This window comes from Sorex fumeus, unplaced genomic scaffold (genome assembly GCF_029834395.1).
Source record: "Sorex fumeus unplaced genomic scaffold, SorFum_2.1 ptg000041l, whole genome shotgun sequence".
Lineage (NCBI taxonomy): Eukaryota > Metazoa > Chordata > Mammalia > Eulipotyphla > Soricidae > Sorex > Sorex fumeus.
The window spans coordinates 14,251,386-14,395,564 of NW_026606098.1; positions in this window are offsets into that span (position 1 = coordinate 14,251,386).

Consider the following 144,179-nt stretch of genomic DNA (forward strand, 5'->3'; position numbering starts at 1 on the left):
ACAGAGCACATTTATGCATTCATTAGGAATCAATCTTTCTTTCCTTTTCCCTTTCTCTGTCTTCTCCTTCAGTCTCTCTCTCTCTCTCTCTCTCTTTCTCTCTCTCTCTATCTCTCTACCCACCCCCAGCCTCTTTTCCTCTCCCTTTCCTTTCCTTTGCCTTCTGTCTCCTGGTTATTACGAGTGACATATTCCATTCAATGACAGCAAAAAGAACTCTACTCTTTCTGGTCAATGGAGAGGCTTTTCCATAAAACATAGCAAATACTTCAGTAGTGTGGGTAACCTGCTTTGGTTTGAAGCATGCTAAATTATTCTGTATCTTAGACAATGACATAATGCCATTAATGTGTGTGCCTGTGTCTACGAGATATTATTGTAACACCGTAACACTGTCCTGCCATTGTTCATCAATTTGCTCCAGTGGGCCCAGTAACGTCTCCATTTTGAGACTTGTTATGAGACACTATATAAATTCTTAATTTTACGAACTGAGAAGAGCAGTAATGATATTTTTCAATGAAAGCTATGTTTAGGCAACTCAGTGATTAAAAAATAAAATAAACAAATTGTTAGCTTGATATCCTTTATCTTTATTTTACAGTATTAAGTTGATATATAACTCTTTTGTACAATGCATTTATGAAATTTAAACCCATGCTCTCATTTACAGAGAAGCTCAAATGATCTGTCGGAAGATATAATGGTTTCTTGGTAACAGGTTTGATAGTGAAAGAATTTTCAGAGTGCTAAATTAATTATTAATATATTAACTATTCCAAGCTTTTCTATTCAGATTTTTCCTTTAATGCATCAAATGGTCAATATAAACTGAACATTTAACATAAAAAAAAAAAGAAAGGACGAGTCAGGAGTATTTGGAGCCTGGACCTTTAAGACTCTGACCGGAAGTGTCGGTGACGTCACGGAGCCCCGCCTTTCCCTGGGGTCTTTGGGGCGGCAGGATCTCCCGCCAGGCACCGGAGTCGTCGGAGCGTGAGCAGTCGGGGAGGGGCGGGAAGGGGCGACCAGGCGGACTAGGGGGTCCCGCCCAGTTCCTCCTCAGCCGCCTGAGAGAGCCGCTCCTCAGAGCCTCCTCCTCCGCAGGCTCGCTCTGGGCACCCTGAGCCTCTGCTGTCTCCGCCTTGTGAGCGGGGGTCGCTCTGTGCCGAGCGGGCGGTGGCCCCTCCCCTGGACGCCCAGCCCCCGCCCAGAGGTTTGTCCCGTTTATTCTGGATTTTATGGAACAGGGGGCTCGGCTGGAGGCGTCTCCCTGGGCAGCTGTGAAGGGGCGGTCCGGGAGGCGCTGAGGAAAAGTGGTTGAGGAAGACGCCTGTGGGCTAGTCTTGCAGGGGTCACTGGCCTCCCACGCAGCCTCCTCCCCCAGGTAAGCCGTGGGAGGCGTTTGTTTCGTTCTTGTTTTCGAAACAATTTTCGTTCAGGGCTGACTCCTGGCTCTGCCCTCAGGGATCTCTCCTGGCGGTGCTGGGGGACCCACAGGGATGCTGGCTCGATCCTGGTCAGCAGCATACAAGGCAAGTGTCCCCTCCATGTACGTGCCTCCTGCCCGGTGGGGTGGGGGTGGGGGGGCGATTCCTCACTCGCTTGGGTCCAATAGTATGCGGTAGAGCTTTTGACTTTCACATCCCCCCAACTCCAGTCGGTTCTGGGGTCCCACAGGAAGCTGTGAGAGAATGCAGAGCCTGGTGACAGAGGAGGTGGTGCCTAAGGGCTGTTTGGGGCCACAGGGGTCCTGCAATGGAGTGTGCAGTGTTAGCATGAAGTCACCTCTGCTCTTTCAGTGCATGCCCTGAGCGCTCTCAGGAAGGATAAATGATCACCATGGCTCCCTTGCCTTTATCGGTTTGTTTTAATTAACTTTTAGTAGGTTTTTGGGCGAATTAGCTCAAGAGTTTTCGAAGATAGGCGACTTTTTGTGGCTATCTCTCTCTTGGCGTTCCTCGCACATTCATGGAGGTGCTGAACCAGTCGATCGTATTCCTCGTCAATGTTGTCAACAATGGCATCTTCCCATGTTGCTGCAATAGTACCAAAGAGTTCCCAGTTGGTGGTCGTTCTGGGAGTTCTCTTTTTGAACTTTGCAGCCCTTTCTCCCCGCTCTGTGAAGTAGAATTTTGCACGAAGGAGACGGTGGTCTGATCCCGTTCGAAATTTTGGGACAACAGCGACATCAGTCAGGCAAAACCGTCGATTGAATATGATGTGGTCTATTTCGTTGTGCAATCGTCCACCGGGAGACTCCCATGTCCATCGTTTAGATTCTGCCTTCTGGAACTGTGAGTTACCATGAATGGTCTTGGTCGACATGATGAACTCAGACAGTCTCTCACCCTGTTCGTTCCATTCTAGGCCATGGGTTCCGATGTGAAGTTCTTCAGCTGATCTTCTCGGTCCTATCTTGGCATTAAAATCACCCACAATGATCTTGTAGAAGGTGTGGTCTTCTTTATAGAACTTCTCTAGCTCCATGTAGAACTTCTCGATTTCTCTTTCATCATAATGAGATGTTGGTGCGTAGAGCTAATTCGCCAGCGTGGTTTGGCACATGCCTCAGGCAACTGCAAGCTAACGTCTGAGCTCGCAAAGCAGTGCAGAGATGCGATCAAGGAAGACCTCAAAGAGAGAAGAGCAGAAGTACTGGTAGATGCGGCAGAAGCCGGGAAAAGTATTCGTAAGGCCCGCCTGTCCTTCGCCAACTATAAGACCAAGATGACTGCCCTCCGACGTCCTGATGGATCCATCACATCCTCCAGAACGGCAATGGAGAAGATTATCCATGACTTCTACTCAAATCTCTTCGATAGCCATGTCCACTTGCCGACATACCAAATTCCACAGGATGGGTATGTCGTTCCCAACGTTCTCCCTTCCGAAATCCGACACGCCATTTCGTCAGTAAAGAAGCAAACAGCACCCGGCCCAGACAAGGTCAGACCTGAACACCTGAAGAACCTGCCGTCAGTACTCATCAATACACTGGCTCGGCTCTTCACTCGCTACCTGTCTGAATGCAAGGTTCCATCTCAATGGAAAACCAGCAGGACCGTACTACTGTTCAAGAAGGGAGACATCCATGACATTGGCAACTATCGCCCGATCTGCCTATTGTCTGTCATCTACAAGTTGTTCACTCGAGTCATCCTGAATAGGATTGGCAGAACACTAGATGAAGGACAACCATGTGAGCAAGCAGGGTCCCGCAAAGGATTCAGCACCATCGACCATATCCACACGATAACCAAGCTCATTGAGGTTTCTCGGGAGTTCAAGATGCCGCTCTGCTTAACGTTCATTGATTTAAAGAAGGCCTTTGATTCTGTTGAGATGGAAGCGGTCATTGAAGCCCTAGCCAATCAGGGCATTCACGCCCAATACATCAGGATCCTCCGTGAGCTGTATTGCGGATTCACTACCAGGATCTCACCATTCTACAAAGAAGTGATCGTTGATGTCAAGAGAGGGGTGCGGCAGGGTGATACCATTTCACGAAAACTCTTCAGTGCCACCCTCGAGAACGTCATGCGACGACTGGAATGGGAAGGAATGGGAGTGAAGATAGATGGTCGGCAACTACACCACCTCCGCTTTGCTGATGACATTGTTTTAATAACACCAAACATCAGCCAAGCGGCACAAATGCTGGCCGACTTTGACCGTGAGTGTGGAAAGGTAGGACTACAGCTGAATCTTACGAAGACAATGTTTATGAGAAACAGCCTTGTTCCTGACGCCCCATTCGCTCTCAATGGAACGACCATCTCTGAATGCAACAGCTATGTGTACCTAGGTCGAGAGGTCAACATGACAAATGACCTGGCACCCGAGCTGCGCAGGAGGAAGAGAGCGGCTTGGAACGCCTTCAAGAACGTCGAAGAAATAGCTAAGAGGACGAAGAACCTCCGGCTCCGGGCACATCTCTTTGATTCTACTGTTCTTCCTGCATTAACATATGCCTCAGAGACTGGGCCCTACGCAAACAAGATGAGAACGCCATTCAGGTCTCCCAAAGAAGAATAGAAAGAGCTATGCTTGGAATATCACGTTTCACTCAAATGAGAGAACGAATCCGGAGTTCTGACATCCGTCGACAATCAAGGATCAGGGAAGCTGTCTCGTTTGCCAAGGTGTCGAAAATCAGATGGGCTGGTCACGTAATGAGATTTAAAGACGACCGTTGGACTAGAGCTGTTACTGATTGGATTCCACGGGATGTCAAAAGACCACGTGGCCACCCACCTACCAGATGGTCAGACTTCTTGGTGAAGATCATGAACGATCGGTTTGAGGCCCTTCATGTTCCCGGAGCAAACAGATGCCATTGGGCTACACTAGCACGCGACAGGGACAAATGGAGACGTTACTGGCGCCCGCTCGAGCAAATCGACGACTAACGGGAAGTTAAGTGATTTTTTTTTAAGGTTTTTGGGGGGCAGACCTGACTATACTCGGGTTGCTCCAAGTGGTGCTCAAGGAACCACATGGGATGGCAGTAGTGAAATATCGTTTTTCTCCAGTAAGACGAGCACCTCTGCAGCTGTACTATGTCTGCAGCCTCTTTGCACAGAAAAATTTTGATTTGTTATTTTTGAATTGTAGATTTTGGTTCAAAGCATTCAGAGCTCAGGACTTAGTCGAGGATCTGAGCTCAGTATCGTGATTGGCAGTGCTCAGGGGGGCCCTATCTGCTGTGGAGAATTGAATCTGGCTTAGCTGCTGGAAAGAAACACACCCTATCGACTGTACTATCTCTGCTAATCCTATGTAATTGTTTTCCACAGAAAAAGATTTTTTGGTTCACCTGTCAAGTTTTCAGCCTCGCTCTACCCACTGACCCTCTCTCCCAGACCAGGTGTGTGCCCTGCTGTTGGAATGAACTTCATTCGGAAAGGGGGTTTCCAGGGACCAGGTACACTAGGTCATACATGCCTCACTCTGGAGGCTGGTGCAGTCCAAGAGCAGGAGGAAGTCTGCCTTTTATTTTCTGGCTTCTTTTTGCTACAAACTTGGAGATGGTCAGGGACTCTGCCCCTCTGTCTATGTGTCTCTGAGAGTCCATGTCCCCCACCTTAAAGCATGTGCTCAGCCCTTTGAGCTACTCTCCCGGGGTCTATTCACTACTAGGGGAGCAGGTGAGATGGGATTTGGGGCCACACCTGCCAGTGAAATCAATAGTATTGTTCCAATGAAGAAGTTCAGTGGAACAGCATGTTATTTTTAAGGTGCAGGCTGGCCATGGCCAGTAAGAAATCCAGAATCCAATTCTTGGGGGTAGAGGACCTTTATTATGTATTCAAAAAATAAATACGAATACCACGGAACCTCTCGCCACCTGTGTTCACTGGTCACACACTGCTTTTTCCACCCTGAATGGCCACTGGCCATGGGTTCATAAAGGAGAAAACAAGGGCCTGGCTGGTTGGTATCAGTTACAGTTTATCCCAATCCCTCTCCATTCACTTTTGATTTTCCACTCTTCTCTCTCTTTTCTCCTTTTTACTCCTCTCCTGATTCTCCTGGATTCCTCCTGGATTCTTTCTTCCCTACTTTCCATGATACTCTTCTCCATTCTCTCTTATTCTCCCCTTGTATTCTCCTTCTAACATTCTCCTTGGTTCTTTCCCCTCGCCCACTCTTCCAGCCTCCTCCTCTTGATTCTTCCTCCTGTATTCTCCCCTGTTCTTTGCTCGGATTCCTCCCTGATCCCTCCTCCAACCTGCCCCCTGCCCACTGTTGCAGCCTTAGTTATATCCCAAGTCATAAACCTTGGAGACATCATAACATTCATACTACATAACTCGATTCCCTAATAAGACTTTACAGTGTCAAAACAGGCCCCCCTTAAAGCCTGTTTTGTTTGTACCAGAGTGTTAGGTGTGCTTCAGAAGTACAGTCAGGAAGGAAATGATCCTGGTAGTGTGTGACAAGTTCATGTGATGTCAGTCAGTAAGGGAAAGTCTATGTGAGTGTCCAGATATTTGGATTTTACGCGTATGTTAACTTGTAGTTTCTGGATCTTCTGGTGAAAGCCAGGAAGAATGTGTATAAATAAAAAGGCAAAAGAGATGCTGCTCGCTCAGGGCTGTCAAGGCTCTCCACTGTCCCATTGTTTGCTCTGACTCGGACTTGACTGAGGATCCTACCTGTCTACCTGGGCAGTGTGTGGGTGTCCTAATACATATGAAACAATCATTTTTTTTTCGGTCACACCCAGACATGCTTAGGTGTTACTCTCACCTCCTCAGGAATTACTCCTACCTTGGGGACCATAGGAGAAGGTGGGATTGAACCCAGACCAGACCTCGTACAAGGCAAAAACCGTCCCTGCTGGACTATCTCTCCAGCCCCTGTGGCTTGGCTTAGAGGCCCTGGGCTTTGGGGGATTATGGCACAGAAACAGACATACCATCTTTTTTAATTCATCCTGAACCATGTTCTGTCTGGGGAACCACAACCAGCTGAGCCCATTCCTAGCTCTAAGGAGTTTAGATATCTGTACCTCAGGATCCTTATGGGGTACCTTATAGAATCCAGGTCTGTTGTGTGTGGCCAGCTCCTTCCCTCCTGTGTCATCTCTGCCTCCCTTGTTTCCGTACTGATTAGTGTTGTGGAAGTATAAAGGATAAGTAATTTTTTGACTCATCTTAGCAAAATGGCACTGGCAAGGTTCTTTATTGGTGTGAAATGAAGAGTTATTTTAATTTTTAAACTTTTTTTCATCATTTTGGGTCACACTAAGACATGCTAAGAGATTACTCCTGGTGGTGCTCTGAGGCCCTGTTAAACCTTGTGGAAGACAAATATCCTACCTGCTGTCCTATCTCTTTGGCACCTATTGGAAACAGTTTAAATGAAATTTATTGTGTGTAGAAAGACATTTGAATGGATGGAATGGACCCCTTGTATCAAAGGTCTGACAGTGTTGGGAATATAGGTTAGTTCCTCAAGCTCCCCACATTCCAGCAGGCTGCTCTGTTTACCTGTGATTACTTGCAAGTTTGGTCACAGTCATGCATCCCACCCATCAGTTCAATAATATCAGAGGAAAAAAATAAGTATTATAATTGGAATTAGCCAAGTCCAATTAATCTAGTTTTCACTAGAATGATGAATAGGATTCAGGTCTTTTGAAGGCCAAAAAATGCTTCATGGTGACCGGAATGCTTTGTTGCCCATTAATCTCCATGCTTAGTATTGGAATATACTCTAGATTTTTATATGTATGTCCGTGTACATCATGATCACAATCATCCTGTTGTTCATCGATTGCCTCGAGCTAACCCCAGTAACGTCTCCTTCGTCTTAGCCCAGATAATTTTTTTTAAAAAGTGCCATATTCAAGGCTCTTTCAGGGTTAGGAGAATGAGACCCATCATTGTTACTGGTATTTGGCATATTGGGTACACCACGGGGAGTTTGCCGTACTCTTCCGTGTGGGCAGGTTACCTTCCAGGTAACCTTCCAGTTTCTCCAAAGTAAGAATAAGATAATAAATATAAGTAAATGTACATAAATATAAGTAAATTTTATATATGTGTAATTTATATGATATATTATATATTATGTATAACACACAAATACTCTATATATCTTTGTTGTTGGTGCACACCCGCACTGCTGTGGGCTTACTCATGGATTTTCACGTCTTTGGTGCTCAGGGGTATATTTGGAATTCTGAGGATTGAACCCAGATATACCATATGCAAGGCAAGCGTCCGCCTGCTCTTGTTCCATACTCTGGCTTTGGAATTGTGTTTCTGAAACTGCCTTCTGTGGTTTTCCTAGTAGGCAAGTTTACACTGGTCGTGCGTTTTCAGGAGGTAGTGTGTTGGCTGGTTGGACAGTATTATTGGACCGTGCTCTCTGATGTTCTAACCAGTCTTTTCTCTTTTCCAGTGTCTGTCCAGCTCTCTGAGCTTCGGCTAGGACATTTCCACTCTGCATTTCCAGGGCTGGCTTTGGAGTCACTGCTTTTGCCCCATCTTGATTAATTCGCCGGGAATCGTAAGGTCAGGTGCTCTGAACCAACCTGCCTGATTTACCTTGAATATACCCACATGTGCTTTGCCTGATGAAGTGTGTGAGTGCATCGGTTCAATGTTTGACTGACCAGTACAGGATCAGGGGTCTTCTCTTTATCCCCAGCCCCCCACTGTTGAGCAACCACTCCAGCAGCTGCCTCTCCAGTCCTTGATCAGTCCATCCCCCTTGCAGCATGGATTCACGTGGGTGGGCAAAAAGCGTCTCTCCGCATCTAGACCGTGGCCCTTTAAGGCTCCGGGCATAAGCACAAGTTATGTCATAGATGGGCCCTTCAGAAACCCTTTCTATTCTAGTTGTGGTTGCCCGTTGCCATTGGTCTTGTGCCTAGAGGAGGAATTGGAGCCCCTCCATGACGGCATGACAGAGGGGCTGTGAAGGCTGATTTTGTGACATGACAAGAGCTGCGTCCCTGGAGCTCCTCGCACCTCCGTATATTCACATTGTGAGCAGTGGGGCCACACCATCTTTCTGGTCGGTTTCACACTAGTTTTTTCCTCATTCCCCATACCCAGGCCGTTTCTGAGGTGCAGCAAAGACCTTCCGGGGACCCAGAGACTTTGGGCGGTGCAGTGGGGGCTGTGCGGTGGTGCTGGGGTCACAGGTGTGAGTGAGTTACCTTGGCCAAGATCGCGTCCAACTCTGGAAAGGGTCAGAGGCGGAAAGGGTCAGAGGCTGGTTTCTGAAGCACTGCAGGACCTGCCGAGGGTGGGGCTTAGCCCTCCAGAACTTGTCAGCAAAGACTTCACTACACCCTACCCGGGAGCCTTTGGCCCTGGCATCACTTATGTAGACCTTCAGATTCACTTCGAAGGGTAGTTCCCAGACTCCCTCCAGAGGAGACCAAGTTGTCCTCTGTCCTTTGATGGAGCGGGTCCACCATTGGCTTGGGACCTGCGGGTAGGTGGGGTTTACAAATGAAACTTTTTCATTATTATTGTTTTGGTTGGGCTGTGTACCATGTATGGAGATGCTCAGGGTTTACTTTTGGCCCTGCACTCAGGGATTCCTGCTGGTGGTACTCGGGGGCCAAATGGGATGCCGGGGATTGATATAGGTTGGCTGCATGCAAGGAAAGTTCCCTACCTGTTTTGCTGTCTCTAGCCCCAAATTTTGTGTTTTTTTCCCAGATCAAGTATTTCTGCTTCCTAAGGACTAGCTGCAAAGCACCCCACACATGGAATCCCACCCTCACTTGCCGAACGTCAGCTGTTGTGGTGAGTACTGGGGTTAAAGTTTTGGGGTTTTTATTTTGAAGAGAATAGTTGGTTTCCGGGATGGGTGATGGTGTTGGGGAAGCTTTGCTGATGTGGAGGAAATAATTGACTTAGAAAGGGTCAGATCAATACTAGAGCAAGTCGGGTGCTTGCCTTGCAAGCGGACAACCCAGGTTCGATCTACGTCTGCTATTCCATATTGTCTCTGAGCCCACCTAGGACTGAACCCTGATACCAGAGCTGCAATATTCACTGAGCACTGACAGTTGTGGTCCAAAATTGAAACACATACACACAGACACACACACATGGACATAAACACACATAGCGGATGTGAGGGCAATGAAAGAGTCATTGTATTCAGGAGAAAACACGGATTTCTGCAGCATACAAACAAGAAAAAAACAGGAAAAGGGGACTTAAGGATCCTCGTTAAATATTTGGCTCTAGAATATGTCTTTACATGAGTGTTGGATATTTACCTTAAGTGTTTTAGGCTTGATCAATGAATTGCGAATTTTCCTCCCCCCCTCCCGCCCCAAGAAGTGGTTTTATGAGCACTTCCGATCCCTTGAGTTTATATTTAACTCAAAAAGTCAAGTCTTCTGGTGATTCAGGACTTTATGTAGTCATTTATTTGCATTTCTATTTCCCCTATAAACTATATAATCTATAATCTATCATTATAGAGCAATGTTCTTTGGTTCAAAACAACAAAAAAGTTAATGGTAAACTCTTAATTTTTGTGAGTTATTTGACTCTGAAATATATTTACTGCTGGGCATTCATCATAATTACTTGACTCAGGCTTCAGTTGCCATAGTTTCTAACTCCAGAAAGCTGGATCCTATTGAGAATCTCTGGATGGACCTGGGGCAAGGAGCAAAGCTACCCTGGTTTCAAGATGGGACGGCCTAAAAGTCATAAAGCACCATCTTTTTTCCAAGCCACCAGGACCGAAATGACCTGACGCTGTGGGGTGTGGGAAGCGAAACTGGCCTGAGCACTCCATGTGGAATTTTTGATAAAATCCCAGCCAGCTTTTAACCTTAGCTCCTGAACCCCAAAGAAGTAAGTTTTGGAATGTTTATTTCTTACTGTGTATGTCGAAATAACTGCAAATATTAATAAAAAGTAAATTTTCTTGTTTATATGTGCAAGCAGGGAAAGAGCAAACCACAAGGATGCTTGTGCGAATTCGCCCTGAGAGAATTTCTCAGTATAGTCTCAGGCAGTACGTCTCCTTGAGATAATTCCCCCAAAAGAAATGCCTCTGTTGAAATGCTTGACCTCTGTAAATGATAAATCAGAATACATTCAGTCCTGGACCTCGAATCCCCTCAGATGTTCTATAATTTTGCTAATCAGTTCTGAATTAAAGGTCCACAGTTCACTGTCCATTGGCCATTAATTGTTGTGTTCGCTATGTCTTTGTTTCTCTGGAGAGACAGAGCACCAAACACAATGTACCATGGGACCTACCAACTCAATATTATTCATTATCCATGGTTTAAAAGGAGACTCACTCTAGAAATTCCAGATGTCAGACACACATTATATGGTTCATAGTAAACACCCTGGATATTTGGATAATTTTGTGCTACAACATTGTTTACATGTGTTGTTGTTCTTGTTTTTTGGCTTTTCGGGTCACACCTCACAATGCACGGGAGTTACTCGTGGTTTTGCAGTCAGGAACTACTGTTGGCATTGCTCAGGGTACCATATGGGATGCCGGAGGATCGAACCTGGTCAGCCACATGCAAGGCACATGCCTTAGCCGCTGTGCTATTGCTCCAGCCCTTTCGATGGTTTTCAGAGCTATTCCTGCACAACAGGAAAGAGTGCTGGATGAGACTCATGTGCTGATTTGGGGTTACAGTAAATCATGACCAGGATGTGTCCAGGTCCAGTGGGTCACAGCTGGGATTGTATTAGAAGTCCCTCTTATACAGGGACTTCTGGCGAGGTGGGGTTAGGGCTGGTTGTACTCCTCTCCAGTGCTCATGGCTCAGGCCTTTGCATGGAGCCGCCTGCAGATCTTCAAGAAAAAAAAAAGCAGGAGATAGTGATATGACCTCTGCCACACACCATCCTCAGGCAGGAGAGTGAAAAATGACGCAAGTGCAGTGACAGGAAGCACAAGCTTCCCAGGCAGATAGTTTCTGATTGTTTCAGGAAGGAGAAGGGGATGTGACTCCTGGCCTGATTAAATGACTCTATGTTTGAGGCCACTGTTTTGTTTATTTTGTTGATTTGAATGGGCCATATTAGTGGTATTGAAGTATCACTGCTCTCGGGACTGGGGGACCATATGGGGTGCCAGGGGTCCAATGCTGATTAGAATTTTTTGAAGGTGTGGAAGGGGAGGGCACATACCCAGTGATTCTCAGGTTATTTCTGGCTCTGGACGCATCTGGCGGTGCTTGGGGAACCATAATGGACGGCGGGATCACCAGACCTACCTGCTGTGTACGGACCCGCTGTCCTCTTACTCCACCCTGCTGCTTTGTTTTCTTTCACGTTTATTTTTGTGCCACAGCAGAGTTGCCTTGGGCTTCCTCTTGGCTCTGTGCTCCAGATTCACCCCTGATAGACTTCAGGGGAACCCAGGTGTGCTGGTTATGTATGTACCCTGATGGCTACAAATATCTCAGGCCCCAGGACCTGTGTTTCTTTTTTTTGTCCTTCCCACTCTGAGAGCCTCACCTTCTCAGTCACATAGTCACATGTTCACAAGATGTGTGACCAGTTGTGGGCATGAGCCTGTTCCAGGGAGTTGGAGAAGAGAACCTTAGGATCGAATCACTTTTACCATCCTTGAGATGAATTTGGGCTGTCCCTTATAAATGTAAGGACTGCGGGGACGCGTTCACTTACTCCTCCTTATTACACATAGTAATATTCATAATGGAAGGAAAACATATATGTGTGCAATGAAGGAAGCCCTACATTATGGCCTCAAGCCTTAGAATCCCAGGAACATTGATCTTAGAGACAGACTACATATATAAGGTCTGTAGGAAGGCCTTCACTCAAGCTTGGTGTTTTACAAACCACAGAAAAAAATCATACCCTAAAGATACCACGTAGATGTCTGACATGCGGGAAGGTCTTCACTCTACCCTGTAGCCTTATTATGCATTTGAAAAGTCAAAGTGGAGAAAAATCTTATATATGTAAATAGTGTGCAAGACATTCACTCAATCCATAACCCTTATTAGCCATATGAAAATGCATACTTGAGAGAATCTTATGTTTGTAAATGTGGCAGGGCCTTTGCATACCTCTCAAGACTTTTAGACATCCTAAAATGCACACTAGATGAGTTGATCCCTACAAAGTATCCCCACGTTCAGAGGAGTGCCCCTCGGGAAAACAAGGTGTTTTTTTTTTTGCACCAGTAGTTTTGGGGGCCGCAGAAGTGCAGCCAAGAAGGAAGCAATCCACGTAGCATGGGACAAGCTTCCAGTGACATCAGTACTATAAGGGAAAGTACTTCCTGTTTATAACCTGGGCTTAGGCTTTAGCAGTGTCTCAGCATTTGAACTTCACCTGTACGTTAACTTGTAAATAATGGGTCTTGGTGATGGAAGTCAGGAGGTAGGTGACTAAAAAATAAATAAATAAATAAACATAAATAGGTTAAAAGTTCTTGAAGCAACAAAAAGCTTCAAAATTTCTTAGAGTTTTAAAAATCCTACAATCAAATATAACAATGTTCCCTCAAATTATCTACATCTATTGATATTGCAAGTTTGTCGTCTCATCAATTTTAATCCTAGAATTTTATTAGCAGTTGGGGATTTTTCTCTTCGTTAAATTAAATGCATACATACAAAACCACCCATTCCTCTGGACAGCCAAGTTTCGCCATTGTTACAGTCATTGCTCTGATTCTGTCTTGGTCCAGTGGCCCTGTTTTGAAGGGGTTTATGGCAGAGACAAACCATAAAGTTGCCGAGAATCATTTTAAATTCAAAATCAGGCAAACATTTCTTCAGGACTTCCTGTGATTGCCTGGGCTACAACCTACAGTGCTCTGGCCTTACTCCAGACTCTGAATTCAGGAATCACTGCTGCCAAGGTCAGAGGACATTAAGATATGCCTCGGGTAAGCTGATAACATCCTGTACTATCACTCTGTCCCCCCCAAATAGAATATTTATAGTTGAAAAATAGAAACAGTTCATATCGTGGTCCTGTAAACAGCGTGGGTATAGGATTATTATACTATACAACACGCAAGACAAGATCGAGTGCTGGATGAAGCTCATACAGATGTGCTGACTGGGGATTTGAGTAAAAGAGCACGCAGAAGAGTCGGGGGCTAGGTCGACAGACCTGAGGCTCTGCCTTGTGCTTCCCTTGACCCAGAAGTGACCCTGGTCTCCAGGAGATATCTCTCATGCTCGTGTCCCTATCCACCCTGCGAGAGGGTGGCTGAAGGTTTGTCCATGATGAGTTCCTTTTTCTGCCCCCATGGCATAGCCACTTACAGGGGTTTGTTCACTGGGTGTGGTGGGGGCAGCCCTGGTTGAGGCCTGCAGGGGGCACTAATACTCCTACACGCATGGGCTCAGGGTCAGTCCCTGGCCAGCCTTGTAGGAAACTTCCTGTTGGGAAGTGTTCCAGGGCTCAGTTTCCTCTCCTGTAGCCCGAGCCCATTACTCCAGTCTGGTCAGACAGCCCAGATCCCAACTCATTTTGCGTCTGCAGGAGAGGAAGGATCTTCTGGCAGTGTCTTTCCCAGATGGGTCAGGGTTCTGGTGCTGGATAATTTCCACCGATCAGAGCATTTTCTGCTCCAGTGTTGAAACTTCTGGTCAAGGTTGGGATATTGTGCTCCTCACTGGTGGTCACGGCTCTGACTTCTTTAGGTTTTGCATGGAGCTTATTTCAGATGCTCAGGAATTAGAGACAGGGGAAGATAGTGACACGCTGTCTGACTCACTGTCCCCATGTCAGAGGAGAGTGACAGGATGGCATGATGCAGTGACAGGAACAGACAGGCTTCCAGGTCCATCTGTTCCCAGCTATGTTAGGAGGGAGTCCTGCGATAGGGTTCCTGGCAGGGGTAACTGAATCCTGTTTCAGGCCACTTCCGTCCCTGTTTCTTTTGTTCTATTTACGTTGGATGGTGCTCAAGAAGTACTCCCAACTCAGTGCTCAGGGTCACACCGGTTTGACCTTGGGGATCGACTTGGGGATCTCGGAGATTGCATGCGATGCTGGTGATTCAAGAATAACCTCTTGGGTTTTGTTTTGTTTTGTTTTAGGAGCTGATAGGTAGCCACACCCCATGATTCTTGGGATTATTCCTGGCTCTGCACTCCAACATTGCACCTCAGAGTTCTTGGTGCACCATATGGACAGCAGGGATCGCCAGCCCTACCCGGTTTCCTGGACCCACGGTACTGTTACTCCATCCTGCTACTTTGTTATTTTTCATTTTTGTTTCTCTGCCACAGTGTAGATGCTCATGGCTTCCTCTTGGCTCTGTTCTCTAGATTCACCCCTGACGGTCATCAGGACCCAGTTTATGTAGGCTCTGTATGGGCCCTGGCATATGTCTCTGTGACTCTGTCCCCAGGACATGTGTTTCTCCTGTTTTGTCCTTCCCGCTCTGAAGAGTGTTGCCTGCTCAGTAACACAGTTTCATGTTCAGTTACTGCAGTGTGTGTGGTTCAGAGCATGTGTCTGTCCGTGGGAGAAAAGGATGCCTGGGGCCGTCAGTGCCATTGGGGTCACTTTTCCTGCCCAGAGGTAATTTGGGGAGGCTTCAATACTGGAACTACAGGCACTTATGCCCTCACATAGCTTGGAGTCACTCACTGACATTGTTTGTCTCTGTCTCATCCCTGGAACATGAAACAGGGAATGTGGGATACGGCCTTGTGGGAGAGGGGGCGTCTAGTGTTTGGTTCCAACCCAGTGTTGCTTTGTGTGGTCCTGTCGGGTTTCTGCTCAGGTGTTACCCTGTGCAGTGTTCATTGTATTTATCCCTGGAAGGTCTACATGCAAGTCCAGAACCTGTCTCGAACCTGTCCAGAACCTGCAGGAAATTTCTAGAATAATGTTGTTGTAGCAGATCTGGCTCCCTGGGAGGGATTCCTGGGATCATTAGCAGAAATGGGGAAACAATTAACTTTCCCGACCTGAAAGTACCTGGTGAGAACTATGTGGTGTCTGGCCCTTTAAAACTCTGACCTGAAGTGTAGGTGAGGTCACAGAGCCCTGCCTTTCCCTGGGGACTTGCTGGTACAAATCCTGAAGCCTTTAGCCTTGACACAGATGCTGTAGAATCTGCAGATTCATGATCAGGGTCAGGGCTGCAGCACCCTAAGGGCAAGAGACTCTGTTCCAGACCATCCTATTCATTGGCGGTTGTGATGGGACGGGGCCTTTTTGGAAGCATGGTTCACGCAGGTGGGCGGTTTAGGCCCATGAAATTTTAATTTTGGGGTTTGTTTTAGTTGTTTTTATGTTTTGCGGGGGAATGTGAGAGAGGACACACCCTAAGATGCTCACTCCTGGCTCTGTGCTCACAAATCATTCCTGGTGGTGATCTGGGATTTGGGATGCTGAGGCTTGATTGGGGTGAGGATGGCAAGCATCTTACCTGCTTTACTGTCTGTCTGATCCCAACATTGATGTTTTTTTTCCAGATGAGGAATTTAGACTCATCTTCAGTTACGAAAAATCCTCTATGCTTCATCTCTCCCTGACTGGGCGATCCCTGGATACTGGCTCTTGGGGTGAGTACAGCAGGTCAAGGGTTTAATTTTTCTCTTTCTTGAAGGAAGATGCTCTTTTTGTGGGGAGAGGGAGCTTTGCTCAGGGGTCACTCCTGGCTTGCTGGGAAGAAATTTACTTCGAGAGGGCCAGAGGTATGGTACAGAAGTAGGGTGCTTGCCTTGCATGCAGCTAACACAGATTTGATCAGCAGCATCCCAATAAACCACAAACATTCCAGGACAGATCCCTGGATGCAGAGCTAGGAGTACTCCTGACACTGTTGGTTCTGGCTCAGACAGACACACACACACAGACACACACACACACACACACACACACACACACAGGAAATATCTGAAAGCAGAGAAAGAAGTGTGCTCCTGCAGCACACAAAGCTGGGAACCAAGGTTTTAAGGACCCACTGTTTGACTCTTGAAATATTTTGTGCTACAATTTGTCATCATACGTGGATTTTTTCCCTCTGTTTGGATAGAGTTTACTGTTTGTCGTTGCTGTACTTTGGGGGCACACCCTACAGCACTCAGGCCTTTCTTCTGCTCTGACCTCAGGGATCACAGCTGTTGGGGTCCCTCGACAGTCGGGTGCCTGAGTAGAGGACTTGGTCAGCCCATTGCAAGCTGATCATCCATACCTGCTGTGTCATCACCCAGTCCTCCAAGGTAGGATATTTATTATAGTTCAAAGGTAGACACACATCACGGTCTTTAGTCAACGGCCTGCATAGTAAGATGATTTTGCTGTAAAACATGCTGTGTGTGTGGTTTTCAAGTATATTGCTGCACAGCAGGAGCGAGTGCTGGATGAGGTTCATGCCAGTGTGCTGATTCAGGGTAGCTGTATTTCAGCACCAGACGAACAAGGGTCCTGCGGGATGTGCTGGAGCCTTGAATTTAGCTGCCCAGGGTCCAGGAATGACCCTGGTCCTCAGGAGAGAGCACCCAGTCGCATGTCCCTGTCCTGCCCTGCGGGGGAGAGAATGAAGTTTTGTCCATGCAGAGAGCCTGTGGCTACTCCCATGGCAAAGCCACTTTCAGGCGTTTGGTCAGCTTGATGTCGGCCTACAGGTGGTGCTGATGCCCTGCGCAACTGGGCTCAGAGTCAGCTCCTGGGTGAGGCTGTGGCGACCTTCCTATGGGGTCTAGCAAAGAGTCCCAGGGCTGAGTCAGACACTGAGCCCAGGGCTCCTCTCTCCACAGGCATCCCGGATCCCGAGCTGCTTTTCCTAAGTAGTAGAGGAAGGAGCATCGGGCAGTGTTTTCCCCAGGTGGGGGCTGGTAGGTGTGTATCCAGCTCCAGTGCAGGGATTTGCAGTCAGAACCCTGGGGGCTGGGACCCGCTTTGGTGCTGACGGCTTTGACCTTTCCCCCAGGTCTTTGTCCTGAGCCTCCTGCTAACAGATGCTGGAGACATGGTGACGCACCGTCTGCAGGTATGGGAGAATGACACGATGACATACTGTAGTGACAGGAGCACATTTTCAGAAGGGAGCCCTCAATGTGGCTGCTGACAGGGGTGCCCAACACTCTCCTGTTTGAGGCCACGTTTGTGTCTGTTTGTTCTGTTCTGTCTTTGGCGCCATGCCCAGAGGGTGCTCCATGAGTACCCCCAGCTCACTGCTCAAGGATGCCTGGGGCCGTCAGTGTCATTGGGGTCACTTTTCCTGCCCAGAGATAATTGGGGGGCGGCTTCAATACAGGAACTACAGGCACTTTATGCCCTCACATAGCTCTGAGTCAGTCACTTGCTGACATTGTCTGTCTCCGTCTCATCCGTAGAACATGGAACGGGGAATGTGGGATATGGCATTGGGGGAGAGGGGGCATCTGGAGTTTTGTTCCAACCCAGTGTTGCTTTTTGTGGTCCTGTTGGGTTCCTGCTCAGGTGTTACCCTGTGCCGTGCTCATTGGATTTATCCCTGGAATGGCTGCATGCAAGTCGAGAACCTGTCTCGAACCCGACCAGAACCTGCAGGAACTTTCTAGAATAATGCTGTTGTAGCAGATCTGGCTCCCTGTGAGGGACTCCTGGGATCATTATCAGAAATGGGGAAACAATGAACTTTCCCGACCCTATTTGGTGTCTGGCCCTTTAAGACTCTGACCAGAAGTGTTGGTGAGGTCACAGAGCCCCGCCTTTCCCTGGGGTCTTTGTGGGCGGAGCAATCTCCACCCTGTTTGTTGCCTGGTGAGGAGCGGGGGTGGGGCGGGAAGGGGGCGGCCAGGGCGCAGGGGCTTCGGATAGGGCCAGTTTCCTCGCTGGCCTTGGACTGAGAGTGAGTGGTCGATCTGGGAGCAGCCCTGAGCCTCCGCCGTCTCCCCACCGCGGGACGCCCCCAGCGCCCGCCTTTTGGAGAGGTTTGTCTGTCTACTCATTTCTATTGTAGCGCATCGCATAGAGGGGAGGGAGTTTTTTATTTCGGAGGCGCGTGAGGAGGGGGCGTAGGTCCCAGGCAGGTGGGCTGCCAAGTAAGGTGGAAGGTTGGAGAGAGAAAGTCGTTCGGTCGGAAAGTGTCAGGAACAACGGAAATCAGGACCACCAGAAGAGCAAGAGTTTCCTTCTCAGGTTTGTTTCACATTGTGCGTCCTGGTGGCCCTGGCCAGGGCGGCCCCATGGGGTCGGGGGCACGAGACCCTCGCCCTCCCCCCCAACCCATCGCTCTGGCCCCCAACCGGAGAGGAACGTGCTGGAGCCCGAGGGAGCCCCAGCTTGCCCGCAAGTCTCATGGCCCTTGCGGGACCACCACAGCTTTGGCTCTGCGCCAGGGACCCTCGAAGCCCGGGGGCCTCACCAGGGGTGGGGCGTGGGGACATCTCGAGAATGGCCCCCAGCTGCCTACCCACATCCCCCACGTTCCAGGCCGACTTTCGTGTCTAGGCGGGTTGAAAAGGAGTCAGAGATAAGGGGTTTCCCTCGGCAAGGGAACCCGGGGGGCTCATTCTTTGGCCTTTGGTGCGAGAGGGCTGGGGCCTCACCTGGCGTGTTCAGGGGGGTCTCCTGAACCTTCCCTCAGGAATCGGCCCTGGCAGTGTTCGGTGTACCTCGTACCCTGGTGAGCAGCGTGAAGGCGCAGCAGCAGCACCCCGCTGCCTGGTGGGGGGAGGAAGGCGCTGGGTGCATTTCTCCTGTGCTTGGGGCTCAAGAACATTGGGCCCAGCGTTTGCTTGTCACTTGTTGCTGGTTCAGCCATGAGGCTCGGAGGGCTTTTTCTTTTCATTTCTTTTTTCCCCTTTGTATTTTGTTTGCTTTTAGGTCCACGCCCTGTGATGCTCATGGGGTTATTTCTGGCTCTGCACTCTGACCGCTCTGGGTGCTGTCCAGGGGACCCTATGAGATCAGGATCACGATCACGACCATCCTGTAGTTCGTCGATTGCCTCGAGCAGGCCCCTTCGTCCTAGCCCTGAGATGTTCTTAAAAATTGATTAAAGGATCTTTCAGGGTTAGGAGAATGAGACCCATCTTATGAGATGCTGGGGAATAAATCCAGGTTGTCCGCCTGCAAGTCGGACGCATCTGGCGCCATTTCTCCTACCCCAGTGTGCTGAGTTTGAAGAGGAGTCAGGGCTGAGGGCTGGCAGGAGGGGGGATGGGGGAGCATCAGGGCTGGGCCAGAGAGCGTCCTTCAAACAAAAGTGCAGTCTTAGCAGGAAGTAGCCGAGGCACTTCGAGGCTGTGTCCCAAGGCCTCATGCTGCATTCTAGGATCACCACTGGCCACCGCACCTTTATTTGTTTTATTGAATTATGTAGTTTGTGGGTACAGCTGGCAGTGTTGATGAGTTACTCCTCCTGCCTCTTCACTCAGGCCCCCAGGAAAACTCCTGGCCCTGACGCCTGTGTTTCCAGCCTGGCTGCACAACCTGTGGTATGGCGGTGCCTGCAAAATAGCTTTTGCCTTTTACAGTAAGTAGTGAATGAGTGAACCTACAACAAAGCTAGTTGGGGCCTGACTGCTAGTACGGTGGGGACTTTCTTAATGTGCACTCGGCCGACCTGGTTCAGTCACGTGTCCCAAACGTCACCGAGTCTGGTCAGAAAGCAAAACCTGACCATCTTGTGTGCATTGCCATGGAACTCACACCCATGGTCAAATCAGATCTTCTGTTTGCTCTGGGCCTGTTTGGATTGTGAGAACCATCGCGATGTTGTCCTGCCCTGAGAACACACTGCCTCATTCATTTCTTTCCACAAATTCTTAGTCTTCTGTTGCGTTTCATTGCATAACTCAAACTGCAGATTCAGGTTTTGACATTGCAGCAATTTGATTTGAGAGTGGAGTCACTGGGTATGAGTCAGCTGGTAAAATTTACACACTGGGGACAGATATTATGCTGGAGGGGATCAAGGATGTGATTTTGATGGTGGATGACAGGGCACTGCAGAGAAGAAATCTAGAGCCTAATGCTTGGCGTAGAGGCCCTTGCTTCGCTTCCCTGGGTGGTGAAATCACTGCTCAAAACAGAAAGAAATTTCTACTTTTTCCTTTGAACAAAATGTTTATTTCTATTTCTTCCATTTGATCGAAACTGGTAATCGCTTCAAAACAACTAGTTTGGGGTTTGGGGGGGGGTGGAGCGATAGTTCACTTGGTGTAGACTTGGTTTTTACGCGACCGGCCCGGGTTTTATTCCTGGCGTCCCTTTTGGTCCCCTGAGGACCACCATGAGTAATTCCTAAGTGCAGAGACAGGAGTAACCCCTGTGCTTCACAAGGTGTGACCCAAAAAGCCAAAACTGAAAAAGAAAACCAGTTTGAGGGCACTAGTGTCAGCGCACTGAGAAGGAGAAAGGTTTGCATCCATTTGCTCCCCTACAGACCCTCCAGGAGTGATCCCTGAGCACTGCTTGGTGTGTCTCTAAAGAAGACAAACTTCAAAATAAAAGGACCAAAAAAAGGATCGATCCTGAGAGCCATCCATTTTGGTGAGATGTTTTCAATGGCCCCCGTGGCTCGTCGTGTCTGCAGGGATGCAGGGTTGCCTTCACTCCATGCATCAGGCGCTCCACACTGAGCTCCACGCTGAGCTTGAACTGAACCCTGACTGGAATCTATTTTATTTTCTCTTGGAATGGTGTGTCAGCTTTCTGCTGTCACTGTCGCTGTCCTCCCATGGTTCATCGATTTGCTCGAGCGGGCCCAGTAAGGTCCCCCGTTGGAGACTTGGTTGTTATTGTGTGTGGCATGTCGAATACATCACGGGGAGCTTGCCAGGCTTTGCCGTGCGGGCGAGATACTCTCGGGAGCTTGCCGGGCTCTCCGAGAGGGGCGGAAGAATCGAACTCAGGTCGGCCATGTTGGCTGCGTGCAAGGCAAACGCCCTACCGCTGTGCTCTCTCTCTCTCTACCGCCTTCTGCAAAGGGAGTTATTTCCACGTGTGTCTGTTTGAGTTAAAAAAAACACTGAACATATGGGGCTTTTGTAGTGCATTATTAACGAGGGACAAGGTCAGTGGCTCAGGCCTCCGTTAGTCTCGTGGATAAAGTAAAAAGTGGCGGCCCCTCGTAGAAGGGGTACTCTGAGGGCCAATTTTGTGGCAGGACACAAGCATCCTCCCGTTAGCATCCCAGAACTCTCAGTCTCCACGTTGTTAGTAGCGGGACCATTCGTACCTGGGAGGTGCTTTCGTGCTTGCTCTCTCACTGGGTTCCTGACATCCAGGCAGTTCCTGGGGTGCAGTAGAGGCTTCAGAGTGATGCGGAGCTTAGGGCGGTGCAGTGGGGTCTGTACACAGTACAGGGGTTGTGGGATTGAGTGTGTCCTTGTTGCATTTTGGCATGGGGCTGAGCACTGGGGCTACAGGCCTTGGGGTTGCGGAACCCACCAAGGGCTAGGGGCTTGAGTGGCCAACACTCTCAACATGGGACTTGCCGGTACAAATCCTGAAGCCTTTAGCCTTGACGTAGATGCTATAGAATCTGCAGATTCATGTTCAGGTTCGGGGCTGCAGCCCCATAAAGGCAAGAGACTCTGTTGCAGACCGTCCTATTCATTGGCGGTTGTGATGGGGCGGGGCCTTTTTGGAAGTGTGGTTCACGCAGGTGGGCAGTTTCGGCCAATGGAATTTTAATTTGGGGGTTTGTTTTAGTTTTTTATGTTTTTTGGGGGAATGTTAGAGAGGACCCACCCTACGATGTTCACGCCTGGCTCAGTGCTCAGGAATCATTCCTGGTGGTGCTCTGGGATCTGGGATGCTTAGGCTTGATTTGGGTGAGGAGGGTAAGCATCTTATCTGCTTTACTGTCGGTCTTATCCCAACATTGATGTTTTTTTCCAGATGAGGAATTTAGACTCATGTTCAGTTACGAAAAATCCTCTATGCTTCATCTCTCCCTGACTGGGCGATTTCAGGATACTGGCTCTTGGGGTGAGTACAGCAGGTCAAGGGTTTAATTTTTCTTTTTTTTTTTTGAAGGAATATGTTCTTATTGTGACGGCGGGGGGGGGGGGGGCGGAGGAGCTTTGCTCAGGGGTCACTCCTGGCTTGCTGGGAAGAAATTTACGTTGAAAGGTCCAGAGGTATCATACAGCAAGTAGGTTGATTGCCTTGCATGCAGCTAACAGAGATTTGACCATTAGCATCCCAGTAAACCTTAAATATTCCAGGATAGATCCCTGAATGCAGAACTAGGAGTTCTCCTGACACTGTTGGTTTTGGCTCAGACACACACACACAAACACACACACGAAATATCTGACAGCAGAGAAAGAAGTATGCTGAGTCTGTTGCATGCATGGGAAACGTCTCTTTTGTTTCACCAGCCACCCTGTGGTCGCTCTGACTGCCCTAAACCGCTGTGGTCTCTGCATTGTGAGTGGTGGGGTCACTCGATGATAGTGTACAGGAATGGCGGCCCCTCACCCGGGACACACCGAGTGCTCCTGACGAAAGCTGTGTCTTACTTATTAATTGATTTTTAGGAAACAGTCACTGTCACTGTCCTCCCATTGTTATTGATTTGCTTGAGCGGGCCCAGTAACATCTCCATTGTGACACTTGTTACTGTGTTTGGCATATGAAATATGTCACTGGTAACTTGCCGGGCTTTGATTTTCAGGTGAGATACTCTTAGTAGCTTACTGGGTTCTCTAAGCATGGTGTAGGAATCGAACCTGGGTTGGCTGCATACAAGTCAAATGTCCTACCCGCTGTGCTATTGATCAGAGGAGATTTTTCTGAAGATAGCTTTTTTTTTTGTGTAAGGAGGACAGTGGCCTTGCATGTAGCCAACCTTGGTTCGAACGTCATGACCACATAGGATACTGGGAGCACGGCCAGATGTGATCACCGCAGAACTTGAAAAGGAAACCCCAAGTGGTCAGAAAAGCATGGAGTTAGGGAAGAAAATGAGCTTGAAGAGGAAAGGTGTGCTGAGAAAGTTTCTGAAACAATGGAACAAACGAGAAAGTAATTTCTTTTAAAATTATTGTTATTTCTTAGCAAGAAGGAATTAAGGAAATAGTGAGCTCAAATTTGAATTCTCGACCGTGTGTTAAATGAGAGTTAGTGAATACGCTCTGTAAATTATTCTTTTAATGATGAAAATACTGGGCTATTAATGTCAGTGACTTCAATGGGCATAAGAAAATTTTAGCTAGAATGTTCCAACTTAGCTTCTCAAAGACCTGGTTACTATTTATAGACATAGTATAAGATGCCCCCCCCCCACCCCGACCCCTGTTTTCAGTCACAGTGCACACAGTGCAGGATTTTCCCATTTTGGCTGCTTAGAGGTGGAGGCAGGGGATCTTTTGGGGATTATCTCCAGAATAGCTTGTTGCTGGCCACCTTTCATTCCTTAGACTGAACCATTGGCTCCCTCAACTTGATCGATTTATTTCAGTTAATTCCGTTTTAGTTGTTTTATTTATTTTTTTAGTGGGGGATACACCTTGCTATACTTGGTTACACGTGATGGTGCTCAGGGAACCATATGGGATGCCAGTAGTCAAATCTGTTTTTTCTGCTTGCAAGACAAGCACTTCTCCCACTGTACTATGTCTCCATCCCCATTGCACAGAAAAATTTTGATTTATTATTGTCTTTTTATATTGTCAATTTTGACTCACAGCACTCAGTGCTCTGTGCTAAGTTTAGCATCTGAGCTCAACATTGTTGCTGGCACTGCTTGGGTACCCTAACTGCTTTGGAGAACTGAATGTGTTTTAGCAGCTAGAAAGAAAAGCATCTTATGTACTGTCTCTGCTTACCCTATTTAATTTTTCTACAGAAAAAAATATTTTTTTATCTGCCAAGTTTCTTAGCAGAGCCCTACCCATTGACCATCTCTCCCAGACAAGGTGCGGGTACACCTAGTAGGGCGCTTGCCTTGCACGTAGTTTGCCTGATTTCAATCCCCATCATTTCATAGGGTCCAATGAACACAGCCAGGTGTGGCGCAAAGCCCCCCACAGAAAAAAGTCTCACTCCAGAATTTGTCATGACAGTGGAGCATTCTTTGAACATCTTTTTGGGCTTTGTGAATATCACTCCTGTCTGTTCTCTTTTTGTTTTTTGCTTCTTTTTGATTTTTTTGATTAGACCCAGCGATGCACAGGGGTTACTCCTGACTCTGTACTCACAAATTAGTCCTGTTGGTGCTCGGTGACCATATGGGATACTGGGAATTGAACCCGGATTGTCCACTTGTAAGGCAAACACTACCTGCTGTGCTATCACTCCAGCTCCCTTTTGGCTACAAACTTGACGATGGTCAGGGACTCTGCCCCTCTGTCCAGATGTCCTTGAGATTCCATGTACCCCACCTTAAACCACATGATACACCGTTTGAGCTCCTCTTTCTGGGTCTATCTCACTACAAGGGGAGCAGATGAGGTGGGATTTGGGGCCACATCTGACAGTGCCAAGAGGGCTGCAGCCTGCTCTCTGTTCATAGTACTGGTGGACATTGGGTACCAGGAAAGGCCCCCCTGGGCTTTCAGCTGGCTGACAATCCACCCCAGCCTGGTGTGCTTTCTCCTGCCCTCAGTTGATATGTTCATTGTAAGTTCTTGGTTGTGAACATTCTGGAATATTTTAACTATTAAGCCCGAAACTATCGGTTTCCAAGCAGCAAGATAGAAAGAGACATGAACTTGATAATGCGAAGGCAGTAGGAGTTGTAATCCAGTATACTGGAGCCAACTATCTCACCCACGGAGTGGCCTCTTGATAGGGACACCGACGTCAGGTAGTAGTTTATATAGGGTTTGATTACATAAGCAGTACATTTTGTAGAGTTTCAGAAAAAAACTTAGCTAGTTACCAAACAAAGTTGTTTAGGGATGTGTCTAGGCTAACAGTGGTGAGGCAGTAGTTAAAAATTTGTTTTCCATGATCATTCACGGGTACATAAGCTCTTTCTTTTAGGGTTAACAAAAGAAAATTTCTGGGACATTTTGACTAGGAGCATAATGATTGATTGTGCCCACTGGCAGGGCCCAGGAACTTTCCCAGGTGGGTTCAGGTTGGCTAGTTGCACATTGTTCCATTTCTGGGAAGCCGAGACTGTTTCAATTCCAGGAACTTGGGGCCTCACTGATTGTGCTGATTTCTACCGCCATAACAGGTGTCAGTTTTCCCTTTCCACAGCAAAACACTGACTGTAGGGAAGTAGTTGGAGGTTCTGAGAAAAATTACAGACTTTTCACCATTGAGATTTCTTTTGGGCCAAGTGTAATATTTCTTCTCCCTTTCCTTACACAAAATCACATACCAAGGGCGTAAAATCATATAGTCTGTTAAAGCCTTGCCTGTAAGCTCTGAGTCCTGCCTGGTGTGGCCCCCAAGCAAAGACAAAGTAAAGAACTGACTCTCGAGAATATACTGCTGGATTCCAAACCTTTGCTGTTGGCACATAACTGCCTCTTTGCTTTTATTTGTGTGTAGGAAGGGTAGGGGATTTGGGATTTCTGCCAGACCCAGCGTTGTACCTGCCCCTTGGTTCCGTGATGCAGAATAGGTTATGTGGATTGTGCTGCATTTATATTTTGTTGTGTTTTTTTTTTGGTTTTGGGTCTGTGCCTGGCCTTACTTGTACTGTTGCTCTGGCCTCCTTTTAGGTGGTTCTTTTTTTCCTTTATGTTTTGTTTTTCGGGCCCCACCTCTGGTGGTGCTTAGGGCTGACATCCTGACTCTGTGCTCAGAGTCTCTCCTTTGGGAACCAAGGGAAGTGTTGGGAGTCAAGTTCAGGTCAGCTGGATGGGTGCAAGCAGCGCTTTCCACGCTCTCCTGTCCTGCCCGTGTAGTGGGCGTGCTGTTGGTGAAGGAGGGAGTGGGCATGGGAAAGCCAGTGTGAGGGCAGCTCAGCCCAAGTGTCTCCGTCACGGGTGTTTCCACATTCAGGGCTCATGCTGGCATCCGGGGAGTGACTTGGAGGCTGGTTTGTTATTGCAGTAAGAAGAAATGGGAACTGCCCCCTGGAAAAAATGCCTGTTGTCAATAAGAGCTACCTGTGGGTTTTGGCATCTTTGGATTTGGGGATTTCTTGGGGCTCAGAACCTTAAAAATTGCTAGACCTGGGCTGACTTCTCTGAGAACTGTTGGACCGTCTTGTCGGTACACAGAGCAGCCCAGGCCTGTGGTGTTACTAGAACTAAGGTGTGTTTTCCTGGTACCCAGGCAATCATTTAGACAGATGGACACGTTTCCAGATTCACTCTGGTAATGAAAATCCAGGCCTATGTACAAGAGTACAGGATGTTTGGAGGTCCTGTGATAATTTGCATTACATTTTTCACCATTTTTTAGCATTTTTTTACAGATCCCCCAGCACATCAAGTGGTTCTCTGCAGGAGGTGGGAGGTGGCTATTCCCAGTGCCCAAGACTTGCAGATTGAATCTGGCCCCAGATGTGCCAGGGGCTACCGTGCTTCCCCCTTCGGTGCTCAGGAATCTGTGCAGTGATGGTGTTGAGGGTCATACTCAGGCCTTCCGTGTGTTCAGCAACTGCTCTATCACTTAAGGTACCTCTTCGGCCCCTGTTAACATCTTTTTCAACATATTATTTTGAAAACACGACAGATTTTCAGGAAAGTTGCAAGGATTTGAGGGGGAAATATTCTCTTTTTTCCCCCCTCCTTTTGGTTTTGGGGCCACACCGGATAGTGCTCAGAGTCCTCGCTCTGGGCTCAAGAGTGACCCCTGGTGGTCCTCGGAGGACCATGTTCAGTCAGGTGATTGATTGATTTTGCTCTGTGGGTTACACCTGATGATGCACAGGGGTTACTGCTCGCTCTGCACTCAGAAATGGCTCCTGGCGGTGCTCAGGGGACCACCTGGGATGCTGGGTATCGAACTCGGGTGGGCCACCTGCAAGGCAAACGCCCTACCCGCTGTGCTGTCGCCCCAGCCCCTGCGGTCAGGTGATTTCAGTCGGGCTGGGATGGATGCAAGTTAACTCCTGCACTGCCTCTCCAGTCCCCTTTGCTTTTTCTCATCCCACACTTGCTTGATCATGGTCAGTCTGTGAGTATTTTTTTTCTGTCTCCTTCAGTTATTTCAGAGCCGATGTGGTAAGTCAGGTCCTTTTAGACTGGAGTGTTTCAGATCAGATTGCGTTTTCTGAGAATAAGGATTCCGGTTCGTATTCATGGTACAGCTTCTTACGTTGTTGCAGTAGTTGAATCTGCAATTCATCTTCAAGGGTGCTTGCAGTCTTGGTAATTCTCTTTCTGTTTCTCTTGTGGGTTTGGGGTAAGGATGCATACAGTGCTTCTTGAGTCCTGCAGTGCTGGGCATTCCCTGGGGTACCCTGAGAGTGGGGTCGAAGGGGCCTTTTTGGCTGCCCCTGTTGTGTGGGGGTCATGAAGTTGCAGGGATTGAGCTGAGTTGACCATAAGCAAGGCAGACTCTTTGACCCCATTAACATCTTTTCTCTGGCCGTGAGTGCTGTCTCTGGCCTCAGAATAAAAAAGTACGTCTAGGGGGCCTCCCTTCCCTTGCAGTGTTTTTGCTGTTGCTTTTGGTTCGTATTTTTCCTTTTTAGGCCCCACCATGGCTTGGGGGGGGGGAATCCAATGGGGTGCCAGGGGTTGAATTGGAGTCAGCACGTGCAAGGCAAGTGTTGTACCGCTGGCCTCGTGCCTTCCTCTTGTGGTGCTTTAGTTAGTGCCTAGGGCTCTGACGGTTTGATGCTCAGGTGGGTGGGATGGTTCTCCTTGGTCCAGCAATTCCGGGGCCTTCCGTCCTCGATTGCATTCTACCCTCTCGGCTCTCTCTGGGAGTAACTGTGTTTAGTCCTGTTAAAGGATCTTTCCTGACAAATGGGCATTTCTCTTGCAAACTTTCAGTTGGTAAAAGGCAGAATCCTTTCTCAGTGTCCTCACAGGCATTTCACAGAATGTTCAGGAGAACACAGGCCAGTTATTCACAGGAGCCTGTGGATCACGGCCTCTTGGGGTTCTTTGTGACTCGTGCACAGCAGATGCACTAATCAAGAGCCCCTCAACTGTGGCCGGGAGTATCCTCTCTGGGGGAAAGGGGGGTGCACGGGGAGTACCACCTGCTCTGCTGGCGTGTTCTAGAAATGTCCATCGGGGAGTGTGGTTGAGGGCTGCTCTAGCCTTCCCATTTCCTCCTGCGTGGGCACTTGTCTCAACTGTTGTAAGAGCAGGTCAGGCAGATTGGAATCTTCTGTAGTTGTGGTTTTCTCTGTGTTTTGAAGCTCACGCCACTTTTTTCTTCACACCTCTGTGGTCCTTGCCTGTGGCCAGAGCAGTGGGCAGAAAAGCCTTTTGGTGACAGAGGTGAACTCTGGTGCCTCCTGTGCTCTCCTGCAGTCCCCACTGTTCTCTCTTCCTGTTCTCTCTGTCAGTGTTTTGGGGTCACACCCACCTCAGTATTTCTGGTCATTCCTGGCAGTGCTGGAGGACCATGAGATGCCTGAGATCATGAGAGCATGGGCGTGTCATGGCGCATATGTAATGGCAAGGCAGATGCCTCACAGGCAGGGCATGGCCAAGGCTATGTGGGACAGGAGCAGCCCGGGGCTCCATCTCCTCCTGTCTGTCCCCAGACCTCCAAGTGCCCAAGTCTGTCGCCGGGAGCCAGGGACAGATTCTGCCTTCGGAGGCACAGACTGTGTGTGTGTGTGTGTGTGTGAGAGAGAGAGAGAGAGAGAGAGAGAGAGAGAGAGAGAGAGAGAGAAAGAGAGAGAGAGAGAGATACTGGGGATGGGGGGCGGCGGGTTCCTAGCAAGGAAGGTGATGTCCCTTGGGAAGGGAAACTTTTTGCTCCCTGGCTCCCTGCCTGTCCAGACCAGTTGGGAATAGCCTGCTGAGGCTGGAGAAAGGGTTTCTGTCCGGGCAATCACCCCACAGCACTCCCACGGGGCCTGGGTCCCCAGACCTTCCAGCTGGTGGTCACAGATCATCTGGGGACAGGACTTGGGGGTGCATCCTGAGACTCTCCAGCTTGTCTGGCGGCTTCTGGGATCCTGTGATTCCAGGACCGCACACTGCAGCGATGGGGTGCGGGTCTTCGGCTCCCTTGAGCCCTCTCCCTTCCCATCTCTCTTCTTCTGCTGCATCTCCGAAGTGTTCAGGGCCCCATTTCTCCCCACCCTGTCACATGAGGGCTGGACAGCCACATCCGGGTCTACAGGAGCCTGCCCTGTGGCCTACTGCCAGCCCTGCTGTCCCCCCTACCCTGGCTCCTCTTGGGGTTCAGTCCGTGTCCATGCTGCTTGGCTGCTAGCTCTGTTCCCCGAGTCCCTCTGTCGCTACTCCGGGCTTTGCAAGAACCAGAGCCACATCCAGAGGTGCTCAGGGACCCAGGTGGGAGGGACCAAACTCGGGGCCTCTCAGGTGTTACGTACAGGCTGAGCCCACTTGGGGCTGCTTCTGTGACTCCTCAACATCCCATTAAGTGCCGGGATTGCTGCGCACAGGCAGCCAGACCCCCTGGTCACGGGGTCTGTGTCAGAAGCACGGCTTTCCCACAGTTCCCAGGAGGCTCCCTGGCCTCCCCTCTGCTCCCAGGTGACCCCAAACGCGTGGGGATGTGGTCATCAGCTGTCAAGGTGGGAAGGAGCTCTGATTCTGCCCATGTCTGCCCCTGACCACTTTTCCCCTAGGAAGAGCCTCAAACGTTCAGGAAAAGATTTATTTTAAATACCCCAGTTAAATCTCAAAAGACTTGAACATAAAACCAAAATTATCTTTATTGAAGAAATGAGACATAAACAAGAATAAGCATCACAAAACTAAAGCAACAGCATGTGAGCTGGCGATGTCAGTTTAGGATGCTTTAAATATAAACTATGAGAACTATTTCTGTGGCAAACATTGTGAGACCGCCATTAACCAGCGGTCAGCACACAGGGCTCAGTGTCCGCCAGCAGGTCTAGCCAGACCCAACTGTTCCTGCCCCTCGCAGCCCCTTTTCTTCAAGCTGGGGCTAAGGTTCTCACCTTTGAGGACAGTGGATTCAGGCATTTGATCTGAAATTGGGGAAACTTTCCAGATCATGGAACATAAAAGAAAGTGGAGTTTTTTGTTGCCTTTTGCCAGACTCCTGAAGTGCGCCCAAGTCTTAACATAATATTCTAGGATATTCTGGATTTTTCTAGATTGTCCACATAGGAGGCTGAAATTGGGCAGAGTCCAGACTTTTTCCTCCTTGGTACCTTGTAGCAGGTGGTCTGAAGGGGTTGGGGGACAGGTGTGTGGGTCTTCACTTGTAACCCAAGTGCCTGTAGGCTGCTTCTAGGTGAATACCTCTCTCCCATGGGCCAGTTTTCTGGTGTCTTGGGCATCCGATGACAGTCCTGGTGGCGATGCTCTGGGCACGGGCAGGCCCTGAACGGATGGAAATGATCATTGACAGTCTGAGGGCATGTGGAACTTCCCTCACCCTGAACCCAGCTCCCGTCTCTGCTCCTAAAGCCTCTTGGCCTTGACCCGTGGGTGGTCCCAGTGCAAGGAACAGGACCTCTGGGGGTCCGGCTGGAACCCCCCTCCAACTCTCCATCACCCCAGGGAAGCAGACGTGAGTGTGCTGGGGGCCAGCACTGGGCTCTGGTGGCTAAGACAGGAGATGAGGTCTAGGCAGAGCACTTCCTTGGGCTTCCCTGACAGATTGGCTGTGGTCTGCACCCCAGGGCCCCAGTTACCCCCTCATTCCGTGCCCCGCCTCCTGGCCTGGATCTACAGCAGATTGGCGTGGTCTCGGCCCCACACCCACAGCTCAGGGTCGTAGGCCTGGATCTGCGAAGACAGATGGGGCCCATGTTGCTGACTCGCTCGGCCTCTCCAGCCTGCGGAAAGACCCCCTCCATGCCCGCCAGCAGCCCTACCTGTTCGCACTCCTCCTGGGTCACCCAGGCTCTCCAGCCCATGGAGCGTAGCAGTTGGAAACGGAGCCGGTAGAACAGTGGCCGCTGCAGGCGGCTGTGGCCATACAGGAAGGTGAAGATGTTCTGCTTGGGTGCCTGGTAGTCCTCCTCCATATCGTTGGCCAGGTAGCTGTGGACAGCACACCGCCTGTGTTCACACCTACCTCCTTCCTTCAGGGAGCTGTGGCGGAGGGCCCCCAGGGATTGATGGAGGCTGATGGCATCACAGCGTGGCTGTGTTGGGGCTCCCTGGGTTCAGTACTCACAGTGCCAGAAAGAAGTGAATGCGTCGGATCTGCCAGCTGAAGAGGCCAGAGCGGCTGAAGTAGGCGATGACCATGGCCAGCAGGTACTGGGGAGACACGGGGACAGGTCACCAGGGCTGGGCGGAGGGGAAGGAGATCCAAGAACTCGGGAAGCAGGACAAAGGGGAGGACTTTGTGGGTGTTTGCTGAATCAGGAGGAAAGGGACCCCACAGACACGACCCAGAGAGACTGGGGTGCCTGTGCCCCCGGAGTGGGCAGCGAAGAGCTGCATCAGTGACTGCACCTCCCCTATCCAGTGGCCCCCAAGTGTTAAACTCACCCCCCCTAAAGAGCAAAAAGAGCAAAGGTACCCGGGCAGGGTGAGCTTGGTGGGTCCCCGGGACAGTCGCTTAGTGACCCCCAGCAGGTACCTTATCAGAGACCAACAGGTGCCGGTCCCAGGCCAGGAATCTTTTGATCACAGGGTCCTCTGTGGGAAGGCGGGGTTGTGAACCTCAAAGTCACAAGCCGCCCCCAATATTCCCCATCGTCGTGACGGCCACACTGGGCCCCTCACAGCCCCAGGTGGGAGTAGGGGTGCGGGAGCCCCTTCCTTGGGTGGCCCAGCCCAGGCAGCCCGGCACTGCAGCCCCTGTCCGGGCAGGGGCCACCTCTCTCCCACCATGGGACACTGCATCCCTAAGGGCCGCCTGTGTCCAGGTGGGAGACTCGGGCCCGGGGCTCCTACCCAGCAGCTTGCGGAAGACTTGCTGGTGCTCGGGGAGCACGGGGCTCTCCTGTCGCTGCCGCTTCCTGCGCAGCCCACATGGCTGCTGCTCATCCTCCTGCAGTTCCTCGTCCTCCGACTCATCCCTCTTCCTCCGCACAGCACCCTGAGGCCGGGGGCTGACCTGAAGCCCACTGTGCTGAGCCTGGGGGGCTGCGTCCCCCTTTTCTTCCTCTTTCTCCTCCACCTTCTCCAACACCTCTGGATCCTGTTGTCAATAAGAGCTACCTGTGGGTTTTGCATCTTTGGATTTGGGAGATTTCTTGGGGCTCAGAACCTTAAAAATTGCTAGACCTGGGCTGACTTCTCTGAGAACTGTTGGACCGTCTGGTCGGTACACAGAGCAGCCCAGGCCTGTGGTGTTACTAGAACTAAGGTGTGTTTTCCTGGTACCCAGACAATCATTTAGACAGATGGACACGTTTCCAGATTCACTCTGGTAATGAAAATCCAGGCCTATGTACAAGAGTACAGGATGTTTGGAGGCCCTGTGATAATTTGCATTACATTTGTCCCCATTATTTAGCATTTTTTCACAGATCCCCCAGCACATCAAGTGGTTCTCTGCAGGAGGTAGGAGGTGGCTATTCCCAGTGCCCAAGAATTGCAGCTTGAAACTGGCCCCAGATATGCCAGGGGCTACCGTGGTTCCCCCTTCGGTGCTCAGGCATCCGTGCAGTGATGGTGTTGAGCGTCATACTCAGGCCTTCCGTGTGTTCAGCAACTGCTCTATCACTTAAGGTACCTCGTTGGCCCCTGTTAGCATCTTTTTCAACATATTATTTTGAAAACACGACAGATTTTCAGGAAAGTTGCAAGGATTTGAGGGGGAAATATTCTCTTTTTTCCCCCCTCCTTTTGGTTTTGGGGCCACACCGGATAGTGCTCAGAGTCCTCGCTCTGGGCTCAAGAGTGACCCCTGGTGGTCCTCGGAGGACCATGTTCAGTCAGGTGATTGATTTGATTTTGCTCTGTGGGTTACACCTGATGATGCACAGGGGTTACTGCTCGCTCTGCACTCAGAAATGGCTCCTGGCGGTGCTCAGGGGACCACCTGGGATGCTGGGTATCGAACTCGGGTGGGCCACGTGCAAGGCAAACGCCCTACCCGCTGTGCTGTTGCCCCAGCCCCTGCGGTCAGGTGATTTCAGTCGGGCTGTGGGATGGATGCAAGTTAACTCCTGCACTGCCTCTCCAGTCCCCTTTGCTTTTTCTCATCCCACACTTGCTTGATCATGGTCAGTCTGTGAGTATTTTTTGTTTTCTCCTTCAGTTATTTCAGAGCCGATGTGGTAAGTGAGGTCCTTTTAGACTGGAGTGTTTCAGATCAGATTGCGTTTCCTGAGAGTAAGGATTCCGGTTCGTATTCATGGTACAGCTTCTTACGTTGTTGCAGTAGTTGAATCTGCAATTCATCTTCAAGGGTGCTTGCAGTCTTGGTAATTCTCTTTCTGTTTCTCTTGTGGGTTTGGGGTAAGGATGCATACAGTGCTTCTTGAGTCCTGCAGTGCTGGGCATTCCCTGGGGTACCCTGAGAGTGGGGTCGAAGGGGCCTTTTTGGCTGCCCCTATTGTGTGGGGGTCATGAAGTTGCAGGGATTGAGCTGAGTTGACCATAAGCAAGGCAGACTCTTTGACCCCATTAACATCTTTTCTCTGGCCGTGAGTGCTGTCTCTGGCCTCAGAATAAAAAAGTACGTCTAGGGGGCCTTCCTTGCAGTGTTTTTGCTGTTCCTTTTGGTTCGTAATTTTTCCTTTTTAGGCCCCACCATGGCTTGGGGGGAATCCAATGGGGTGCCAGTGGTTGAATTGGGGTCAGCACGTGCAAGGCAAGTGTTGTACCGCTGGCCTCGTGCCTTCCTCTTGTGGTGCTTTAGTTAGTGCCTAGGGCTCTGACGGTTTGATGCTCAGGTGGGTGGCATGGTTCTCCTTGGTCCAGCAGTTCTGGGGCCTTCCGTCCTAGACTGCATTCTACCCTCTCGGCTCTTTCTGGGAGTAACTGTGTTTAGTCCTGTTAAAGGATATTTCCTGAAAAATGGGCATTTGACTTGCAAATTTTCAGTTGGTAAAAGGTAGAATCCTTTCTCAGTGTCCTCACAGGCATTTCACAGACTGTTCAGGAGAACACAGGCCACTTATTCACAGGAGCCTGTGGATCACGGCCTCTCGGGGTTCTTTGTGACTCGTGCACAGCAGATGCACAAATCAAGAGCCCCTCAACTCTGGCCGGGAGTATCCTCTCTTGGGGAAAGGGGGGTGCACGGGGACTACCACCTGCTCTGCTGCGGGTGTGGCGTGTTCTAGAAATGTCCATCGGGGAGTGTGGTTGAGGGCTGCTCTAGCCTTCCCATTTCCTCCTCCGTGGGCACTTGTCTCAACTGTTGTAAGAGCAGGTCAGGCAGATTGGAATCTTCTGCAGTTGTGGTTTTGTCTGTGTTTTGAAGCTCACACCACTTTTTTCTTCACACCTCTGTGGTCCTTGCCTGTGGCCAGAGCAGTGGGCAGAAAAGCCTTTTGGTGACACAGGTGAACTCTGGTGCCTCCTGAGCTCTCCTGCAGTCCCCACTGTTCTCTCTTCCTGTTCTCTCTGTCAGTGTTTTGGGGTCACACCCACCTCAGTATTTCTGGTCATTCCTGGCAGTGCTGGAGGACCATGAGATGCCTGAGATCATGAGAGCATGGGCGTGTCGTGGCGCATATGTAATGGCAAGGCAGATGCCTCACAGGCAGGGCATGGCCAAGGCTATGTGGGACAGGAGCAGCCCGGGGCTCCATCTCCTCCTGTCTGTCCCCAGACCTCCAAGTGCCCAAGTCTAACGGAGTCTGCCAAGTCAGACTAATGGAGGCCTGAGCCACTGACCTTGTCCCTCGTAAATAATGCACTAGGAAAGCCCCATATGATCAGTGTTTTATTTATTTTTTTTAACTCAATAAACAGACACACGTGGAAATAACTCCCTTTGCAGAAGGCGGTAGAGAGAGAGAGCACAGCAGTAGGGCGTTTGCCTTGCACGCAGCCAACATGGCCGACCTGAGTTCGATTCCTCCACCCCTCTCGGAGAGCCGGGCAAGCTCCCGAGAGTATCTCGCCCGCAAGGCATAGCCTGGCAAGCTCCCCGGGATGTATTCGATACGCCATACACAGTAACAACAAAGTCTCCAATGCAGACGTTACTGGGCCCGCTCGAGCAAATCCATGAACAATGATGAGGACAGCAACAGTGATAGCAGAAAGCTAACACGCCATTCCAAGAGAAAAGAAAATAGATTCGAGTCAGGGTTCAGTTCAAGCTCAGTGTGGAGCTCAGTGTGGAGCGCCTGATGCATGGAGTGAAGGCAACCCTGCATCCCTACAGACACGACGAGCCACAGGGGCTCATCTCACCAAAATGGATGGCTCTCAGGATCAATACTCTTTTTGGTCCTTTTATTTTGAAGTTTGTATTCTTTAGAGACACACCACGCTGTGCTCAGGGATCACTCTTGGAGGGTCTGTAGGGGAGCAAATGGATGCAAACCTTTCTCCTCCTCACCACACTGACACTAGTGCCCTCAAACTGGTTTTCTTTTTCAGTTTTGGCTTTTTGGGTCACACCTGGTGAAGCACAGGGGTTACTCCTGTCTCTGCACTGAGGAATGACTCATAGTGGTCCCCAGGCGACCCAAAGGGACACCAGGAATAAAACCCGGGCCGGTCACTTAAGAACCAAGTCTATACCCACTGATCTATCGCTCCACCCCCAAGCTAGTTATTTTGAAACAATTACCAGTTTCGATCAAATGAAAGAAATAGAAATAAAGATCTTGTTCAAAAGAAAAAATAGGAATTTCTTAAGGTTTTGAGCAGTGATTTCACCACCCAGTGAAGCTAAGGGCCTCTACCCCAAGCATTAGGTTCTAGGTTTCCTCTCTGCAGTGCCCTGTCATCCACCTTCAAAATCACATACTTGATTCCCCTGCCAGCATAATGTCTGTCCCCAATGTGTAAATTTTACCAGCTGACGAATACTCAGTGATTCCACTCTCAAATCAAATTGCTGCAATGCCAATACCTGAGTCTGCAGTTTGAGTTACGCAATGACACGCAACAGATGACGTAAGAATTTGTGGAAAGAAATGAATGAGGCAGTGTAGGTGGAGAACATCGCTATGGTTCTCAGAATCCAAACAGGCCCAGAGCAAACAGAAGATCTGATTGGACCATGGGTGTGAGTACCATGACAATACACAAGATGGTCAGGTTTTGCTTTCTGACCAGACTCGGTGACGTTTGGGTCACGTGACTGAACCGGGTCGACCGAGTGCTCATTAAGAATGTCCCCACCGTACTAGCAGTCAGGCCCCAACTAGCTTTGTTGTGGGTTCACTCATTCACTACTTACTGAAAAAGGCAAAATGTGTTTTGCAGGCACCGCAATACCACAGGCTGTGCAGCCAAACTGGTAACACAGGCGTCAGGACCAGGGGTTTTCCTGGGGGCCTGAGTGAAGAGGCAGGAGGAGGAACCCATCAACACTGCCAGCGGTACCCACAAACTACATAAATCAATAAAATAAATAAAGGTGCGGTGGCCAATGGTGATCCTATAATGCAGTATGAGGCCTTGGGACACAGCTTCGAAGTGCCTGGGCTTCTTCCTGCTAAGACTGCACTTTTGTTTGAAGGACGCTCTCTGGCCCAGCCCTGATGCTCCCCCACCCCGCCTCCTGCCAGCCCTCAGCCCTGACTCCTCTGCAAACTCTACACACCGGGGTAGGAGAAATGGCACCAGAAGCGTCCGACTTGCAGGCGGACAACCTGGATTTATTCTCCAGCATCTCATAAGATGGGTCTCATTCTCCTAAACCTGAAAGATCCTTTAATAACTTTTTGAAACAATCTCAGGGCTAGGACGAAGGAGGCGTTACTGGGGCCTGCTCGAGGCAATCGACGGACGACAGGATGGTCGTGATCGTAATCCTGATCTCATAGCGTCCCCTGAACAGCACCCAGAGTGACCAGAGTGCAGAGCCAGGAATAACCCCATGAGCATCACAGGCCGTGGACCTAAAAGGAAACAGAAAACAAAGGGGGAAAAAGAAAGGAAAAGAAAAAGCCCTCGGAGCCTGATGGCTGAACCAGCAACAAGTGACAAGCAAACTCTGGGCCCAATGTTCTTGAGCCCCAAGCCCAGGAGAAACGCACCCAGCGCCCTCCTGCCCCCACCAGGCAGTGGGGTGCTGATGCGCCTTCACGCTGCTCACCAGGGTACGGGGTACACCGAACACTGCCAGGGCCGATTCTTGAGGGAAAGTTCAGGAGAGAGCCCTGAACACGCCAGGTGAGGCCCCAGCCCTCTCCCACAAAAGGCCAAAGAATGAGCCCCCGGGTCCCCTTGCCGAGGGAAACCACTTATCTCTGACTCCTTTTCAACCCGCCTAGACACGACAGTCGGCCTGGAAAGTGGGGGATGTAGGTAGGCAGCTGGGGGCCATTCTCGAGATGTCCCTACGCCCCACCCCTGGTGAGGCCCCCTGGCGCAGAGCCAAAGCTGTGGTGGTCCCGCAAGGGCCATGAGACTTGCGGGCAAGCTGGGGCTCCCTCGGGCTCCGGCACGTTCCTCTCCGGTTGGGGGCCAGAACAGATGAGTTGGAGGGGAGGGCGAGGGTCTCGTGCCCCCGACCCCATGGTGTCGCCCCGGCCAGGGTGACAAGGACACACAATGAAAAACAAACCTGAAAAGAAAACTCTTTCTCTTCTGGTTGTCCTTATTTCCTTTGTTCCTGACCCTTTCTGAAAGACTTTCACACTCGAACCTTCCAAGACACTTATCAGCCCACCTGCCCTGGACCACCGCCCCCCCACCGCACGCGCCTCTGAAATAACCTCCCTCGATGTGAAGCACTGAAGGAGTAGACAGACAAACCTCTCGAAAAGGCGGGCGCTGGGGGCGTCCCGGGCTGGGGAGCCGGCGGAGGCTCAGGGCTCCCAGATGGACCACTCCGAGGCCGGCCAGGGAGAAAAATGTCCCTATGCAACGCCCCCGCGCCCTGGGCGGGGGCGGCCCCTTCCCGCCCCACCCATGTTCCTCACAAGCCAACAAACAGGGTTGAGATTCCTCTGCCCACAAAGACCCCATGGAAAGGCGGGGCTCTGTGACCTCACCTACACTTCCGGTCAGAGTTTTAAAGGGCCAGACACCACAGAGTCCTGACCAGGTGCTCTCAACTCGGGAAGGCTAATTGTTTCCCTATTTCTGGTCTTGGATCAGATAGCAGGACGTGGAGGGGGGTGGTGTCACCAGGTACCAGATGGATGGAGTGAACACATGATCTATGGAGCCAAAGATTTTCTGTTTTCACTAGGGCAATTAAAGTCACAAAGATTTCCTGGCAAACACCCACCAGTAAGCGCCCCGCACCTGATCCCTAAACATCCAAAATAAAAACAATGCTGAGAAATCACTGGACATTACTATTCAGTTCTCATAATTTTTGGTGTTGATTTATCCATTGTTGGGGGGCACATTCTGTCGTGCTCAGCACTTTTGCCTGACTGCTCAGGGATCATCCACAGTGGGCAAGGGGAACATTCCAGGGATCTAATCAAGGAACCTGGGTCAGGTACTTTTGAGCTGGACTATCCGAACATCCTCAGCAGAAGCCACAAACCCAAGGCCTTAAATACTTCAAAAAAATAAATAAAAACATGTTTACCAACAGAACACACCGTAAAATCCTGGGACACCTACTCAGGGAGAGATGAGAAGTCTGGGGGACTTTGCAACTTGATGTGAGAACAGAATTTCATGATGTACAAAAATCCCAACACTGGAATCTGACAGACAGTAAAGGGGTAGGGTGTTGCCTTGCTTCCACGGATCAACCCTTGATATCCGGATTGGACCAAGAGCACCGCCAGGAATAATACCTGAGCCAGAGCCATGAGTAAGCCCTGATGAACCAGATGCACGGATGGGCTACTCGCCCCCCCCCCAAATAAAAAACCACAAAAACTAGCCCAGAAAGTAAATTTTCATTTGTAAACCCAAACCACCTCTCATGACCACACTCTCAGGATGTCCCTGGACATCATGGTAACTGAGAAATACAGGACCGAAAGCAACAAGGTCCCTTGTCCTTGGGGAGCTGCCTCCCTGCCTCTCAAAATAAATCTGCCTTCCATTTTTTGGTTGGAGGCCACACAGCTTAGGCGAATCGGTTATTCCTGCCACTGCCATTAGGACTCAGTCTTGGTGGTGCTCACAGGATGGAATCTGGGTTGCAACGTGGATAGCCAAGGCTCAAAGTGCTTTGATATATATGTCCCTCACCCCAAGGCCCGCAGCCCCCTCGATCAGCTCTGCTCCCACCGGCTGGGGCCCATTTCGGACCTGGCGGTGATTGTGGCTGCAGAGCCCCCCACCAGGATCACACGGACCCCCAGAACCCATGCACCCCAGAACAACACCCACAATACTCCACAAAGTCCGGGTCCTCCTAAAGCTTCCGCTGCTCCTCAGGAACTGCCTGGATATTGGGGAACAAGTGAATAATAAGCAGAAAAGTGGCCCCCAAGCTGGCGTGGCCCTACCACTCACAGTACTGAGATGGGGACGCGTGGGGCGCTCACGGGAGGCCTCATGTCCTCACAAAATTGGCCTTCACGGTCAGCTTTCCATAAGAGAGCCTACTTATTCCTTTACCCATGTGATCAATGACTGCTGGACCCCTTGTCGAGGATACCAGCAACTCGAGATCCTGAGTTCACTCTGAGTGCAGAGTTTGGAGTAAACCCAAGCTCTCAACCAAGGGCAAGGATGTCAAGCCCCACAAGTTTACATTGAGGTAAAAACAAAAGGGAAGATGGAGGGTTGCAGGCCGTATACAGGGTGGGGCTCTCTTCCTGCCCATGGTCAATCCAGGTTCGATCTCTGACAACCCCATATGCCCCCCATCAGCCAGGCATGATCCCGGAGTGCAGAGCCCAGGAAGAAACCCTGAGTACTGCTGGTTTGGCCCAAAGAAATTGAAAAAAAAAAACTTCATAGAATCCAATGCAGGCTGGGCAACAATGCACAGGATTGGGGATCATGCGTAGCACGCAGAACCTCTGACCTGATGCTGGGCACCACCTGGCCTCCCAAGATCACTTGCAGTGACCCAAGCACTGAGCACAACAGCGGCTGAGCTGTAAAACTCTAAGAAAGAAATGATCTTAGAGACTTGAATGACATCACAGTGGACACGGCATTTGCCTTGCAGGCAAACCAATGGGGTCTGAATCCCAGCATTCAATATGGTCCTCGAGCACTGCCAGAAGTAATTCCTACGTGCAGAGCCAGGAGTAACCCCTGAACACCACTGAGTGTGACCCAAAAGCCAAAAACCTAAAGGAACACAATTTAAAAGCACTGTATCACTGTCCTCCCATTGTTCATCGATTTTCTCGAGCGGGCACTAGTAACATCTCCATTGTAAGACTTCTTATTAAAGTTTTTGGCATACTGATTACATCACTGGTAGATTGCCAGGGGTTTACGTGTGGGTGGTATACTCTTGGTGGCTTGCCGGGCTTTCCCAGATGGGCCGAGGAATCGAACCCGGGTCGGCTGCATGCAAGGCAAACGCCCTAAACTCTATGCTATCACTCTGGCCCAAAATTTAAAAATTAAAAATAAAAGGTAATGAAAATGCCGAGTGTATCCTTGAAACAATACCAAGAGAAGAAGCAAAACACTCAAGTGTACAAAGAGAAGTAAATTTATTTGGTTTGTTTTGGGTCACACACAGCAATGTATAGGACTTTTTACTAGCTCTGGGCTGCGGAAACACTCCTGGCTGTGCCTGAGGACCATACTGTAAGCCAGGGACTGAATCAGGAGTGATTCCTGAGTCACCCATGACCATCAGAAGCTGGGCCACAAAATGAAACAATCAGAGCAAAAAAATATTGAGTTGAACTCATAAGAAATAAAGCCAGGGACTCCAGAGATACTCCAACAGGTTGGGGCTTGCCTGTACACTGCACACACTTAGCATTATGACCTCTATCCATTCCTCCGGGTGAAGCTCAAAGCCACCTCAAGGAAGGTCACTGTGTACTGAGCCAACAGATACAAGGGACAGGAGCGAGGCCATCGTAGAGCATACTATGGGGTGTTAGGATGAGACACTCGGCGCCCTCGAGGAGCTCAGCGCCTCTCGTTCTCCCCATTCCAGTCTGGAGGAACCAGCTTCCAACCACCTTGTGGACTAACGATCCCAGGAATCCCTCACAGGGAGCCAGATCTGCTACAACATTATTCTAGAAAGTCCCTGCAGGTTCTGGACAGGTTCGAGGCAGGTTCCGGACTTGCATGTAGCCATTCCAGGGATAAATCCAATGAGCACTACAGAGGGGAAAACCTGAGGAGAAACACAACAGGACCACACAAAGCAACACTGGGTTGGAACAAAACACCAGACGCCCCCTCTCCCCCAATGCCATATCCCACATTCCCTGTTCCATGTTCTAGGAATGAGACGGTGACAGACAATGTCAGCGAGTGACTGACTCAGAGCTATGTGAGGGCATAAGTGCCTGTTGTTCCTGTATTGAAGCCGCACCCAATTATCTCTTAGCAGGAAAAGTGACCCCAATGACACTGACGGCCCCAGGCATCCTTGAGCAGTGAGCTGGGGGTACTCATGGAGCACCATATGGGCATGGCGCCAAAGACAGAACAGAACAGATAGACACAAACGTGGCCTCAAACAGGAGAGTGTTGGACACCCCGGTCAGCAGACACATTGAGGGCTCCCTTCTGAAAATGTGCGCCTGTCACTACAGTATGTCATCGTGTCCTTCTCCCACACCTGCAGACGGTGTGTCACCATGTCTCCAGCATCTGTTAGCAGGAGGCTCATTACAAAGACCTGGGGGAAAAGTCAAAGCCGTCAGCACCAAAGAGGGTCACAGCCCCCAGGGTTGATTGATCAGTGGAAGCAAGGCAACACCCTACCCCTTTAATGTCTGTCAGATTCCAGTGTTGGTGTTTTTGTACATCATGAAATTCTGTTCTCACATCAAGTTGCAAAGTCCCCCAGACTCCTCATCTCTCCCTGAGTAGGTGTCCCAGGATTTTACAGTGCACTCTGTTGGTAAAGGTGTTTTTATTTTTTTTGAAGTATTTAAGGCCTTGGATTTGTGGGTTCTACTGAGGATGTTCGGATAGTCCAGCTTGGAAGTAGCTGAGCCAGGTTCCTTGATTAGATCCCTGGAGGGTTCCCCTTGCCCATTGTGGATGAGACCTGAGCAGTCAGGCAAAAGTGCTGAGCCCTACAGAATGTACCCCCCAATAATGAATAAATCAACACCAAAAATGATGATATCTGAATAGTAACATCCAGTGATTTCTCAGCATTGTTTTTTTCTTTTTGTGGTGATGTTTGGGGATAAGGTGTGAGGCGCTTACTGGTGGGAGTTTGCCAGGAAATCTTTGTGAATTTCATTGCCTTAGTGAAAACAAAAACTTTGGCTCCCCAGACCATGTGTTCACTCCATCCATCTGGTACCTGATGACACCACCACCCCTCCATGTCCTGCTATCTGATCCAAGACCAGAAATGGGGAAACAATGAACCTTCCCGATTTGAGAGGACCTGGTCAGGACTCTGTGGTGTCTGGCCCTTTAAAACTCTGACCGGAAGTGTAGGTGAGGTCACAGAGCCCCGCCTTTCCATGGGGTCTTTGTGGGCGGAGCAATCTCCACCCTGTTTGTTGCCTGGTGAGGTGCGGGGTTGGGGCGGGAAGGGGGCGGCCAGGGCGCGGGGGCGTAGGGCAGGGCCAGTTTCCTCGCTGGCCGCGGAGTGAGAGTGAGTGGTCGATCTGGGAGCAGCCCTGAGCCTCCGCCGTCTCCCCACCCCGGGACGCCCCCAGCGCCCGCCCTTTCGAGAGGTTTGTCTGTCTGCTCATTTCTTTTTTTTTTTTTACTTTTTATATTTAATTTATTTTATTTTTTCCCCCTTTATTTTATTTTATTTATTTTAAAGTTGTAGATTTACAATTTTTTGTGCTTTGGTTTCAATTATACAATGATCAGATACCCATCCCTCCACCAGTGCCCATTTTCCACCACCATGGATAATATCCCTCCCACTCCCATCCCCCCATCCCCCCTGTCTCTGTGGCAGGGCAATCCCCTGTGTTCTCTCTCTCCTTTTGGGTGTTGTGGTCTGCAAAAGAGGCATTGAGTGGCAAACATTTTTAGTCCATAGTCTACTTTCCACATGCATCTCCCCTCCTGGGAGGATCCTCCAAACATCCTTTATTTGGTGCTCCCTTCTCTATCTGAACAGCCCTTTCCTCTAGGATACCCGGCTGGCCTCTAAGTTATGGAGTAATCCTCCTGGTGCTGATCTCAGCTATTCTTGGGTATTAATCTCATACTTTGTTACTTTATATCCCCCAGATGAATGCAATCTTTCTATGTCTATCCCTCTCTTTCTGACTCATTTCGCTTAGCATGATACTTTCCATATTGTACCACTTGTATGTAAATTTCATGACTTCATCTTTTCTAAGAGCTACATAGTACTCCATTGTGTAGATGTACCAAAGTTTCTTTAACCAGTCATCTGTTCTTGGGCATTCAGGTTTCTTCCAGTTTCTGGCTATTGTAAAGAGTGCTGCAATGAACAAACAAGTGTAGATGTCACTTCGACTATACATTTTTGCCTCTCTGGGATATATTCCCAGGAGTGGTATTGCTGGGTCAAATGGGAGCTCAATTTCTAATTTTTTGAGAATCGTCCATACTGTTTTCCAGAAGGGCTGAACCAGTGGACATTCCCACCAACAGTGAAGGAGTGTCCCTTTCTCGCCACATCCACGCCAGCATCGGTTGCTTTTGTTCTTTTGAATGTGGGCCAGTCTCTGAGGTGTGAGATGGTATCTCATTGTGGTTTTGATCTGCATCTCCCTGATGATTAATGATGTAGAGCATTTTCTCATGTGCTTTTTTGCCATTCGGATTTCTTCTTTGAGAAAGTTTCTGTTCATTTCATTGCCCCATTTTTGGATGGGGTTGGATGTTTTCTTCTTGTGGAGTTTAACCAGTATTTTGTATATCCTGGATATCAACCCCTTGTCAGATGTGTATTCGGTGAATATCCTTTCCCATTCTGTAGACTGTCTTTGTATTTTGGTCACTGTTTCTTTGGAGGTGCAGAAGCTTCTTAGTTTAAGATAGTCCCATTTATCTATCTCTGTTTTCACTTGCTCGGCCAGTGGCGTGGCATCTTTGAAGATAGCATTAGCTTCAATGTCATGGAGGGTTTTGCCAACTTTATCTTCAATGTACCTTATGGTTTCTGGTCTGATGTTGAGGTCTTTAATCCATTTTGATCTTACTTTTGTACATGGTGTTAGGCAGAGTTCTGAGCCTATTTTTTTGCATGTAGCCATCCAGTGATGCCAACACAATTTATTAAAGAGGCTTTCCTTACTCCACTTCACATTACTTGCACCTTTATCAAAGATTAGATGAGCATATGATTGAGGAGAGATGTCAGTGTATTCAACCCTGTTCCATTGGTCTGCAGTTCTGCCTTTGTTCCAGTACCATGCTGTTTTAATTATTACTGCTTTGTAGTACAGTTTGAAGTTCGGGAGGTTGATTCCTCCCATTTTCTTTTTCCCAAGAATTGCTTTAGCTATTCGTGGGGGCTTATTGTTACATATAAATTTCAAGAGTGTTTGCTCCATTTCTTTGAAGAATGTCATGGGTATCCTTATAGGGATTGCATTGAATTTATACAATGCTTTCGGTAGTATTGCTATTTTGACAATGTTAAGTCTCCCGACCCATGAGCAGGGGATATCTTTCCATTTCCTCATGTCCTCTTTTATTTCCTGAAGTAGCGTTTTGTAGTTTTCTTTGTACAGGTCCTTTACTTCCTTAGTTAAGCTGATTCCTAGGTACTTGATTTTCTGGGGCACAATTGTGAATGGGATTGTTTTTTTCATGTTGCTTTCTTCTCTCTCACTGTTTGCGTATAGGAAAGCCATGGACTTTTGGGTATTGATTTTATAGCCTGCAACTTTACTATACGAGTCTATTGTTTCTAGGAGTTTTTTGGTGGAAGTTATTGGGTTCTCTAAGTAGAGTATCATATCATCTGCGAATAGTGAGAGCTTGATTTCTTCCTTTCCTACCTGAATGCCCTTAATATCTTTTTCCTGCCTAATCGCTATTGCAAGTACTTCCAGTACTATATTGAACAGCAGTGGAGAGAGTGGGCATCCCTGTCTCGTCCCTGATCTTAGAGGGAAGGCTCTCAGTTTTTCCCCATTGAGGATGATGCTTGCTGTAGGCTTGTGGTAGATGGCTTTAATTATGTTGAGGAAGGTCCCCTCTATACCCATTTTGGCTAGGGTTTTCATCATAAAGGGGTGCTGGATCTTATCAAATGCTTTCTCTGCATCTATTGATATGATCATATGCTTTTTATCTTTTCTTTTGTTGATATGGTGGATTATGTTGATTGATTTCCGAATGTTAAACCATCCTTGCATCCCTGGGATGAATCCTACTTGGTCATGGTGTATGATCTTTTTGATGAGTAGTTGGATTCTATTTGCTAGTAGTTTGTTGAGGATCTTTGCATCTGTGTTCATCAGGGATATCGGCCTGTAATTCTCTTTCTTTGTGGTATCTCTGTCTGCTTTTGGTATCAGTGTGATATTTGCTTCGTAGAAACTGTTTGGAAGTGTTTTTGATATTTCAATTTCGTGGAAAAGCTTAAAGAGCATTGGGAGTAAGTCCTCTTTAAAGATTTGGAAGAATTCACTAGTGAATCCATCCGGGCCAGGACTTTTGTGCTTGGGGAGACTTTTTATTACCATTTCAATTTCCTTGATGGTGATAGGTCTGTTCAGGTATTCCAGGTCTTCTTGGTTCAGCCTTGGGAGTCTGTAGGAGTCTAGGAATTTATCCATTTCCTCGAGGTTTTGATGTTCCGTGGCATAAAGCTTCTCAAAGTACTCCCTGAGGATCCTCTGAATTTCTGTGGTTTCTGTTGTAATGATCCCCTTTTCATTTCTGATTCGGTTTATTAGGGTTTTCTCTCTCCCTTTCTTTGTGAGTTTTGCTAGAGGCTTATCGATCTTGTTAATTTTCTCGAAGAACCAGCTCTTGGTTTCATTGATCTTTCGGATTGTTTTCTGGGTTTCCATCTCGTTAATCTCTGCTCTGAGTTTTATTATTTCCTTTCTCCTGTTCGGGTTGTGCTCCTTTTTTTGGTCCTTCTCCAAGCTCTTAAGCTGTGAGGTTAGGTTACTTATGTGTGCTCGCTCCTCCTTCCTGAGGAATGCTTGTAGAGCTATAAACTTTCCTCTTAACACAGCTTTTGCTGTGTCCCATAAGTTTTGGTAACTCGTGTTCTCATTTTCATTCGTTTCTAGGAATCTTTTGATTTCCTCTTTGATTTCCTGTCTAATCCACTCGTTGTTCAATAGTGCACTGTTTAATTTCCAGGTGTTTGATTTAGTTTTCTGTTTTTGTGTGTGATTTACTTCTAATTTCAGCGCATTATGGTCTGAGAAGATTGTTGATACAATCTCTACCTTCTTAATTTTATGGAGGCATGATTTGTGGCTCAGCATGTGGTCTATCTTGGAGAATGTTCCATGGACGCTTGAGAAGAATGTGTATTCAGCTTTTTGTGGATGAACTGTCCTGTATATATCTACTAAGTCCCTTTCTTCCATTGTTTCCCTCAAATGAAGTATGTCCTTGCTAAGCTTGAGTCTGGTTGATCTATCCAGAGGTGACAAAGCAGTGTTGAAGTCTCCCACTAGTATTGTGTTGCTATTGATGTCTTTTTCCAAATCTATGAGTAGTTGTTTTAAGACTTTGCTGGTCTCTCATTAGGTGCATATACATTTATTATTGTAAGTTCTTCCTGTTGTACAGATCCTCTGATCAATAAGAAATGGCCTTCACTGTCTCTTATGACCTTCCTCACTCTGAAATCGATGTGGTCTGATATAAGGATGGCTACCCCAGCTTTTTTATGGGAGCTGTTTGCCTGTAGGATTGTTTTCCAGCCTTTGACTCTGAGTCTGTGTTTGCTTTGACTATTGAGATGCGTTTCTTGCAGGCAGCAGAATGTTGGGTTCAATTTTCTAATCCATCCTGCCACTCTATGTCTTTTAATTGGTGCGTTTAGCCCATTGACATTGAGAGAGATTATTGTTACGGGATTTTGTCCCATTGTTCTGTTAAAGTTTGGTGTATTTGAGGGGCCTTTCTTGCCTTAAAGTAGCCCATTTAGTTGTTCTTGTAACCATGGTTTTGAGTCTATGAAGTTCCTGAGCTGTTGTTTGTCTGTGAAACTGTGTGTTGTTCCTTCTATTATGAATGAGAGTCTTGCTGGGAAAAGTATTTTGGGGGAGGCATTTATTTCATTGAGTTTTTTTACTATGTCCCACCACTGTTTTCGGGCCATGAGGGTTTCATCAGAAAAATCAGCTGTGAATTTTAAGGATGCTCCTTTGTAAGAGATTTCTTTCTTCGATCTTGCTGCTTTCAGAATTTTGTCTCTGTCTAAGGTTTTGGTCATTTTGATCTGAATGTGTCTTGGGGTATTTTTATTCGGATTTCTTCTAGCTGGTACCCTTCGGGCCTCCTGAATGTGGTCACAAGTTTTCTTCAGCTCTGGAAATGTTGTAGCAATGATGTCTTTGACAGTTTCTTCTTCATCGAGGTTTTCTTCCTGTCCCTCTGGGACTCCAATAATTCTTATGTTACCCCTCTTGGCTTCATCACGATCTTCTCTTGCCATCTGTTCCCGAATTGTGAGTCTCTTTTCCATTTTCTGCTCTTTTCTGGAGAGTCTCTGAACTTCATCTTCGAGCTCACTGATTCTGTTCTCAGCCGCTCTTACTCTGCTGCTGAGGCCTTCCACTGAGCTTTTCAATTCGCCTACGAGATTTTTCAGGTCTGACATTTCTGATTGCATTTTCCTCATTTCTGCCTTCAGATCCTCTTGTCTTCTATTGGCATTGCTTTCCATTGTTTCTTTTAATTCCCTAAGCATCCTAAGTAGCTCCCTTCTGAATTCCTTGTCAGAGAGGTTGTCTAACACTACAGTACTGTTGGTGTCATCTGGGCTAGACTCTTCAATATGAATGTTTGGTGGGCTTTTGCGTTGCTTTACCATTGTGAGAGGTGTGGTTTAGTCCTTCACGTTCAGTGTTACTATTCTGCTTGATATGCAGTGTGAGTTAAGATAGGCTTATGAGTTATTGGCAACTGTGTTTCTAGTGGCTGAGCTAAAATAGAGAAGTTTCCATCTAAGAAGTTCGCTTATGGTTCCTATGGCATATGTAGCGGGAAAATATTTCGCGGCCGCGTATGCGGCCGCGGCTCCAGAAAGAATCCCTGGCACTGGGCGAGGAGTTGGGAATGTCTCCTGTTTGGAATTGGAGCCGTTCAGCTTTGTTGCCCAGAGCTGGGCCTCTGTGCCCGTCCCACGCAGATCAGGGGTTGAAAACCGGCTGTCTAGGGGCTGTTTCTAGCTGCGCGTGCCCAGAGAGGAACCCAGGCCCTTGGGGGCGGGCTGTACCTGTTGGAATTGGAGCCGTTCAGCTTTGTTGCCCAGAGCTGGGCCTCTGTGCCGGTCCCACGCAGATCAGGGGTTGAAAACCGGCTGTCTAGGGGCTGTTTCTAGCTGCGCGTGCCCAGAGAGGAACCCAGGCCCTTGGGGGCGGGCTGTACCTGTTGGAATTGGAGCCGTTCAGCTTTGTTGCCCAGAGCTGGGCCTCTGTGCCCGTCCCACGCAGATCAGGGGTTGAAAACCGGCTGTCTAGGGGCTGTTTCTAGCTGCGCGTGCCCAGAGAGGAACCCAGGCCCTTGGGGGCGGGCTGTACCTGTTGGAATTGGAGCCGTTCAGCTTTGTTGCCCAGAGCTGGGCCTCTGTGCCCGTCCCACGCAGATCAGGGGTTGAAAACCGGCTGTCTAGGGGCTGTTTCTAGCTGCGCGTGCCCAGAGAGGAACCCAGGCCCTTGGGGGCGGGCTGTACCTGTTGGAATTGGAGCCGTTCAGCTTTGTTGCCCAGAGCTGGGCCTCTGTGCCCGTCCCACGCAGATCAAGGGTTGAAAACCGGCTGTCTAGGGGCTGTTTCTAGCTGCGCGTGCCCAGAGAGGAACCCAGGCCCTTGGGGGCGGGCTGTACCTGTTGGAATTGGAGCCGTTCAGCTTTGTTGCCCAGAGCTGGGCCTCTGTGCCCATCCCACGCAGATCAGGGGTTGAAAACCGGCTGTCTAGGGGCTGTTTCTAGCTGCGCGTGCCCAGAGAGGGACCCAGGCCCTTGGGGGCGGGCTGTACCTGTTGGAATTGGAGCCGTTCAGCTTTGTCTACTCATTTCTATTTTAGCGCATCGCATCCACGGGAGGGAGTTTTTTTATTTTGGAGGCGCGTGAGGAGGGGGCGTCGGTCCCGGGCAGGTGGGCTGCCAAGTAAGGTGGAAGGTTCGAGAGCGAAAGTCGTTCGGAAAGTGTCAGGAACAACGGAAATCAGGACGACCAGAAGAGCAAGAGTTTCCTTCTCAGGTTTGTTTCTCATTGTGCGTCCTGGTGGCCCTGGCCAGGGCGGCCACATGGGGTCGGGGGCACGAGACCCTCGCCCTCCCCCCCAAACCATCGCTCTGGCCCCCAACCGGAGAGGAACGTGCCGGAGCCCGAGGGAGACCCAGCTTGCCCGCAAGTCTCATGGCCCTTGCAGGACCACCACAGCTTTGGCTCTGCGCCAGGGACCCTCGGAGCCCGGGGGCCTCACTAGGGGTGGGGCGTGGGGACATCTCGAGAATGGCCCCCGGCTGCCTACCTACATCCCCCACGTTCCAGGCCGACTTTCGTGTCTAGGCGGGTTGAAAAGGAGTCAGAGATAAAAGGTTTCCCTCGGCAAGGGAACCCGGGGGGCTCATTCTTTGGCCTTTGGTGGGAGAGGGCTGGGGCCTCACCTGGCGTGTTCAGGTGGGTCTCCTGAACCTTCCCTCAGGAATCGGCCCTGGCAGTGTTAGGTGTACCCCGTACCCTGGTGAGCAGCACCCCGCTGCCTGGTGGGGGGAGGAGGGCGCTGGGTGCGTTTCTCCAGGGCTTGGGGCTCAAGAACATTGGGCCCAGCATTTGCTTGTCACTTGTTGCTGGTTCAGCCATGAGGCTTGGAGGGCTTTTTCTTTTCCTTTCTTTTTTCCCCTTTGTATTCTGTTTGCTTTTAGGTCCACGCCCTGTGATGCTCATGGGGTTATTTCTGGCTCTGCACTCTGATCACTCTGGGTGCTGTTCAGGGGACGCTATGAGATCAGGATCACGATCACGACCATCCTGTGGTTCGTCTATTGCCTAGAGCAGGCCCCATTAACGTCTCCTTCGTCCTAGCCCTGAGATGTTTTTAAAAATTGATTAAAGGATCTTTCAGGATTAGGAGAATGAGACCCATCTTATGAGATGCTGGGCAATAAATCCAGGTTGTGTGCCTGCACGTCGGACGCTTCTGGTGCCATTTCTCCTACCCCAGTTTGCAGAGTTTGCAGAGGAGTCAGGGCCGAGGGCTGGCAGGGGGCGGGTTGGGGGAGCATCAGGGCTGGGCCAGAGAGGGTCCTTCAAACAAAAGTGCAGTATTAGCAGGAAGTAGCCGAGGCACTTGGAGGCTCTGTCCCAAGGCCAAATACTGCATTCTAGGATCTCCCTCGGCCACCGCACCTTTATTTTATTGAATTCTGTAGTTTGGGGGTACAGCTGGCAGTGTTCATGGGTTACTCCTCCTGCCTCTTCACTCAGGCCCCCAGGAAAACCCTTGGCCCTGACGCCTGTGTTACCAGCCTGGCTGCACAGCCTGTGGGATCGCGGTGCCTGCAAAACACATTTTGCCTTTTTCAGTAAGTAGTGAATGAGTGAACCCACAACAAAGCTAGTTGGGGCCTGACTACTAGTACAGTGGGGACTTTCTTAATGTGCACTTGGCCGACCTGGTTCAATAACCTGCATCACATATGTGTCCCAAACGTCACTGAGTCTGGTCAGAAAGCAAACCTGACCATCTTGTGTGCATTGCCAAGGTACTCACACCCATGGTCCAATAAGGTCTTTGGTTTGCCTGGGCCTGTTTGGATTGTGAGAACCATAGCGATGTTCTCCACCCACACTGCCTCATTCATTTCTTTCCACAAATTCTTACATCATCTGTTGCGTTTCATTGCATAACTCAAACTGCATATTCAGGTTTTGGCATTGCAGCAATTTGATTTGAGAGTGGAGTCACTGGGTGTGAGTCAGCTGGTAAAATTTACACATTGGGGACAGATATTCTGCTGGCAGGGGAACAATGATGTGATTTTGATGGTGGATGACAGGGCACTGCAGAGAGGAAATCTAGAGCCTAATGCTTGGCATAGAGGCCCTTCCTTCGCTTCCCTGGGTGGTGAAATCACTGCTCAAAACCTAAAGAAATTTCTATTTTTTCCTTTGAACAAAATGTTTATTTCTATTTCTTCCATTTGATCGAAACTGGTAATTGCTTCAAAACAACTAGTTTGGAGTTTGGGGGGGGGGAGCGATAGATCAGTGGGTGTAGACTTGGTTTTTACGCGACTGGCCCGGGTTTTATTCCTGGCGTCCCTTTTGGTCCCCTGAGGACCACCATGAGTAATTCCTCAGTGCAGAGACAGCAGTAACACCTGTGCTTCAACAGGTGTGACCCAAAAAGCCAAAACTAAAAAAGAAAACCAGTTTGAGGGCACTAGTGTCAGCGCAGTGAGAAGGAGAAAGGTTTGCATCCATTTGCTCCCCTACAGCCCCTCCAGGAGTGATCCCTGAGCACTGCTTGGTGTGTCTCTAAAGAAGACAAACTTCAAAATAAAAGGACCAAAAAAAGGATTGACCCTGAGAGCCATCCATTTTGGTGAGATGTTTTCAATGGCCTCTGTGGCTCGTCGTGTCTGTAGGGATGCAGGGTTGCCTTCACTCCATGCATCAGGCACTCCACACTGAGCTCCACACTGAGCTTGAACTGAACCCTGACTCGAATCTATTTTATTTTCTCCTGGAATGGTGTGTCAGCTTTCTGCTGTCACTGTCGCTGTCCTCCCATGGTTCATCGATTTGCTCGAGCGGGCCCAGTAAGGTCCCCCGTAGGAGACTTGGTTGTTATTGTGTGTGGCATGTCGAATACATCCCAGGGAGCTTGCCAGGCTTTGCCGTGCGGGCGAAATACTCTCGGGAGCTTGCCGAGCTCTCCGAGAGGGGCAGACGAATCGAACTCAGGTCGGCCATGTTGGCTGTGTGCAAGGCAAACGCCCTACCGCTGTGCTCTCTCTTTCTACCGCCTTCTGCAAAGGGAGTTATTTCCACGTGTGTCTGTTTATTGAGTTAAAAAAAAACACTGAACATATGGGGCTTTTGTAGTGCATTATTTACGAGGGACAAGGTCAGTGGCTCAGGCCTCCGTTAGTCTCGTGGATAAAGTAAAAAGTGGCGGCCCCTCGTAGAAGGGGTACTCTGAGGGCCAATTTTCTGGCAGGACACAAGCATCCTCCCGTTAGCATCCCAGAACTCTCAGTCTCCACGTTGTTCGTAGCGGGACCATTCGGACCTGGGAGGCGCTTTCGTGCTTGCTCTCTCACTGGGTTCCTGACATCCAGGCAGTTCCTGGGGTGCAGTAGAGGCTTCAGAGTGATGCGGAGCTTAGGGCGGTGCAGTGGGGTCTCTACACAGTGCAGGGCTTGTGGGATTGAGTGTGTCCTTGTGGCATTTTGGCATGGGGCTGAGCACTGGGGCTACAGGCCTTGGGGTTGCGGAACCCACCAAGGGCTAGGGGCTTGAGTGGCCAACACTCCCAACATGGGACTTGCCGTTACAAATCCTGAAGCCTTTAGCCTTGATGTAGATGCTATAGAATCTGCAGATTCATGTTCAGGGTCGGGGCTGCAGCCCCCTAAAGGCAAGAGACTCTGTTGCAGACCGTCCTATTCATTGGCGGTTGTGATGGGGAGGGGCCTTTTTGGAAACGTAGTTCACGCTGGTGGGCGGTTTAGGCCAATGAAATTTTAATTTGGGGGTTTGTTTTAGTAGTTTTTTTATGTTTTGGGCGGGGGGAGTGATAGAGGACACACCCTTAGATGCTCACTCCTGGCTCAGTGCTCAGGAATCATTCCTGGTGGTGCTCTGGGATCTGGGATGCAGAAGCTTGATTGGGGTGAGGAGGGCAAGCATCTTACCTGCTTTACTGTCTGTCTGATCCCAACACTGATGTTTTTTCCAGATGAGGAATTTAGACTCATGTTCAGTTACGAAAAATCCTCTATGCTTCATCTCTCCCTGACTGGGCGATCCCTGGATACTGGCTCTTGGGGTGAGTACAGCAGGTCAAGGGTTTAATTTTTCTTTTTCTTGAAGGAAGATGTTCTTATTGTGGCGGTGGGAGGGGGGGAACATTGCTCAGGGTTCACTCCTGGCTTGCTGGCAAGAAATTTACTTTGAAAGGGCCAGAGGTATGGTGCAGCAAGTACGTTGCTTGCCTTGCATTCAGCTAACACAGATTTAATGAGCTGCATCCCAGTAAACCTCAGACATTCCAGGACAGATCCCTGAATGCAGAGCTAGGAGTACTCCTGACCCTGTTGGTTCTGGCTCAGACACACACACACACACACACACACACACACACACACACACACACACACACGAAATATCTGACAGCAGAGAAAGAAGTGTGCTCCTGCAGCATACAAAGCTGGGAAACAGGGTTTTAAGGACCCAATGTTTGACTCTTGAACTATTTTATGCTACAATTTGTCATTGTAGGTGGACTTATTTCCCTCTGTTTGGATAGTGTTTACTGTTTGTCATTGCTGTATTTTGAGGTCACACACTACAGTACTCAGGCCTTACTCCTGCTCTGACCTCAGGGATCACAGCTGTCGGGGTCCCTCGACAATCGGGTACCTGGCTAGAGGACTTGGTCAGCCAATTGCAAGCTGCTCATACCTGCTGTGTCATCACACAGTCCTCCAAGATAGGATATTTATTATAGTTAAAAGGTAGGCACAGCCAGGAGTGTTTCCACAGCCCAGAGGTAGTAAAAAGCCCTATAGGTTGCTGTGTCGGGACTATGTGGTGTCTGGCCCTTTAAAACTCTGACCGGAAGTGTAGGTGAGGTCACAGAGCCCCGCCTTTCCCTGGGGTCTTTGTGGGCGGAGCAATCTCCAACCTGTTTCTTGCCTGGTGAGGAGCGGGGGTGGGGCGGGAAATGGGCGGCCAGGGCGCGGGGGCGTCGGATAGGGCCAGTTTCCTCGCTGGCCGCGGAGTGAGAGTGAGTGGTCGATCTGGGAGCAGCCCTGAGCCTCCGCCGTCTCCCCACCCCGGGATGCCCTCAGCACCCGCCTTTTCGAGAGGTTTGTCTGTCCATTCCGTCTACTTTAGCGCATCGCATCCAGGGAGGTTTTTATTTAGGAGGCGCATGGGGGGGGGGGGTGGCGGTGGTCCCGGGCAGGTGGGCTGACAAGTGAAGTGGAAGGTTCGAGAGCAAAAGTCGTTCGGAAAGGGTCAGGAACAACGGAAATCAGGACGACCAGAAGAGAGAGAGTTTTCTTTTCAGGTTAGTTTTTTAGTGTGCGTCCTGGTCGCCCTGGCCCGGGCGACCCCATGGGGTCGGGGACACGAGACCCTCGCCCTCCCCCCCAACCCATCATTCTGGCCCCCAACCGGAGAGGAACGTGTCGGAGCCCGAGGGAGCCCCAGCTTGCCCGCAAGTCTCATGGCCCTTGCGGGACCACCACAGCTTTGGCTCTGCGCCAGGGACCCTCGGACCCCGGGGCCTCACCAGGGGTGGGGCGTGGGGACATCTCGAGAATGGCCCCCGGCTGCCTACCTACATGCCCCACTTTCCAGGCCGACTGTCGTGTCTAGGCGGGTTGAAAAGGAGTCAGAGAAGGGGTTTCCCTCGGCAAGGGGACCCGGAGGCTCATTCTTTGGCCTTTTGTGGAAAGGGCTGGGGGCCTCACCTGGCGTGTTCAGGGCTCTCTCCTGAACCTTCCCTCAGGAATCGGCCCTGACAGTGTTGGGTGTACCCCGTACCCTGGTGAGCAGCGTGAAGGCGCATCAGCACCCCGCTGTCTGGTGGGGGCAGGAGGGCGCTGGGTGCGTTTCTCCTGTGCTTGGGGCTCAAGAACATTGGGCCCAGCGTTTGCTTGTCACTTGTTGCTGGTTCAGCCATCAGGCTCGGAGGGCTTTTTCTTTTCCTTTCTTTTTCCCCCTTTGTTTTCTGTTTGCTTTTAGGTCCACGGCCTGTGATGCTCATGGGGTTATTCCTGGCTCTGCACTCTGATCACTCTGGGTGCTGTTCAGGGGACCCTATGAGATCCCGATCACGCTCACGACCATCCTGTTGTTCGTCGATTGCCTCGAGCAGGCCCCAGTTAATGTCTCCTTCGTCCTAGCCCTGAGATGTTTTTAAAAATTGATGAAAGGATCTTTCAGGGTTAGGAGAATGAGACCCATCTTATGAGATGCTGGGGAATAAATCCAGGTTGTCCGCCTGCAAGTCGGACGCTTCTGGCGCCATTTCTCCTACCCCAGTGTGCAGAGTTTGGAGAGGAGTCAGGGCTGAGGGCTGGCAGGAGGGGGGGGTGGGGGAGCATCAGGGCTGGGCCAGAGAGCGTCCTTCAAACAAAAGTGCAGTCTTAGCAGGAAGTAGCCCAGGCACTTCGAGGCTGTGTCCCAAGGCCTCATACTGCATTCTAGGATCACCATTGGCCACCGCACCTTTATTTGTTTTATTGAATTATGTAGTTTGTGGGTACAGCTGGCAGTGTTGATGGGTTCCTCCTCCTGCCTCTTCACTCAGGCCCCCAGGAAAACTCCTGGCCCTGACGCCTGTGTTTCCAGCCTGGCTGCACAGCCTGTGGTATGGCGGTGCCTGCAAAATAGCTTTTGCCTTTTTTTCAGTAAGTAGTGAATGAGTGAACCCACAACAAAGCTAGTTGGGGCCTGACTACTAGTACGGTGGGGACTTTCCTAATGTGCACTCAGCCGACCTGGTTCAGTCACGTGTCCCAAACGTCACCGAGTCTGGTCAGAAAGCAAAACCTGACAATCTTGTGTGGATTGCCATGGTACTCACACCCATGGTCCAATCAGATCTTCTGTTTGCTCTGGGCCTGTTTGGATTGTGAGAACCATCGCGATGTTCTCCTGCCCTGAGAACACACTGCCTCATTCATTTCTTTCAACAAATTCTTAGTCATCTGTTGCGCTTCATTGCATAACTCAAACTGCATATTCAGGTTTTGGCATTGCAGCCATTTGATTTCAGAGTGGAGTCACTGGGTGTGAGTCAGCTGGTAAAATTTACACATTGGGGACAGATGTTCTGCTGGCAGGGGATCAAGGATGTGATTTTGATGGTGGATGACAGGGCACTGCAGAGAGGAAATCTAGAGCCTAATGCTTGGCGTAGAGGCCCTTCCTTCGCTTCCCTGGGTTGTGAAATCACTGCTCCAAACCTAAAGAAATTTCTATTTTTTCCTTTGAACAAAATGTTTATTTCTATTTCTTCCACTTGATCGAAACTGGTAATTGCTTCAAAACAACTAGTTTGGGGTTTGGGGGGGGGGGGAGCGATAGATCAGTGGGTGTAGACTTGGTTTTTACGCGACTGGCCCGGGTTTTATTCCTGGCGTCCCTTTTGGTCCCCTGAGGACCACCATGAGTAATTCCTCAGTGCAGAGACAGGAGTAACCCCTGTGCTTCACCACGTGTGACCCAAAAAGCCAAAACTGAAAAAGAAAACCAATTTGAGGGCACTAGTGTCAGCGCAGTGAGAAGGAGAAAGGTTTGCATCCATTTGCTCCCCTACAGGCCCTCCAGGAGTGATCCCTGAGCACTGCTTGGTGTGTCTCTAAAGAATACAAACTTCAAAATAAAAGGACCAAAAAAAGGATTGACCCTGAGAGCCATCCATTTTGGTGAGATGTTTTCAATGGCCCCCGTGGCTCGTCGTGTCTGTAGGGATGCAGGGTTTCCTTCACTCCATGCATCAGGCGCTCAACCCTGAGCTCCACACTGAGCTTGAACTGAACCCTGACTGGAATCTATTTTATTTTCTCCTGGAATGGTGTGTCAGCTTTCTGCTGTCACTGTCGCTGTCCTCCCATGGTTCATCGATTTGCTCGAGCGGGCCCAGTAATGTCTCCATGTTGGAGACTTGGTTGTTATTGTGTGGCATATCGAATACATCACGGGGAGCTTGCCAGGCTTTGCCGTGCGGGCGAAATACTCTCGGGAGCTTGCCGAGCTCTCCGAGCGGGGCGGACGAATCGAACTCAGGTCGGCCATGTTGGCTGTGTGCAAGGCAAATGCCCTACCGCTGTGCTCTCTCTCTCTACCGCCTTCTGCAAAGGGAGTTATTTCCACGTGTGTCTGTTTATTGAGTTAAAAAAAAAAACACTGAACATATGGGGCTTTTGTAGTGCATTATTTACGAGGGACAAGGTCAGTGACTCAGGCCTCCATTAGTCTCGTGGATAAAGTAAAAAGTGGCGGCCCCTAGTAGAAGGGGTACTCTGAGGGCCAATTTTGTGGCAGGACACAAGCACCCTCCCGTTAGCATCCCGGAACTCTCAGTCTCCACGTTGTTCGTAGCGGGACCATTCGGACCTGGGAGCCGCTTTCGTGCTTGCTCTCTCACTGGGTTCCTGACATCCAGGCAGTTCCTGGGGTGCAGTAGAGGCTTCAGAGTGATGCGGAGCTTAGGGCGGTGCAGTGGGGTCTCTACACAGTGCAGGGCTTGTGGGATTGAGTGTGTCCTTGTGGCATTTTGGCATGGGGCTGAGCACTGGGGCTACAGGCCTTGGGGTTGCGGAACCCACCAAGGGCTAGGGGCTTGAGTGGCCAACACTCCCAACATGGGACTTGCCGGTACAAATCCTGAAGCCTTTAGCCTTGATGTAGATGCTATAGAATCTGCAGATTCATGTTCAGGGTCGGGGCTGCAGCCCCCTAAAGGAAAGAGACTCTGTTGCAGACCGTCCTATTCATTGGCGGTTGTGATGGGGCGGGGCCTTTTTGGAAGCGTGGTTCACGCATGTGGGCGGTTTAGGCCAATGGAATTTTAATTTGGGTGTTTGTTTTAGTTTTCTATGTTTTTGGGGGGAATGTTAAAGAGGACCCACCCTATGATGCTCACTTCTGTCCCAGTGCTCAGGAATCATTCCTGGTGGTCCTCTGGGATCTGGGATGCTGAGGCTTGATTTGGGTGAGGAGGGTAAGCATCTTATCTGCTTTATTGTCGGTCTTATCCCAACATTGATGTTTTTTCCAGATGAGGAATTTAGACTCATGTTCAGTTACGAAAAATCCTCTATGCTTCATCTCTCCCTGACTGGGCGATCCCTGGATACTGGCTCTTGGGGTGAGTACAGCAGGTCAAGGGTTTAATTTTTCTTTTTTTTTTTGAAGGAGGATGTTCTTATTGTGACGGCGCGTGGGGGGCGGGGAGGAGCTTTGCTCAGGGGTCACTCCTGGCTTGCTGGGAAGAAGTTTACGTTGAAAGGGCCAGAGGTGTAGTACAGCAAGTAGGGTGCTTGCCTTGCATGCAGCTAACAGAGATTTGACCAGCAGCATCCCAGTAAACCTTAAATATTCCAGGACAGATCCCTGAATGCAGAGCTAGGAGTTCTCCTGACACTGTTGGTTTTGGCTCAGACACACACACACAAACACACACACACGAAATATCTGACAACAGAGAAAGAAGTGTGCTGAGTCTGTTGCATGCATGGGAAACGCCCTGCCCACTGGTCTCTCTGTCTGTCCCCTGCTGCCAGTTCAAACCTTCTAATTTGCAGCCTGTGCGTCCAGCTCAGGGCCATATCGGAGTACCTAGTTGTCCGCAGCCCTGTCATGGCTTCTACCAGCTGAACCTCATCCCTGCCCCCTTCATTCCTGTCTGTGTCCTCACAAGGTTCAAAGAATTGATGAAGACTTAGATTTCCTGGGAATGCATAGCCAGAAGTTAGATGTGATTATCAAAAAAAGCTAACCAAATAGTATAATTTTACCTGATTCTGCAGGTTTTGGGGGCAGTCTTTAAACATGTTTTCTGAGTTCTACAGGGATACATGTCCTCACATGGTTTTGCATCACTTGCTGTATATCAAGGCTCCTTTTGTCACCCTTAGAACAGGGGATGGGGTGTAGGAGCCCATGAGGGTAATGTGGTTAACCTGGATCAGCACCTACATGGCAGATGCTTTTCCTGCTGCTTTAGTGTACCTGGCCTGCAACTTCATTCATCATTATGGTTCTTTTTGTTGTTGTTCAATTTTGACTTGATTCAGAGCCTACACCAATCAGTGTTCATGGATTACTCATGGCTGTGCATTCAGGAACTTCTCATGGCAGTGCTCCTGGCTTATATGGTTACCAGGGGTCAATCCCATCTCTCTGAGTCACCAGGTGCCTGCCCTGCTGGACTATCACTCTAAACACGTGTTCATTTCTTTTTTTAGGTCCTCACCCCATCAGGTGCTGTTGTATTTCCCATCAAGTGTTGTTGTATTTCGGTGCTTGAAGTCACTTCTAGTGCTTTTTTGGGGGACTTTAGAATGACTCAATTTCAGATGAAATGAATACCAGGGACTTGTGTGTCACTAATAACTACCAATTTGGGGCATATGAGAAGTGGTGTTTCTGTTCAAGACTTTTCAGGAATTTGCCTGATTTTTTTGGAGATACATGGGGCAGCGTCTCCTGACCCCGTGCCTGGCTGGCCTCGCCGGGACCCCTTGGAAGGGAGCGGGTTGAGTTTCCCTTCCCGCCCCGACCAGGACTCTGGCAGCCGAAGACCTCCAGAACCAGCCACCACATGCTGAGGCCACTCTCCACACGCTTGAAGGTACCAGAAGGAACAAAGGCATGCGGGTCCTGGGGCTGAGATCTCCAAGTCTGCTCAGATCGGGGCTGAGCATCCTCCACGCAGATCCTCCAAATTCCAGTAGGCAGGGGTCACACCCACCAACTGGCCCCCTGGCGCCATGTAATCCCATCAACGGCCAAGACTCAGAGACTATAAAACCCAGCTCCCAGAAGCTCGCAGCCGCAGTTGCGGCCGCCCCACATCTTAATCTCTCATTCCTACTTTGGACAAACTGGCAGGCTACCGAATGTTATCTGCCCACACAGCAGAGTCTGGCAAACTCCCCATGGCGTACCAATATGCCAAATACCAGTAACAAAGATGGGTCACATCTTCCTAAACCTGAAGGAGCCTTGGATATGGCACTTTTTAAAAAATCTCAGGGCTAGGACGAAGGAGATGTTACTGTGGCCTGGTTGAGGCAATCGCCGAACAACATGGGGTTGGCCCGTGACATTTTTCTTGGCACTAATGAATACCCTGTTTTTGTGTGGACAGGGCTTTTCTGAGTGAAACCTGCTGTGATCTCATGGTTGGAAGGAGGAGCCCTGAGGCCGGGGAGGAGAGACGTGCATGCAGGTGAGTGTCGGAGGACCCTCCCTACCTTGGGCCCTGGGCAGTGTGTGGTTGCCCTGAGTGTGAGTGAAATGCACTGCTGATCATGGGCCCATGATTTTTTTTCCTGGCAGCTTTCAAAGGTTACTTTTGTTGGTACTCACTTGTATAAGATACTGTCAATTTCATGCAAGGAAAATGCCCTATCTGCTGTTCTCTGTAATACACTAAGAAATATCTTTTGGTTTTCTGTTTCAATAGTGATTGCATGAGTCTGTAACAATGCTGATTTGAGACAGAAAGATAGTACAGCAGAAAGGATAGTTGCCTTGCGTGTGGCAAACCCAGGTTGAATCCCTGGCATTCCTTATGGTCACGTTTCACTATGATCGGTTAAGAAACAACTCAGAAGCTATTTTGTGTATTCCCAGTCTGCTCCCAGCATTCCGCACAATGGACCTCATTCAGCTATGTTTCATTACCAATTTTTTTCATTTTGTTTTGTTTCTGATTCCAGAAGATAAATTGCAGCTTCAGAGGTTTTCGGTCCAGCTTTTTGATTTGGGAATTGAGACACTGAATACAAGTGAGTTTTTAAAATACGCATGTTGAATATAAATCTAATATTGGCAGGATATTTCAAAGGAACAAGAATGCGATTTGAAAAATGGCATTCTGGCCAGTGCAGGGAGGGACTTTGGAGCCTATGCTGGGAGTAGAGGGTCTGCAGTCTCACAAGGTGCTATAATCAGTCATTTTCAAATCAAAGAATATAACTATTACTATTATGTTTATTATTTCTTGCTTTATCATTCACACACAGTCATGCTGATAAGTTACTTCTGGCTTGGCACTCAGAAATTATTCCTGGTAGTCATTGTTCACGTGTGTAAATAATAAAGTAGGGACCCGTGTGGGGGAAGACTGTGAAGGCAGATTTTGTCTTGTTGCTGGACGGCTGGCCTCCCTTGAGCACCGGCGCCTCCCAGTCTCTACCCTGTGAGATACGGTCCCCACCAGCTGGGGTGGGGTCCTTTTGTGCTTGATTTTCTTGTGTTCCCCAATATCCAGTTGATTCCTGGGTTATGATGGAGTCTTTTGGGGCTTTGGAGCTTTGGGGGGCATAGGGGGCTGTGGTGGTATGCAGGGGTCGCAGGTGTGTGTGTGTGATCCTGGAGGGCGCTTTGGCCGCTGTCCCTTTAACTGCATGTTGGGGCAGCCGCGATTGGGTGCAGGGCTGATTGCGGGGGCTGCGGGCTTTGAGGTGCGGGGTCCTGCTGAGGGCTCAGCCTTGGCCCTCTGGACCCTCCCATCTGACCCTGGTTGGGACCTGCCACAGTTTCCCTGCTGTAGAATCCCCAGATTCACTTCGAGGGGCAGAGCCTCAGGCCCCCTGATAGCCTAGAGACCCTGTTGCCGTCTGGCTTTTTCATTGGCTGCCCTCATGGTTCAGCCCAGGGTGGTGGATCTGCAGGTGGCTGGGGTTTGCCAATAATAGTTTCCTTCACCATTTTAGCTCTTTCATTTTGGAACTCAGTCACCAAGTATGAGTGAGCTGGTAATATTTGCAAGTTTTGAATCAATATTGTTATGCCAATGAATAAGGTCAGTGGACCAGCACGTTATTTTTAAGATAGAGGGCTGGGCATGGCCAGGAGGAAATCCAGAGTCTAATATTTGGAGTAGTCCTTACCTTCACTGAATGATGACATCACTGCTCAAAACCTGAAGAAATTTGTAATATGTTTCACATGAATGCCATGATTTTTTCATTTGATTGAAAGTATCTACAAATGGTAATAATTGAAAAGAGCTGATCTTTAAACTGTTCTATCCCCAGAGCTCCATATTGTTCCCAGAGACCCACCGGGAGTAATCCCTGGGTATTGCATGGTGTGCCCCTGCCCAGAAATGAAAACAAACTCAAAAAACAGAAAAAGCCATTTATCCTGCACGGAATCCACCTGTGGTGAGATGTTTTCAATGGCCCCTGTGGTCAGTCTCAGCAGTGTGGAATGCATCGTTGCCTTCACAAATGCACCGCAGGCACCTCGCTGAGCTAGAACCGAAACCATGGTTTGGTGTCTTTTATTTTCTCTTGTAAATGGTGCATCAGTTTTCCACAGAGGGAGTTATTTGTTCATTGAGTTGAAAAAAAAATTTTAAATTAATGACCCCTCATTCATCAATTTTGCATGTGTGTCTTACAGAAACATTAGTTTATTCCCTGGTAATGCCATTCACATTTCGAGAATTGCGTTGGTGTGGTGCAAATGTTAGGAACCAACCTGCAGTTCTGAATGTCTTTTTCATGGAGACTCTAAAGTCACAGGGCGATAATTGGAATCCTCTGCTCTTCGACAGGGAAGCAGCCAGCCTGAGTGGAATGTCTCTGATCCTGTGCACTGTGAAAATGTCTTGAGTGAGCATTTGTGCCCTCAGCCCCATGGGGATGCCAAAACCCGCAGGATGGCCCCTGAGGGTGATCCTAATGGAGAGAGTGACCTCACTTTGAAGAAGCCCTTCCCTGGGAAAAGGTCCATACAGTCTGTTGTTCTCAGTCCAGAGACACAAACTCCAATACTGTAGCAGACCCTAGAATGTGGGAGAGGAGCACTGTTTGTAGTGAGTCCCTCACACCGGAAAGCCCATAAGCAAAGTCACCATGGACTGACCCTGTCTAAGAGAAAGCATGTGGGGGAGCTTCCTCGTGTTCCCAGGACTGTGATGTTCCCTTAGAAATCCACAGTGGACAGAATCCCCAGGAGTGTCAGCAGCAAGGGCGTGGCTCGAGTCCAGCGTCCTCCTAATATGCTGACATGAACATCCACACAGGAAGGAAACCACATACACATAAGGACTGTGCAAAGGCCTTCACTCGACCCTCTGACCCATTAAAACTTTGGAGAATTCATACGGGAGAGAAACCATATGTGTGTGCGCAATGTGGGAAGGTCTCTGCTTACTCCTCACACCTTTCAAGACACAGGAAAATTCACAGTGGAGAGAAACCTCATAAATATAAGGCATGTGAAAAGGCCTTCACTCGATCCTCGACCCCCACTGGGCATATGCAAACTCAAACTGAAGAGGAGCCTTATATGTGTAAGGAATGTGGGAATGTCTTTGGTATTCCTCCAGCCTTACTCGTCATGTGAGAATTCACACTGGAGAGAAACCTTACGTTTGTAAGGAATGTGGGAAGGCTTGCACTGTGTCCTCATGCCTTACTGATCATATGAGAATTCACTTTGGAAAGAATCCTTATGTATGTAAGAAATGTGGGAAGGCCTTTGCTATTTCTTCAAACCTAACTGTTCATATGAGAATTCATATGAGAGTTCCCGGTGCCTCCACACTGTGAGCGGTGTGAGCTGTTCCAGTTTGGGGGCCCTTACATGCTTGTTTTTCTCTTTTTTCTGATATCAGCTGGTTCTTGAGGCAAGGTGAATGCTTTAGTGGAACCCAGAGGCTTTAGGGGGTGCAGGGTTCGAGTGTGAGTGGGTGATCCTGTGGCTCCCCTTTGCCCACCATCGCCTCTTGCTCCACGATCTGTCAGTGGCGGGTGGGCGTGGGGCTGAGGAGTGGCCTGAGTGCGGGGCCTACGGGACTTGCATAGAGCACGGCCTGGCTATCCCGACCCTCCCTGCACAGGACTTCGCTTTGCCCTGATCCGGAGCCTTTGGCGCAGGCATCACATGTGTAAAACCTTCAGATTCACTTCAAGGGGCAGGGCCTAAGACCCCTGCACTAGCACATCCAGTTGTAGTCTCTCTTTTGATTGATTGCCTTGATGTGGTGGGGCCACATGGTGGTTTGTTCCCTGCCGGAGGGTGGGGTTTTAAATGAAACTTTTTCATTATTATTGTTTTGTTTTGCCTTGTGTACCACATTCGGATATGCTTAGGGTTTACTTTTGGCTCTGAACCCAGGAATTCCTGATGGTGGTACTCAGTGACCATATGGGATGTGAGGAATTATCTGGCTTGGCTGCATGCAAGGCAAGTTCCCTGCCTGCTGCACTGTCTCTGATCGCAACTTTTTTGGGTTTTTTCTACATCAAGAATTTTTGCTTCCTAAGGTCCAGTTGCAAAGCATGCCACACTTACGATTTCTCAAGTCTTTGTATTTATTGCAGAATTCATACAGGAAAGAAGCCTTATATAAGTAAATAATGTGGGAACGTCTTTATTGAATCCTCAGGCCTTACTAGGCATATGAGAATGTATAGTGGAGAGACAATTTTATGTATGTACTGAATGTGAACAGGGCTTCATGGACCTTCAAGCTTTAGTAAACTTTGTAAAATTTATACTGGATGAGTTGATCCCCTATTAACGATCTGTAAGGTCAGAACAGGCCCTTTCAGTTTAGCCAGATTCCGTTGGACAGGGGGGGTCACAGGTGGTACAAAACTGCAGCCAAGAAGGAAATCATCCTCGTATTATATGATGAGCTACTTATGATGTCACTTCTGTAAGGAAAGTTTCTTGCTGAATATCTCCCGCACCACAGCCATGCCAGTGCCCTGGAATTTTTCCATCACATATATGTTTAACTTGTACATAGTGGGTCTTTGTGATGGAGGCCATGAGGAAGGTGACTAAATAAAAACAGGTACAAAAATAGGCCCTCTGTGGAAATGTCACAGCTCATCTCTATGTCATTGTCTACTCTCATTCCAACTTGGCCCAGAGGCCCTGGTTTTAGAGAATTATGACAGAGATGAATCACAAAGTTGCAGTGAAAATTGCAAAGTGGAAGACGAGGAAATCCTTTATTTTTCCAGTCTTTCTGTGTTAGGTTTTGGGGTGCCACACCCCCTCGGTTCAGGCTTTACTGATGGTTCCTAGCTCAGGATTCCAGACTGGGGGTCACATATATCCTTATGGGGCTCAGAATCCAGGTCAGCCATGTGCAAGCAAGTACTTTGTCTTCGGTATCATTTCTACACTCCTTGTATTCATATATTTTTTTTAATTTTACATTGCACTAAAGATTAATGTTCACAAAAAGTTTTATCTTGTGAAAATATCCTGACAAGGATCTTTAAAGTGAGGATTGGAGACCATTGAAATGGACTTTGAAATTGTGGAAGGGGCCCCTTGACTCAAATGTTTTCCAGGTGGTAGGAACAAGGGAGAACCCCCTGCTTCCCCATCTCAACATATATTCAGCTTTGATGACTAATAAAGGGGGTCATATTCCAGGATCCCACCCACCTCACTTCAGTAGTATTAGGACAAAACAAAACTTGGCTTTGGAAGCAGTTAAATCCCAACCATCACGTTTTCACCTGGCTGATAATAATGATTTCGATTGTCAGAGAGCCCGGCGAGCTACTGAGAGTATCTTGCGCACACGGCAAAACCTGGCAAGCTACCTATGATATAATCGATCTGCCAAACACAATAACAAGTCTCACGATGGAAACGTTACTGGGCCCATTCAGGAGATGAACAACAGGAGGACAGTGCTATAGATTTTCTGAAAGGCCTAGTAAGGCTACAAATTTAGCAGTATGCTTTGGTTACCTTTGCCTAAATATATGCCTCTATTCTTAGCAATGTTGGATATCATGAGATTTGTTTATTGAACTATACTTCTTGGGGTAGGGACGTACCTATCAGTTACTCCTGTTGCTCCTTGGGCCACCATTTGGTGTACAGGGATGGACTCGAGATGATCAATTTCAATGCAAGTATCAAGCTTCGGCACTCTCCCTCCTGCTTCATGCTCTGGGTTGAAATTGCGTTTCTCAAATGGCCTCCTTGGTTTTCCTTGCAGATGAGTGTTCACTGCTTGCCTGTTGTCAAGCATAGAGCATTGACTGAAAGTGCTCTCTGATGTTCTTACCGGCCGTTGCTCCTGTTCCAGCGTCTCTTCAACTCCCTGGGCTTGCTGCTAGGCCAGTTTCTCTCTGCATCTCCAGGGCTGGTTTGGGAGTCACTGCTTTCACCCGACCTTGATTGATGAGTTCCCGGAGAAACTCATTGTTCCGTGCCACACCTGCTCCATATCCGCCTGTTTTACATTGAATGAACCCGCTGTTCATTTATTCTGATGGACTGTGTGTGAGAGCATTGGCTCATTGTTTGCCCAGTACAAAACCAGGGGACTTCTCCGTACTGCCTTCTAGTCCTCCACTGTGTGACCAGCCACTCCGAAAGCTGCCTCTCCACCCCTCTATGCAAGCCCATCCCCGTTGCACCAGAGATTCACCTGGGTGGGCATAGTGGTTCTCTGCACTTCTGGATCCGGGCTCTTTAAGTATGCTTGTGGGGATGGAAGTGACATCACAGTGGGGCCTTCCTGGTGCTTCTATTCCTGTACATTGTGTCAGAGTCATTGTTCATGTGGGTAAAGGACAGTTAGGGCCCCTGTGAGGAAGCGGGTCTCGGAAGGCCAATTTTGTGGCAGAACGGGGCTGATCTCCTGTGAGTGCCTGGCGATTCCAATCTCCATACTGAGCTGCGGGTCTCCACCAGCTTGGGGGGTGGGTGCTTTCATGCTTGTTTTTCATTTGTTCCCTGATATCCAGACAGTTACTGATGTGGGGCAGATATTTGAGGGGGTACATTGGGACTGTTCCAGAGTGCAGGGGAGGAGGGTGTGAATGACTGATCCTGGGAGGCTTCTGGTGCCACTATGCCTCCAGCTCTGCGATAGGACAGCGGTCGATAGTTGTGGGGCTGAACGCGGGGCTGTGGGCCTTTTGGAAGAGGGAACTGCCAAGTGCGGGTCTTGACTGTGCTGACCCCCAGCTGACCTATGTTGAAACCTTGGCCCTAGTCTTGCTGCTGTAAAGTCTCCAGCTACACTTTGAGGGGCAGAGCCGCAGCTCGCCCAATGCCAAGAGACACTGTTCCTGTCCATCTTTCTCATTGGCTTCCCTGGTGGGACGAGGCCTTACCGAGCAGTGGATCCATTGGTGATTGGTGTTTTAGTTTCCTTCGGGGGCTATATTTGGTGTGGGGAATCGGGGGCTCTGCTAGAGCGAAGATACAATGACAGCTTACTCTGACTCCTGGCTCAGGGCTCAGATATTTTTCCTGGAGTACTCTGGGGGCCATAGGGATGCATGGGGATGCAGAGGATTGACTGGTATCAGCAAACAACGCATCCTACTAGCTTTACTGTCTGTCGGAACAGGAACTTCTGCTTCTTCACATCACGCTGCAAATACCTGTCTAGACCCCTGTTTATAGAGGTGAGTACTGGGGGGTAAAGGGTGTGTGAGTTTGTTGGTAAGTGCGTTCGTGTGTGCGTGTGTGTGTGTGTGTGTTTGTGTGTGTAGAAAGTGTTTTTTTTTTTAGAGGAAAGGGGCTGCCCCATTCTCGGCTGTGGTTGTGGGGGGCAGTGATTTTGCCAGCGCAGGGGGTGCTAAAGCACGGGATCTGGCCTCTGATTCAGTCGCTGGCTGTGGCTGTGAGAACCTTCTGTGGACCCAGGAAGGAGGCCCCAGGTCACGGTAGGGCAAAATTTTCTCCCTTGTAGCCAAGCCCAGAGCTTATGTCATGAAAGACAGCACAGATGCCAACCCATTTTGCTTCTCTCGGGGAGACAGAAGTATCTGGTGTAATCCCCAAGAGGGTCTGTGAGCCGTTGCCCGAGACTCTGGCTTCTTAGGGATGGGGGTTGTGCTCTCCAGTGCTCACCACTCTGACTTCTCCTCCAGGTCTCTGATCCTCAGGAAAAACAGGCAGGAGAAGATAGTGACATGCCAGTAGAAACACCATCCCCTAGGTAGGAGGAGAGTGACAAGATAAGGAGATGCAGTGACCTACTCACCAAGGAGCTCTCAGTCTTCTTGTGCCAAATGTCTCTGAGTTGTTTCAGGAAGGATCCTGCCTTGTGCCTCCTTGTTGGAGGGCCTGACACTTTCTATATGATGCCATGTTTGTTTCAGTTTAGTTGTGTTTCCTTTCGAACCATACCCAGCTTAAAGAGCACTCATACCTTACTTCTCAAGGATCACTCCTGACCGATCTCAGGGAGCATTTAGGGTGCTGGGGTCAAAGCTGGCATCTCGATACTTTGCTTTGTTTGGAGGACTACATCCAGTGATTCTTGGGATTACTATTGGCCCTGCACTCTGGCATTGCAACTGGCAGTGGTTGGGGGACCATATGGGAAGTTTGGGTTCACCATCCCACTATTCTCTTCTGTTACTCCATCCTGCTGCTTTGTTTTCTTTCATGTTTATTTTTGTGCCACAGTGGAGGTGCCCAGGCCTTCTTGGCTCTTTGTTCTGGATTCCCAGCTGATTCACAACACAGGTGCCCCGAGGGCGCTGGCCCCATTTTTGCCCTGGAAGCTATAGTGACTAAGGTCCCAGGACATGTGTTTTCCCTACTTTGCCCTTTCTGCTCTGGAGAGACTTGTCTGCTCTATCACACAGTTCCACATTCACTTGCTGCTCTGTTTGAAGTTCTGGGCATCACCGTCTTTTTTGGGTCACACCCAGAAATACTCAGCGATTACTCCTGGTGTTGTTCTGGGACCCTGTTAAAGGTAATGCAAGAGAAATTTCCTACCTGCTGTCCTGTCTGTTTGGTACCTTCTGTACACAGTTTAAATGAACTTTACTGTTCATAGAAAGACGTTTGAAAGGTTGGAAGGGGCCCCTTGAATCTAATATCTAACAAACGTTGGGAATATGGGTCAGTTCCCAAATCTTCCCACATCCCAGCACTCCCCAGGATCCCCACATCCCATCAGGCTGTTCCGTTTACCTAGGATTACTCAGAAGGTTATGCACGTTCCTGGATCCCACCCATCAGTTCAATAATATCAGAAAAAAAGTAAGTATTGTATTTGGAATTAGCAATATCCCATCAACCTAGTAGTCATCAGAATGATAAAAAGTATTCGGATTTGATTAAAGACCAAAAAAGCCTCCAAGGTTTACTGCCCATTATCCTCCACTCTTAGTGTTGGAATATACTCTAGGTTTTTATATGTACATCACTATCACTATCATTCCATTGTTCATGGGTTTACTCGAGTGGACACCAGTAACATCTCCATTCCTCCCTGTCACGTGCTAGTGTAGGCTGGTGACACATTGGGGGATCTTTCACGGTCAGGGAATTGACGATCATCTTTGTTACTGTTTTTGGCATATTGAGTACGTGGTAGTTTGCCAGGCTCTCCCGTGAGGGCAGGATACTCTCGGTAGCTTCCCGGGCTCTCCAAGAGGGATAGAAGCTTTTGGGGAAACCTCTAATCACATTTATAGCTGTTCCCAGTCAGGTATATATGTGGACAGGATACTCTCGATAGCCTGCCACCAGCTTCTCTGAGAGCCAGAACTAGACAATAAGAGGTTGCGTGGCCCCATGCTTCCGGGAGCTTAGTTTTATAGTCTCTGGATTTTGGCCGTTGATGGGCTTACATGGCAGTTGGTGGGTGTAACTGTCTAACCACTGGAAGATGGGGGATCTGGATAGAAGAGGCCCAGTCCCTAACCGAGCAATAGAGGTAAGAGTGGTGCCGGCCTTTTGAAAACACACAGCTCACCACAGTCCCATTCTTTGCTCTGACTCTGGCCTGACTTATTTTTTCTTTTTGTTTCACACCCAGCAGTGCTCATGGCTTACTCCTGCTTCTGCTGTAAGGAAATATTCCTGGGGGTGCTTGAGGAACATATGGGATGGCAGGGATTGAGCCAGGTTCAGCGCCGTGCAAGGAAATTACCCTCCCCTTTGGACTATTGCTCCAGCCCCTGTGGCTTGGCTTGGATAGCCCTGTGTTTTAGGGGATTATAAAAGAGAAACAGCCACAAAGCTACAACCAGTTGAGCCCTACTCCTGGCTCTCAGCTTAGGCATCCAAACCTGGGAGACTCAGGATCATTATGGGGTATTGTGTTTGGAATCCAGGTCTACCGTGTGTGACCAACTCCTACCCCATGTGATTTATGCCACCCTTGTATTCAAGGGACTCTGCCTTAACTGTCTGCCCTGAGTTCAGTGTTTGACCCCTCAAGCACTCCCCTCTCCTCTCCGTTATCCGAGCCCATCCCCCCTGCACCGATTCACCTGGGCTGGCATTGTGGTCTGTCTACACTTGAGACCTGGCACTTTAAGTCTCCTTGATAATGTGTGATGTCACAGACGGGAATCTTCCATGTGCACTTTTACTTCTTCATGATGTCAAGTGGGTCAGTCCTCCTACAGGCACATGTTTAAAAGACAAAAAGATACTTCACTGTGGAAGGGGGACACTGAAGGCCAATTAGTGGCAGGATGTGAGGACCTCTCATCTCCAATTCCTGTACTGTGACCGATGGGGCTGCGCCAGCTTTGGGGGCACTATTGTGGTTGTTTTTCACTTCCCCCATCCATATCCAGTCAGTTTCAGGGGCAGCTCCATGGCCCGCAATCGCGAGAGATACTGTTGAAGTTCATTGTGTTTATTGGCAGCCTTCAGAAGGAATCCTGGGGGCCTGGTCGTAGCGCGTGGCTGGGAGTTGTAAATGAATATTTACTTTTCTGACTATTTTAGTTTTTTTTTTTTTTTTGGTGGGGTGGGCATACTTGTAGTTCCCCAGAGGTTATTCCAGGCTCTACCATCAGACATTGTTTCCATCAATGATCACTGTTTCATATGGGAGGCCGAGGTTTGATCGCTTTCACTGAGGGAAGCACCATGTTCTCTTTAGTGTCTCTCCAACCGCATTTTGTTGTTTTTTTTTTTGATAAAGAATTTCTGCAGCAGGTAGGGCATTTGTCTTACACACAGCTGATCCTAGTTTGATTCCTTTACCCCTCTCGGAGAACCCAGCAAGCTACCAAGATAATCTAGCCCTCAAGGCACAGCCTAACAGGCTTCCTGTGATGTATTTGATATGCCAAAAACAGTAACAAGAAGTCTCACAATTTGTTGTGAGACGTTACTGGTGCCTGTTCGAGCAAATCGATGAACAACGGGAGTACAGTGTAAGTTAGGTTGAAAAACATCTTTCAATTCTTCATCAGCTCCCTGACACTGACCATGCAACCCTGGCTGTTGGAGTGAATATTGTGTGTAAAGGTTTTTTTTTTTAATTAAGGATTTATGTTTTATTTTTTCTATTTTATAAGGTAGTTCACTATATTTGATTACATTTCATATTGAAGCACAAATCCCAGCTAATTGATTTTTTGAGGAGGAAGAGATATTTGTTTAAGGATCACTCCTGCTGCATTAGAAAGAAATTCATTTAGAAAGAGCCAGAGTGGTAGTACAGCAGGTAGGGGGCTCTTACCATGCACAAGGCTAACCCAGGTTCAGTTTCTGGAATTCCAGCGATCCCCTAAGCCACACCAAGCATAATCCTTGAGTGCCAAGTTAATATAAGCCCTGAGTACTGCCTGTTTTGACCCAAAAATCAAAGCACACACAGATACACACTCATAATTTTGTGAGCAGAAAGAGGCTAAAGGTTTGTTCATGCTTATTCCCTGTGGCTACTCCCTGGCAGAGCCACTTTGGGGGCTGTGACTGCTGTGGGCATCCCTGAAGCGCAGGGGTGCTTGATCAGAGGGGTTCCTGGCCTAGGAGACAGCCCTTGGCTGGACCCATAAGGACCTTCCTTGGGATCCAGGAAGGAGTCCCGAATCTCAGGGCTGCAATATCCTCCCCTGTACAGTGAGCCCATCACTCCTATCCTGACAGACAGCCCAAATCCCAACCTGCTCTGTATCCCCTGGAGAGTAAGTAGCATCTGACAGTGTCTCCCAGCTTGCCCTGGTACCCCAGAGTCCCTGTCAGCAGGACATTTCCCGGTCCAAGGCAGGAGCTTTCCAGGTCAGGGCTAGAGGTTCATCCTCTCTCTGCTCACAGCTATGACTACTATCCCAGGTCTTTGTTTTGGAGTCTACTGCTGATCTTGGGAATAACAGGCAGGATAAGATCATGCTGAGGCTTGCTACTGGAGGTTGTTTGCATGGAATCTGAGTGAATTTTATTGTTTTCATGAAAACAAAGACTTTGTGCTGCATGTGCCATCTGTTCAGTCCCTCGCTCTCCATTTGTCCTGGGCCTGGTGAACTCCAGATGTCCTGATCACCTGACTGAAGGCAAGAAACAGAAAATAAATTACAGTCGTAGCTCAGCAAGCCACCGAGAGTATCTCTCCCGCGCAGCAAAGCCTGGCAAGCTGCCTGTGGCGTGTTCAATATGCCAAACACAGTAACAACAAGTCTCACAATGGAGATGTTACTGGACCCGCTCGAGCAAAAGGATGAAAAACAGGACAGTGTCAGTGACCAAAAAATATGTGGTCAGGAATGCTTGGAGCCTGGCTCTTTAAAGCTAGGACCAGAAATGCAGGTGGCTTCACAGAATGCAGGTCTTTCCATCCCTGCCCTCCACCCAAGGTGGCTTCACTCTCTGGGCAACAGTTACAATCAGCCACCATTGTTGCTGAGGATGAGGCGCGGGGAAGGAGCAGGTATTGGAGTGGCCAGGGAGACTGTGAGCGTCCCTAAGGTCCTTTTGTTTCGCCAGCCACCCTGTGGTCGCTCTGAGTGCCCTAAACCGCTGTGGTCTCTGCATTGTGAGTGGTGGGGTCACTCGATGATAGTGTACAGGAATGGCGGCCCCTCACCCAGGACACACTGAGTGCTCCTGACGAAAGCTGTATCTTACTTATTAATTGATTTTTAGGAACAGTCTGTCACTATCCTCCCATTGTTCATCGATTTGCTTGAGCGGGCCCAGTAACATCTCCTTTGTGACACTTGTTACTGTGTTTGGCATATCAAGTATGTCACGGGTAGCTTGTTGGGCTTTGCTTTGCAGGTGAGATACTCTTAGTTACTTGCAGGGTTCTCTGAGAATGGCGGAGGAATATAACCTGGGTTGGCTGCGTGCAAGTCAAATGCCCTACCCACTGTGCTATTGATCAGAGGAGATTTTTCTGAAGATAGCTTTTTTTGTGTGTAAGGACAGTGGCCTTGCATGTAGCTAACCTGGGTTTGAACCTCATGACCACATATGGTACCCGGAGCACGGCCAGATGTGATCACCCCAGAACCTGAAAAGGAAACTCCGAGTGGTCAGAAAAACATGGAGTTAGGGAAGAAAATGAGCTTGGAGAGGAAAGGTGTGCTGGGAAAGTTTCTGAAACAAAATAACGTATCAAACGAGAAAGTAATTTCTTTTAAAATTATTATTTCTTAGCAAGAAGGAATTAAGGAAATAGTGGGCTCAAATTTGAATTCTCGAGCGTGTGTTAAATGAGAATTAGTGACTATGCACTGTAAATCATTCTTTTAATGATGAAAACACTGGGCTATTAATGTCAGTGACTTCAATGGGCATAAGAAAATTTTAGCTAGAAAGTTCCAACTTAGCTTCTCAAAGACCTGGTTCCTATTTATAGACATAGTATAAGATGCCCCCCCCCACCCCTGACCCCAGTTTTCAGTCACAGTGCAGGATTTTCCCATTTTGGCTGCTTAGAGGTGGAGGCAGGGGATTTTTTTGGGATTATTTCCAGAATAGCTTGTTGCTGGCCAACTTTCATTCCTTAGACTGAACCATTGGCTCCCTCAACTTGATCGATTTATTTCAGTTAATTCCGTTTTAGTTGTTTTATTCATTTTTTTAGTGGGGGATACACCTTGCTATACTTGGTTACACCTGATGGTGCTCAGGGAACCATATGGGATGCCAGTAGTCAAATCTGGTTTTTCTGCTTGCAAGACAAGCACTTCTCCCGCTGTACTATGTCTCCAGCCCATTGCACAGAAAAATTTTGATTTATTATTGTCTTTTTGAATTGTAAATTTTGACTCACAGCACTCACTGCTCTGTGCTAAGTTTAGCATCTGAGCTCAACATTGTTTCTGGCACTGCTTTGGGACCCTAACTGCTTTGGAGAACTGAATGTGTTTTAGCAGCTAGAAAGAAAATCATCCTATGTACTGTCTCTGCTTACCCTATTTAATTTTTCTACAGAAAAAATATTTTTTTATCTGCCAAGTTTCTTAGCAGAGCCCTACCCATTGACCATCTCTCCCAGACAAGGTGCGGGTACACCTAGTAGGGCGCTTGCCTTGCACGTAGTTTGTCTGATTTCAATCCCCATCATTTCATAGGGTCCAATGAACACAGCCAGGTGTGGCGCAAAGGCCCCCGCAGAAAAAAGTCTCACTCCAGAATTTGTCATGACAATGGAGCATTCTTTGAACATCTTTTTGGGCTTTGTGAATATCACTCCTGTCTGTTCTCTTTTTTTTTTTTTTTTGCTTCTTTTTGATTTTTTGATTAGACCCAGCGATGCACAGGGGTTACTCCTGACTCTGTATTCACAAATTAGTCCTGTTGGTGCTCGGTGACCATATGGGATACTGGGAATTGAACCCGGATTGGCCACTTGTAAGGCAAACACTACCTGCTGTGCTATCACTCCAGCTCCCTTTTGGCTACAAACTTGACGATGGTCAGGGACTCTGCCCCTCTGTCCAGATGTCCTTGAGATTCCATGTACCCCACCTTAAACCACATGATACACCATTTGAGCTCCTCTTTCCGGGTCTATCTCACTACAAGGGGAGCAGATGAGGTGGGATTTGGGGCCACATCTGACAGTGCCAAGAGGGCTGCAGCCTGCTCTCTGTTCATAGTACTGGTGGACATTGGGTACCAGGAAAGGCCCCCCTGGGCTTTCAGCTGGCTGACAATCCACCCCAGCCTGGTGTGCTTTCTCCTGCCCTCAGTTGATATGTTCATTGTAAGTTCTTGGTTGTGAGCATTCTGGAATATTTTAACTATTAAGCCCGAAACTATCGGTTTCCAAGCAGCAAGATAGAAAGAGACATGAACTTGATAATGCGAAGGCAGTAGGAGTTGTAATCCAGTATACTGGAGCCAACTATCTCACCCACGGAGTGGCCTCTTGATAGGGACACCGACGTCAGGTAGTAGTTTATATAGGGTTTGATTACTAAGCAGTACATTTTGTATAGTTTCAGAAAAAAACTTAGCTAGTTACCAAACAAAGTTGTTTTGGGATGTGTCTAGGCTAACAGTGGTGAGGCAGTAGTTAAAAATTTGTTTTCCATAATCATTCATGGTTACATAAGCTCTTTCTTTTAGGGTTAACAAAAGACAATTTCTGGGACATTTTGACTAGGGGCATAATGATTGATTGAGCCCACTGGCAGGGCCCAGGAACTTTCCCAGGTGGGTTCAGTTTGGCTAGTTGCACACTGTTCCATTTCTGGGAAGCCGAGACTGTTTCAATTCCAGGAACTTGGGGCCTCACTGATTGTGCTGATTTCTGCCGCCATAACAGGTGTCAGTTTTCGCCTTCCACAGCAAAACACTGACTGTAGGGAAGTAGTTGGAGGTTCTGAGAAAAATTACAAACTTTTCACCATTGAGATTTCTTTTGGGCCAAGTGTAATATTTCTTCTCCCTTTCCTTACACAAAATCACATACCAAGGGCGTAAAATCATATAGTCTGTTAAAGCCTTGCCTCTAAGCTCTGAGTCCTGCCTTGTGTGGCCCCCAAGCAAAGACAAAGTAAAGAACTGACTCTCGAGAATATACTGCTGGATTCCAAACTTTGCTGTTGGCACATAACTGCCTCTTTGCTTTTATTTGTGTGTAGGAAGGGTAGGGGATTTGGGATTTCTGCCAGACCCAGCGTTGTACCTGCCCCTTGGTTCCGTGATGCAGAATAGGTTATGTGGATTGTGCTGCATTTATATTTTGTTGTTTTTTTTTTTTTTGGTTTTGGGTCTCTGCCTGGCCTTACTTGTACTGTTGCTCTGGCCTCCTTTTAGGTGGTTCTTTTTTTCCTTTGTGTTTTGTTTTTCGGGCGCCACCTCTGTTTGTGCTTAGGGCTGACATCCTGACTCTGTCTGTGCTCAGAGTCTCTCCTTTGGGAACCAAGGGTAGTGTTGGGAGTCAAGTTCAGGTCAGCTGGGTGGGTGCAAGCAGCACTTTCCCCGCTGCCCTGTCCTGCCCGTGTAGTGGGGGTGCTGTTGGTGAAGGAGGGAGTGGGCATGGGAAAGCCAGTGTGAGGGCAGCTCAGCCCAAGTGTCTCCGTCACGGGTGTTTCCACATTCAGGGCTCATGCTGGCATCCGGGGTGTCACTTGGAGGCTGGTTTGTTATTGCAGTAAGAAGAAATGGGAACTGCCCCCTGGAAAAAATGCCTGTTGTCAATAAGAGCTACCTGTGGGTTTTGGCATCTTTGGATTTGGGAGATTTCTTGGGGCTCAGAACCTTAAAAATTGCTAGACCTGGGCTGACTTCTCTGAGAACTGTTGAACCGTCTGGTCAGTACACAGAGCAGCCCAGGCCTGTGGTGTTCCTAGAACTAAGGTGTGTTTTCCTGGTACCCAGACAATCATTTAGACAGATGGACACGTTTCCAGATTCACTCTGGTAATGAAAATCCAGGCCTATATACAAGAGGACAGGATGTTTGGAGGCCCTGTGATAATTTGCATTACATTTGTCCCCATTTTGTAGCATTTTTTCACAGATCCCCCAGCACATCAAGTGGTTCTCTGCAGGAGGTGGGAGGTGGCTATTCCCAGTGCCCAAGCCTTTCAGCTTGAAACTGGCCCCAGATGTGCCAGGGGCTACCGTGCTTCCCCCTTCGGTGCTCAGGAATCCGTGCAGTGATGGTGTTGAGGGTCATACTCAGGCCTTCCGTGTGTTCAGCAACTGCTCTATCACTTAAGGTACCTCGCCGGCCCCTGTTAGCATCTTTTTCAACATATTATTTTGAAAACACGACAGATTTTCAGGAAAGTTGCAAGGATTTGAGGGGGAAATATTCTCTTTTATCCCCCCTCCTTTTGGCTTTGGGGCCACACCAGATAGTGCTCAGAGTCCTCGCTCTGGGCTCAAGAGTGACCCCTGGTGGTCCTCGGAGGACAATGTTCAGTCAGGTGATTGATTTTCCTCTGTGGGTTACATCTGTTGATGCGCAGGGGTTACTGCTCGCTCTGCACTCAGAAATGGCTCCTGGCGGTGCTCAGGGGACCACCTGGAATGCTGGGTATCGAACTCGGGTGGGCCACGTGCAAGGCAAACACCCTACCCGCTGTGCTGTCACCCCAGCCCCTGCGGTCAGGTGATTTCAGTCGGGCTGGGATGGATGCAAGTTAACTCCTGCACTGCCTCTCCAGTCCCCTTTGCTTTTTCTCATCCCACACTTGCTTGATCATGGTCAGTCTGTGAGTATTTTTTGCTTTCTCCTTCAGTTATTTCAGAGCCGATGTGGTAAGTCAGGTCCTTTTAGACTGGAGTGTTTCAGATCAGATTGCGTTTCCTGAGAGTAAGGATTCCGGTTCGTATTCATGCTACAGCTTCTTACGTTGTTGCAGTAGTTGAATCTGCAATTCATCTTCAAGGGTGCTTGCAGTCTTGGTAATTCTCTTTCTGTTTCTCTTGTGGGTTTGGGGTAAGGATGCATACAGTGCTTCTTGAGTCCTGCAGTGCTGGGCATTCCCTGGGGTACCCTGAGAGTGGGGTCGAAGGGGCCTTTTTGGCTGCCCCTGTTGTGTGGGGGTCATGAAGTTGCAGGGATTGAGCTGAGTTGACCATAAGCAAGGCAGACTCTTTGACCCCATTAACATCTTTTCTCTGGCCGTGAGTGCTGTCTCTGGCCTCAGAATAAAAAAGTACGTCTAGGGGGCCTCCCTTCCCTTGCAGTGTTTTTGCTGTTGCTTTTGGTTCGTATTTTTCCTTTTTAGGCCCGACCATGGCTTGGGGGGAATCCAATGGGGTGCCAGGGGTTGAATTGGGGTCAGCACGTGCAAGGCAAGTGTTGTACCGCTGGCCTCGTGCCTTCCTCTTGTGGTGCTTTAGTTAGTGCCTAGGGCTCTGACGGTTTGATGCTCAGGTGGGTGGCATGGTTCTCCTTGGTCCAGCAGTTCCGGGGCCTTCCGTCCTCGATTGCATTCTACCCTCTCGGCTCTCTCTGGGAGTAACTGTGTTTAGTCCTGTTAAAGGATCTTTCCTGACAAATGGGCATTTCTCTTGCAAACTTTCAGTTGGTAAAAGGCAGAATCCTTTCTCAGTGTCCTCACAGGCATTTCACAGACTGTTCAGGAGAACACAGGCCAGTTATTCACAGGAGCCTGTGGATCACGGCCTCTCAGGGTTCTTTGTGACTCGTGCACAGCAGATGCACAAATAAAGAGCCCCTCAACCGTGGCCGGGAGTATCCTCTCTGGGGGAAAGAGGGGTGCACGGGGAGTACCACCTGCTCTGCTGGCGTGTTCTAGAAATGTGCATCGGGGAGTGTGGTTGAGGGCTGCTCTAGCCTTCCCATTTCCTCCTGCGTGGGCACTTGTCTCAACTGTTGTAAGAGCAGGTCAGGCAGATTGGAATCTTCTGCAGTTGTGGTTTTGTCTGTGTTTTGAAGCTCACGCCACTTTTTTCTTCACACCTCTGTGGTCCTTGCCTGTGGCCAGAGCAGTGGGCAGAAAAGCCTTTTGGTGACACAGGTGAACTCTGGTGCCTCCTGTGCTGTCCTGCAGTCCCCACTGTTCTCTCTTCCTGTTCTCTCTGTCAGTGTTTTGGGGTCACACCCACCTCAGTACTTCTGGTCATTCCTGGCAGTGCTGGAGGACCATGAGATGCCTGAGATCATGAGAGCATGGCCGTGTCGTGGAGCATATGTAATGGCAAGGCAGATGCCTCACAGGCAGGGCATGGCCAAGGCTATGTGGGACAGGAGCAGCCCGGGGCTCCATCTCCTCCTGTATGTCCCCAGACCTCCAAGTGCCCAAGTCTGTCGCCGGGAGCCAGGGACAGATTCTGCCTTCGGAGGCACAGACTGTGTGTGTGTGTGTGTGTGTGTGTGTGAGAGTGAGAGAGAGAGAGAGAGAGAGAGAGAGAGAGAGAGAGAGAGAGAGAGAGAGAGAGAGAGACTGGGGATGGGGGCGGGGGTTCCTAATAAGGAAGGTGATGTCCCTTGGGAAGGGAAAGTATTTGCTCCCTGGCTCCCTGCCTGTCCAGACCAGTTGGGAATAGCCTGCTGAGGCTGGAGAAAGGGGTTCTGTCCGGGCAATCACCCCACAGCACTCCCACGGGGCCTGGGTCACCAGACCTTCCAGCTGGTGGTCACAGATCATCTGGGGACAGGACTTGGGGGTGCATCCTGAGACTCTCCAGCTTGTCTGGCGGCTTCTGGGATCCTGGGATTCCAGGACCGCACACTGCAGCGATGGGGTGCGGGTCTTCGGCTCCCTTGAGCCCTCTCCCTTCCCATGTCTCTTCTTCTGCTGCATCTCCGAAGTGTTCGGGGCCCCATTTCTCCCCACCCTGTCACATGAGGGCTGGACAGCCACATCTGGGTCTACAGGAGCCTGCCCTGTGGCCTACTGCCAGCCCTGCTGTCCCCCCTACCCTGGCTCCTCTTGGGGTTCACTCCGTGCCCATGCTGCTTGGCTGCTAGCTCTGTTCCCCGAGTCCCTCTGTCGCTACTCCAGGCTTTGCAAGAACCAGAGCCACATCCAGAGGTGCTCAGGGACCCAGGTGGCAGGGACCAAACTCGGGGCCTCTCACGTGTTACGTCCAGGCTCAGCCCACTTGGGGCTGCTTCTGTGACTCCTCAACACCCCATGAAGTGCCGGGATCGCTGCGCACAGGCAGCCACACCCCCTGGTCACGGGGTCTGTGTCAGAAGCACGGCTTTCCCACAGTTCCCAGGAGGCTCCCTGGCCTCCCCTCTGCTCCCAGGTGACCCCAAAAGCGTGGAGATGGGGTCATCAGCTGTCAAGGTGGGATGGAGCTCTGATTCTGCCCATGTCTGCCCCTGACCACTTTTCCCCTAGGAAGAGCCTCAAACGTTAAGGAAAAGATTTATTTTAAATATCCCAGTTAAATCTCAAAAGACTTGAACATAATGCCAAAATTATCTTTATCGAAGAAACGAGACATAAACAAGAATAAGCATCACAAATCTAAAGCAACAGCATGTGAGCTGGCGATGTGAATTTAGGATGCCTTAAATTTAAACTATGAGAACTATTTCTGTGGCAAACATTGTGAGACTGCCATTAACCAGCGGTCAGCACACAGGGCTCAGTGTCCCCCAGCAGGTCTAGCCAGACCCAACTGTTCCTGCCCCTCGCAGCCCCTTTTCTTCAAGCTGGGGCTAAGGTTTTCACCTTCGAGGACAGTGGATTCAGGCATTTGATCTGAAATTGGGGAAACTTTCCAGATCATGGAACATAAAAGAAAGTGGATTTTTTTGTTGCCTTTTGCCAGACTCCTGAAGTGCGCCCAAGTCTTAACATAATATTCTAGGATATTCTGGATTTTTCTAGATTGTCCACATAGGAGGCTGAAACTGGGCAGAGTCCGGACTTTTTCCTCCTTGGTACCTTGTAGCAGGTGGTCTGAAAGGGTTGGGGGACAGGTGTGTGGGTCTTCACCTGTAACCCAAGTGCCTGTAGGCTGCTTCTAGGTGAATTCCTCTCTCCCTTGGGCCAGTTTTCTGGTGTGTTGGGCATCCGATGACAGTCCTGGTGGCGATGCTCTGGGCACGGGCAGGCCCTGGACGGATGGAAAGGATCATTGACAGTCTGAGGGCATGTGGAACTTCCCTCACCCTGAACCCAGCTCCCATCTCTGCTCCTAAAGCGTCTTGGCCTTGACCCGAGGGTGATCCCAGTGCCAGGAACAGGACCTCTGGGGGTCCGGCTGGAACCCCCCTCCAACTCTCCATCACCCCAGGGAAGCAGACGTGAGTGTGCTGGGGGCCAGCACTGGGCTCTGGTGGCTAAGGCAGGAGATGAGGTCTAGGCAGAGCACTCCCTTGGGCTTCCCTGACAGATTGGCTGTGGTCTGCACCCCAGGGCCCCAGTTACCCCCTCATTCCGTGCCCCGCCTCCTGGCCCGGATCTACAGCAGATTGGCGCGGTCTCGGCCCCACACCCACAGCTCAGGGTCGTAGGCCTGGATCTGCGAAGACAGATGGGGCCCATGTTGCTAACTCGCTCGGCCTCTCCAGCCTGCGGACAGCCCCCCTCCATGCCCGCCAGCAGCCCTACCTGTTCGCACTCCTCCCGGGTCACCCAGGCTCTCCAGCCCATGGAGCGCAGCAGTTGGAGACGGAGCCGGTAGAACAGGGGCCGCTGCAGGCGGCTGTGGCCATACAGGAAGGCGAAGATGTTCTGCTTGGGTGCCTGGTAGTCCTCCTCCATATCGTTGGCCAGGTAGCTGTGGACAGCACACCGCCTGTCTTCACACTTACCTCCTTCCTTCAGGGAGCTGCGGCGGAGGGCCCCCAGGGATTGATGGAGGCTGATGGCGTCACAGCATGGCTGTGTCGGGGCTCCCTGGGATCAGTACTCACAGTGCCAGAAAGAAGTGAATGCGTCGGATCTGCCAGCTGAAGAGGCAAGAGCGGCTGAAGTAGGCGATGACCATGGCCAGCATGTACTGGGGAGACACGGGGACAGGTCACCAGGGCTGGGCGGAGGGGAAGGAGATCCAAGAACTCGGGAAGCAGGACGAAGGGGAGGACTTTGTGGGTGTTTCCTGAATCAAGAGGTGAGGGACCCCACAGACACGACCCAGAGAGACTGGGGTGCCTGTGCCCCAGGAGTGGCCAGCGAAGAGCCTCATCAGTGACCGCACGTCCCCTATCCAGTGGCCCCCAAGTTTTACACTCACCCCCCCCCAAGGAGCAAAATGAGCAAAGGTACCCGTGCAGGGGGAGCTAGGTGGGTCCCCAGGACAGTCGCTTAGTGACCCCCAGCAGGTACCTTATCAGAGACCAACAGGTGCCTGTCCCAGGCCAGGAATCTTTTGATCAGAGGGTCCTCTGTGGGAAGGAGAGGTTGTGAACCTCAAAGTCACAGCCCGCCCCCAATATTGCCCACCGTCGGGACGGCAACACTGGGCCCCTCACAGCCCCAGGTGGGAGTAGGGGTGCGGGAGCCCCTTCCTTGGGTGGCCCAGCCCAGGCAGCCCGGCACTGCAGCCCCTGTCCGGGCCGGGGCCACCTCTTCCCCACCATAGGACACTGCATCCCTAAGGACCGCCTGTGTCCAGGTGGGAGACTCGGGCCCGGGGCTCCTACCCAGCAGCTTGCGGAAGACTTGGTGGTGCTCGGGGAGCACGGGGCTCTCCCGTCGCTGCCGCTTCCTGCGCAGCCCACATGGCTGCTCCTCGTCCTCCTGCTGTTCCTCGTCCTCCGACTCATCCCTCTTCCTCCAAACAGCACCCTGAGGCCAGGGCCTGGCCTGAAGCCCACTGTGCTGAGCCTGGGAGGCTGCGTCCCCCTTTTCTTCCTCTTCCTCCTCCCCCTTCTCCAGCGCCTCTGGATCCTCCGGCTCCTGCTCCGACTCTGACGGAGAGGCTAGACTGAGTCCCAGCAATTCCTCAGCTGCCCATGGACTCCTAGGCCCCCAAGCTTCTCTTTCTCCATCTCCTCGCACACATCTTATCATTGTTCACACCCCTGTGACGTTCAGTCTCTTCCTCAGGGGAGAATTTCTCCCTGGGGACACAGAGGGGCAACTCCATTTCCCTATTTCCCCCATCCCGGCTCCCCTTCCTTGTCCTGGCTGTCAGTCCATACCCCAAGAGCCTATTCTGTGCCGCTCCTTCCGACCTCTCAGTGTCTCCCCAACACTCCTGTCTGCGCAGCTCCCAGTCCCACCGGCCCCAACACCTACCTGAAGGTCCTGGCATTATTTCCTCCGGCGCCACCTCCAGGGGGTATCCCGAGGTGCTGGACTCAGGGCTCTGGGGCTCAGACCCAGGACTCTGCCTACGGCTGGCCTTCCCAGGTCCACTCTCTCCCCCGATAGCTCAGGTTCTCCCTCAGTAACAGCAGTGCCTGCCGTCGAGGAGCTGAGCAGACGAGGCTTTGGGCTCTCAGCCAAAGGCTACTGTTGCTTACTTGAGCTTCAGGTTCTGGAGGTCTGGGATCTTCCAATCAGCACAGCCGGAAGTTCTGATGTCATCAGAACACCCCTGCACCCCCACCAGCAACGAGTTTGAAAGAAAACCCTCAACTGCCAGGGGGCTTCTCCAGAAGTCAGGGGGCAGTACATAGGTGGCCCTGGCCCCGGGCCAGACCCCAAACCAGTCTGCAGGATTACATCCCTGTTTTCCACACTGTGTGCCACACTTCTCCCCTGGGGACATTGAGCAGAGGGGCCTGGGAGGAGGTTATAGGAGTTTGGAATCAGTTGAACGACAGAAACCCCCAAGAACCCACCCGGGGAAGACAGGCTTGGCCCTGTTGGTGCTTTTAAAGGTGCGTGCTGCTGGGTTTGAGCCATAGGCTGATCCGGCTTGATCCCCAGTATCCCCTTTAGTACCCCTAGGACTAATTCCTGAGTGCAAACCCAGAAATACATGTGTGTGTGTGTGTGTGTGTGTGTGTGTTTGTGTGTTTATGCCTGTCTCGGGTCTGGGGTCTGTCCAGTCCCCCTCTCATGATATCATCTCATACAGAAGACCGTATTTTACTCCCAAAGAAATGTTTGTCTTGGAGCTGGAGCTGTGATACCGCTCATAGGGTGTTTGCCTTGCACACAATCAGGGTTTGATCACTGGCACCCCATAAGTCGTCTGAGCACTGCCAGAAGTGATTCCTAAGTAGAGAACCAGAAGTACACCCTGAAAAACGCTGGGTATGATCCTTGTTTCTCGTCTTTTGCCCATGCTGGGGATCAAACCCAGGAGTTTCACACGCGCTAAAGAACTTGGCAGTGTACTAGCACTATTACTTATAATACTAATTTTTTAATTTTATACACCCCTACAACAAGGATTTTGAATTTTTTTTCGTTTTTGTCACACTTAGTGGTGCTCAGGACTTGTTCCTGACTGCACACAGGGATGCTCCTGGCAGGACTTGGGGTACCATATGGGATTTAGGGTTCTAGGGATCCAACCTGGGTCAGGTTTGTGCAAGGAAGGTATCCTACCCACTACTGTACTATTTATCTGACTCTTCAAATGATAAGTTTCTGGGGATGGAGAGGTAGTGCAGTGGGTAAGGTTCCTGCCATACTGGTGGCCAATCCCAGTTTGATCCCTGGCATCCTGTATGCCCCCCAGAACACCACCAGGTATAATTTCTAAATGAAGAGCCAGGAATAGCATTGCTGGGTATGGTCCCCAAAGAAACAAACAACAGCAACAAAACTGAATAAAAACAAATACAAACAAAGAGCAAAGGGCTGTGTACGGACTGGGCCTCCTCCGGTGGGTGCTGGGATGGTGCTGCAGACGATTCCAGAGACAGCTGCCGACTCATGAGAATTGGCAGAATTTCACGATTAGTTCTCCACGATTCTCAAATCTGCCCTATGCTTGTGATTGGGGGCGAGGAGATGGGACACTGCCTCCGTGTATGTGTGTGTGACACAGATAAGAGACGTCCACTCTAGGTGGCATTTCTGCAGTGGGCCTGGTGTGTGTATGTCCGGTTTTGAAATGCAGACTAGGATTCTGCCCAATTGTGTTCTGGACTAGAACCCACAGCCCTTGTACTGCAGCTCCCACCAAAACACTCGTGCAATGAATCTGTGTGTGTACGTGTGTACTAGTGTACTGAGTTCTTCATGTGCATCCTACACCCCTCTCCGCCCTGCCCTGCAGGATTGGGACAGCTGGCTGCCAGGCTCTCATTTCTCCTTCACATGTTAGGTGGCTTTTTTCGCCCGTCCATTCTTGTTTGGTGTTCAGGGCTTGCAACCCTTGGCTCTGCAAGCAAGGATCGCTCCTGTGGCGCTCAGGGGACCTTGTGGGGTGCCGGGGATGGAACCTGTGCCAAAGGCCAGTGCCTTCCCCTCGATGCTCGGGCTCGGCCCCCTGGGTCAGGCTTTCCCGGGCGTGGCGGCCCGTTGCCTGCCTGGAAATGCAGTCCGGGCCTGTGGCTCCCTGCGCGGCCTCGGAGGACCATGTTCAGTCAGGTGATTGATTGATTTTGCTCTTTGAGTCACACTTAATGATGCACAGGGGTTACTGCTCGCTCTGCACTCAGAAATGGCTCCTGGCGGTGCTCAGGGGACCACCTGGGATGCTGGGTATCGAACTCGGGTGGGCCACGTGCAAGGCAAACGCCCTACCCGCTGTGCTATCACCCCAGCCCCTGCGGTCAGGTGATTTCAGTCGGGCTGGGATGGATGCAAGTTAACTCCTGCACTGCCTCTCCAGTCCCCTTTGCTTTTTCTCATCCCACACTTGCTTGATCATGGTCAGTCTGTGAGTATTTTTTTCTGTCTCCTTCAGTTATTTCAGGGCCGATGTGTTAAGTTAGGTCCTTTTAGACTGGAGTGTTTCAGATCAGATTGCGTTTCCTGAGGGTAAGGATTCCGGTTCGTATTCATGGTACAGCTTCTTACGTTGTTGCAGTAGTTGAAACTGCAATTCATCTTCAAGGGTGCTTGCAGTCTTGGTAATTCTCTTTCTGTTCCTCTTGTGGGTTTGGGGTAAGGATGCATACAGTGCTTCTTGAGTCCTGCAGTGCTGGGCATTCCCTGGGGTACCCTGAGAGTGGGGTCGAAGGGGCCTTTTTGGCTGCCCCTGTTGTGTGGGGGTCATGAAGTTGCAGGGATTGAGCTGAGTTGACCATAAGCAAGGCAGACTCTTTGACCCTATTAACATCTTTTCTCTGGCCGTGAGTGCTGTCTCTGGCCTCAGAATAAAAAAGTACGTCTAGGGGGCCTCCCTTCCCTTGCAGTGTTTTTGCTGTTGCTTTTGGTTCGTATTTTTCCTTTTTAGGCCCCACCATGGCTTGGGGGGGGGAATCCAATGGGGTGCCAGGGGTTGAATTGGAGTCAGCACGTGCAAGGCAAGTGTTGTACCGCTGGCCTCGTGCCTTCCTCTTGTGGTGCTTTAGTTAGTGCCTAGGGCTCTGACGGTTTGATGCTCAGGTGGGTGGCATGGTTCTCCTTGGTCCAGCAGTTCCGGGGCCTTCCGTCCTCGATTGCATTCTACCCTCTCGGCTCTCTCTGGGAGTAACTGTGTTTAGTCCTGTTAAAGGATCTTTCCTGACAAATGGGCATTTCTCTTGCAAACTTTCAGTTGGTAAAAGGCAGAATCCTTTCTCAGTGTCCTCACAGGCATTTCACAGACTGTTCAGGAGAACACAGGCCAGTTATTCACAGGAGCCTGTGGATCACGGCCTCTCAGGGTTCTTTGTGACTCATGCACAGCAGATGCACAAATCAAGAGCCCCTCAACTGTGGCCGGGAGTATCCTCTCTGGGGGAAAGGGGGGTGCACGGGGAGTACCACCTGCTCTGCTGCGGGTGTGGCATGTTCTAGAAATGCGCATCGGGGAGTGTGGTTGATGGCTGCTCTAGCCTTCCCATTTCCTCCTGCGTGGGCACTTGTCTCAACTGTTGTAAGTGCAGGTCAGGCAGATTGGAATCTTCTGCAGTTGTGGTTTTGTCTGTGTTTTGAAGCTCACGCCACTTTTTTCTTCACACCTCTGTGGTCCTTGCCTGTGGCCAGAGCAGTGGGCAGAAAAGCCTTTTGGTGACACAGGTGAACTCTGGTGCCTCCTGTGCTGTCCTGCAGTCCCCACTGTTCTCTCTTCCTGTTCTCTCTGTCAGTGTTTTGGGGTCACACCCACCTCAGTACTTCTGGTCATTCCTGGCAGTGCTGGAGGTCCATGAGATACCTGAGATCATAAGAGCATGGCCGTGTCATGGCGCATATGTAATGGCAAGGCAGATGCCTCACAGGCAGGGCATGGCCAAGGCTATGTGGGACAGGAGCAGCCCGGGGCTCCATCTCCTCCTGTCTGTCCCCAGACCTCCAAGTGCCAAGTCTGTCGCCGGGTGCCAGGGACAGATTCTACCTTCGGAGGCACAGGCTGTGTGTGTGTGTGTGTGTGTGTGTGAGAGAGAGAGAGAGAGAGAGAGAGAGAGAGAGAGAGACTGGGGGGATGAGGGGCGGGGAGTTCCTAGCAAGGAAGGTGATGTCCCTTGGGAAGGGAAACGATTTGCTCCCTGGCTCCCTGCTTGTCCAGACCAGTTGGGAATAGCCTGCTGAGGCTGGAGAAAGGGGTTCTGTCCGGGGAATCACCCCACAGCACTCCCACGGGGCCTGGGTCCCCAGACCTTCCAGCTGGTGGTCACAGATCATCTGGGGACAGGACTTGGGGGTGCATCCTGAGACTCTCCAGCTTGTCTCGGAGCTTCTGGGATCCTGGGATTCCAGGACCACACACTGCAGCGATGGGGTGCGGGTCTTCGGCTCCCTTGAGCCCTCTCCCTTCCCATGTCTCTTCTTCTGCTGCATCTCCGAAGTGTTCGGGGCCCCATTTCTCCCCACCCTGTCACATGAGGGCTGGACAGCCACATCCGGGTCTATAGGAGCCTGCCCTGTGGCCTACTGCCAGCCCTGCTGTCCCCCCTACCCTGGCTCCTCTTGGGGTTCACTCCGTTCCATGCTGCTTGGCTGCTAGCTCTGTTCCCCGAGTCCCTCTGTCGCTACTCCGGGCTTTGCAAGAACCAGAGCCACATCCAGAGGTGCTCAGGGACCTCAAATATTCAGGAGAGGTGATGTGCAAGTTCATTAACCCTCAAAGGAAGCAAAATTATTTTCTTCATAGCCCTCTGATAATCTCACTGTAATTCAAATAATTTGTTCTGAACTTTCAGGCTTGCTCTGAGGCTATTCCTATGTATATTCTCATTCCCCCTCCCCGATTCTGTCATGTTCTCATTATTGTGTTACAAAATAATGTATTGAAATTTTGTAAAAATCAATCTTCACATTATACAAAAATATGAAAGCAGCATTTGAGGTACCAAAATTAGCTAAGTATATAGAATATTACGGATCGTAAAGATTAAGAGAACTCCATATGACACCTTTGTATAGACTTGTGACTTCATCAGTTATTTTGTGAAAATCTTAGACTTACTTTTGTCTTGCAGAAAGCTGTGAGTTGATGCAGTGTTTCTCACATTACTTCCTAACATTTCCTTTTCCATGTCCTACCAGTTGACTCCCTACTTTTATGCAGTCACCCCATTTTCATAAATTTTCATGTGTGACTATTTTGGAATATCCAGGGGACCTATAAGGATTCATATGGCCCCTGTTTGAGGGGAACTGTCAAAGAGTACATATAGATTTTTTTTCTGGATGGCAGACAATTATTAAGCACCAGCTATTGATATGAATATTTTACATATATATTCAGAAAGTTTTCCACTATAAGTGATGATTATATACAGATAATAGAGAATCTTTTAGTACTATAGATTAAATTATTATAGACAATAAGGCAAGACTCTTCACCATATTCATTGCAACCAAAATCTTTATTATTAGACAGTGAGAAATGGCATATTGGGCTAAAAGTTACCTTTTCATAGCTTCTACAGGGAACCATAGATGATGCTAGGAATCAAAACAGGGTTGGCTGCATGCAAAGTGACTTAACATCTGTACTATTTCTCTGACCATGAAATTTTGTTATTTGTTAGGTTTTAACTTTAATATTTTCATAGTATAACTTATTCTATTAACCAGAATCCTCCAGTATTAGAAATCTGTTGCTGTTAATTTTCTATGTTAATAAAACGATGGTTTTTTTTTAATTTACTTTATTGTATTTTGGATAGCTCTGAGTTTTTATCCTCAGAAAAATTCTAAGAATAGTAAATAATGTTCAAGAGATCAATACTTTTTAGAAATTTTGATAGTCTTTGTAGGGCAAGACATCCCTTCGCGCCAAATAAGCACTTCTAGGAGTGTTCCTTGAGCACAGAGCCAGGAGTAAGCCCCAACTACAGTCAAGTGTTACCACAAAACAAACAAACAAAAAATCCTAATAAAGTAGAATTACCAGTAGTACTATTATTTGCTACCTTTTATAATTTTGCTAATTTATTAGGGTTATGAAAAAAATAACAAAGCAAACATTGCCAAAGAAAGAAATAAACATAAAATTGTCATGTTTTAATTGTGTTGTGAAATAATTTATGGCCATATAGATAGAGTTAGGGTTCATGTCTTTGCATATACCAGATCCAGAATCTATCTCTGACACTACATAGAGTCTTAACCAGAGCAAGTGTAGCCCAGGAGACACCCAAGGATGACTGGTAATTTCCAACATTGCAGGAAATGAGCAAGTACCATATCCTCAGACCCTACCATTGAATGATAGTCCAGGTTGGCTGAGTATCATTGGGACTTGCTCCCTGACAACTCACCCCCAAACTTGGGAGGCCCCAAAACCTATAACAAGTTTAATAAAGATGTGCAAGATAATGGAATAAAATTCAGTAACATTCTTGTACACTATTAGGTACCAAATTAGAAACTATATTTTAAATGTGATATTTTATTGTTTGTATATGCTTGGCACCAAAATATTAATTAAACACAATAGTACTACATACTCATATATTTTAGCAATTTCTCAGACTCATTCTTATAAATAATTTTATATGAGTAAGGACATGTTCTGTACTCGTCATGATTTGATTTGATAGGTACATAAACCCCACTTATGCCCTTAGAATAAAATGATTAGAGACTACAAAATCAACACAGAATTCAATGGCCTTTCTAAACACCAAGAATAAGTAATCTGAAAAATAAAGAGACAGATGATTTGTACACTGAAAGCTGTAATATGGTATTGTTGAATTTAATTTAAAAAGACATACATAAATAAAATTATCAGGCATAATGGCCTGAAGACTTATTAAGATTCACATTAAGCTTAACAATAACTTTAGGGTGGTAGCCCCACACAAATTCATCTATATATTAAATGCATTCCCTAGCAGAGTATCAATTATTGTTCAACAGAACAAAACCCAACATAATATTCACATGGAATCTAAAGAACACAAGGGTCAAATGTGAGGCTCAGTGGTGCCTTTCATGCTTAAAGCATGGCTCCAGTCCTTAGCACTACTCCGCCAAGAAGAAGACTTTGAAATCAAATTAGTTTTTAATCTTTAAAAAAATACAAGAACAAAGTAAGAAGAAACATGCTTCTGGATTTCAAGCTGTATTTCTAGGCCACAAATATAGCAAGAAACCAGTAGAATGTTTTATTTTATTTAACAATTTATTTCTATGACATTTCAATATATTATATTTACATGATTCATATTCTATTTTGTTTCAATGATTTCACCCTATTCAACAATTTATTTCAAGGATACTACCACAAAAACAGATAGAGGACAACAAAATAGAATAGAGAAACCGAGGACTAAACTCTTGTAAAGTCAATTGACTTTCAAAAAGGGTGAAAGAATGTACCATTTAGTGGACAAAGTGTTTTTTTTTAATTAATAATGTTGAAAACTGAGTATCCACATAGAAAAGAATGAACCCATGCCCTTTCCTTTAAATTAACACAAGTCAACTTAAAATGGATCAAAGATCTAAATGCTTTTGTCTAAAACTGTTTAGAAGAATACAAAAGGGAAATATTCATGAAATTGGATTTAGATATTATTATTTGGATTTGACATCAAGAGTGCAGCAAACAAAATAAAAATACTGATAAACAGGTCATCAAAGTGAAAAACTATTATAATTTTGAACTATTCTCTTTTGGGCAGGGTATTGTTAGAGATTGAGCCCAGATCTTGTCCATGCAAACATATACTTTACCACCTTAGCCACATCCTTGATCTCAAAACTATTGTTTTAAGTCAGAAACTATCAAGCAATAAAGTGTAATCACCAACGTTGGTTTAGTATCTGGCACCCATATTGTTTCCTGAACTCTGCTACAGTGCTCCCTGAGTGCAAAGCCAGGAGTAAGCACTGAGCACTGATGGTCCTTGTTCAAACCAAACCAAACCAAACCAAAACATTAACTGGAAAAGTTACACACACACACACACACACACACACACACATATATATGCCTGCGCGTGCACACACGGTTACTATTCTTCTATGATTAAACTTTCAGCTTATTATAGCAAGGATGGAACTAATGAGGCACAGTAACTCTGTACACCCATACTATCTACCTTAATACTATTGCAATCATCATATCTGTAGCACTGTCTTGTAGCACTGTCTTCACGTTGTTCATCAATTTGCTCCAGTGGACAGCAGTAACGTCTCCACTGTGAGACTTGTTACTGTTTTTGGCATATCAAATACGCCACGGGGAGCTTGCCAGGCTCTGCTGTGAGGGTAGGATACTCTCAATAGCTTGCTGGGCTCTCTGAGAGAGATGGAGGAATTGAACCTGGTCAGCCACGTGCAAGGCAAACGCCCTACACGCTGTGCTATCGCTCCAGCACGTATAGTGTTAAACTGATTAACACTGCACTGCACTGTCCTCCTGTTGCTCATCGATTTGCTGGAGCAGGCACCAGTAACATCTCACAACAAATTGTGAGACTTGTTACAGTTCTTGGCATATATGTCATGGGTAGCTTGCCAGGCTTTGCTGTGCAGGCGAGATACTCTCGGTAGCTTGCCAGACTCTCCGAGAGGGGCGGAGGAAACGAACTTGGGTCGTCGGCGTGCAAGGCAAATGCCCTACCCGCTGTGCTTTTCCTCCAGTCCTGATTAACATTAATATAGCTTAACTAAAGTTCAGTAATTCAATTTTATAGAGCTGTCTATAAGACAGGGAATTGGATATTAGTGTCGGTCTGGTAGAGACATAATTCTGAAACTAAAATACTTTTTTAATGTTCAGGCCATAGAACATAATTCATTGTTCTGTTTCTTCCTTTCTTTTTGTTTTTCAAGGCGAAGATGTTTCCCAAATACCCTGTGACTCCACTTTCATTTAAACACTTTATTAGGGGTTGAAAAGGAAGCTCAAAAAAGGTGGAATATAGATCTTATATGCATGAGATTCCAAGTTTGGTCCTTGGTATAACAAGACCCCTCTGTGGTCCATTGGGGTAGTCCTGATAACTCCTGACTTTTGCTGGACCTCAGCAATAATGCATCATTATCCAGAACACAGGACCTTCAAGACTGTATATCCTGGTTCAGTGTCATAGGGAGTGGTTACTCTTGGACAAATCTGGCCATTTGCAGAGTCTTTACTCAACAGACTCTATGCTTTTTGAGTATATTCCTTATTATACTCAGAATATGATAATTGTTCAACATCCTAGTTCAACATCAGGCTTAAAACTATTAGGAAACTGACCAGGAAAAAGAAAAAAAAAACAGAAGGAAAACATGGTGCATGAGAGACTCATAGGAGGCTTTGAGAAACTGCAGTATTCCTAGAAACTAAGAGAGTGTGAGCATGTGCAAAAAATACATGATATGGTCCTTATATATCATCAAATATCACTTGTTTTCAATCCTCTTGACATAGGATTGATATCATCTCACGTAATGACAAGTGAGGTGATATCTCACTGGTTGTTACTTGCAAGTCATATTGAACGTTTTATAAATGTGTAAGTAGGCTAACTGATGATTTTATGTAGAATATCTAGTAATGTCTTTGCTTATTTTTCTAATTAGTCAATGTTATTACTAGGAACTTGTGAATTATTTATGTAGTTTGAGTATCAGGCCTTGCAAGATCTCTCTCTCTCTCTCTCTCTCTCACTCTCACTCTCACTCTCAATCTGTGTGTATATTTGTGTGTGTGTGTACACATTTTCGTTCAATATCTGGAGCTGCCTTCTTGTTTTGAAGATAGTAGTTTCACCGTGTAGGAGAGCTTTACATCTCCTATTTCTTTATTCTTGCTTTTGTTTCTTTAGTCTTGTCATTGAAGCTAAATATACAAAGACCCCTCTGATTGTGAGATTCTGGAGTATTTTGTGGCTTCAAATCTAATATGTAAGTCATTATATTGCTTTGAATTAAAAGATTTTTGCATGGTATTAGACAGTGACCAAGTTTGAAAAATGTGCTCTCTGGTGATTTCTAATATCATTTATTGTTTTATGATTTCCTTTTTTAATTGTACATTCTTTGCTTATTTTTTCACAGGTCAGATATTTGCATCAAACATTGTAAATACCGTTTCCTCAATAAAAAGCTTTAAGTAGACAAGTGGAAATTTAATAAATGATTCAGACATAATCTTACTGTAGCAAAGATTAAAAGGCAATTTAGTTGAGTAAGTACAGTCTTCTCAATTGTTAATAGTTCTAGAACAACTGGGAACCCAAATGCAAAAAATAATAAATCTTCATCTAACCTCAGATTCTATCCAGAAAAAGCTTCTCAAATTGGTTCCCAAATATAAATGCAAAATCTAGAACTCTGAAACTTTTATAGCTATAGAAACAGAATTTGTGACCATTAAGTAATGAGTTTTACACAAAACAAAAATCACGGTGAATGAAAAGACTAAAACATGCATCACTTTAAAAAATGTGTTAGCAAGGGGGTTAGAGGGACAAATATATAAATAAACTGTAGCAATTTTTCAGTGTGCTTGAAGAAAACTGAAATAAGCAGTACCATATTAAAACTTTAATTCCTTCATAGAGTCCTTTCTAAATCACAAGCCTTTAGACATTACACTAATATAAAGCGGGACCTTTGGGGATTATAATAATTCAAAGTAGGTTCATCAAGTTTGACAAATTGGCCTCCTGTGGCAGAGGAAGTTGACAATGTAGTAGTTATTTAGTAGGAGCAGAGATTATTCAAGAATTTCTGTACCTTCCTCTCAATTTTGTTGCAAACCTAAAATTTGTCTTTAAAATTCTAAATCTGTATTTTTATGGAGGATGTGAGGGACTCTACAAATAGTGCTCAGGAGACCCAGGGACCTTCCTAGTATTTCTTAGTCAACCAAATTGGCAATTCAATGCAAGGTCCCAAGAATGCAGTGCTGCTCTGGTGGGCATTGCAGGGGTTTTACTCAGACCAACCTGGCAATTTCTATAGTTTATATTTTATATTTGGAGACCTTTAGGACTGCACCCGAAAAGCTCTGGGAGCCATGTGAAGCTGGGCTTTGAACCTAGGTTGGAGGCATGGATTCTAACTGCTGTGCTATCTTTTGAGTGTTAGCACATAGATGATCTAATTAGGTTTTTCAATGCATTTAATCAAATGAGTAGTAAGTGATCTCTTATGCACTCTCATTGTTGAAAAATTCTCATGTGTGTGGCAAAATGGGGCTGGAGCGATAGCACAGCAGGTAGGGCATTTGCCTTGCACACAGCCAACAGGCTGACCCAAGTTCGATTCCTCCGCCCCTCTTGGAGAGCCCGGCAAGCTCCCAAGAGTGTCTCGCCCTCACGGCAAATCCTGGCAAGCTACCCATGATGTATTCGATATGCCAAACACAGTAACAACAAAGTCTCACAATGCGGACATTACTGGGCCCGCTCGAGAAGATCTATGAACAGTGGGAGGACAGTGACAGTGACAGTGTGGCAAAATGGATTTCAGTGTAATCCATTTTGGTGCAATACTCACCAAAATACAAATGACATAAAATATGAAGAGAAAAAACGCTCAACTATCTAGAAGGGCACCTGAGATTGAAGGATATTGGAGATCTTAAATCTTTACCATTACAAAGTATGGACGCTCTCAATGGATGTATAATTTCTGCTAATTGTTGTGCAATTCTCTGTCTACCAATGAGGCAAGACAATGTGGCTACTTTTAGGGCACTTTTCTGCCCTCTTCTGAACTGTGAGCCTGTTGCCAATAAAGCTCTCTCCTCACCAGGCCCTCCAGTAGTAGTGGAACTGGCTCAGCTGTGTACAAAGTAAACTCCTTCCTTGCTACCCTATTTTTATGGCTTCTAGGAAGACTTCTTTTCAGGCACTTTCAATGCTATTTTCTTTGAATTTATTTGTAATCATGTTCATATTTTATACACTTGACAACAGCTTAAGTAAATTTTACTGAAAATATAACTCAGAAATAGAAATGAAATAAACTGAGACAAAACAATATAAATTATTATTCTGTCAGGTTCAGATATGAAAGAGAAAAGATTTAACATTTATTAAATAGTTCTCTTAGAGCCATTATGAAAATTATTTCTAAAGAAATATGCTTATATAGTAGACATCAGATTTCCAATTCACTTGGAGCAAACAATTACATTTAGGGTTTTTGTTTATTTTTTTTTCCTAAAAAAAATTGGTTGGCCAAGCCCTCAGGGTTTACTCCTGACTCTACTCAGGGATCATTCCTGGTGACATTCAGGAGAGCACATGCAGTGACAAAGATCAAACTGGGGTCAGCTGCATTCAAAGAAAAGTGCTCTACCCTCTGTACTATCTTTCCATCCCCAAGAAGTTCTCACATTACTTTTATCCAAGGTCACACAGTCAAATATTGGAATCTAACGTTTTTTGACTCTAGTGCCATGAGGAAAGAGACTTCATGAATGAGCTGTTGCAATATACACTTTTAATACTATTTTTCGATAAATTGGGCCTTTCTTTGGGCTTTAATTGCACTAAGATGGAAATTTGTCTAATCATTCTTAATTTCTATTTAAGCTATTTGACACTCTGATTTTCATGAAAAGAGCCACCGTATGTTTTAGTTCTTATTAAAGTTGTTATGCTGCTAGTCATATGTCACATCACTGAATTGCTTCTCTATCTACTCACCCTTTTCTGGAGTGTGTTTTAGCAGTTTATCATTTGATTATTTCTCTCACCTTTGCTCCAGGGTTCTTTGACACTCAATCTCCTGTTCCTCCACTGGCTACTCTAATCTGTAAACTTCCTCTGGCTTCCTTCTTTGTAACTTTAATTTCTTCTTAGAGTCCTTTCTAAGTCACAAGCCTTTAGGCACTATCAGCCTGCTACAAGCAAGTACTTGCCTATGAGCATAAGAGGACAATTTAGAAAGAGACAATCTCTAATTAGAGAAAAATCTAACGGAAGGACAAGAGCTACTTTTCATTCTCTGGGTCCTAATTAATCTTAACTCAAAATGATGTCCACTCTTCAACCAATGGTTAAGGAGTTTCCTGTGTCCCTCAGGCCTTAATTAACCTTAGTTTCACATATCAAGGTGACACTTATTGAGAAGTGTCTGTGTTAGATGTATCAGTAAAAGGTAATCTGACAGTGACACTGATCCCCAAACACTGACTAGTTCATATGGTAACAGACAAATTGACCCTAGAATTTCACATATCCAGGAAGTTTTAGCCTAGCATTGGTCATTGTTAGCTTTCTGCTCACTGACTTCAGAAAAAAACATGGGTTTCAAATAAAAATCTTTGTGAAAGCAGCCAAAGGAACTGAAGTGTATAGCAGAGAGAGGCAGAAAAGAGAAATCTGTCTCCTGTCTGTAAAAGCATTCTGGAAATGTCACGAATGCTACATTCTGAGCCTTTATTAATAATAAGATGATTGTGTAAAGCAAGTGGGAAGGAAAAAAAAAAGATTTGTGGACAAGTAGTAAAAGTCTAGTGAAACCAATAAAATGGTCCAGAGTGAGTAGGGAAGGTAGGCCGATTGCTTTGCAGAGTCAGTCTGGGTTCCCTGGCACCACATATGGTTCACTGAGAACTGCCAAGAGTGATCCCTGAGTGCTGAGCCAAAAGTTAACCCTGAATACTGTTTTATGTACCTCCTTCCCAAAACAAACAAACAAACAAGGGAAAGTATAATCAATCCTGCTAAATCCTAATTTTTAATTTCTTCGTTATTTTTAAGGTTTCAGGGCTAAATTCAGAAGTATGTTTATTGTGTTTTTGTTTTCTAGTCACTGTGATTTTAAATACTGTAATGGCTTCATGCATACAATGTTCCAACTACACCCTCCATAGGAGTGTTTCCACCCTTCCCCTTGTCTCTGGTTTCCTCTTCTCATCCCCCCACCCATCAGCCATCGCTCCACCTTGGTAAACTCAGTACTAGTTCAGATCTACAGTTCCATAGTTCTGAGTTTACAGTTCTGCAGAGCAGTGTTGAACAGTGAGGAGATTGTTTTGTGATTGCAATATTTTGGAGTTATTTTTGAAGTGTCGATATGGTCACAAAATGGCTCATTTAATTTTTGGGCCATTTGTAAATGGGTCTGAAAAGAACAGACAGAAAAGAATGGGCTGGAACAACAGTATAGCTGCTATGTGTAGAACAGTACAACAGTAGGGTGCTCACCTTGCATGTGGCTAACCTGGTTCAATTTCTAGCACCTCGTACGGACTCCCAAGAACCATCAAGTGTGATTCCTGGGCATAGAGACTAGAGTAAGCCCTGAACATTGCTGGGTATGGCCCAGAAGCAAGAAAAGAAAAAGAAAACTATAGTATAATGACTATTAAACATAATCTTATTTAAATAGTCCACTTATAAAGTAATACATTTGTCTGGAAAAATTCAAAACAGCATAAAAACTGCTTAGTCTCAGCATTTCCTTTTGCAACTTCTGAGTGTTGAATCAAAACTGTAAAGGTCTTCCAATTCTTAGGAGCATTTGTATTTTTATAATTTTAGATTTTGACGTATTTGCTTTTGATTTTGAAAGGTGTTCTCTAGAAATAGAACAGGTGTCTGTTTCTTGTATTCTGATGCTCTGTTGATGCCACTCCATTTAATCTCAAGCTGTGAAAAAGTGTGTCCATGAGTGGCTGTGATGTACTCTCCCAATCGCTCTCCACTTCCAGATATTCTCTCATTTTTGTGACTCTTTATTTTGCACATGACACTGAGAATTGGATTCTGTAATCCTGAAAAAGTAAGTTGTGTTTTTATTCTAATAAGAAATTTATACAGTTAACATAGAGTTAACTTTCACAAGATGTGAAATGTCCTTACTCAAGGACATGATATGTTTCTGCATGTGAAATCCATTAAAAATGTTTTTTCCAATTTATTTTCCAATATAGTATAGTCTTGTACACCTCCATAGACTTATCTAGGTTACATTGGTTTATAATAGAATAAATGTTTATATGGTTATATATTTAGGTGTACAATATTAACACATGTGTATAGTCAGTATCCTTTACCACTGTTCAGAGGAAGAGAATTTCAGCCCTCCCGCTTCCATCACACTTAGGTAACCATAACTCTATCCACAGGGTCTAAGAATGTATTTTCATTGGACAGTGTTCTGTCGTTTTTTTACTTGATTTGCTTCTTTGCATACAAGCTATTAATGAGACCATCTGGTATTTGTCTCTTCCTTTCTGACTAACTCCACTTAAAATAACAAATTCAGTTTTATCCATGCTGTAGCAAAAAATAAGATGTCATCTGTATCTCACTGTGACTCAATAAAAACAAGTAAGACATCATCTTCTGCTATTATCCATTTGTTTTTGTATTGGAACCTCACCTGACTGTGCTCTGAATTTACTCTTCGATTTATACTCAGGGATCACGCCTTGCAGGGCTCAGGGTGCAATTTGGGGCGACAGGAATTGTACCCAAGTAGGTTGCATGCAAAGCAAGTGGCCTACTTACTCGATATTTTCTCTCCATCCCCTGTTGTTATTAATTTTACAATACTTTCTATGATATATTCAAATTTTCTAATATAATTATTTTCATTCAACTTATATAAATGTTAAATATACCCGTGGGTTTTCTTAGAGTATTATTGCAGCATTTCCTATAGACTTGTTTGTTTTATATTCATTGCTGTCACTTTCTTTCCAGAAGTTTGATGTTTATTTTATTTTCCATTTGAGAAAGATATGTCTTTTTTTTTAATGTAGAGGTACTGCTATTTATTCAGCCACTGATTAGGCTGATTGAGTTGTGCATAAACTCCACCTTACTTTTTTTCCCCATTTTTTATAATTGTATTTATTGAATCACCTTGAGAGCAGTTACAAAGTTTCCAGCTTTAAGTTTCGGTCATACAATGAAACACCCATCCCTTCACCAGTGCCCATTATCCACCACCAAAATCCCCAGTGTATACCCATCCCTCACCCTCACCCTACCTATGGGGCAGATAACCTCCAAATTACTCTCTCTATACTTTGATTACATTCAACATTTCGACACCACATTCACCATTATTATTTGGGATTCTACCCCAACACTCAGATCTGCCGAAAAGGCAACAGTAGACAATTTGTTTTCTATTGCTGGTTATGAATAGCATATGATGTAGCATGGCTGCAGTAGTGGCTGCGTGATTTTGAAATTTCAAAATTTTAACAATTAAATCCAGAGGGATTTCTTACCAAAAGCTGCTGGGTTCCAAGATTTGTTCCTGAGTCTCTGGGATCATGGCCATTAAGCGTCTTGTTCAGGAGCCAGAGAGTCCGTTCGTGGGTGGCAACTTGGGGTCTCGTTGGGATGGGGAGGAAAGGGCCAGCTCTACCACCATCCCATGAGGTCCCATGTGTCTCATCACTGAGGGCCCAAACCTGACTGGCCTCTGGAGGATGGCGGCCACCGGGCCACCAGGGGGAACAGGCCAAGGCACGAAACCTATTTCCACCTGGGGTGGCCCAGCACTGGTAATGTACTGCAGGGACTGGACGCATTTCTGACAAAAGCCTTTGGGTTTCGAGATTTGTTTCTGAGTCTCTGGGATCGTGGCTGTTAAGTAGCTTGATCAGGAGCCAGAGACGGTGGCTTGGGGTCTCATTGGGACAGTGAGGAAAGGGCTGGCTCTACCCCCATCCCGTGAGGCCCCACGTGTCTCGTCACTGTGGGCCCAAACCTGACTGTCCATTGGCCTCTGGAAGATGTGGCCACTGAGCCGCCTAGGGGGAGCAGGCGGAGAGACAACACCCTTTCCCCCCAGGATGGCCCGGCAACAGTAACCTACTGCGCGGTCCGGACACATTTCTGCCAAAAGCTGCTGGTTTTGAGATTTGTTTCTGAGTCTCTGGGATCATGGCCGTTAAATAGCTTAATCAGGAGCCAGAGAGGCCATTCGTGGGCACTGGACACTTGTGGACTCCCGCTTCAGTGTTCAGACGTACTCTCACAGCGGCTCCTCTTCTCAATTACCTTTCCTTGATATTTCCTCTTTCCTGATTGATCATGTCAGCTAGGGAATAATATTTTTCAAAGCTTTTCATGAGATTTCTTATCCCTAAACTTAGGAGTTAAGGAAAAGCAGCATGTACTAATAGAGGAAAATATTCAACTAGAATATGGTAAGCCTTATTTTAGCTTGAGGTTCACATTTGCTGTGTGATTTTAGACAGTGACTTTCTTTTGCTCACAGACAAAGTGCTTTTCCTCATTGATTACATTATATTTTGTACATGATAAACAACTGCAAATATATGTTTATATATGAGTGTTCACTCTCTGTGTTTCTTTTTCCTTTTAATAGTGATTTCTACATGATATCCATGAAAAAAAGTAAATCAGAGACCATATTTTGACAGAAACAGAAAAGGTAGTTTTGGTAGAAAACCTAATATCTACCAGGATGTTTTATCTGTAGCGGTCTCTCCACTTGTATTTATAATTTAGTAGTTTAAATTTAGTGCTATTTAAAAGTCATTATCATGTGTCTTTTAAGTTTTTTTTTTTTTTTTAAGAAAGCAAACAACTCTGTTCTTACTGGGTCAAAAAGGACTTTCCACTCCTCCAGGGTCTAACCATTACAAAGTGATATACCTCAGTCTAAGTGAACTGATCTTTTCTTTCAGATAACTTCAGGAACCCAACCAATTCATTGCCTGAGGCCCATTATAAACTACGGTAGCATGAGATTTCCCCCTTGCACAGGCAGGGTCTGCGCCCCTCTGTCAGCATGAAGCAGCTTCAGAAGATGGACCATCTACCACTTTCCCTTAATGATTTAAGGTGGTGATGATGTAGGCAGGTAGACAGGGAAGGCCTCCTCCCAAGGAAATGGCAAAAGCCAGCCCTGCAGCAGCTTGGGCCTGGCTGGGACTGGAACAGGTATCGCTTAATGGGGGTTTATGTGCAGCAAAGAATGCTGCTTCTATGCTGATCACACAGGGGTGGTTCATGACTCCATGGCCAAGCTACGGGAAGGCCTTGAACAGTGCTGAAGAGAAAGGGAGGCCAGGGAGGGTTGGTGGAGTCATGGTTCATTCAGTCTCCCTGACTAACCACCCTCCTCTCCACCCTGGCATGCCCTCTGTCAATCCTCCTGATCATGGTGACCACAGGACCCTGTATCCTAAACCGGCTGGTGACCTCTGGTAAAAAGTGCATACATTCTGTCCAACTCCTAGTCCTGAGGCAACAATACCAGGCGTTGCCACCTACTGAGGAGAGTTACTCTTCGGTATAGTAATCATGGAGGAAGATTCCTCAGTATGGAGCAGAGAAAGGGAGGAATGTGAGGAACAAGTCTAGATAGCTTTTTCAGATCCTCTTTACAGGAACCTGCAATGCAAAATAACTTGTTTTTCTGCCCCTGAGCAAGGAACTCTGAAACAGGTGCCCCGAGTTGCAAGTCATGAGAAGCGGGGGGCGGGGGGAAATCAGACCAGATAACCAGATCTCTTTCATAAGACTCATTTCACAAGACCCAGGACTGCCCTAAAAATCAGGGCGTTCCTAAGTACTGACGCAAATGCTGATCTTTAAACTATAGGCTAAGGAGTGATGTATTTTAAATGGATTGATTAGGAAAGTATGTGTTGTTACAAATATACTGACTATGAATTGCGTGGGCTCTGCTGTAATGGCCATTGGAGGCTTATATAAGATCTCCATTGGAGAAGCTCGGGGTCTTGCCCCCTGCTGGACCTGCGCGTCTGCATAGGTGGCTCGACCCTGGCTAGCCAGTCTTACAATAAAACCTGCTTGCTGTTCACAGTCTCCGGAGTCTCTTTGTCAATAAAGGGAGATTTTGATTCACACCCTAACAACTTATAGAGTTCAAACACTAAATATTAATTCCCCTCTCATAGCTCACAAAACATAATTTTCTCCTAGTTTCCTTCTTCTCATCTTGGAGCTCCTCAATCTTTTGTTCAGCTTCTTTTATTTGACTGTTCAGAGCATCTATTACCTTTTTTTTATTTTACTTATCATGTTTTTCATTTCTGTTATTTCTGTGATAGCTTTTCATTTTGACTCTCATACTTTCTTTCGCTTTGCTGACTACTATGTTTTAGATGCCAGAGCTAGAAACTTATAGCACAGCCTGTAGGGCATTTGCTTTGCAAGCGGCCAATCTGGCCGACCCGAGTTCGATTCCTCTGCCCCTCTCAGAGAGCCCGGCAAGCTACTGAGAGTATCTTAACCAGCACGGCAAAGCCTGGCAAGCTACCCGTGACATATTCAACATGCCAAACACAGTAACAATTGTCACAATGGAGATGTTACTAGACCTGCTTGAGCAAATTGATGAACAATGGGAGGACAGTGACAGTGACAGTGATAAATGATATAGGCAGTACATTCTATTATATTAAATGATTTGAATTTTCTTATTCATATAGGTTAAAATCATATAGAAATTATTAGAAATTTGTTGATATATCTTCTGATAATTTCATTTGCCTTTCTTTAAGTTTTGTTGGAGCAAGAATATGAAATAAACTTGTTATGTACTTGCAAGGGGCCTGACTGAGGGATGGCAGACACTGATGTTAGGATTGCTGTTGTGACATTGTATGTCAGAAGCAATTCTATTATGAATAGTTTGGTACATATCAGTGTCTCTCCGTATATGTATATACACACATATATGCGTACACATATGTACACATATATGTATTCTTTCCTTGTTGTATGTGACAACTACAATTTCACACATTTTTTTCCAGGTGCAGAGAGTTTCCCATCATTAGGGACTGTGTACTTGTGCGCTTATAAAATTCACATAGAAATCTTTAGTAAGAATTTGGAAAGTGATTAGGGCAGGAGAGTGGAATTTTCTTGGTGGAACTGAAGTCCTCATAATTGCAGGAGAGAACTTGCTTCTCTGTGCCGTTCCATGACTGAACCTAACAAGAAGTCAAGGCAGCAGGACACAAGGCAGTAGAGCACTTCCACTAAAACCTCACCAAGAACTTGGACTTGTAGAACTGTGAGAAGCAAATGTTTGGTGTTGCATGAACTGTTTGTTCAGTCGGAGATGCTGAGACTGATATAGGCAGGTAGATAGGAAAAGGCCCTTGGCAATGAAACCTGGATTAACAAAGTTTCGTGAAAGAATTCTAGGATGCATCCACCTTGTGGATACAGAAAACAAAGACCTGGTAAGACAATTGCAGACACTGAGGATATAGGGCCCCTCCCCATGAAGTTCCTCAAACCCTCAGACCTCTCCCTTAATCTGATTAAAATGTGATCCAGTCCAAAGAAGACCATCACCACTCCCAAACTCCCTAGTAATATCCTTAGCAACGGGCCCAGGGGGTGGGGGCTGGGGAGGAGGTGTTTGGAGAAACCCTATACAGGCCACCTTGAACAAAGGAAGCGCCCCCATATGCTGCCTGAGCTCATGTGCTGCTTGCGCCCATGTGGCCATGCTCTCTCTTGAGTATGATACTCTCTCAATCTCTCCCCCTCCACACCCTAAAAATCCTCCAAATACAATCTATTTATTTCACTGCTTGTCTACTCCTGAAATTCCTTTCTGCAAGGCGAGTCAAGAACCCAGTAACCCTCGTTCCCAGGTGGCAGAGGCAGTAGGAGAGAAAGTGACTGTTTTTCTCCTCCCTGCTTCAAATAAATCACCCGTCGGGCCCACCGATATCAAGACAAGGAACACAAAAGAAATTTATGTCATGGAGGACCCTGTGACAAAGGAAGAGAGCCCCAAAATCTCCTTTATTAATCATGGTACATCTAAAGGGTGCAATACATTGATGTCCTCAAAAGGAGTTACAGAAAGAAAACTGAGGCAGCAAAACATACATTGTATCCTAGAGTCAGTAGGCCAGTAGTTTTGGAAAAAACTTTGGGAGGGACATTTTCCTGGTGGATAAAGATAATTGTCATCTAGGTTTTAAAAACAAATTGGAAATTTTTGTGACGATATTTTAAATGATATTTTCTGATTCTTGTGTGATTTTCTGAAATTGTATACTCTATTTAATAACTGCTGTTTGATGACTAATATTCAGAGGTATGAATGAGAATAATGATGTCATTTCCTTGTGATTGTTCTTTAGAACATATACTGGCTACCAAATGCAATCACATTTATTAAATTTTCTGCTTGTTATGTCAGTTACTGGTAAATCTTCTGTTTTATGGACTGGTAAATTATACACTCAAAAATCACCTTCTGTTGCATTTTTTGGTTAGTAGTTTTTGCTAAAATAGAATTTCATTTTCATATTGTACATATGACACAAATTATTAATAAACTATTGTACTGTTTTCTTTGTTGTGTTTGGGGACGACATTCACTGTTGGTCAGGGTTTTCTCTTGCAGCTGCTCTCATATTTTTCTCCCATATGTTTCAACAAGCACTGCCATGCATAATTACTGAGTGTCGAGCCAGGAGTCAACTCTGAGAATTTTGGGGTGCCTCCACAAACAATAAGATCTTATGAAGTACCCACTGTAAGCAAGCCACAGTTTTAAGCATATTAAGAGGCATTAGTTAATAATATTTTGTTAGAAATGCTCTAGCATCAAAGATATAAGATCAAAGAGATAGTATGTGGGTAATTGTCTCCCATGAAGGCAAGGGGAGGGCCAGAAAGGGGCGGTATAATGGGGAGATTGGTGGTGGGGAATGTGCACTGGTGGAGGGATGGGTGTTTGAACATTGTATGTTTGTAACTCAAACATGAAAGCTTATAACTGTATCTCACGGTGATACAGTAAAATAAAATTTACAAAATATAAAGATTCAGTCAAGAGAACTCTCAAAAAAAAGAGAAGACAAGAGAATAAAGAAAAAGTGATTCAAAATAATTTAGAGTCCCATCCCTTCCCTGCCCCAATGGAGCTAGCCCCAGCAGACAAAAACCTCCAGAACTTGAAAGCCATGATCATGGCCACTATCTGCCATTGTGGACTAACCTCATCTATGAGTGATCTGCAGAAAAACTCAGGTATGCGGGACTTCTGACTGAAAACTCCAGGCTCAATGAAATCAGAGAATGGATGACCTCTCCCCAACTACCCCTGTTCTCAGCAGCTTGGCAGTCACAACCTCAAACCACCTCTGGCGCCATATAATCTCATCAATGGCCTTGATCCAGAGACTCAACAAGGAATCTCTCAGAAGAGAGCACAGAACAATACACCATAGAAATGCCCCCAGAACCCATGCCAGCCTGTTTTATTCAGGGCATCCCAGAGGGGGGTGGGGTGGTCCAATGGAGCCAGCCCCCACCAGTCAAAAACTTCCTTCCTTCTTTCCTTCCTTCCTTCCTTCCTTCCTTCCTTCCTTCCTTCCTTCCTTTTTTCCTTCCTTTCTTTATTCCCTTCTTCCTTTCTACTTTCCATCATTCCTTCCTTCCATCCCTGTTTCCTTCCTTACATATGCCTTCTTTCTTTCTTTTTTTCTTTCTTTCGTTCTTTCTTTTCCTTCCTTCCTTCCTTTACTTCTTTCTTTCTTCTCTTTGTCTTTCTTTCTCTTTCTTTCTCTCTTTCTTCTTCTCAGTCTACTTTCTTTCTTCCTTTTGCTAATTAGGGATCAGCAAAAATTTTCTATTGAAAAAACTACACCTAGTCAATTAGTTATGCTTTGAGGATCTGTATCTCTTCTCATCTCTGCAGTTGTAATATGAAATCCGTCCCTGGCCACGTGGGTGATTCTTCCCCAGCAAAGGTCCTGATTCTGTCTTTGCACTGAATCCTACTGGCTCATCTTTTTTTCACTTCTAAAATATATTTCTGCTCCAGCACTGAGGAATAATGTAGGGCTTAATATATTAATATTCCATGTGACTGACCCTGGTTCTATCACCAGCAACACATATGGTCCCATGAGCACCACCAGGAGTCACTCCAGAGCACAGAGACAGGAATACCTGAGTATCACTGGGGCTACTCCAAATCCTCTCTACACACACAAACACAAACACACATACATAAAACACACACAAACACACACACTTTCTCGGCTATCCCGGTTGATAGTAAAGTGAGTAGAGTGCTTGCCATGTATGAAGGCAATCCTCAAGGGTTCAAGGGACCACAAGTATTGGGATGGCAGGGATTGAATGGAGGTTGACCATGTGCAAGGCAAGGGTGTTTCCCACTGGATTATCACTTTGATCCGGATGACACAATTTTAAATGACAACTTATTTCAAGTATTTCTTGTGTTCTTTCTGATTCTTTTTAGATGTCCCCAATTACCCCACCGTACTTGGGATTTTCTAACAGATGGCATAATTTGTTGATCACAAGAATTGGTTACAATCTGTCTAAATTGTTTCTCATCTGCCAAATCCAGTGGTCACTTTGAACCTCTATTCAGCAGCTGTCACTCACAGAGAATGAGAGAAACACAGAAGTAGACAAACATGTGGGTTGGCCAAGCTTTAGGGTCACCTGTGCAGCATTCAGTGGTCTCATGGCAGGTAAATAAAATGCAATATTGCACCCCAACCGAAGCAGATCCCTACAGGTGAGCCATTGTTGGAGTGGACGGAGACATCAGGACAGTTAGGAAGTATATAAACGTGCCACAGGGAGCTGGAGAGAAGAGGCTAGTGTAGATCAGAGAGATTCAGTAGGAATCTGTAAACTATAAAGTTGTTTGTGCAGGAGAGAGAATTCATAGGGTAGGGTACCTCTCTTGCACCCAGTCTACCAAACTCCTCCAGGAGTCAATCCTGTGTGTGGAGCCAGGAGCAAGCCCTGAGCATGGCTAGGTGAGGACCCAAAATCAAAATAAATAAATCAAAGATTGTGAAAGTTGTTTATTCTAGTTTTGTCTATATTGTCCCCTAAATCTAAAAGACCTTACAAAGTATTAGTCTATTTCTGCCTGGCACAAGTTTACAGCTGGCAGATACTGTGTTATCTAATCTATCCTTGCCTTCTCTTTTTTCTGGGTGCATGTTTGCTAGCGGAACACCCTAAACTTAGGATTTTTTGTTTCGGGAACATTGCTCATAGTAATTCATCATTTCCTAACTCTAAAGTAAATAATAATGTACATTATAAAGCATTAACATATCACTTAATATTATTAAACACTAGTAGTAACTTAGTGTTGTTGGGTAACTAGACAATAAAAATTACTACCTAGTAACTGTTCATTTATTAATGAAATATGTAAGTCATCAGTAGAATGGGAGTATTTCCCTAACCCAAGAGTCTGAAGAAAGTGAAACTGTTGTAACTGTCTTGTAAGATTCCATCTCTCTAGCCTGCTTAAGTCTACCTCTTAATCTATCCAATCCAGTCTTCTTCTGGGGAATCGGACCTCCCGATTGGCTAGCCTCTAACTTTCAATTGCCTGCTTTATGACATCATTCTCCCACCAAACCTACCAGCACGTTGTAGAATCTTGGGGCTCCCGTGCAGTTGTTTCTAAACAAGTTTGGATCATCGCGAGTGACCAGTGACCAATGATCAATCACCAGTGATCAGTCATCTGTACTGGACACTTGTGGACTATCGCTTCAGTGTTCCGACATACTCTTACATTGTCTCCTCTTCTCATTTACCTTCCTTTGATATTTCCTCGTTTCTGATCAAGTCAGGTAAGGAACAATATTTTCCAAAGCATTTCACGAGATTTCTTATCCCTAAACTTAGCAGTTAAGGAAAAGCAGCATGTAATAATAGAGGAAAATATTCGATTAGAATATGGTAAGCCTTATTTTAGCTTAATGTTCACATTTGCTGTGTGATTTTAACATTGACTTCCTTTCGGTCACATACAAAGTGTTTTACTTCATTTTTTACATTAAATTTGATACATACTCACAACCGCAAATATATGTTTATATATGGCTGTTCACTCTCTGCACTTCCTTTTATTTTAAAATAGTGATTTTGACATTATATCCATCAAAAAAAGTAAATCAGAGACCATATTTTGACAGAAACAGAAAAGGCAGTTTTGGTAGAAAACCTAATATCTACCAGGATGTTTTATCTGTAGCAGTCTCTCCACATTTATTTATAATTTAGTAATTTAAATTTAGTGCTATTCAAAAGACATTATCATGTGTCTTTTAAGTTTTCTAACTAAACTAGAGGAAAAACTGGATTATGTGGAAGGTGTGGAGTGCTGAGTGGTAGAGAGGCAAGTCCTCAAATGTAAGGAAGTTTAGGGTCATTTTCAACAAGCTTTAATGTGCAGAGGCCAAGAAGTAGAAGATGATATGAGGGAGAATAAAATAGGAAAGAAAGATTATGGAGGGAAATTATCAAGGAAGAAGAAACAGCTTGAGATAGAATGTTGGAGAGAACAAGATAGTTCAAATCAAAAGAGAAGGGATATAGTTAAATATGCTGAGAGCCTGTCAAAGCAGTTGACTTTAATCAATTCTAGGACTAGAAAACATACTATGTCTCAAGTAGAGTACCAGTAGGAAAAAAGACCTATAGAAAACCATGGTTGTGGTTTCTTTTCTTATTATCTCTAGAACACAGTTGGCCCTTGGCAGTTTTGAATAGAAACACGTTTTAAAAATGATACTTCCTATAAATAACTAATACTGGTTACCTAGGGGGATGGAAGATGCATCATCGTCAATGTGTTTATTACATTCTAGTTTGTAAGGTACATGTATAGTCTGCCTGTTATAATAAAGAAGTGATATCTTCTAGGTTGAATCAGGAGAATTAATTCTTTTGTGTGGTAAGTAGGGTCCAGGTTAAAGGCAACTTGTCATCTTCACAAAGAGTTTCTTTCTGGGCTGGAGCAATAGGTAGGGCATTTGCCTTGCACGCGGACAGGTCATTTGCCTTGCATGTCGCCGACCCGGGTTCGATACTCAGCATCCTATATGGTTCCATGAATACCACCAGGAGTAATTCCTGAGTGCATGTTCCAGGAGGAACTCCTGTGCAGTGCCGGGTGTGACCAAAAAAGAAAAAAAACTAGTTCCTTTCTAACATGACCATATTTTGATAGCAGTCGACATCTGCTTTTAGATCCTACAAAGAAATAGAAAAGTCAAGTCTCAGATGTCTAAATACACATTGATTTCAGTTTTGTGGAATTTGAGTTTTTCTACATTAAAATAGTTAAGTTGAATTTTGGTGACTGTTTCTGAAACTTTGGCAATGACATGTTCCTGGTGGATAAAAATACTTGTCATCTAGGTTTTAAAAATAAATTTGAAATTTTTGTGACCATTTTTCAAAACTTTTCTGCTTCTTGTGTGATTTACTAAATGGTATGCTCTGTTTAATACCTGTTGCTTGATGGTTAATATTCAGAGATATGAATGAGAATATTCATGTCATTTCCTTATAATTATTATATTTATTTCTGCTTCATATTCCTTTAGAACATATACTTGCTAAATGAAATCACATTTATTATATTTTCTACTTGTTATGTAAGTTACTGGTAAATCTTTTGTTTTATGGACCGGTAAGCTATACACTCAAAAATCACCTTCTATTGCCTTTTATGGCTAGCAGTTTCTGTTAACATAGAATTTCATCTTCATATCATACATGACACAATTTCTTAATAAACTTACTGTACTGTTTTCTTTGTTGTGTTTGGGGACGGCATTCACTGTTGGTCAGGTCTTACTCTTGGGGCTGCTTTCAATCAGTTACTGTACTATGCTGCTTGCCACATAGCCCAGATGTCATTCATACCTACATACTTCTTTTTCAGTTCTGTGATCCATATTTTTAATGATTTATTTCTTGATCTCTATACTTCTCCCATTTAAATCACGTGAAATAGACAAATTCTATTTATGTGTGCACATTACTCAGAATCAGGAAAAGCATGAGAAGGACTGGTAGTAGGTCCTCTTTAAATGTTTGGAAAAATTCGCTAGTGAATACATCTGGACCTGGGCTCCAAAAGCACATCTTGAGAAAAACTAAAGTACTCATTTTTGAGGGGTGATCAAAAACCAGGGTACGGTTGGTACCCTTCAAATCATGAAGTAGATTGAGTTATATGTGAGCCGTAGATAATAGATAGGAACTGCACAAGAAAAAGACAAACCTGAAGATTACACTGCTAGTAGCTGTAGCGACCCCACATGCCTATATGAATGGAAAATATCTTCCTCCTACTTTCTGACATTGCAGTGATCAAGGCAGAGTCCTAGCAAGAAAGTCAACATGCTTAGGTTCCGTAACCTGGTAATGCATAAGGGACAGCGAGATAGTACAGGAGGGGATAAGGCATTTGTCTTTAGGCAGCCAATCAAGTTGGATCTCTGTCACTGCATCCAGTCTCCTGAGCACTACAAGGGGTCACTCCAGAGTTCAGAGCCAGGACTAGCCCAAGATCACTGCCGAACATTGGTCCAAATTCCGACCCACCCCAATTCCAATAAAAATATTGGAAAAGATTGAACAAGTCTCTAGGCCATCTCTGGGCCTCGGGTTTCTTTCTTCTCCAATAAATTGTTAGTTATTTTCACAGAACTTCCTAATTGTAAAATGCTTTCATTCTAGGCAATAACGTAAAGTTCAATAGGAGAGCAAGCTACAGGTAGAGCTAGGACATGGAGTAACTAGCTGTAAGCAACAAATCCATGCACCAACATCACCAGAGTATTCTATAGCTCTGTATTCAGTTTGGGAGCATTGTGCCCAATACACAAAGTGCCAAAATGTGCCAGTCATTCAACCACCCAAAGTTGTTCGGACTTTTGGTAACTTGACTCTTGGTTTTAGAAACTAGTCTATACTTGAAACTTTAAGTGAATTTTACTCCTCTCAATCGTTGTCAGAGGGGGCTGGAGTGATCGCACAGCAGTTACGGCATTTGCCTTGCACACGGCCAACCCGGGTTCCATTCTCAGCAACCCATATGGTCCCTTTAGCACTTCCAGGAGTTCTTGAGTGCATGAACTAGGAGTAACCCCTGTGCATCGCTGGGTGTGACCCCAAAACAAAAAAAAAGTTGTCAGAGATTATCAGTCTCACAGATATTTTTCATCACCCTCTTGTTCCTTACAGAAAATAACCAGAATTCGTCGGTATTGGGAACTGCACATACTCTGCAGCTTCCCCTTCCCATGGTGAACAATGTAGCTTCAATAACAGGAAGTGTCTGCAACTACTCCAGCATACCTACTCCAGCTGGTAGATCTGCTTGGCTCCTGCCCTCAGATTCTGGCATCGCTTTCCAACCACTCATGGGTAGTGCCGATCTTGACCAACATTCTAGCGCAACAATGCTGCCTGGAATGTCTCTTCTATGTCTATGGCAGCTCGTTATGAGAAAACCTTAATACCAACCACATGGTGTCTTTGTACCCATCACTTTCTGCCAGTATAGTTCAAAGGACACCATCTCAGGTTCCAAATCAGAGTTATAGCCTGTCGCTTCCCTATCAGGAAGGAAGCCAGGTGGTTTAATACCATCAGGGCAGTCCAGGACCTCTCTTTTCTGGAGAGGACGTCACGATATTGGTGGAAGATAGACTTCCCCAGCTCTTTGATTGCTTGGAAGCCCTAGATCAATGTATAGATCCGCAGGAAATGAACACCACAGATACCATCACTCTGAATCTGGGCCGAGAAAACTCAGGTGGCACTAAGGGGACCTCCCACACAACACGGAAGAACAAAATCCAGGCCTTTGAGCCTCTGGAGGGAGAACCCAAGGCCAAAATACATTCCAAAGACTCAGAACACTTGCTAGGTGGAGAAGGGATTGTTTGTAATGCTGCAGCCAGTAACAGGTGTCCTGTGACCATGGGCATAACTAACAGCAAACCTCAGAAAGCTGCGTACAGCAGGATCAGCAAGACCAAGAGTCATGGGCAGGAGAAGACAAAAAAAAGGCCAGAGAAAACTCCAAGAAACCTAATGATAATGATCAGACAGGGAACAAGGTGAAGGCAGATGTGAAGCCCACCATTGCCAGGATGAAATGCAAGTTAAGTCATCCTGAGCTTGGCCAAGAGGCACTTAAAAAGCCAGGCAGCAGCCAGGGCATGCACATGCTGAAGTCTGTGCAAGAGTTTGATGCACTGGGGAAGAAGAGGGATCCAAAGCCTCAAACCTCTTCCTCCGAGGTCCTTGGTAGTTCAAAGAAGCCCAAAGATTTCCAGCCCTCCTCAGTTGTGAAACCATTGGCAGGTGCTATAAGGGATGGAAAAAGTCTTGAGAAAACTCAGGTCAAAGCTCAGAAACCAAGGAGCAGTGCTAAAGAATGCTCGTCTCAATCCCATTCTGAGCTGCCACCTCCTGGGAAAGTCAAATTTGTACCTTTGCCTTTTCTTACCATGGAGAAGCCGCAAGCTCAATGTGTTCCTCATAAACCACAATCCCTGGCTTCACATCGTCCTGCTGCACCTTACCCTGCTAGGCCTGGCTCGACCAACTCAGCTTGGCCAACTGCCATCAGTTCATCCCAGCCAGCGACTGCATATTTGTCACACCCTGCCAGACCAACTCAGCCCATTTCGACCAACCCATCTCGACCAGCTTTGCTGAGGTCTACTAGCCGGCCTATTTCTCAGCCTGCAACTTCTAGACCTGCTAACTGCAAAACAAAATCTAGCAATTCTCTCCAGCAGGGCCCTCTTCCTGTCTCTGGCACCGAGCGCCAGACTCCACCCAAACGTCAAAGTGAGTTTCGACTCCAAGACTTCTGTTTCCAACCAATTCCATGGAGAAAGCCCAATGTTCCGGAGCCAGTCATGTCTAAGCCCATCACAAAAAAGCAGAGACCAGAGCGTGAGGCTAGGAAGAGGAAGGCTCAGCAGGAGCGCGAGAATGCTGACAAATGCTTCTCTTTGGGAAAAGTGCAGTTTTTTATAGAGAGAGAAAAAGATATGGACATCTCTTAACTCTATGGCTATAAGTAGCTGGAATCGTTGGAGACATTTTAAGTACCAGATGTTTGCCTTAGCAAACACCTGAAATGCCTTACACATTTCATATATTCTGATACATTTTCAAAAGATAAATAGATGCATATAAGTTAATAGATTAGTAATAAAATTTCTGAATGTTGAGAGGCTTTCCATTGTGGTCATCATTAGGAGCGAGTGAGGACTGAAGGATTCATGAGAGATAAATAGAAGTTTGAGGAGTGATAAAAGGGAAACAGACAAGAATCTATAAAAGAGAAACTTGGCTCAGGGTTGTAAAGCCCTTAAGAGGAGAAATTTTATGGGCCTGAAGAAGAGTTGGGGGGGTTGGGGCAGAGAAATAGTATACCTGATGGGGCATTGCAGGAGGCTGACCCAAGATTCATCCCTGGAATCCTATGTGGTAGAACGAGTTTCTCTAGATGTTACCTTTGAGCACAGAGCCAGGAGTCAGCCCTGAGTACAGGCAAGTATGTTTCCATCACCAGTCTCCTCTAAAAAAGAATGGGAGAAATTGTACAGTTAGAGGGTTTGGTTTAATATAAAAAATGGAATAGGTTGAAGAAGGAGGATTAGTATAATAAGATAACCCATTGAAAAGTAAAAATATTTTCACAGAGGCTGTCTTTATGTTTCATGACCTTCGTTTTTAAATAAAGAGATTTGAGGCATATCTCCAAAAGGTGTGGGTGGTCTATCCAGAAATGATCAGGCTGTGCGATGCTAACACATAGCCAAGGGAAAGAACCTACAGATGAACAGTAAATGGCCCTCAGAGTTATATAGGAGTGACTGTAAATAGGGAACAAGCAAAGAGAACAGTTGTAGCAAGGAGCCTGAATATCAGCTCTTGGAACATGTAACGATCAATCGCCATGTATTCAGGCCCATGGTTCAGCCACCCTAAATGTACCATTTCACTTCATTTTCCCAACAATTCTCAGAGCCAGTATTACCGGGGCACTAGGCCAGCGCGGTTCAACAATGAGGTGTATATGACTAAGTGCTTTGGATTTGCAAACTCCCCAATGTGGCTAATGTGTCTTTCAGACTACAGCATCCTGGCATTATTGACTTGGGTGCTCAAAATGTATTAGCTTCAGGGGGCCTCTCGGGGGTTTTCCGCGGTGCCGGGTGACTGCAGCCTGCTCCAAATATCGATGTTGTCGGAAGCTCACACAAAAAACAATGCTATATCTGGCGTTGGAGTTTGGGTCGTGGGAGAATCCGGACTGGGACATGCACACTAGGTTACCACTCCCAGAGTGGTTGGAACTGGCTCTTCTTGAGGCTGGGAAGGCGGTGGTGGAAAGAGATGGTCCTAGGAGAGATATTGGTTGATGAATGAAAGGGAAGAAAATGGGGAAGGACTGGGACCAGGACACCAGATGGGCATGAAGGTAAAGTTGGTGGGTAACATTAAAATGTTTTTTAATGAATAACTGTATTACATTCATCAAAGTAGGAAAATAAAATATGTGAAAAATAACAGGTCACATGCAAAGTCAGAGAGAGCTCAAAGAGCGGAAGTTCGTTCTGGAGCTACTGCTGGCACTTGGGCAGACAGCCTGGTTCTCCCAACATCACGTGCTGTGACACAAAACAACCACCATGTGTTAAACATGCAAAGAAAAAAGAAACAAAAATCAAGCTGCAAACATTGAGAGTGGTGAATGGTTTTTCTTTTGGGGGCAGTGGAAGAGACTTTGAAGTGAAGAGTTGTAAGTATTTCCTAAGGGGAAAAGAGTAAGAACACCTTGGCCAGCACAGGGATTAGAAGCCCAGAGGGGAGAGTCTGAAGGCCTTCGATTGCTAATGTGAAAAAAGGTAAGGAGTACTGCATTTACATAATTTAGAGTTTGCAAAGAAGAAAAATCTAACGCAGCTCAACAGTCATTCCCAATTTTCCTAGGTGATTCTAGGCAATGAGTAAAGGAGAGAGCACTTGTACCCCTTTTAAAATACACACCTGCTTAAGCAATTTTTTAATGGGATCATTCATTTAAGACAAATTTCAGTGCCATTTGCTATACTTGCTAGTTTTGAAGCTATTGCCATTATTTTATCCATGGGCTGGTATAGCACAGCGAGAAGGGCATTTGCCTTGCAAGTGGCCAGCATGGGCAACCCAAGTTCGATTCCTCCACCCCTTGTAGAGAACCTGGCAAGCTACCGAGAGTATCTCCCCTGCATGGCAAGCTTGGCACGTATTCTGACGTAATCGATATGCCAAACACAGTAACAATTGCCACAATGGAGACATTACAGGGCCCGCTTGAGCAAATCAGTGAACAACGAAACGACATTGACAGTAAGAGTGACCTTTATTTTATCCATAACAGTTCCGTCATTTCCAAAAACAGTCTCTTCACTACCCACTGACCTCTCCATTCTCTCCCTGCTCTGGTTCCTGGCAACACTCCTCTTTTTTCTATTTGAATTTTCTTTCGCTAAACCCTTCACATACATGGATCTTAACATATGTGACCTTTTTGGCAGCCATTTTTAAACCCTGATGCTTTCAAAGTTCATCTCTGCTACAGTATGTCATTACTTCCTCTGACTGATATTCTGTTGTATGGATCTATAATATTAGAGAGGCTTCCACACGTTATAAATTCTCAAAGCCTGGAGGTCTCATAAATTGGCTAAAAGAAATGTTGATAGGTGTTGTACACATAGTACAGAGGGTAGGGTGCTTGTCCTTAACACAGGAGGCCTGCTTGGCTCCCTGGCACTCCATATGTCCCCAGAGCCCTGCCATGAGTGACTCCTGAGCACAGAGCCAAGAGGAACCTCTGAGCACCATCAGGTGTAGATACAACACACAAAAGAATAAGAGTACTCACACACACACACAAAGATCTAGTCCCATTCGTGTAATTTTAGATGCTAACAACATCATGGTGTAGAATAGGTAATGGCCATTCAAAGAAACCATAAACCCTGCAAATATTCCTCTGTTTTTAAAACCTTGATTGAATGGATTCTATGGCTGGCAATGCAAAGATCTGTTGTATTTTCAGGTGAATCAATGAAATAACATATGTTGTGACACAATGGAGGAAGTAGATAATGAAGATAGAGGAGAAAGTCATGTGACCTTCGAGGCCAGGATGTGAGTATATGAACTACCAGACAAGCCTCGGGGAAGTTATCAGAAGTTAACAGAAAATAGAGGCTAAAGACCTTCTAAAGAAGGCATATATCCGGGCTGACATCTTTTCCCCAGTGATCTGTATATGAAATTTCTGGCTTGTAGGAGTGCGTATTTTTTTCTTCTGATGTTTAAGCTAACAGGTAATTGGTTACAGCAATCACAGAACCCTAAACAAAACAGTACATCAATAACACAGTAGCCTATAAAACAATACAGTGCTCCAGCAAAAAATATCTGAACCCAGTACATATAAAACTTAAATATCTTTTTCTATTTCACTCTTAAATAGAAACAGCACTTGTTAAGGAACATGTGTAACTATTACACAAGTAGCAATATCATGAACCTGGGACTTAAATTAAAATTATCGGTGTTTTTCCCTGCTCCATATTAATTTTCAAACTATTTTGACTTTTTATTGTAGTAAAGTCTCCAGGAATGATTCCTGAGTGCAGAGCCAAGAGTAATACCTGAGCATAACCAAGTGTGGCCCCCAAACTGAAATAAATAAATAAATAAATAGATCAGATATTGAATGTTTCCTATCCACTTTTTAGCCATATTGTCCATAACTCAATCACCTCTATTCTCACAGCCACTATACATATGCTCAGACTAGCCTCACCCATGAATGAATCTCTTCCAACCTCTTATACTTTACACCACTGATAGATCAAGAGTAGCACACCACATTTGTTGAGGTTTAAAATAGAAGGCAAGTGGTGGGTGGGTGTGCACTCCAGGGCAGTGTGCCCAGATATCCAGCTCAGGGAACTGCAAGACTCCTCACTGTTGGCCATCCCCCCTTCCCCCAGAGGCACTCAGGACAAAGGCCTTCCCCAGCAAATTTTAGGACTGCATCAGAAGTGGGAAATAATTCCAGATCAGGTACCATTGTTGCCTAGTCCCCCAAAAGTAGAGCAGCGGCGGTGGGGATGGCCTTCAAGGCAGCAGTGCCTCATGTGGCTGCTCTAATTTTCCTCTTTCTCTACACTTTGGACTCAATTTTCAATCTGCATTACCTTATTTTGAGGAGAACAGCCTGGCTGTCACAAACACGTTATGCCAATAGTCCACTAGCCTATTTTGCTCTCAGCAAAGTATATGTGAATACAAGAAACTGACAAGTCTACATTAAAGAACGCATATCTGAAACTTCACTAGAGGACTCACAGAGGTCACAAAGGAGTAGCACCAAAGACAAAGCTAGAATTCTAGAAGGGGGTAAAGGTGACCACCATCGAAGAGCTCTTCCAGAATCCTTTCTCACTGGAGGAGCGGAACATTGAGAGTGAACCGGAGGGTCCCAACTCGAAAATACCTAAGGAGCACGAAGAAAAGTTGCAAATTCCCACCACGAGGAGTGAATGAAGAAAACAGCTCAGAAGCCTCAATACGGAATACCAGCAAATACAATCTCTCCGATAAAGAATTCAGAGATGAAATATTGAGGATGTTTATTGAACTCAAAGAAACGATGGAACAGGCAGCCAGTAATTTAAAGGAAGCTATGAAAGAAATAGTGGAATGGACAGCCAATAAAATCAGGAAGCAATGAAAGCAGAAATAAGAAAGCAACAAACATGTGTAATTAATAAAGGAGTCAGGAGATGAAATTAAAAACAGAGTGCACACACTCAACAGTAGAATAACCACCACTGAAAACAGAATCACTGAGCTTCAAGATGAGCTGCATAACACATACAGGCAACAGCATATAATGGGAAAGGACCTCAAAATAGCTCATGTGAATCAGAGACCTAGGGGATGAACTTCAGAAAAACGACATAAGAATCATCAAAGATTCAGAAGAATGTGGAGGCAACCCCAATGAAGTAGCAACTGTTAAGGACATCATTGCTGAGAATTTCCCAAAGCTGGAGAATGCAGACATCCAGATCCATGGAGCTTGAAGTGTACCTGCTAAAAGAAACCCCAATAAAGAGACTCCAATATATCATATTCAGAATGACGGATACCACATATAGGACATAATACTGCAAGCAGAAAGGCCAAAGAAGGAAATCACATACAAAGGAGCATCCCTTAGATTTGCAGCAGACTTATTAAAGGAAACCATCCTAGCCCAAAGAAAATGGGGGGTTATAGTAAAAAAAAAATCAATGAAACGATTGCTTCAACAAGAATACTCTATCCTTCAATGAAATACACTGCAGCTGTTAGAAAGGATGAATTCATGAAAGATACATAGAAGTAGTTCAACATAGTCAGTATCATGCTAGGTGAAAGGAGTCAGAAAGAGAGGGACAGACATAGAAAGACTCCACTCATCTGGGGAATATTAAATAACAGAATGGGACAAAACACCCAAGAATAGCGAGATAATTACCAGGAGGTCTGTACCACGGTTTGGAACCCGGCAAAACTGGTCAGCTACATGCAAAAAAAGGAGGGGGGGCTCAGACATCTACCTAAGACCGTGACAAAAGTTAGATCAAAATAGATTAAAGAACCTCAGCAACAGATCTAAATCCATAAGTTCCATTAAAGAGAAGGTCAGCAAAATCCTCCACGTTGTTGAAAATAAAATGATTGTCAGAGGTGACATGCCACTGAACAAGCAAGTGGAAACAGTGATACACTAATGGGACTTTCTTAAACTACGTAGCCTCTGTGCCTCAAAAGAATCGGTGAGCAGAATACAAAGACAGTTTACAGAATGGGAAAGGATATTCACCCAATACCCATCTGATAAGGGGTGAATATCAAGGCTATACAAGGCACTGGTTGAACTCTCCAGTAAGAAAACTTTCATCCCCTCAGAAAGTGGGGCGATGAAATAAAAAGAAACTTTCTCAGAGGAGAAATCTGAATGACCAAAAGGCACATGAAAAAATGCTCTTCATCAGAAATCATCAGGAAGATGCAGATGAAAACAAAAAGATACCATGTCACACCACAGAAACTGGCACATGTCCAAAAGAACAAAAGCAACCAGTGCTGGCATGAATGTGGATCAAAGGGCACTCTCTTTCTCTTCTGATGGGAATGCTGAATGGCACAGCCTTTTGGGAAAACAATATGGAACAAGGTTGTTTCTCATAAACATTGTCTTCGTAAGATTCAGCTGTAGTCCTACCTTTCCACACTCACGGTCAAAGTCGGCCAGCATTTGTGCTGCTTGGCTGATGTTTGGTGTTATTAAAACAATTTCATCAACAAAGCGGTGGTGTTGTAGTTGCCGACCCTCTATCTTCACTCCCATTCCTTCCCATTCCAGTCGTCGCATGATGTTCTCGAGGGTGGCACTGAAGAGTTTCGGTGAAATGGTATCACCCTTCTGAACCCTTCTCTTGAAATCAGTGATTACTTCTTTGTAGAATGGTGAAACGATGAAATGATGAAATTTACATATATGTGCATCAATATAGAGAGTGTCATGCTAAGAGAAATCAGAGAGAGAGAGAGACGGACAGACATAGGATGACTGCACTTATTTGTGGAATATAATGTAACAGTTGGGAGACTAACAGATGGAATAGAGTAGGGGCCACTATTTTTTTAAGATCATTTCTTAAATTCATTCAAATAATTCCTATTACCTAACTATGGAAAGATATCCTGATTTCATAAATCCTCAAATAAAAAGGCCAAAAAGATCAAATACCAAGTGTTCCAATCTTTCAATCACTTGAGCCTTTATTAACATGCAAGTACCATTTGCAAGATTTACAGGTTTTGCCAATCTTGTAGTCCAATGTTTTAAACCTAGAACTACTTTTGAATCTAAAACTAAGTAACTCACTAAAGTTGGGCAAGGTTAAATAAACTATTTCTAGCTATCACCTTGACAGTTCTGATGGTAGTTTAGATTTTTATAATTGACATTACTTGTCACCAGGTAGCAGAATAGAGTTCTGATCTTGGGTCTTTTATACTAAAATATGTACCTGTATGTCTTATGCAGTTACTAAAATATATGCAATTAACATGAATATTGTTTACTTCACTACTTTCATATACTAGAAAGTACAACATTAGGTCTTTTAAGAGTAAAATTTAATTTTTTAACTCTTGGTTGCTTTTAATTTTCTGAAGTTTCTATAACCTTGTTCTGGCCTCATCTAAGCATTACAGGAATGCACAGGGTTGGCTGAGACCTAGGCACGCAGGAGGTTTGTAGAGAATTGGTTCGTGATAGTTGCAGTTCCCAGAGAAACTGGTCCATAATAAACTTATCTGGAAGAACTAAGTTGCAAGCTTAATTTATAGACTCTATAATGACAGCATTGTTGTCACTACAAGATAAAAGAAATATAAACCCACGGTCAGTGCTTCTTTCACCATAGCTTCTCATCAGCTATGCTGTCATAGAGATAAAGAGATAAAGGCCCTCCCGTTGATCGTCGATTTGCTCGAGCGGGCCTAGTAACGTCTCCATTGGAGACTTTGTTGTTACTGTGTCTGGCATATCAAATACTCTCGGTAGCTTGCCGGGCTCTCAGAGAGGGGCGGAGGAATAGAACTCGGGTCGGCCATGTTGGCCGCTTGTAAGGTGAACGCCCTACCCGCTATGCTATCGCTCCAGCTATGCTGTCATGTTTTTTAAAATTTTTGACATGTTTAGTAGGAGAGCTTATTGACCTCCTTATTAAGTTTAAGTTCACACTACCTGTGGGTAAAAGTCCCACCAATCATCATTAAGCTCGGCCATAAAGGGTATATGACTTAACTGAGTTAATTGGGTGAAAGTACCATTTATTGGGAAGCAACTCTGGCCCTGAGGACATATGACTTAACCGAGCAAATTGGCGGGAAGTAGCCTCTGATGTTTACACAGACACAGGACTGGAGAGTTAGGTGTTAACACACCTGTATTTTGTATCCTATGTCTGACTGATAAGATGGCTGGATGTATAGGAATTCCTTTCTGTCTTGATGTATGGGGATATTTTCTTGATATCTAAGTCTCATGTATTCTGGATCTGACTGACAATATGTTTTCTTGAAGTATGACATTGATTTTTTTTTCCTTTTTGGGTTACACCTGGCGTTGCTCAGAGGTTACTCCTGTCTCATACACTCAGGAATTGCTCCTGGTGGTGCTCGGAGGACCATATGGGATGCTGGGAATCGAACCTGTGTCGGCCATGTTGGCTGCGTGGAAAGCAAACGCCCTACACACTGTGCTGTCGCTCCAGCCCGAGATTGATTTTTTTATTATGGGAATATTTTCTTGATATCCAAGTCTCAAGTATCCTGGATCTGACTGACAATATGTTTTCTTGAAGTAAGACATTGATTTTTTTTATTTTTTATTTTTTGCCCATGTTTGCATTTGGAATGCTTGAAGTTATATCTACTTTTGAAAGTTTTTTTTTCTTTTCTCTGAGCTTGCTTCTGGGGCCTGCGAGCCCAGGATGGCTATATAAACCCTTGACTATAAGCACTCAGGGTTGAGCTCTGACCTATGTGTTAGGATGCTTCAGCCTCAGCTAGCTGGATAATAAAATCTCCATGTGTGGTTTTCATTACTGCAGGACTCTTTGTCTGTCTGAATCCTCAGGGGTGATCTCCGATCCCAACACAGGTGAGTGTCTGCAGTCCCTCCCTGGCATGGATACTGCGCAGTGTGTGGTGCCCTGAACTTGTGTGAATTGTGCTGCCGACCCCGGCTGCCTTGGGCTCCTGGATCCAAGTGAGTGTGTCGGGCTCACGCTGACCTTCCTTCTCCTAAACTGTCCATCTTGAAAACTTGCTTTGTTTCTTCACTTTGCTCCATTCTTCTTCATCTGTCATGTGTCCATGAGACTCGGAACCCTCCATGTCCCATCTCCCTCTGTCCCTTACCAGCCTGGCTGCACCGCCCGCAACGTCAGGGTGCCCTTTTCAGGAGCAGCAGAACCCCCTCCCACCCCACCATCTCTGTCCCTACGCTTGTCTTTGCCCTCGGATCATTAGCTTGGTTTTTGAGCAAACTGAAAAAAGTGCTTTGATTTTGTTGTGGGGCCTGGTGTTGCTGAGGTTTTGTCCTGACGGTCCACAGGGGTTCCTTTGGGCGGTCCTCAGTGATCACTCCCTCTCACCCTGTGTGCCTACCTGCTGTTCTCACTCTGACTCACTAAGAGATTTACTTCAGCCTTAATCTTTAAACATGAATGAGTGAGCTATTGACAAAGCTGGTTTGGGTGGACCAACAGTACAGCGGGGATGGTGTTGATCTTATCCATGACCGACCATGGTTTGATCCCTAGCACTCCATGCTCCTCCAGATAACACTGGTTCTAGACAAATACAAAAGCCCAAACATTACTTTGAGGACTGTCAGATTCCTCACGGTGTTCCTCCCAGAGGATCTTCCCTTTTCTGTGGGCCTGTTTTTACTGAGAGAACCACAGAGATCCGCCTGCTGGCCTATTCATCCAGGGTCTATAGGATTAATTCTTATCTGGCTTGCTGTGTTCAATTTCAGAACTCAAACCACAGCTTCAGGATTTGTCATTGCTGCAATTTCATTTGAGAATGAGGTCATGAAATATGAGTTAGCTGGCAAGATTCAGGATAGAATAGGCATATTTTTAGGCTCTTGGGGTAGCTCAGTGGAGCAAGCATATGACTTGAAAGGTGGAGATCCAGGCTCCATCCCAACCACCACATCTATGTCTCTCGACAACTCAGGAGGAAATACAGAGCCTGATGCTGGAAGTGGAGGGAATTAGTCTCCCTGGGCACTGAAATGAGTCCATTTGAAAGTTAAAAAAAAATCTAGTATTGTTCATAGTAGTGGAATACTGTGAGTTTGCCTTCTCTAGAAAGATAGTACAAGTCTTCATGGTGTCAAAGTACTGGTTTTTGGGCCCTAGTGATAGTGCAGTGGGAAGGGCACTTGTTTTGTATGACGTGTTCACCTGGACTCCATCCCCATCACCCATATGGTCTCTGGCGCCCCACTACGACTCATCGCAGAGCACTTCTTTGTGTGCCCCTTCCCAAATTGATACAAACAAGAAAACAAAAATAATAAAAAACTCACTGATCCTGAAAATAATGTGCTTGTTCTGAGATGTTTCACATGGCCCTTGTGGTCCATCTTGGCATGTCGTGTCCGGGCCTGCTCGGGTCACATGCACTGCAACCGTTCTTCCACAGAGTCCGTGACAGTGATTTACAGGCACAGAGAGAAGATCCTTAGCGACTTCCTGGGAGGAACAAAGGATTCCTGATACTCAAATCTGAGAGATTTGGGGACATCGGTTTTGCAGACACCTTAGGCAACTGAGTAAAGGTTTGAACAAAGAATATATAAAGTGGTTCTTTGAAAAAAATCTCTGCAACCGCATATATGCTGCCTGATCCCACGTGCTCCTTATGCCCAGCGGGCCAAGCACATGGAGTGCCCCAGCACATGTGTCGCCCTCTTGAGATGTGAACTTTAATGCTTCCATGTCTAATACTGGGATGTGTGTAGGGGTCTTTCCAAGGCGGAGAGGCCTGTGTTCTTTCTTGAGCGCATTACTCCCTGTCTCTGATTTTCTTCTCTCCCGCACTCACTTCCTCTCCACACCTTCAAAAAGCCCTCCAAGTATAATCTGTTTTACTTCCAAAAAAATATCTGCAACTGTCCACAGGTACTGTTGTGCTTCAGTCCACATCAAATACCACATGAGCCTCAAAGATTTTGAGGTCATGACCAAAGGAGACAAGGAGACGTCAACAAATAAATTTTGGAGGAGTGTATTCACAGCATCTGGAAGGTAGTCCTGCTAGGCAAGAGCATCAGCCTCCCAGCACAAGCACAGGTGAGGAAAAAACACATCCTACACACGTGTTATTTTCATAAGCACCCACAAAATTAGTTAACTCATATGTCCCATATCCTGACACCTGTTAGGGTCTGAGCTCAGGACAGCCTTACCTGTCAAGGAAAACTTTGAGAGACCAAGTCCATGCAAAAGCAAGAGGTTTATTCGAGCATGCTCGGGCTCACAGCATGACCGCAAACCGTCAGTGACAGAGAGCCCCGAGCCTCTTCAAAGGGGGCTTTTTATAGGCCATCGTCCCGTGCATTTCAGAAAAGCCCGCGCACAAATCACCCAATACATTTGAATTATCACATTAGATGCTGTACTCAGGCAGCCAGTCATTTTGCAACAAGCCATCAGCACCAGCCACTCTCTTCTGTACCTGTTACCAGGCCATCACACCAGGCAGTCAATTAGGCCTTTTCGGGTTTTATGGCCCTATTAGGTGTATTCCAGGGCAAGAAAATACCTCATTAGGCCTTCTCTGACCTTGTGGCCTTATTAGGCGGATTCCATGGCAAGGAGATGCCTCATTAGGTCTTCTCCAGCCTTATGACCTGATCTGGCGATTCCAGGGGCAAGGAGGAGGTGGGGGTACCTGGTGTTGTCAGCCTGCCGCAGCTGCAGGGCGGGATATGGGCTTGCACTTGCTTTGCTAGGGCGCACTTGTCATGGGGCTATCTTTAAACACCCAGTAAATTTACGTAGACATAAAGTGAAGCAAGCCGTGACATAGAAAATAATAAAACTGATTATACAAAGCAATCAAGTATTGATCATAAACCACGTCACTCGTGTGGACCCTAAGCCATTGTTCCTATTTCACTCCATGATCGGCAGGTGCCCTTGTGAGGCATTGCAAGCCATTAAGTCTATAAATACAGATATCAACTCTTTAAACTAAAAAGTAAACTTCTAAATTAACTAAGTTTTGTGTTTTACTATTAAACACTGTACTAATTTAGCACTGTCGTCCCATTGTCCCATTGTTCATTGATTTGCTCCAGCAGGCACCAGTAACGTCTCCATTGTGAGACTTGTTGTTGCTGTGTTTGGCATATCGAATGCGCCCCAGGGAGCTTGCCAGGCTCTGCCATGTGGGCGGGATACTCTTTGTAGCTTGCTAGTCTCTCTGAGAGGGATGGAGGAATCAAACCCGGGTGGGCTGCGTGCAAGGCAAATGCCTTATCCACTGTGCTATCGCTCCAGCCCTCCATTTTACTATACATTTTATTCATATTTTCCTCTAATAAACTAAAAATCCTAGCTGAACAATAGGTCAACACGACTGAAAAAGTGACTTTCTCCTGCACACCCACTCTATAATTCTTCTTGAGCACTGGTTCAAATTTTGAAAGAATTTAATTTTTGCTGCATAATTCATCCACTACTAAACTAATCAATGACTACTCAGCTACAGAGCAAAGAAGGGACTTTCAATTCATGTGGCTGATCTATTTTAGATTCCAGTTGAATTCAGTGCATTGTCGACTTGAGCACTATTTGAAGAGTTGCTGAGCACAGAGCTAAGAGTAGCTTGAGAACAGCACTGGATATGAAGATATACACACACATATACAGGAATATTGACTACACATAGAATGCTTTCCATTCCTCAATTCCTGAGCGTCATTCTGGGTTACCCCAAGGCCCATTCTGGGCTTGTGATTGACTTAGTTTCATGCTCAACTGTTGTAACAGAATACATGAACTGTTGGAGCTACTCCAGAATTGGAAGTTTTGTGCAATAAAAAAAATCAGTCTGGGGTGGGGGGTGGGGGGTGGGAGGGATACAGGGATCCGTGGTGGTGGGAACCGGTCACTGGTGGAGAGATGGGTATTCAAAATAAATAAATTAATTAAAAAAATAAAAATATTTAACATAAAAAATAAAAAATAAAAAAAATCACTCCAACTGGGAGTAGCTGCCCCAGGATCCATGGTTAGAACCCCAGAGGGTTCCCCGATCCCAGTGTGGAGTGATCCCTGAGCAGTCAGGCAAAAAGTCATCAACATTACAGAATATGCCCCCCCAAAATTAAATAAATCAACACAAAACATGATATCTGAATAATAAGGCGCAGTGATTTCTGAGCATTATTTTTTGGTGGTTTGGTTGGGGGTCAGGTTGGAGTACTGTACTGGTGGGTGTTTACATGGAAATCCTTGTGAATTTTATTCCCTTAGTGAAAAGGTAAGCATTTTGTCTCCATAGGCTATGTGTTCAGCCCCTCCCTCTCAATCTATCCGGTACATGGTGAGCCCCCGATGTCCTGCTAGAAACCAAGCAGATGTTCTGCTAGAGATCCAAGACCAGAAATGGAAAAAAAATTGAACTTTGCCCACCTGAAAGTAGGTGTCAGGACTATTTGGAGCCTGGCCCTTTAAGACTCTGACCGGAAGTGTCTGTGACGTCACAGAGCCGCGCCTTTCCCTGGGGTCTTTGGGGCGGCGGAATCTCACGGTCAGCCGGGGTCCTCGGAGCGTGAGGAGTCGGGGAGGGGCGGGAAGGGGCGACCGGGCGGACTTGAGGGTCCTGCCCGTTTCCTCCGCAGCCGCCAAGGGCTGCTCTGGGCGCCCTGAGCCTCCGCGGTCTCCGCCTTGTGAGCGGGGTCGCTCCGTGCCGAGCGGGCGGCGGCCCCTCCCCCGGACGCCCCGGCCCCCGCCCAGAGGTTTGTCCCTTTTATTCTTGTATTTTAGGGAACAGGGGGGCTCGGCTGGAGGGATCTCATTTGGAAGCTGTGAAGGGGCGCGGGTCCCGGGGAGGCGCTGCCCGCCTGGCGGGGCTTGGGGCTGACTCCAGGCTCTCGCTCAGGGGTCCCTCCTGGGGGCTGGGGGGTCGTTCGTGAGGCCCGCGCCCTCCCTGCTGCCCTGTGGCTCTGGCCCCCAATGGAAGAGAAAGAGTAATGGTGCCTCAGTTTCCCCAGGTCGATGGGGCGTGCGCTGGGCACCTCTCCGTTACTTCCCTCAGAGACACCGGAGCCCCCGGGAAGGGGGGGGGTAGGGTGGGTTACAGGCTGGCGCTGGGGATTTGGCGAGGAAAGTTCCAGGCCGGCATTTTGCGTCACCACTTTCATTCATTATGGGGTCAGGGTAAAGGGTCGGTTTCCCTCCAAAGTTGGGAGTGGAGGGGATTCTTTTTTGATAATTACATTGTTTTAATTACGTTTAATTACATTGTTTATTTTTTGATCAACATCCGGCAGTGTTCGGGTCACTCCTGGCTCTGTCCCCGGGGATCCCTCCTGGCATACTCGGGATCCCGTGGGAATGACAACGCTCAGTCCTGGACAGCCTCATGCGAGGCATATGCTCTCTCAGTGGACTACCCTCTTCACTGGCTTGGGACTCAGAAGTGTTGGGCTGCGAGTTTGATTTTCCCCGGTTCCATGCGCCTGCAGTAGAATTTTGGGATCCTGGGAGAAGTGGAGCTGTAAGAGACCCTGGCGAAGCAGGTATAGCATCTGGGCTGTGTTGGAACAGAGGGGTTGGTGCAACCAAGTGTGCAAACTTAGCAGGAAGCAGGCTGGTCACTTCTAGGATGTGCCCCAAGCACTACCATAGTCTAGAATCACCATTGGCCACAACACCTTCATTGCTTTTTTTTAAAATAATTTTTAGGGTTTTTTTTGTGTGTGTGGAGAGAATACTTGCCCATGTTCAGCTGTTATTCCTACCTCTGCACTCAGGGATCACTCCTAGTGGTGCTCAGGAAAACATATAGGATGCCAGCAATCAAACCTGGGTTAGCCACGTTCAAGACAAGAACCTCAACTCTATCACTTTTATTTATGGGCCACAGCTGGCAGGTGCTTTGGGCTCACACTTGGATCTTAGCGCAGGCTGGTTCCTGCAATACTGGTGTGGGGACCCTAGGTGGTCCTGAGAGAAACTGTATATCTGTAAGACATGTGGAAAGGCCTTCACTCATTTCTGAATCCCAAAAAACCATATGAATACTCATACTGGAGAGAAGGCTTATGTATGTCAGGAGCGTGGGAAGAACTTTAGCAGATTCTCAGTGCTTGCTGTACATAGGAGAATTCACACTGGAGAGAAACCTCATAAATGTAAGGTTTGTGGAAAGTCCTTCACTACACAGTCAGCCCTGACTGAGCATATGAGAACTCATAGTGACGAGAAGCATTATCTGTGTCAGAAATGTGGAAAGGCCTTTAGCTCACTCTCAGTGCTCACTGTATATAGGAGAAATCACTTGGGAGAGAATTCTTCTGTGTGTGAAGAGTGTGGGGAGTCCTTTAACACAATGTCAGTGCTCATTTTACACAGGAGAATTCATTCGGAGAGAAACCTTCTGTATGTCAGAAGTGTGGGGAAGCCTTTAGCAAATCCTCAGTACTTCCTATTCATAGGGAAATTCACACTTGAGAGAAATGATCTGTTGTAGTTTGGTGCTCATGAGCTCCAGTGTGTCTCCATTCTTAGAAGTGTTACATACTGGGATTAATTTATTGAAGTATGTTTTACGTAATTTATTGCACACTTGGCAGCTCTTAGGAGTTTGTCCTGGTGTTGTTCTGGATGTCAGAAATGGAACTCAGAGAAAGCGTGTTCAACACAAGCAATAAGCCACAGTACAAACGTCTGGCCCCATACTCTTGGTTGAAAACGTGTTTCTCTAGCTGCATCCTGGTGTTTCCTTTTAGGTGAGAGTTCTCTACTCGCATGTTTTCAAGGGATACCGTGGTCACTGTACAGTGCTCTCTGATGTTCTTAGCAGCCTTTGGTCCTGTCCACTGTCTCTCCAGCTCTCTAGGTTGCTGCTAGGCCCGTTCCTCTGCATCTTCAGGGCTGGCTTCAGAGTCACTGCTTTCATCAACACCTTGATTGATGACTTCCCAGGGAAACTCATTTTCCTGTTTTACCTTGAATCCACTTGCTTCTGTTTTTTTTTTTGTAATGAAATTGTGTGTTAGAACATTGGTTCTATGTTTGACGTGTACAGCATCAAGGGACTCTGCTTTAACTTGCTGCCCTGAATTGTGTGACCGGCCCCACCAGCTCTTGCCTCTCTTCTCCTTTATCCTCCTTGCACTGATTCACCTGGGCTGATATAATGGTCTGTCTACACGTGGAACGTTGCACTTTAAAGCTCCTTGGTGATGGATGATGTCACAGATCGGAGTCTTCCATGTGCATGTTTACTTCCTAATGATGTCAAGAGGATCAGACCTCTTATGGGCACACATTTAAAGGACAAAGTGATACTTAACTGTCCAAGAGGACACCGAACACCAATTAGTGACAGGACGTGAGGGCCTTTCACCTACAGTCCTTGTACTGTGACCAATGGGCCGTGCCAGCTTTTGGGGTGCTTTTGTGGTTGTTTTTTACTCACTCCGTACATATCTCGTCGGTTCCTGGGTTTTTACTTGCTTCGGAGACTTTAGCAGGAGGCGGGGCTTTGGTGGTTGCAATGGGGGGGATTGTTACGTAGCACACGGATCTCGAGTGTGAGTGTGTGATCCTTGGGTGTATTTTCACCTCCAGCTCTGCGACGGGGCAGCGTTGCCTGGTTGTGGACCTGAGAATGGGGTCTGCCAGTCTTGGGTGGGGATGCGGACCTCTTGAGGTCAGAGGTCTAGACCATCCCAACCCTCTCATCCTTGGGTTGTTTTGGGCCCTATTCTGAAACTTTTGGTGTAGACATGCATATGTAAAACTGTCAGAGCACTTTGAAGGGCAGCTCCTCAGCCCCCAATGGTGCGAGACCCTGTTGAAGCCCATCGTTTTCATTGGCAGCCACCAGGAGGAATCCTGGGGGCCTGGGCCTAGCATGTGGCGGCGGGTTGTAAATGGATTTTTTTTCTGACTATTTTGGTTGGTTTTTTTTTGGGGGGGGGGCTGAGCACACTTGTATTTCCCCAGAGGTGCTTTTAGGCTCTACCCTCAGAAATTGTTTCCATCAGTGATCATGACTTCATATGGGATGCTGAGGGTTGATTGTTTTCACTAAGGGAAGCACGTATTCTCTTAATTGTCTCTCCAACCTCACTTTGGTGTCTTTTTTCTGCTAAAGAATTCCGGCACCCACAAGTTAGGTTGATAAGCATTTCTCAATTCTTCATCAGCTCCCTGACCCTGACCAGGCTACCCTGGCTGTTGGGGTGAATACTGCATGTAAAGGTTTTTTAACAAGGGGTTATTTTATTTTTTCTATTTTATAAGGTAGTATACTACATTTGATTACATTTCATATTCAAACACCAATCTTAGCTAGTTGGGTTTTTTGAAGGGATGGAGATATTTGTTTAGGGATCACTCCTGCTGCATTAAAAAGAAATTTATTTAGAAAGAGCCAGAGTGGTAGTACAGTGGGGAGGGCTCTGACCTTACACAAGGCCAACCCAGGTTCAATTCCTGCCATTCCAACTCTCACAACGATACACACACTCTTGTGAGCAGAACGAGGCTAAAGGTTTGAATGAGGCAGGCCTTTCTGGGGATGTGGTCCTTTCCCATGGCTAGGGTTTGTAAATGATTATTTACTTTTCAGACAATTTTGGGTTTTTTTGGGGGGGCATACCTATATGTGCTTGTAATGGAGTTCTTTTTTAAGCAAGATATTTGTTTTTTTTGGGGGGTATGAGGAGATATTTATTCAGGGATCAATCCTAATGTGTTGGAATGAAATTTATTTAGAAAGGACTGGGGTGGTATTACTGTGGGGGTGGCACTTCCCATGCACAGGTTGAATTCCCAGACATTCCAGCAGTCCCCGAAGCCACACTAGGGGTGATCCCTCCATACGGAAGTTGAAATCAGCCCTGAGCACTGCCTGTTGTGGCTCCCAATTGAAACACCACACACACAGACACAATAATTGTGTGAGGAAAAAGTGCCTTAAAGTTTGTCCTTCTAAGGCCCTGTGACTGCCCCCATGGTAGAACCACTTTGGGAGCTGTGGTCGCTGTGGGCGGCCTTAAAGCTCAGAGGGTGCTTAATCAAAGGGGCTCCTGGTCTAGGAGTCAGTCCCTGGCTGGGCCCATAAGACACTTTCTGTGGTGCCAAGGGTGGAATCCTGGTTCGGGTCTCAGGGCTGCAGTTTCCTGCTCTGTAGATGGAGGCAGCAGTTGTCCTGACAGACAGCCCCAATTCCAGACCTTTGTGCATTCCCAGGAGAGGAAAGAGCATCTGCTAGTGTCTCCGTGAGGGGCGGGGCGGTGATTTGGTACCCAAGGGAGCCTACCATCAGGACCTTTCCAGGTCTAAGACAGGAACATTCGGGTTCAGGGCTAGAGGTCTGTACTTTCTCGTCTCACAGCTCTGACTACTCCAGCTCTTGGTTTGGATTCTAATGCTGAGCCATGAAATAATGGGCAGGACAAAGTGGTCCTGAGTCTTGGTCCCGGAGATTGCTGGCAAAAAAAGTCTTTGTGAATTTTAGTCCTTTAATAAAACCTTTGGAGATTCTAGCGGGGGAGTGCAGCTACTCGTATAGCCTCGACCAAAGACAGGCCTGTCTCTCTTCGGAGAAGGCCATCCTCTTCGAGCGCGCAGCTTTAGGAGGGGCGCCCATGGAGCGATGAAAGACGAAGGGGACACCCGCCTAGCCGAATCAACCCTGGTGATCAATGGGGTGACAGATGTCGCAGCCAGAGTGATCGCACATCTGTAGGGCATTTGCCTTGCATGCAGTCGGCCTGGCACAGCCGGCTTCGATTCCTCCACCCCTCTAGGAATACCGAGAGTGTCTCACCCGCACGGAAAAGCCTGGCAAGCTACCCGTGACTATTCAATATGCCAAATATAGTAACAACAAATCTCACGGTGGAGACTTTCCTGGGTCCGCTCTTGCAAATCAATGAATAATGGGAGGACCATGACTGGCACTGTGAATTAAAACTTTAATAAAGACTTTCTGCTGCATATGCCATCTGTTCAGTCCCTCACTGTCCATCTATCCTGGATCTGGCTGCCCCCAGATGCCCTGGTCACCTGATTGAGGAAAGAAACAAGCAAAAATAAAAAATACGTTCCTTACCAGAAAGTACCTGGCCCGGAAAACTCGGCGCCTGGCCCTTTAAGGCTGTGACTGGCCATGCCTGTGAGGTCATGGAACCCGGGTCTTTCCCCCCCGCCCTCCACCCCCAGTGGACCAGCTTTCCGGGCGGAAATTCCGCTCAGCCGCCATTGTTGGCAAAGGTGAGGGGTGGGGAAGGGGCAGGCATTGGGGTACCCACGGAAAGGGGGGGTGGGGGGGCGTCCCGGCAGGCCGGGCTGAGTGGTGGCTCTGGGCGCCCTGAGCCCCCCGCGGCCTCCGCCTTGTGAGCGGCCTTCTGAGCGGAGGGGTCGCTTTGTGCCAGTCGGGGGTGGTGGTCAGTCCCTGGGTCGCCTCGGACCCCTGCCGAGAGGTTTGTCTGCCAAGTCAGTTGGTTTTTAGGAAACGAGGGAGGTTTCCCGAAGAAAAGTGATTTAGGAAGCCGCCTGGGAGCACTAGTCTTGCAGGGGGTCACTGGCCTCCCACGCCTGTGGGAGGCGTTTGTTTCTTTCTTGTTTTCAAAACAATTTTTGTTCAGGGCTAACTCCTGGCTCTGCACTCAGGGATTGCTCCTGATGGTGCTCGGGGGATCCGAGGGGATGCTGGCTCCAATCCTGGTCAGCAGCATACAAGGCAAATGTCCCCTCCATGTACTAGCCTCCTGCCCTGTGGTGGTGGTGGGGGTGGCGATTCCTGATACATATGAAACACGCTGCTGACTGTGGGGGCCTCGGGCTCCTGGATCTAGGTGTCTGTGCAGCACTTACACTGCCGTTCACTCCTCTGGACTCTCCATCTTGGAATGATCCTGTGTTTGCAAATTTGAAATCAATATTATTATTATTATTATTATTATTATTATTATTATTATTTTGCTTTTTGCTTCACGCTTGGCAATGCACAGGGGTTTCTCCTGGCTCTGCACTCGGGAGTTACTCCTTGCTGTGCTCAGGGGACCATATGGGATGCTGGAACTCGAACCCGGGTTGGCCGCGTGCAAGGTAAACGCCCTATCCGCTGTGCTATCTCTCCAGCCCCCTGAAATCAATATTATTATTCCAATGAAGAAGTTCAGTGGAACAGCATGTTAGTTTTAAGGTGCAGGCCTGGCCATGGCCAGAAAGAAATCCAGAATCCAATTCTTGGAGGTAGAGGACCTTTAATGTGTATTCAAAAAAGAAATACTAATACCACGGCACCTCTCGCCACCTGTGTTCAGTGGTCGCACACTGCTTTCCCCACCCTGAATGGCCACTGGCCATGGGTTCACAAAGGAGAAAACAAGGGCCTGGCTGGTTGGTATCAGTTACAGTTTATCCCAATCCCATCTCCATTCACTTTTGATTTTCCACTATTCTCTCTCTTTTCTCCTTTATCCTCCTCTCCTGATTCTCCTGGATTCCTCCTGGATTCTTTCTTCCCTACTTTCCATGATACTCTTCTCCATTCTCTCTTACTCTCCCCTTGTATTCTCCTTCGAACATGATCCTTGGTTCTTTCCCCTCGCCCGCTCTTCCAGCCTCCTCCTCTTGATTCTTCCTCCTGTATTCTCCCCTGTTCTTGGCTCGGATTCCTCCCTGATCCCTCCTCCAACCTGCCTCCTGCCCACTGTTGCAGCTTTAGTTATATCCCAAGTCATAAGCCTTGGAAACATCATAAAATTCATACTACATAACTCGATTCCCTAATAAGAGTTTACAGTGTCAAAACAGGCCCCCTTGGTAAAGCCTGTTTTGTTTGTACCAGAGTGTTAGGTGTGCTTCAGAAGTACAGCCAGGAAGGAAATGATCCGGGTAGTGTGTGACAAGTTCCTGTGATGTCAGTCAATAAGGGAAAGTCTGCGTGAGTGTCCAGATATTTGGATTTCACGCGTATGTTAACGTGTAGTTTCTGGATCTTCTGGTGAAAGCCAGGAAGAATGTGGATAAATAAAAAGGCAAAAGAGATGCTCCTCGCTTAGGGCTGTCAAGGCTCTCCACTGTCCCATTGTTTGCTCTGACTCGGACTTGACTATTTTTTTTCCTTTTCGGTCACACCCAGACATGCTTAGGTGTTACTCCCGCCTCCTGAGGAATTACTCCTACCTTGGGGACCATAGGAGAAGGTGGCATTGAACCCAGGCCAGGCCTCGTACAAGGCAAAAACTGTCCCTACTGGACTATCTCTCCAGCCCCTGTGGCTTGGCTTAGAGGCCCTGGGCTTTGGGGGATTATGGCAGAGAAACAGACATACCATCTTTTTTCAATTCCTCCTGAATAATGTTCTGTCTGGGGAGCCACAACCAGCTGGGCCCATTCCTAGCTCTAAGGAGTTTAGGTATCTGTACCTCAGGATCCTTATGGGGTACCTTATAGAATCCAGGTCTGTCGTGTGTGACCAGCTCCCTCCCTCCTGTGTCATCTCTGCCTCCCTTGTTTCAGGTACTGATTAGCGTTGTGGAAGTATAACGGATAAGTATTTTTTAGACTCATCTTAGCAAATTGGTACTGGCAAGGTTCTTTATTGGCGTGAAATGAAGAGTTATTTTAATTTTTAAACTTCTTTTCGTCATTTTGGGTCACACTGAGACATGCTAAGAGATCACTCCTGGTGGTGCTCCGGCGCCGTTACACCTTGTGGAAGACAAATACCCTACCTGCTGTCCTATCTCTTTGGCACCTATTGGAAACAGTTTAAATGAACTTTATTGTGCGTAGAAAGACATTTGAAAGGATGGAAGGGACCCCTTGTATCAAAGGTCTGACAGTGTTGGGAATATGGGTTAGTTCCCCAAGCTCCCCACATCCCAGCACTCCCCAAGCCCCCCACATTCCAGCAGGCTGCTCCGTTTACCTGTGATTACTTGCAAGGTTGATCACAGTCATGCATCCCACCCATCAGTTCAATAATATCAGAGGAAAAAAAGAAGTATTAAAATTGGAATTAGCAAAGTCCAATTAATCTAGTTTTCACTAGAGTGATGAAAAGAATTTTGACGGCCAAAAAATGCTTCATGGTGACCGGAATGCTTTGTTGTCCATTAATCTCCATGCTTAGTGTTGGAATATACTCTAGATTTTTATATGTACATCCGTGTACATCATGATCACAACCATCCAGTTGTTCGTCAATTGCCTCGAGCAGGCCCCAGTAACGTCTCCTTCGTCTTAGCCCAGATAATTTTTTAAAAAGTGCCATATTCAAGGCCCTTTCAGGATTAGGAGAATGAGACCCATCATTGTTACTGGTATTTGGCATATTGGGTACACCACGGGGAGTTTGCTATACTCTGCCTTGTGGGCAGGTTACATTTGGTACCCTGCCAGTTTGTCCAAAGTAAGAATGAGATAATAAATATAAGTAAATGTACATAAATATAAGTAAATTTTATATATGTGTAATTTATATGATATATTATATTATGATGTATAACACACAAATACTCTATATATCTTTGTTGTTGGTGCACACCTGCACTTCTGAGGGCTTACTCATGGATTTTCACTTCTTTGGTGCTCAGGGGTATATTTGGAATTCTGAGGATTGAACCCAGATATACCATATGCAAGACAAGCGTCCACCTGCTCTTGTTCCATACTTTGGCTTTGGAATTGTGTTTCTGAAACTGCCTTCTGTGGTTTTCCTAGTAGGCAAGTTTACACTGGTCGTGCGTTTTCAAGAGGTAGTGTGTCGGCTGGTTGGACAGTATTATTGGACAGTGCTCTCTGATGTTCTAACCAGACTTTTCTCTTTTCCAGTGTCTGTCCAGCTCTCTGAGCTTCTGCTAGGACATTTCCACTCTGCATTTCCAGGGCTGGCTTTGGAGTCACTGCTTTTGCCCCATCTTGATTAATTCCCCGGGAAGCACAAGGTCAGGTGCTTTGAACCAACCTGCCTGATTTACCTTGAATTTACCCACATGTGCTTTGCCTGATGAACTGTGTGAGGGGATCGGTTCAATGTTTGACTGGCCAGTACAGGATCAGGGGTCTTCTCTTTATCCCCAGCCCCCCACTGTTGAGCAACCACTCCAGCAGCTGCCTCTCCAGTCCTTGATCAGTCCATCCCCCTTGCAGCGTGGATTCGCCTGGATGAGCAAAGAGTGTCTCTCTGCATCTAGACCGTGGCTGATTTTATGACATGACAAGAGCTGCGTCCCTGAAGCTCCTTGCACCACTGTATATTCACACTGTGAGCAGTAGGGCCACACCATCTTTCCGGTCGGTTTCACGCTTGTTTTTTCCTCATTCCCCATACCCGGCTGTTTCTGAGGTGCAACAAAGGCTTTCGGGAGACCCAGAGATGTTGGACCTTGCAGTAGGGGCTGTGCGGTGGTGCTGGGGTCACAGGTGTGAGTGAGTTACCTTGGCCAAGATCGCGTCCAACTCGGGAAAGGTTCAGAGGCGGAAAGGGTCAGAGACTGGTTTGTGAAGCACTGCAGGAGCTGCCGAGGGTGGGGCTCAGCCCCCAGAACTTGTCATCAAAGACTTCACTACGCCCTACCCGGGAGCCTTTGGCCCTGGCATCACTAATGTAGACCTTCAGATTCACTTCGAAGGGCAGTTCCCAGCCTCCCTACAGAGGAGACCAAGTTGTCCTCTGTCCTTTGATGGCACGGGTCCACCCAGTGGCTTGGGACCTGCGGGTAGGTAAAGTAAAGTAAAGTAAAGGCCCTCCCGTTGATCATCGATTTGCTCGAGCGGGCCCAGTAACGTCTCCATTGGAGACTTTGTTGTTACTGTGTCTGGCATATTGAATACTCTCGGTAGCTTGCCGGGCTCTCCGAGAGGGGCGGAGGAATCGAACTCGGGTCGGCCATGTTGGCTGCGTGCAAGGCAAACGCCCTACCCGCTGTGCTATCGCTCCAGCCCCCGATTTGCTCGAGCGGGCCCAGTAACGTCTCCATTGGAGACTTTGTTGTTACTGTGTCTGGCATATCGAATACTCTCGGTAGCTTGCCGTGGGGTTTACAAATGAAACTTTTTCATTATTATTGTTTTGGTTGGGCTGTGTACCATGTATGGAGATACGCAGGGTTTACTTTTGGCTCTGTACTCAGGGATTCCTGCTGGTGGTACTCGGGGACCAAATGGGATGCCAGGGATTGATATGGGTTGGCTGCATGCAAGGAAAGTTCCCTACCTGTTTTGCTGTCTCTAGCCACAAATTTTGTGTTTTTTTCCTAGATCAAGTATTTCTGCTTCCTAAGGACTAGCTGCAAAGCACCCCACACATGGAATCCCACCCTCACTTGCCGAACGTCAGCTGTTGTGGTGAGTACTGGGGCTAAAGTTTTGGGGTTTTTATTTTGAAGAAAATAGTTGGTTTCCGGGATGGGTGATGGTGTTGGGGAAGCTTTGCTTATGTGGAGGAAATAATTGACTTAGAAAGGGTCAGATCAATACTAGAGCAAGTCAGGTGCTTGCCTTGCAAGTGGACAACCCAGGTTCGATCTACGTCTGCTATTCCATATTGTCTCTGAGACCCCTAGGACTGAACCCTGATACCAGAGCTGCAATATTCACTGAGCACTGACAGTTGTTGTCCAAAATTGAAACACATGCACACAGACACACACAGACACACACACACACAGACATAAACACACATAGAGGATGTGAGGGCAATGAAAGAGTCATTGTATTCAGGAGAAAAACATGGATTTCTGCAGCATACAAACAAGAAAAAAAAAGAAAAAGGGGACTTAAGGATCCTTGTTAAATATTTCGCTCTAAAATATGTCTTTACATGAGTGTTGGATATTTACCTTAAGTGTTCCCCCCCCCCCCCCGCCCTGAGAAGTGGTTTTATGAGCACTTCCGATCCCCCGAGTTTATATTTAACTCAAAAGGTCAAGTCTTCCAGTGATTCAAAACTTTATCTATGTAGTCATTTATTTGCATTTCTATTCCCCCTATAACCTATATAATCTATAATCTATCATTATAGAGCAATATTCTTTGGTTCAAAACAACAAAAAAAAGTTAATGGTAAACTCTTAATTTTTGTGAGTTATTTAACTCTGAAATATATTTACTGCTGGGCATTCATCATAATTACTTGACTCAGGCTTCAGTTGCCATAGTTTCTAACTCCAGAAAGCTGGATCCCATCGAGAATCTCTGGATGGACCTGGGGCAAGCAGCAAAGGTACCCTGGCTTCAAGATGGGATGGTCTAGAAGTCATAAAGCACCAGCTTGTTTCCAAGCCATCAGAACCAAAATGACCTGACGCAGTGGGGTGTGGGAAGCGAAACTGGCCTGAGCACTCCATGTGGAATTTATGATAAAATCCCAGTCAGCTTTTAACCGTAGCTCCTGAACCCCAGAGAAGTAAGTTTTGGAATGTTTATTTCTTACTGTGTATGTCGAAATAACTGCAAATATTAATAAAAAGTAAATTTTCTTGTTTATATGTGCAAGCAGGGAATGAGCAAACCACACGGATGCTTGTGCGAATTCGCCCTGAGAGAATTTCTCAGTGTAGTCTCAGGCAGTACGTCTCCTTGAGATAATTCCCCCAAAAGAAATGCCTCTGTTGAAATGCTTGACCTCTGTCAGTGATAAATCAGAATACATTCAGTCCTGGACCTCGAATCCCCTCAGATGTTCTATAATTTTGCTAATCAGTTCAGAATTAAAGGTCCACTTTTCACTGTCCATTGGCCATTAATTGTTGTGTTCTCTATGTCTTTGTTTCTCTGGAGAGACAGAGCACCAAACACAATGTACCATGGGACCTACCAACTCAATATTATTCATTATCCATGGTTTAAAAGTAGACTCACTCTAGAAATTCCGGATGTCAGACACACATAATATGGTTCATAGTAAACACCCTGGATATTTGGATAATTTTGTGATGCAGCACTGTTTAGATGTGTTGTTGTTCTTGGTTTTTGGCTTTTCGGGTCACACCTCGCAATGCACAGGAGTTACTCGTGGCGTTGCAGGCAGGAACTACTGTTGGCATTGCTCAGGGTACCATATGGGATGCCGGAGGATCAAACCTGGTCAGCCATATGCAAGGCACATGCCTTAGCCGCTGTGCTATTGCTCCAGCCCTTTCCATGGTTTTCAGAGCTATTCCTGCACAAGAGGAAAGAGTGCTGGATGAGACTCATGTGCTGATTTGGGATTACAGTAAATCATGACCAGGATGTGTCCAGGTCCAGTGGGTCAGAGCTGGGACAGCCTGGGGCTCATCTGATCCCATAATTAACCATGGTCCCTGGAAGAGAGTGCCCAGGTCCATGTCCCTGTCCAGTAAGCAAGTGGGAAGCTGAAGTTTTTTCCATCCTGAGCCCCTGTGGCTGTTCACATGGCATAGCCAGTAATGGGACTGTGGTCACTGGGGCCTGCAGGAGCCCCCTCTACGTGGGAGCTCCTGTGCTCAGAGTTAGTCTCTGACCTTAGCGACCTTTCTGTGAGGTCCAGGGTGGAGTTCCGGGGCTCAGGCAGGGCTGTGGTTTCCTCCCCTGTAGGCCTCAAGCGCTCCTGACCTGGCAAGCAGCCGGGTCACAACCCACTACTCTGTCCCCTTAGAGGCAGGAACATCTGGCAGTTTCTCACGGCGGATGGTACTATGAAACTGTGTCCAAACATCTGACTGGTCACTACAGTTCTGGCTCTAATGCAGGGACTTCTGGTCAGGTGGGGTTAGGGCTGGTTGTGCTCCTCTCTAGTGCTCATGGCTCAGGCCTTTGCATGGAGCCACCTGCAGATCTTCAAGAAAAACAAAAGCAGAAGATAGGGACATGACCTCTGCCACACACCATCCTCAGGCAGGAGAGTGAAAATGACGCAAGTACAGTGACAGGAAGCACAAGCTTCCCAGGCAGATAGTTTCTGATTGTTTCAGTAAGGAGAAGGGGATGTGACTCCTGGCCTGATTAAATGGCTCTCTGTTTGAGGTCACTGTTTTGTTTATTTTATTGATTTGAATGGGCCATATTAGTGGTGCTGAAATATCACTGTTTTCGGGAATGGGGGACCATATGAGGTGCCAGGGGTCCAATGCTGATTAGAATTTTTTTGAAGGTGTTGAAGGGGAGGGCCCATACCAGTGATTCTCAGGTTATTTCTGGCTCTGTACGCATCTGGCAGTGCTTGAGGAACCATAATGGATGACGGGATCGCCAGCCCTACCTTCTGTGTACGGACCCGCTGTCCTGTTACTCCAACCTGCTGCTTTGTTTTCTTTCATGTTTATTTTTGTGCCACAGCGGAGTTGCCTTGGGCTTCCTCTTGGCTCTGTGCTCCAGATTCACCCCTGATAGGCTTCAGGGGAACCCAGGTGTGCTGGTTATGTATGTACCCTGATGGCTACAAATGTCTCAGGGCCCAGGACCTGTGTTTCTCCTTTTTTGTCTTTCCCACTCTGAGAGCCTCACCTTCTCAGTCACATAGTCCCATGTTCACATGATGTTGTATGTCCAGTTCTGGGCATGCGCCTGTTCCAGGGAGTTGGAGCAGAGAACCTTAGGATTGAATCACTTTTACCATCCTTGAGATGAATTTGGGGTCTCCCTTATAAATGTAAGGACTGTGGGTATGCGTTCACTTACTCCTCCTTGTTACACATAGTAATATTCATAACGGAAGGAAAATTTACATATGTGTGCAATGAAGGAAGCCCTACATTATGGCCTCAAGCCTTAGAATCCCAGGAACATTGATCTTGGAGACAGACTACATATATAAGGTCTGTGGGAAGGCCTTCACTCAAACTTGGTGTTTTACGAAGCACAGAAAAAAATCATACCATAAAGATACCACATAGATGTCTGACATGCGGGAAGGTCTTCACTCTACCCTGTAGCCTTATTATGCATTTGAGAAGTCAAAGTGGAGAAAAATCTTATATATGTAAATAGTGTGCAAGACATTCACTCAATCCATAACCCTTATTAGCCATATGAAAATGCATACTTGAGAGAATCTTATGTTTGTAAATGTGGCAAGGCCTTTGCATACCTCTCAAGCCTTTTAGACATCCTAAAATGCACACTAGATGAGTTGATCCCTACAAAGTATCCCCAGGTTCAGAGCAGTGCCCCTCGGGAAAACAAGGTGTTTTTTTTTGCACCAGGAGTTTTGGGGGCCGCAGAAGTGCAGCCAAGAAGGAAGCAATCCACGTAGCATGAGACAAGCTTCCAGTGACATCAGTACTATAAGGGAAAGTACTTCCTGTTTATAACCTGGGCTTCGGCTTTAGCAGTGTCTTAGCATTTGAACTTCACCTGTACGTTAACTTGTAAATAATGGGTTTTGGTGATGGAAGTCAGGAGGAAGGTGATTAAAAAATAAATAAATAAATAAATAAACAAACATAAATAGGTTAAAAGTTCTTGAAGCAACAAAAAGCTTCAAAATTTCTTAGAGTCTTAAAAATCCTGCCATCAAATATAACAATGTTCACTCAAATTTTCTACATCTATTGGTATTGCAAGTTTGTTGTCTCATCAATTTTAATCCTAGAATTTTATTAGCGTTTGGGGATTTTTCTCTTTGGTAAATTAAATGCATACATACAAAACCACCCATACCTCTGGACAGCCACAGTTCGCCATTGTTACAGTCATTGCTCTGATTCTGGCTTGGCCCAGTGGCCCTGTTTTGAAGGGGTTTATGGCAGAGACAAACCATAAAGTTGTCGAGAATCATTTTAATTCTAAAATCAGGCAAAAGTTTCTTCAGGCCTTCCTGTGTTTGCCTGAGGGAGCTGTGGTCAGTCCATACTCCTGACTTTCAGCTCAGAGCTCCATGACTTGGAGAATTCTGGCACGTTATAGATGCTGTGGTTGGAATCGAGGTCGCCCGTATTTACAAGCACTTTATCCTCTTTATCATCTCTCTGCATACATAGTATTCAGGATCTTTTATTAGACTTTCAGAAGGGTTAAAGATATATATTTTGAAAATGTTCATCTTTGGAAAATGGCCCTGGAAATATTCTTCAGTAGAGTGGATGGGAGACAGTTAGTTGTCTTTACTGTGAGTAGAGAAACGTGGACCAGTGTTTTGAAAGAATTGGAGGGTCTCCTTGAGTCAAATCTTTTACAAATGGTGGGGAGAGCACAAACCCACCCATGTCAGCAGGCAATTAGATTCAGCTGTGATTGTTGAACAGTAAGGGTGGTCACACACCTGGATCCCACCTCTTTCTCATTTCAGCAGTATTAGAGGTAAGGAAACCTGAAACATTTGCTTTTGGAAACATTAATATCCCAATCAGAATACTACAATTGCTCAGTGGTCATCAGAATGCTAAATATCATTTAGATAGGTCGAAAAGGCTAAGCAAGTCTTTCGAAAAACCAGTATGGTCTGCTGACTTTGATTCAGTTTATCCCTCCATTTAAAAATTGATCCTTATGCTGGGTTCTACTTCTTTAAAATATATTTTTTGTATATATACATATGTTTTTTTGATTTTTGGGTCACACCTGGTGTTGTACAGGGGTTAACCCTGGCTCATGCCCTCCGGAATTACTCCTGGCGGTTCTTGGGGGATCACATGGGGCGCTGAGAATCGAACTTGGGTCAGCTGCGTGCAAGGCAGATGCCCTACACAGTGTGCTCTCTCTCCAGTCCCTGCATAAAATATTTTTGATTTGGGGGTACATCTGGCACTTCTTGAGTGTTACTCCCGGTGGTGCTTGGGTCATCATTTGGAATGTCATAGCTGGAATTCAAGCTGACCTAATTCAGTGCAAGCGCTAAGCCACTGTACTGGTTTGAGTAAATAATATTCGAAGCCAATTAAATTCTAAGTTATAAAGCATAATATTAATTAATTGTCTTCCTGTATCCATACAAAAGGACATTGCATTAAGGTAAACTGCTCAAAGGACATAAGGAGAGGAGAAAGGCAATATTAACTTACAGTACAGCTTCAGTGTCTAAGAAGGATGAGACCTTACGAATTGGTTGGGGAAGAGAGCATAGAAGTGGTTACAGACTGATAAAGTAATGGGAGTGACTCGGGAGCACTGTGATGGGTACAATCTGATAAACCTAAGCTTCGTATACTCCAACATTCTGGGTTTGAAAACTTGTTTCTGAAGTAGGTGAAATCCCAATGCTTGTGTGTTATCAGGGGTAGTGGGTTGATCCAAATTACTTTCAGGTATTCGTAGAAGCCTTTTACTCCTTTTTGCGTTTTTCTCTGCCTCTCTGGTGGCTGTTTTCTGATTTGTCCCAGTTCTCTGGAGGGCTGGCTTTGGAATCACTGCTTTCACCCCATCGTGATTTATCACTTTCCTGAGACTCTCATTGTCCATGTCCCACCTGTTCCCTACCTTCGTGTTTTACCTTGTATCAACTTGCTTGAATTTTTCCTAATGGCTTGTGTGTGAGAGCTTTGGTTGAATGTTTGAGTGACCGGTACAGCATCAGAGGACTTGTCCTTACCTCCAGCACTACCGTGCCTGACCAGCCACCCAGCATCTGCTTCTGCCTTTCTGTTCTCAGAATTTTTCTTTATTTTTTTCCCTGCTTGGATTGTTTCCATTTTGTTGTTGCTGTACTTCTGGGCTACACCCTACAGTGCTCGGGCCTTACTCCAGACTCTGAATTCAGGAATCACTGCTGCCAAGGTCAGAGGACATTAAGATATGCCTTGGGTAAGCTGATAACATATGCTGTACTATCACTCTGTCCCCCCA